Source organism: Myotis myotis, unplaced genomic scaffold (assembly GCF_014108235.1).
Source record: "Myotis myotis isolate mMyoMyo1 unplaced genomic scaffold, mMyoMyo1.p scaffold_m19_p_13, whole genome shotgun sequence".
NCBI lineage: Eukaryota > Metazoa > Chordata > Mammalia > Chiroptera > Vespertilionidae > Myotis > Myotis myotis.
This window is the reverse complement of record NW_023416317.1, coordinates 58,484,045-58,607,551: the sequence shown is the minus strand read 5'-3', so window position 1 is coordinate 58,607,551 and position 123,507 is coordinate 58,484,045. Positions and strand designations below refer to the sequence as shown.

Here is a 123,507-nt window from a genome sequence, read left to right as displayed (position 1 = left end):
GCCCTCCTGCCCCACGTGACTGGAACCCCTGCATAACGCCACAGCCTTTCACAACTCCTATTCCAACAGCAAATTCACAACATACCGTGTGCATACTTGTCCTTTTGGAACTGCCTACGTCAAAAACTCGCTTGGGATGACCCACATACAAACCACATTTCAGACGCTAACCTGTGCTTCCGAAATACTGCCAAAGGGGACAGGCCGAACGCTCCTGTTCCGTGCCACCCTGCACCCGCTGCAGTGGACCGACAGCTCACAGGCAACACGGGCACACGGAGGCTCCACTGAAAATACAACACATCCGGGCAGAGCTTTCTTGCACATGGGCATGCCACACAACATTGATTTCTCCTTTAATTCCAAACACCATCCACTGACAACACCTGTCATGACTCAGGGAACAAAGGACAGGAAACACCGCCAAAGCCTAACAAACATGAACGTATGACCTTCCAGTGGGAAAGGAACCCACTCTCACCCGGGAGGTGGACGACACACTCTTGGGCTGGACCACACTCATCAAACATCAAAACACACACCATCATCCCCATGAACCAGCTCAACAGAGAGGAACCGAAGGGATCCAAGCACAACATGCCAGTCTTCTTGACAAATACTAAATGACTGCACCATTTCACACAACATCAGTGCCAACACATGAAACATCACTCACACACACACACACACACACACACACACACACACACAGGAATCCTATCTGCCCCAACTCAACAAACACAAAAGAAACTTCCAGGATGCCTGACTTTCAATGCATATTGCAAAACTTGGAGAACTACATGGTCATCCATTCCCCAGCCTCTCTGTGCCCTACAACACTCCGCACACAGGATCCCATTCGATACAACACGCAAGGGCAACCGGCAGCACAAATTCTAAACAAACGGCCATCGAAACCTCCTGCTCTGAGACATCCAACATGGACACTTACCTTCTCCCTCTTCGCCTACACCACGGAAGGGCGATGCTCAAGCAGGTCGACCTGGGACACAGGCACATCAACAAACACGTGCACGGGATTGCAATCACTCAACACTACAGGACTCAGCCTTTCTCAGAAAACCACAAAACACACCCTCATGGGCTCACCGGTCACTCTTTCTGTGCCTCCTTCCATAAAATCCTTCCACACATAGCATGGCAATCAACGCTTCTACAACAGTCCATGGCCAGCTAAGCAAACGCTCCTGCTCTCAGCACCTCATATCCCTTGAACTGACTCTCACGCTTCTGAACCATAACACCTTCTTACCTCTTCAGAGCAGAAACACATCCACCCAAAGACACGCTCAGTCGCCACACAGGGAAGCTCCAAAGGACAGGGACCTCATATGGATGGCCAAACGGGAGCGTCCACCTTCAATACATGACTTGGCCTGAAAAAAAGCAACAAGCATTTCCACGGCAGCCTTCGCCACACACGCTGGGAAGGAACCCAAAGGACACAACACACACGCTTCGGGGGAGAGCCTCACGCGCCTGCATGGCACCCAACACGGGGCTGTCACAACTCACCACGACCTCCACTGGTCCGCCACGGCTGCCTCCAAAAGCTGCCCACACAAGTCCTATGCAATCAATGGAGCCACACAACGACCCTAAAAATACCACATAACCAAGGACCACAACACACACTCACCAACACCCATCTTCCCCATACCCACCATTTCACGAGGACCCCACACACACTCACACAAGCACACACGACCTGCATCGGCCGAACAGCTCCCACCTACAACCATTCACAACAAACTCATACAACACTCAACACAAGTCTAGAAAATTACCACTCACAATTCAACAATCTCTCACATCCATCTTTCTTTCTCTCCTCCACTCCCTCCTTCCCTCCCTCCCTCCCCACCCACCCACATCAAAACCTACTGCACCAAGGACACTGCCACGATACCCACCTACCCTCTTCCGTCACAGCCAACACCCAGCGGGGACATCGGCCTTCCCTCAACCTTCTCACACTGAAGATCTTGGAAGCACAGGCAGGGATGAAGGGACAGAGGAAAACTGAGGGGGGGGGGGGGGAAACCAGTCTGAAAGACCTTTTAGAAAGCTATCATCACACGCTCTTACAATTCTACTACGTTAAGGATACTTGCACACGCACAAGGGAGGACAGATGGACAGTCTCCCATGCCGGACAACATCCTGGGCGGCTCAGAAACACACTTGGACACCACGGCACGCACCGCCCACCTACATGCTCCACCACACACCCACAACACACATACGTCGAAACACACCTCTCCCTCACCACCCACTCAGACCACACTCCAAAAACGCCATCGCGTGCACAAGGAAGCACCCAAAACAACGCATGCACCCACTCCCACACCAACGGAACAACAAAATCACAACACACCTCAACCACTTACCTCAGTGGAGAACGGGTGGGGAGCTAGCCCCACGAAGAATGCACGATGACACACTGCTCAGGCATTAAACATCCATTCCATCCGCCGCACAAAGCGTGGCTCAGCCGCAATGCCTACAAAAACCAGTCGGGGGAGTCGCCGGCTTTTAAAGCACTTTGGGCGGGATTTCCAACGGCGGGAACTTTTCGGGGCGGAGACTTCTGCGCACATACCCGGAGGGGACACATTCCAATCTCCTCACCGAAACGCAACAGTGCCCTTCAGCAAAATGACTGCCCACACTCAAATCACCTCAAAAGCCACTTCTGGAGAAAGGGGGACCAACTCCAGGGCTCCATCCAGCAATACTGCACCTATCCCTCAACCTGGGGGACAACAAGCGCCTCGCAGGGCCTCCCTTTCCTCATCAGGACACGGACCCGCTGGGATCCCTACACAAAACCTGCACTCTCAGCGGACACGGCCTCTCAGCCTCACAAACAACACAATGCATCGCCTGCTGCTGCCAAACAGCTTCAGAGGCTGGGACACACACCTCCTCACTCATAGACAGTCGAATCTCACTTGCCCCACGACACACCTGCCCGTCTTTATCTATGCTCCCATGAAAACGGACGCCGCTCACCACACCCTAGCCCGAGTGCACCACAGGATACCATTCACCGACCCTGGGACGCACACACCACCTGTCCTGGCGACACACCACACAACCTTCAGCTTCCTGGCATCACTCAACAACCAACCATCTGACCTGGCTTGGCTCCTCACAAACGTCCCTGCCATCAGGCCTCACAGGCACGCACCACACTCAGCCCGCTCTCCCGGCCCACACGCACCTCGCTCCAGCGCACAGGCTCCGTCCCACACAACAACCGACGCCAGCGTTGGACCCTCTGCACACACACCTCCACGGAAACAAGGCCCAAAACAACAGCCGGCTCCCTCACCAAACACAAAACCTCACCCTTCCTCCCCATGGCAAACCTAATATCCAAACAGACACAACTTCCAAACACAAAACACCATCGCCTGCCCTCTCAACGGCCACACCTACAGGGCCATACCTGCAGGGATCCACAAACCTCCACCCTCATCACCTCAACAATGGCCCATCCACCGATCCATCCACCTTTGGCCCTAGGGAACCCCAACGCTGGCAAACAACACCACCTTGCAAACACATTTCTGGCCAACATCTCCAATGGCCTCTTCTCTTTGGCTTTGGAAACGGATGCCTTCTGCTCCACTCCACACGACAGTGGCTACACAACAAAATCACAGGACACACATGGATGGGACTCACTTCCTACCCCAAAAATATAAAACGCTGACCATCCAAAATGCACTCAAAAAAATCACATCTTCACACAACACCTGTCTCTCTCGCTGACAGCATCAGCAAACAGGGACACACTGGCCACTGCCTGCCATAGGGACCATGCCACAAAACACTCAACGACTTGCAAAGGAAAGGACGTGGACATCACTTCAAAACAAACTATTTGCCCAACATCTCTCTCTCACTGGCTCATCGCTCACAGCCTGCCTGGACCGAAAAACAGCACAAGATCACCTCATGGCCCCCGCACGGAGCCCCAGACCAAACCTCACCTCTCACCAACACACCCTACCACTTGTAAACTCCAACTTACACTTAAATCCGCCTCACGGCTCGCCTCACGGACCTTCTCATCTCACGGACTACCACAGCTTGGCCTCAGGAGCACACTGGTCAACTCCTTCAAACACAGCCCGCCTCTCACCTCCACCCCCACAGCGCCTCTGCCCTCACAGCAAACAGGAACACCTCTTGCTCATCACTTTAAGCTTCACACATGCATCACAATGAAAACTCCTTCAACCAACAAACACAAACCACACACTCAACCAAACAATCTCACCACGAAACCTAGTTCATAGGACCATTCTACAAATACATACAAGGACCATGAAAAACACACAACCACAACAAAGCCAGGGAACCAGCTCAACCACATACACAAGGAACACTCAGGGAAAAGGGGGCTGCATGTGAGATAGAAATCGCAGGGTGGGGGGCTCAGCCAGGGTGGAAAAGTACTGAACATAGCTTGTAACTTGAATCAGACATAGGGGAAGACCAGACTTGAAAAACAAGTCAAGATAAGGGTGCCGTCTGGGGAATGAAGGAAGTTGAGCAAAGCCTGTCAGGGAGAAGAATAGCCTGAAAAACAGCAGGAATTACACCTGGCCCTCGCCCGGGGGGCGGGCTCTTAGTTCAGTAGCCAAACAATAGGAATAGGACAGATCAGCCAAGGTCGGGAGGGGTGATAAAAGGAGGGACCGCCCCTCCGCCCTTCGCCCGGCGATTGCCTGCTGCTGTGTCAGCTATGGCAGGGGCCCAGATTCGAATCTGTAATCAATAAATGTTTGCTTGCTCTAACTAATTATGAGTCGGTGGTCTGTCTCTGGGGAACTCGCTCCGTAACAGCATAGAGGCAAACGGACCCTCTGGCAAATCTCAACAAGACAACTCAGCGGGTCCAAATACACAATCACACCACAAACACAGACCTTCTGCACCACAAACATTTCCTTGGTCCTAAACAAACCTCTTCCTTCCTTCCTTCCTTCCTTCCTTCCTTCCTTCCTTCCTTCCTTCCCTCCCTCCCTCCCTCCCTCCCAGCAACGACATGACCAGCCCTTCCAAATACCCTCAGCCACTTCCTCCTTCCAAATCCTCACAACTCATCTCAACGACTTGGCACCCCGACGCTGCCCTTGCTCTCTCCACACAAAGGAACTTGTTGGACACATTGAAAATCACACCAGGACAGCTCAATGCATCACTTCAAATCCAGGCCTGCCTGACACATGGCGGAGGAAGGACAAACCAAAGTGGACCAAACCTCTAGGATTGGCCAAAAAAAAATAAAGGGACATGCCTACATGACACTCAGGCTTAACCATTCAAACTATCACAACAATACAGCAGTTCTGCTCCAAGCCACAGGGCCTGGGCTGCGCCCTCCGGGGGACAAACAAACGCTACTTCAAAGGGACTAAGAGATTTCGCAATTACCTCAGCTCACACACAAAAGGACAAAAGCCTCCATCCACATGCAAATCCATCTTCCTCAGGGAACACAGGGCCCGAGGACAGCACCAACCACTACAAACTCCTTTGCAATTCAAGGCTTGCCTTGGCGTGACATCCTCACGGGGGACTTCCGCTTCTTCCCTTGCTGACACCGCTGCAAAGCACTTCCCTCAGGGACTCATGCAAACCTGCAAAGGCCACATTCAACACATCCAACAAACAAACACAATGACCACAAACAGCCCATCTGCTTTCTCCTACGAAGACAGAGTTCAACGCACTTCCATGGCATCACGGACTCCAGATCAACACTCCATCCTGGCATTCAAACCACATCCTAGCAGGGGAGGGAAATGGGACATGGCAGATGCCAGCTTCTCTAATCGCAGCCACCAATTCATGGCACAAACCTGACATCCAACACCGACCCCATTGTCGTAAATGTTTCCTTCCACGTCCTGCGTGGTTCAGGGTTCGATATCTGGAAGAGGAGCCGCACACAAATGAAATAGAAAAGACAAGAGATAATTTGGAAATATTGGGGGACCAGGCAGGTAAGTCCAACTCAAGAGGAAGGACTTCCACCCGTGCTCAGTCTGCACCGACCTTTTATAGTCTGAAGTAAACAATGCAGTGGTTACCACAGTTACAGTTCTTGTGAGTTTCACCTGTTTTGATCATGTTTACACTCCCTGCACTTCCCTCAGCCCATTAGCTTCCCAGGTAAGATCTGGGGAGTGTTATAAGGTCAAGCCTAATTATGCTAAGAGGACTGAGCCCTCTAAGCTGGGACTTGTTTGTGACTTTGCCAGCAGGTCAGTCCAAGGCTCAACCCTATATCAGTTTCCCACATCTCACCCTTTTTTTTTTTTTTAATATATTTTATTGATTTTCCACAGAGAGGAAGAGAGAGAGACAGAGAGTCAGAAACATCGATGAGAGAGAAACATCGATCAGCCGCCTCCTGCACATCCCCCACTGGGGAAGTGCCCACAACCCAGGTACATGCCCTTGACCGGAATCGAACCCGGGACCCTTCAGTCCGCAGGCCGACACTCTATCCACTGAGCCAAACCGGTTTCGGCACCCTTTTTTTTATTATTATTATTAGCTAATATAATGAAAATAAAACTTAAACATCAAGAACAAAACTCTGGCTATTAAAACAATAACAAAACAATGCCAATCCATAACCCAAACATTTTAAAACTTAAACATAACATTTTAAGAACAAAGAATGTTCAAATCCCAATTTCAATGTCCAACAGTTCTGAGTCCAAGTTTCAATGTCCGACAGTTCCTTATGTGTACATGTCAGCAATGATATTTCAGTTCTGGATGGTGGACAAATGATGACAATGCAGGTCCGAACTTCTCTGGTTTGATCCTGGGCAACCTGCAGTGACGCACAGTTGCTGACTGCTAGCATGGCAAAGCGTCTTCAGCGTCTTCCGTCCCTGGATTGTTTTTCCTCTTGTCTTCATGGCTGGAGAATTCCTGAGAATTCCTCTCTGTTGCAGGAATCCACATGCTCTTGAAGTTGTTTTCTGAAAATATACAAACCTATTCTCAACCGAAGGTTAATAAAGGGAATTTAACTTGGGGTCCTTTTTATATTTTCCCAAATTATTTTCCTTTGGCTTATTTTGACACCATGTATGTTTTTTATGGGTGTCTTGCTGTTAGCATTATAGATGAAAAAAAAATTTCCAGATGTAAATTAGTTACAGGATATTTTTCCTTACATGGTATTTTTCTACTATCCCCCCCTTTTTTTTATTTAATTATTAGGAGGCTTTTGGAAAATTTTTATAATGCAGTCTAGATAATTTTTAATTTTTTGCACAAAAATATGACTGCTTTAAGTTCATTGCATGTTAAGCAATTTTACCATGAAATGAAAATTTTGGTTAATACTACTTATTTCCATTACTGTCAAAATTAATACTCTAACAACAATCTTAGGTTACACTGTAAATATTAATGGAAAAGATTATTTTGCATCCTTGAGGAGGCCCTGAGCATTCCTGGTGTTAGTCTGGATTTAGATATAGGGTAGCTGTTGTTAGCCAAGTCTCTGTTTTCTGGGTACCAATCTCAGCTGGGCCAAGTCTCTTTCTGTTATCTGGGTCCCGATCTGAGCTGGGCATGGGAAGCGCAGCAGCCATGGGGGCAGGAGACCTCCCTCAGAAGGGGCGAGTGTTCAAGCCCCTGCATAGTTGGGGTTGTGAGGATCTGTGCCCCACCTCTGTTGACCCCCAAGTTCTCTCCTGGTGGCCCCTCTGCGACTGTGCCTGTCTTAGGTCGCCCCTCCCAGAGGGGTCTTACCCGTCATTGACTAACCAGCCATCCTCCGGGGCCAAGCAGGGTGATGTGAGGTTCAGTTCTGTCTCCTTGGTAGCCTATGCCCCTGTGGCCTCCATGCCCAGCAACTGCCTTTGGATCCCCTCGCCTGCTGGCGGGGCCCCAGCATTGATCATGGGGAACCCAGGTTTCTTCTCCAGAGAGGGCCCAGCTCATGCCGTTGGGCGAGAGACAGATCCATGGTACCAGCCATCATGAGGCTTCAACCTCAGCATGAACAGAGAGCTCAGGCAACAGCTGTGGGCAATTGGATTGTAAGAAGAGGGACCCTCTTGGCAAAAAGGGCGAGAGAGGTCAGTACAGAATGCTCCAGTGCCTTCCCAGGGGGCCTTCCACACAATGGAAAGGATTAAATCATTTCATGTCCTTCCAAACATTCAAAGAATTAGTTTGTAAGTTTGTTTGGGATAATGTACAATATACTGTTGTGAAATATCAAAAATCATTGATGACCTTGTAGAACAATAACATGTAAGGATATTCGTTGCTCTAGGCGATGGCAATTCAATTTTAGACTGGAAATGACATTAATTAAATTTCTTCAATTAGTCTTTCAGTAACTTTACTCTAGCTATATTCAGGAAAGCAAAAACCCGATTTATTTACCTTTCTATATTAAACCTAGTACATTTAATTACAGTCCTCCAGATGTTTAAAGGAAAAACCCCTTTCTATTATTTTCTTGCAGAGTAATTTCTAATCAGCATCCTCATACTATTTCACTTCAAAATATCTAGGTATAAGTTTTTATCATTTGATTCCGTAAACATCAAGGTCCCAAGTTCCCAGTGGCTCTGGAAAACCACGCTTAAGGCTGGCAAACAGGCCTGGCCCAGCCCTTGACTTTAAAATGACCATGATTTTTTCTCTGGGGAAAGTCAAGAGCTACATTATTTCCTGCCAGTTGCTTGCCAGCGGGAAATTTCAAAATTGGCCATGCGATCGCAGCCTCAGGAAAAAACTGTTTTCCCCTGGTCTAACCTGGTCCATTTAAATGTCAAAGAGCTAAGCTAGTTTCTCCCTGGGCCACTGAACCTTCATAATTAATATATTTCAATAATTCCTGAGATTCAAATCCATTTATTGTTTTAAGGCATTTACTTTGGAAATCACTTTATTATGGAAAAATACCAATCTTGTTGCTAGAACCAGCCTGCATTTCTTCCCTCAGTCTAATTCGTTGTTTTTCTTAGGAAATAATCAGTCTTGGGTTTTATTTCGTACATTTGCAAAGAGATTCCAGCTCAAAACTCTATCTAAATGTCCAAAATCAGACGATGCGCACATTAGTTTTAAGCCAGCTTTTCTCTTTACACATGCACAAAAATCCCAGACGCATTTTTAAATTTTGTAAAATTTTTCAATTCCCCACATGCTTTGGGGGGAGTTTCCCTAGGTAATATTACCGTACAGATGATTACCACTGGCATGGCAGGAAAGATGTTCTCAGACGTCAGGCGTCTGTACCATCTTCTTTACCATGCCTCGGGTGGTCTCCAGGCTGTTTGTTGTCCAGCTTGTCCTCCTCCTGCTGCTCAGCTTCAGTAGACTGCTTGGAGTCGCTGCTCTCTGTGGCTGAGGTAGTGGATTGTCTGCAACTGCATGGTGTGGCTTCAGATGCAAGGTCCTCATTAGTCTGTGTAGTTTCTCTCTTGGATCCCTGTTGCAGTTTAATATTTCTAGCAGGAATCCACACGGGTTTTGAAAAATTCTCTGGGAATATACAAGCATACCCTCTGCCAAAGGTTAATAATGGGTCAGGTTCCTTCCATAAACCAGATTCGGGATCCTTCCATTTAACTAGACCACTTTCTTTTGTTTTATTCTGACACCAATGTAGCTCCATAGGTGTCTTTCCATCAGCATCACAAGTGAAAAAATTTAAAGTGATTAAGGCTTGGTGCAACCTACCCATAGGTGATTTCTCCACCATCCCTCCTTGTTGTTTTTCAAGTTGGGATTTTAGCCGCTGATGCTGTCGTTCAATAATGGCCTGTCTTTAGGAATTATATGGTATTCCTGTAATGTGCTGAATTTTCCACCTTTTACAAAATTCCTGGAATTGACAACTTGTATGAGCAGGTCCATTATCAGTTTTAATAATTCTTGGAATTCCCAAGACGGCAAAAGGAGTATAATGTGTCACATCCATTTGCCAGATATGGTCCCTTAGCAAACCTCTAGGGTTGACTCCTGTGTTAGGCCCTTGAGATAGATGTAACATGCAAGTGGGGCCTTCCTTGATAATCTTTTTTGCCTGATGTAATAAAGCTAGTCTTTTTTGCGGGCGAGCCAATAGCTCTGCTCTCTCCTGCCACCTTTGAATCTCTCCACACCTGAGGTGGATTCGGCAGGAGGGTTTCATTTCTTATTACAGATTTTAGATTCCAAATATAAATTAAGATTTTAATTTGAAAAAGAAACCACATTAAGATGACCATGGCGCTCTATTTTTCAGCCTGACTTAAAAGAGTACCTTTTAAATATTCCAATTTCTTTATAATCTGGCATTTTTGCACAGGTGATTCTATTAACAGAGAATTAATTAGGACATGGAGGTGGAGGGAGCCATGAAGGCTATTCCTCCTATTTTTTCTTTTCTTTCTGCTCCTCTTAAGGAGTGGCGGGTGCAAGGGGGAGGAGATTTATCCTCCTTGGTCTCTCTCAAAGGCTCTAGCAAATTAAGTACCGTGTTTCACAAGGAAAAACAGTTTGGAGGCAAGTTTTTCCCTGCTGCTGACCTTTTTTCAAGTTCTAACTTTTTGGCAAGCACTTAAGATCTAACGTACCTTTTTCAAGAAACCAAGGGTTATATAAAGCAAAAATTTTATGAGATTACAGTTTCTTACTTTTTAAAAGCCAAATCTACTTTTTTAAAGCCGAATCCTGCCCCGTTAGCCTGGTTGAGAAAACATTCCCACACCACCTACAGCTCCGGACTACTGTAGCTGATTGTGGCCGTTTGTGTGCGGTGAAATAACCCCTCACCTTTATGGTGACTTTTCCTACCTTTACGGTGAATTCTTCGTTCCTCACTTTTGCCAGTGAAACTTCGTTTTTTCGCTCTAGCAAAACCTTCACTTCCAGAGTCCCCCTCGGGCGCCAGATGTCGTAAATGTTTCCTTCCACGTCCTGCGTGGTTCAGGGTTCAATATCTGGAAGAGGAGCCGCACACAAATGAAATAGAAAAGACAAGAGATAATTTGGAAATATTGGGGGACCAGGCAGGTAAGTCCAACTCAAGAGGAAGGACTTCCACCCGTGCTCAGTCTGCACCGACCTTTTATAGTCTGAGGTAAACAATGCAGTGGTTACCATAGTTACAGTTCTTGTGAGTTTCACCTGTTTTGATCATGTGCACTTCCCTCAGCCCATTAGCTTCCCAGGTAAGATCTGGGGAGTGTTATAAGGTCAAGCCTAATTATGCTAAGAGGACTGAGCCCTCTAAGCTGGGACTTGTTTGTGACTTTGCCAGCAGGTCAGTCCAAGGCTCAACCCTATATCAGTTTCCCACACCCCATCACAGGGACTCACCCAACATACTCAAACACCTCGGCACATGTGGGCTCACAAACTCAAGCCTGCACAGGCACAGAGGCACAGAGTGGGGGACGGTGTTATGCAAATGCGAGTGTTGGTGGGGCCACCGACCCTCCCTCCTCACATGGCTGACGGACCTCACCCCCCACCATGCCAGGAGGACCCTTCACATGCTTCACCTGGGAATCCCATCCTTTTCTCAAACACTCACACACCGAGCCTTTGCCACCTCACACATCACACAATTCCATGGCCCACCGACAAACCAACCCTCCACAAAACCAGCTCCTCGGAACATGGGGGACTGCTGGCCTCACTCAAAACATGCTGGGCTGTGGGGGAGCAAAAAAATGCACAGCACAATGGACAGGGGGTCCACTGGACTCAGGGTACATGACAAATGGCAAGACACCTTTTTCCTTAGCACCAGCTGAGCTGCCATGTGGTCACACTCAAGCAACCATTTCGGGGGGATGCAGGCAGGCTTATGCATTTGGGACCATTCGGCTCCATGGAAAAAGCACAGGGGCACACACTGGGACGAGGGACATGGCCACAACACAACCAAGCCGGGGCGCTCGCATCTCCATCACACAAGGGAACACCAACACTCGCATTTGCATAACACAAAAAAATGCAAATACCCTGCAAAGGTCAACACTTACAAAAAAAAAAGACAAGGAAGCCCTGCATTCACATGCAAAACAAGAAAGCCCACAGCGCCCGAGGGGGACAACCTCACCAGGCCCATGGATACAAGGAACCAGCACAGTGGCCACACATTCCCGGATATCACCTCTCCTGGCCACTGCAGCTTCCATGGTGTGTCTGGCCCTCGCTCTGTCTGACCCTAGGTCTGTGTGTCCCTCGGTCACCGACACCAGCTCAGTCTGCTCGAATCTTCTTAGTGGGGGGGGACTCTGGGAGCAGTGACACAACGCAGCAGACAGGAACACCTGCACGACCCTCCTCTGTCCATTTCCCACCTCCTTCACACCTCACTTTCCCCTGCTCCTCCGGGCCTCACCCCTGAGAGCCTCGCCCTGACACGGTGGCTTGGGAGACCCTGCAAGGACCCTGCTAAAGTGGCCTCTTCCTGTTGTGTCAGGAACTTGGCAGCTGAGGGAGGGACACTCGAACATTTTATTTTTATCTTATACACACATTGTTAGGTTAGATGGCTCAGGAGGCGGCGCAAGAAATAGAGTCCAGTGAATCAGAAAAGGAAAGGAAAAGGTTTATTCTGCGTCCCCGGGAGACCCACGTACCCCAAGGACAGGGCACGTGGATTCACGCCAACAGGAAGGGGGGCGCTTTTTTTATACTGCAGTTGGGTGAGGGGCGGGGACATGAGCTAAGGAATTCTCTGGCACCTTGATCTGTGAGAAATTCCAGGGGAAGTCCATTATCTTGTCATGTCTGCATGTATCCGATCCTGGGCTCTCTCCGACCTAACACACATCACGTGGAAAAACAGCAGAGCTGAATGCTCTGCTCATCATACTGCCTTTCTTGGCGGATATGGTGCTTTTAACACCCTCCAAATCTTTTCCTGCTTTGTATTTTTTTCGTGTGTATGTTTTGCTTAATTCTTTACAGAGGACATGTTTCACCATTCATTTTCTTAGAGAGCATGGAAGGGAGGGAGCGGGAGGAGAGAGAAACAGAAAACAAACAAGCAAACATGAGTATGCAACAGACACATGCATCTTTGGCTCCCACAGGAGCACGGACAGGGGCAGGCGATGAAACATGCATCCCAGGTATGTGCTCTGGACCAGGAATGCCACCAGCAACACTTCCCTGGGCATCCGAATGTCTAACCAGCGAGCAACACTGGCCAGGGCCTATTCCTTCCGCTTAGCAGATGACAACACATGTCACTCTTTCTTCTTGCACAAGGAAGGCAGCCAATCTACGGTGATCACTCATCATTCATGCTTCTCTCTTCCTTTCTGAAATAGGACAAATAAACATTTCTAAAGAACACACTGTAGCCCTGACCGCTGTTGCTCAGTGGGTAGAGCGACGGCCTAAGAAATGAAAGGTCCCTGGTTCGATTCCCAATCAGGGCACATGCCCTGCTTGTGGGCTCGATCCCCGGGGGGGGTGGGGGACAGGAGGCAGCTGATCCATGATTCTCTCTCATAATTAATGTTTCCATTTCTCTCCCTCCCTCTCCCTTCATCTCTGAAATCAATAAAAAATAGTTTTAAAAAACTCACTGATGTGTCTACAAAAACCTTTACATTGAATTTTTTTCTCGTGGTAAGAACACATTCACATGAGAACCCTGCATCTGGAGGTGCCATCAACAATCACAGCCTCCCTGCTACTGATGGCATCAGTAATAGCAGCCTACAGGGGAAGGACTGCCTCAGGAATGCCCACCTCTAGGCTACTCATTGCATCCATCAGTGCAGCCGCAAGGGGACTGGCTGAGAGGCCGCTGAGTCTAGCGGGAATAACACCTTCTCCCGATACCCCTGCACCTCGCTGCACGGTCTGGCTGCCTCCATAATGGGGTCATCCAAGGGACTGGCTGCCGCAATCACAACGGCCTCCGGCTGACTGGATGCCTCAGGAAAGGTGACCTGTCCAAAACTGGCTGCCTTGTGAAAGGCGGCCTCCCCAGAACTGACTGCTTCAATAATGGCAGCCTCTAGGTTACGGACTGAATTAGTGAACGCACAGCTTCCCTGTGTCACTGCAGCAGCCAAGGCCTCCCTTTCCAGGGATGGGACCGGAAGGGGTGCAAAATCCAGACCCCTGACTTCAGTCGATCCAGGGAAAAAAATAATGGCACCCTGGACAGCATCGATGCTTTCCAACGGTTTTCTGTGGTCTTTCTTTCTTGGTTTGTTTGCATTTTCTTAAAAACAATTTTTATTGATTATTTTTTTACACAAAGGAAGGGAGAGGGATAGACAGAGAAACATCGATGAGAGAGAAACATCGATCAGCTGCCTCCTGCACAACCCCTACTGGGGATGGGCCCGCAACCAAGGTACACTGGAATCGAAATGGGGACCCTTCAGGCCGCAGACCGATGCTCTAGCCACTCAGTCAACCGGTCAGGGCTGGTTGTGGTTTTTGGGGTACAAGTCTTCATCAAATTCAAACAACATTAGCTAACATTTCAGCACCACGGACAGAAGATGAAGGTGTTATTCTTTAAAAGGCCGCTAGAGGGCAGCAGAGGATACTTTTTCCAAAGGAATTGCCTGACAGCTTCTTGAAAGGTTTGTGTCATAAGTATAGACGTGCAGACATGGAATACTTCACCGAAACAACTGGTAAACAGTCACCGGGAAACTGGTAACCAGGAACATACGAACCAATAACCATTAGCCTAGTAAATACTATCAAGCAACCTAGTAGCTCATAAGTAGAAAATCAGTACCTAGTAACCTACTAACTGGCAACTAGGAACCGTCTGAACCTAGTTACCTGGCAACCAGTACCTGCTAATTAGTGACCTAGAAACTAGTAAGTGATCAACCTTAACCTAGTGCACTGGTTACCAGTACACCGGTAACTAGGAACCAGTAGCCAGTAACCTGATAGCTAGCAACCAGTGAGCTCAGTAAAGGCGACCTGTCCCATCCTCGCTGCATCGTTCACGGAGGACAGGCAGTACAAGCGGCCTCGAGAGCAATGAATGCCTCCACAAGGGCCAACTCCCCCGAGGTCGCCTGCACTCCTGAGACTTTATGACCGCGCTGTACAAACTTCCTGCCTCAGGAACGGCGGGCTCCAGCGAACACACCGCCAACGTAAGGGCGCACTCTCGAGACGTCGCCTGGTCTCGCGGAACTTTACACCCTCGCTGTACAGACTTCCTGCCTCACTAATGGCGGCCGCCACCGTACAGAATGTCGCACTCAAAGCAGACTGCAGGTCACACGGACGGCGGCCTACAGGGAATTCGCTGCCTCAGTATACGCCGCTGCAGCCTGCTGGCCGCCTCAGTAAACGCCACCTGCGCCGTACGGGCAGCCTCGGTCCCGGAGGCACCTCCGGACGGACGGACTCAGTAATGGCGAACTCCAGCGTACGCAGCGCCTATGTCGCGGCACACTCTCGCTAGGTCGCCTGGTCTCTTGGAACTTTACACCCTCGCTGTACGGACTTCCGGCCTCAGCAATGGCGGCTTCCGGGCCCCAGCCTGCCTCACTAATGGCAGCCGCCACCAGATGGAATGTCGCACTCAAAGCGGACTCCAGCAAGAACATACAATGGAGCCAAGATAGTCTCTTCAATAAATGGTGTTGGGAAAATTGGACAGATATATGCAAGAAAATGAAACTAGACCACCAACTTACACCATACACAAAAATAAACTCAAAATGGTTAAAGGACTCAAATGGACGACAGGAAACCATAAAAATTCTAGAAGAAGCCAAAGGCAACAAAATCTCAGACATATGCCGAAGCAATTTCTTCACTGATACAGCTCCTAGGGCAATGGAAACTAAAGAGAAAATGAACAAATGGGACTACATCAAAATAAAAAGCTTCTGCACAGCAAAAGAAACCATCAACAAAACAACGAGAAAACCCACTGTGTGGGAAAACATATTTGCCAATGTCATATCTGATAAGGGCCTAATCTCCAAAATTTATAGGGAACTCATACAACTTAACAAAAGGAAGATAAACAATCCAATCAAAAAATGGGCAAAGGACCTAAATAGACACCTTTCAAAAGAGGACATTCAGAAAGCCAAGAGACATATGAAAACATGCTCAAAGTCACTAATCATCCAAGAGATGCAAATCAAAACAACAATGAGGTACCACCTCACACCTGTCAGACTGGCTATCATCAACAAATCAACAAACGACAAGTGCTGGAGAGGATGTGGAGAAGAAGGAACACTTGTGCACTGCTGGTGGGAATGCAGACTGGTGCAGCCACTATGGAAGACAGTATGGAGTTTCCTCAAAAAACTGAAAATGGAACTCCCATTTGACCCTGTGATCCCACTTCTAGGAATATATCCCAAGAAACCAGAAACACCAATCAGAAAGGATATATGCACCTATATATGTTCATAGCAGCACAATTCACCATAGCTAAGATCTGGAAACAGCCTAAGTGCCCATCAGTAGATGAATGGATTAGAAAACTGTGGTACATCTACACAATGGAATACTATGCTGCTGTAAAAAGGAAGGTACTCTTACCATTTGCAACATCATGGATGGAACTGGAGAGCATTATGCTAAGTGAAATAAGCCAGTCAATGAAGGAAAAATACCACATGATCTCACCCATTCATGGATAATAGAGACCATTATAAACTTTTGAACAATAATAGATACAGAGGCAGAGCTGCCTCAAACAGATTGTCAAACTGCACCAGGAAGGCCGGGGAGGGTTGGGGGGCAGGAGGGAGGGGGGTAAGAGATCAACCAAAGGACTTGTATGCATGCATATAAGCATAACCAATGGACATAAGACACTGGGGGATAGGGGAGGCTAGGGGACTGTCAAGGGCGGGGGGGGGGGGAAAGGACACATATGTAATACCCTTTGTAATACTTTAAGCAATAAAAAAAAAAATTAAAAATAAATTTAAAAAAAAAAGCGGACTCCAGGTCACACGGACGGCGGCCTACAGGGAACTCGCTGCCTCAGTATATGCCACTGCAGCCTGCAGGCTGTCTCTGTAAACGCCACCTGCCTTGTATGGGCAAGCTCAATCGCGGAGACACCGCTGTACGAACAGACTTAGTAATGGCGAACTCCAGGGTACCGAATGCCTCAGTAATAGCAGACTCTCGCTAGGTTGCTGGGTCTCGCGATGCTGCACACCTTGCTGTACGGACTACCTGCTTCAGGAATGGTGGCATCCAGGGCATGTGCTGACATAGTAATGGCGGCCTCCAGGGTACGGAATGCCGCAATCATAGCGGACTCTAGGTTTCTGGCTGCATCAAAAATGGCGGCCTACAAGGTACTGGATGCCTCAATAATGGCAGTCTCTACGTTCCGGAATGACAGCGTGAACGCACAGGTTCACCATGTCAGTGCAGCAGCCAAGGCCTCCCTTTGCGGGGCTGGGACGGTAAGAGGTGCAAAAGCCAGACCCATGACTTCAGTCCATCCAGGGACGGAATGTTTTCAGCCCTATACAGGCTCGATGATTTTGTGTGTGTAGTTTTTGTTTTTTGTTTTTTTTCTGGGTATAATTTTTCCGTCGTGTTCACAGGGCATTAGCTGGGGTTTCAGCACCACGGACAGAAGCACAAGGTGTTATTCCTTGAATGGCTACAAGAGGGCAGCAGAGGATCGTTTTTGCACAGGAATTGGCCAACAGCATCCTTTGAGGTTTGTGTAATAAGTACATAGATGCATAGACGTGGACAGTATAAGCAGTAACTTACTTGAAGGAGAAATAAGAACGTTTATCCTATAAAACAAGAGTATAAGTCTGCTCTAGGATTACATTCTCATAAATCGCAAAATAAGGAATCCTTGTTCTTACCACATTTCTACAGGACTATTTCATCTTTCATTCTGAAAGTTACAAGAACACGTTTCAAACCCACTGTGCTAAGGCACCAAACTATTAACTAGAATTTTTTATTATTATTATTATTAGTTAAGGTATTACAAATGTGTCCTCATCCCCCCCCCCCATTAACCCTCAACCTCCCCTAACTAGAATTTTTTATTCAGAAAAAAATGTCTTTACAACTAATTCACTAGGTGAAGAAAATACTCAGGAATAATGACCTTAATGTCACTGAAGTAACTTGGAAAAATAGGAAGCAATATTGGAATTTACTAGAATCCTGAAAAGGGCGACTCATTTGGATGCTTCTGAAATACTATCAAACAAATTCACATTTTGCCACCCAAATTCATCTTTTGCTAGCCAATTCACCATTTCCAAAACAAATTCACCTTTTACAGTTAAAATTCACCTTTTCCAAAGCAAATACACCTTTTGCAGAGGAAATTCCCCTTTTGCAAAGCTAATTCAACTTTTGCAAAGCAAATCCTCCATTTCCACAGCAAATTCACCTTTTCCACTTCTGACCCTGACCCCAACCCCAACCCTGACCATGATCCCTCACCCTAAAACCCTAACACCGAACCCAGCCCTAGCCCCAGCCCTAGCTTTGAACTATAACCCTTGACCAAGCTCAAATTTATATTTTTAAAATTGAATAGAATCCGTAACTGGTGTTGTTCACTGGTTAGAGCATTTGCTTGACAAGCATACACTCACCACTCTAGTTAAAAACAGCACCAACGAACATATGAGGTAGGGTGGGTGGGTCACCATAAGGGGAACCTCAGTGCAGCAGTCTAAAGGGGCCTCCCTTTGCAGAGCTGGGGCAGGAAGAGGTGAAAAACACAGGGCTGTGACTACAGAATGATTGCCGCCCTGAACAGCTTCAATGATTTGGTGGGTGTTTTTTTCTGGGTAGATTTTTTGGTAGTGTTCACAGGGCTTTGCCTGGAATTGCAGCACCATGGACAGAGACACAAGTTGTTATTCTTTGGATGGCCACAGGAGGGCACCAGAGGATTATTTTTGTGCAGGAATGGGCTGACAGCATCCTTTAAGGGCTAGCATAATAAATATAGAAATTCATAGACCTGTACAGTATAACCAGTAACTTACTTGAAGAAGAAATATAACCGTTTATCCTATGAACTCAGAGTGTAAGTCTGCTCTATGATTACATTCTGATAAATCACAAAATCTGAGATGCTTGGTCTTAGCACATTTCTACAGGATTATTTTATCTTTCATTCTGAAAGAGACAGGCATAGGTATTGAGCAGAACCCCTTGAGTTACAAGAACACGGTTCAAAACCACTTTGTTTCAAAACCAAAGTATTAACTAGGATCTTTTATTCAGGAATAAGTGTGTTTACAACTAATTTACTAGAGGAAAAAAGCTCTCAGTCTTAATAACCTAATGTTACTGCAGTAACTTGAAAAAATATGAACCAATATTGGAATTGACTAGGATCCTGGAAAGGGCGACTCATTTGATGCTGCTGAAATACATTCAGGCAAATTATCCATTTCCAAAGAAAATTCACCATTTCCACCTCTGACCCTGGCCATGACCTCGACCCTGCCTCCTAACACTCATCCTCACCTGGAAACCCTAACCCCAACCACAGCCCTAGCCTCAGCCCCAGCCTTGAACTCTGACCCATGAACCACACTCCGATTTAGATTTTTAAAACTGAATAGAACACGTAGCTGGTGTGGCTCACTGGTTAGAGCATCGGCTTTCCAAACATACACTCACTACTCTCTAGTTAAAAGAGGAATCAAGGAACATATTGGCAGGGTGGTAGGTCACCTTAAAGGGAACCTCAGTGCAGCAGTCTCCAGGGCCTCCCTTTGCAAAGCTGGGGTGGGAAGAGGTGCAGACCCAGGAGCCGTGACTTCGGTCCATCCAGGGACGGGATGACTGCCGCCATGGACAGCCTCGGTGATTTTGTGGGTTGGTTTTTTTGTTTGTTTGTTTTTTGTTTTTCTTTTGTGGGTAGAATTTTTGGTTGTGTTCACAGGGCCTTAGCTGGAATTTCAGGACCATGGCCAGAGGCACAACGTATTATTCTTTAAATGGCCACAGGAGGGCAGCAGAGGATTATTTTTGAGCAGGAATTGACTGACAGCAGGCTGCTTGGTCTTGGCACATTTCTACAGTTTCTTTTATCTTTCATTCTGAAAGAGACCGACACAGGGACCAAGCAGAACCCTTTGAGTTACAAGAACACGTTTTGAAACTACTGTGTTTCAACACCAAACTGTTAACTAGAATCTTATGTTCCCCCCCCAAAAAATGTGTTTACAACTAATGTACTAGGAGAAAAAAGTACTTAGTAATAATAACCTAATGTCACAGAAGTAACTTGAAAAAATATGAAGCACTATTGAAATTTACTAAGATCCTGGAAGGGGTGACTCATTTTCATGCTGCTGAAATACAATCAAACAAAATTCACCTCTTGCAAAGCAAAATCATCTTTTTTTAAGTATTTTTTTAAAAAATTTTATTGATTTCGGAGAGGGAGAGAGAGATAGAGAATCATGGATTGGCTGCCTCCTGCAAGCCCACAACTGAGGATCAAGCCTGCAACCCAGGCATGTGCCCTTGCCCAAAATCAAACCTGGGACACTTCAGTATGCAGTCGGATGCTCTATTCACTGAGCCAAATCAGTTAGGGGAAAATTCATCTTTTGCAAAGCAAATTCAACTTTTCCACTTCAAATTCACCATTTCAAAACAAAATTTATCTTTTGCTAAGCAAATTCACCTTTTGCAAAGCAAATGTACCTGTACACTGAAGGGTCCAGGGTTTGATTCTAGTCAAGGGCACATGCCTGGGTTGTGGGCTCAATCCCCAGTAGGGGGCATGCAGGAGGCAGCCGATCCATGATTCTCTCTCATCATGGATGTTTCTATCTCTCTCTCCCTCTTCCTTCCTCTCTCAAATCAATAAAAATATTTTTTAAAAAAAGGGCTGTGAATTTCTCAAATGGTTTTTATTTATATAACTAGTAGCCCAGTGCACAAAATTCGTGCACATTAAAATGAAATTAATTGTCCTAACCGGTTTTGCTCAGTGGATAGAACGTCAGCCTGCAGACTCAAGGGTCCCAGGTTCGGTTCCAGTCAAGGGCATGTACCTTGGTTGTGGACACATCCCCAGTGGGAAGTGTGCAGGAGGCAGCTCATCGATGTTTCTCATCGATGTTTCTGGCTCTCTGTCCCTCTCCTTTCCTCTCCATAAAAAGTCAATAAAATACATTTTTTTAATAAAGGGAATTAATTAGCAGAGATATTTTAATATTGCTATTTTCCCTTTCTCTATAATAGAAGTGTGAGAGATGAAAGGAAATTAGTAAAATGTATATGAAAATCATATATAAATTTATTAATAAATAAACAGTAACAAAAGGAGATAGCAACAACACAGGCATGATATAAAAACGACAAAAACATGGTATAAAAACAAAAACATGATATGAAAACAACAAAAACATGATAGAAAAACAACAGTGATGCAAACAATGACTGTTAAAGTGATTAAACTTATTCTAATATCTCCCTGTACACCACATTAAGAGTGAAAGCATTTTCAGAGTGCTTGACTAATTTCCCTTGTGATGAAGTACTTACAACTTTAACTGTAACATCACATGCTCTTTAAACTCGAGAGAAAGCAACATATAACTGACCATGTGCGAAAACGGGTTCAGGTAGGAATATGCTTACTTTGTCTAGAGTTTGTCCTTGTGATTTATTAATAGTCATCACAAATGCTGGCATCATGGGAAACCGTCCTTGAATCAATTTAAATGGGAGGCCAGTGACAGATGGGGACAAATTAATTCTTGGAATCACAACAGCCTCTCCCTCTACAGATCTGTTAATACTTCAGCTTTGATAATGTTAGGTCATAATCTTTTGATAATAAATCTGGTGCCATTACAAAGACCCCATTTACTATTGAGATTTCTCAATAGCATGATGATTTCACCCACTTTCAATTTTAATTTATGACATGGCATTCCCGAAGGAGTAATACTATTAAGAAATTCAATGGGAAAATTTTCCTTTTCAGCATCCTCTGTGGAATCAATGGAATCATCACTCAAATATGTGTGAAAATCTCCATCGAGTATATCCAAATTTTCTTCATTTAATTTTTAAACATGCTCATTTTTTGTACAAAGAATTGCACGTTTAGATATATTTTTAATATTATCTATAGCAGTGGTTCTCAACCTTGTCTGCATATTAGAATCACCTGGGAATCTTTTTAAAATCCTGATTTCTGGGCCTCATCCTCCAGAAATTGTTTCTTTGTTATGAGGTGGGGCCACAACATTAGTAACAAAGAAACAATTAAGACTTTATTGTGGGGAGCCACTACAGTGTTTTGGACAGGTTCAAGCCTTGGACTGATGAGAGGACACAGTCTTCTCGTTGCCACATGCAAGTCTCAGCTTGGAGGGCAGGGCCCTCCCAGCACAATTATAGCCAACAGCTGTAGTTGTAAGCTCGAACCTATGGTCTGAACACGTGTCCCCAGTGCCTGAGTGATGTAGGCTTGATAGAGTTCAGGTGCATGTAGTTGAGTAGGATTGAAACCCAGGAGAATGTTGTAAACATCTTGGTCACGCCCTTACTTTGCCTCGTAGCATCTGGTATAAAATAAAGGCATGGCTGTGGCCGTGGTCGCTGTCTCTCAGGGAAGCAGCGTCCCACTGAGACCCAGCTTTCATTCTCTTGTCTGTCTTTTCTAAGTCTTTCAGCCGCCCCCACTCAAGTTCACCCCAGGCCGTGCTGGCACGGCACACTTTCGAAAGATATGCCTCCACGCTCCCAGGGTGGGTTCCTGCCTCAAACCCTGCCCTCACAGGAAACAGCTCTGGGAAACAGCTTGGGGGAGGGTACAGCGGTTGCCAAGACAACCCCTGCAGGACTGACTTCCTTCTGCTTGGTCGCAGAAGTTGTGGTCATGATGAACACCACCCATGGTTTTTATATAAGCAGATCTGTTGTTAGCGATCTGAGACAGAGAGGGACAGGGAGACAAAGAGAAACATTGATGCGAGAGACAAAAAATCAATCAGGTGATGTGATGTGTGTACCCTTACCAGGAATCAATGTGACTTCTTGGTTCATAGGTCAACACTCAATCGTTGAGGCTCACTCGCTGGGCTGTGTATTGCTATTTGGATGACCTGTTTACTAGAAAGAGAATGGGCCCTGGCTGGGTAGATTACATGCTAAGGTGATGACAAGCTTTACATTGCTGGTGTTCTAAGGTTGCTTTGAGCATCGGGCCTGTTTCCATCATGACAGCAAGGGGGAGGTGTTGCATCAGTACAAGTCAACTTCTAGCTTCTGCCTAATGGTTCATAACATAGAATTAAGGTAAAACCATGCAGGCTATGTCTTAGAAGGGAGCCAGTAATTGAGCACAGATTCTGCTTTGGTGACAACACATGACCCCCAACAGTTCATTGGCAAGCGATACACAGTAATACTTACCAAGTTTCCAAACATTTGCCAAGTAAAACATTCACACTTATGAAGTTTTTTACATGATCATTTAATTACACTTAGGAAGCCAACTTTATAGCAGAAATATCATTTTCTAAAATAAAATGTATGTACAATACAAATGCATACTACATATAACAGATAACTGCTTTGCTCTGTCACGACCCAGGCAACAAAGGACAGAAAACACCGCCTATGGCTAACAGACATGAACGCAGGAGCTTCCAGCAGTGAAGGAACCCACTCTCATCCAGGAGGTGGACGGCACACTCTTAGGCTGGACCACACTCATCAAAGATCAAAAAGGACACCATCTTCCTCATGAACCAGCTCAACACAGAGGAACCTAACGGATCCAAGCATAACATTCCGTTCTTCTCTACAAATACTAAATTGCTTGCCAACACATGAAACATCACACACACACACACACACACACACACACACACACGAATCCTATCTAGCTGTCCCAACTCAACAAACACAAAGCCAACTTCCAGGATTCCCGACTTTCACTGCATATGGCAAAACTTGGGGGGACGACAGGGTCCTCCGTGCCCCACCCTCTCCATCCCCTACAACACTCCACACACAGGATCCGATTCGGTACCGCACGCAAGGCACGAGCGGCACAGACTCTAAACAAACCGCCATCTAATCCTCCTGCTCTGGGCCATCCAACATGAACACCTACCTCTTCCTTTTCACCAACAAAAAGGGAAGGGCAGTGCTTTAGCGGGTCGACATTGGACACATGCACATCAACAAACACGTATACAGTATTGGAATCACTCAACAACACTACATGATACAGCCTTTCTCAGAAAAAGACAAAACACATCGTCATGGGCTCACCTTTCACTCTTTCCGTTGCTCGTTTGGTAAAATCCTTCCACACATAGCATGACGCTCGCCCTAACTGGTTTGGCTCAGTGGCTAGAGCGTCAGCCTGTGGACTGAAGGGTCCCAGGTTCGATTCCGGTCAAGGGCATGTACCTTGGTTGCGGGCACATCCCCAGAAAGGGGTGTGCAGGAGGCAGCTGATCGATGTTTCTCTCTCATCGATGTTTCTAACTCTCTGTCCCTTTCCCTTCCTCTCTGTAAAAATCAATAAAAATATATTTTAAAAAAACATAGCATGACGCTCAACTCTTCTACAAAGTACATTGCCATCTAACCAAACGCTCCTGCTCTCTGCACCTCATGTCACTTGAACCGACTCTCGGCGTTCTGAAGCATAACACCTTCTTACCTGTTCACAGCATAAAGACATCCACCCAAGGACACACTGAGTCACCGCACAGGGAAGCTCCAAAGAACAACAACCTCGCATGGATGGCCAAACGGGGACTTCCACCTTCCATAAATGACTTGGCCTGAAAAAAAGAAGCAACAAACATTTCCATGGCAGCCTGCACCACAAACAGTGGGAAGGAACCCAAACCACACAACACACACTGTCCGGGGGAGCCTCACACGCCTGCACAGCACCCGACACAGGGCTGTCACAACTCACAACCACCTCCACCAGTCCACGACGGCTCTCTCCAACAGCTAACCAACACTCTCTGCTTTCTTTCAAAAGGGCACAAAATCAGCAGCTTGGACATGGTCAGAGAGTCGCCTCACAGGGAACCTCAGTGCACCCGTCTCCAGGACGCCCCTTCGCAGCGCTGCAGGGGGTACACAGCCCACAGCCAGAACAGTGACTTCAGGGAATTCTCTATCATCAAGGATTCTCTCTCAGCACGGATATTTCTCCCTCCCTCCCTCCCTCCCTCCCTCCCTCCCTCCCTCTCTTCCTTTCTAAAATAATAAAAATAACTTCCTACCAAAATAAAAGCATTGTTTCTGCAACAAGCCATTCAACACAATCTTTTTCTCCTGGTACTAACACGTTCCCATTACAAAAACTGACTGCGTCTAGCTCCACCGGAAACAATATCAGCCTCCCCGGTACTGACTGCCCGGAAAGTGGCGGTCTCCACGGTGTGGACGGACTCAACATGGACAGCCTTGCCTCCCCGGTACTAAATACCTAACTGCGGAAACAATGGCGGCCTCCAGGCGGCCTGCCTGCTCCTTCGATCACGGCCATCCCCTAGGACATGGCTGCCTCAATCACACCGGCCTCCATCAACCATGGACGCCTCTCGATGACCATGGCGGGAATAACATGTTCTCGCCAGACCCCAAAGACTCCAAGGACGGACTGGAGGCTCCACAATCGTGGCCTACTGGGAAATGACTCAACAATGCCCACCTACAGGGGAGGAGGAGCTCACATCCTCAAACGCACCGGCTCACCAGGCCACTGCAGCTCTAACGCCTCCCTCTGCAGGCCTGGGCAGAAACAGCTCACAAATCGACACCTGTCACTTCACTCCATTCAGCCACGGAATCACGGCCGCCCTGGACAGCCTCCAAGATTTTCTGCCATTTCTTTTTTGCCTTTTTTCGGGAGACATTGGCTGGGACCTGACATTTCAGTGCCAAAAGCAGAAGCACAGTGTGTTTTCCTGCAATGGCCACAAGAGGGCAGCAGAGGATCGCTTCGCCGCACCAATGCTCTCACACGCAGCGTCCTTTCCTCTTGGCTCCTCCAACCTGCTCTCTTCTCACTCGAAAGACAATAAAAACTCTGGGAAATTGTGGAGCACAAAATGGCTCCTATCAAAATAGGCCCGTCCATGCGCAATGCCACAAGTAAGCACAGAGGGGACTCCTAAGCTTTGGGTCCCTTCCTGGAATGGAACAGACCCTGGCTACAACATGGACAGGATTTTTTCTTTTCAACAACAACTCTCGGGGCCTTCTTTCTAGAAATTATATAATCCACGCACGGACCCCCTTTTCTTTGGGGAGGGGGTTAATCCTCACACAAGGACATTTTTTTCTTTGATCTTTCAGAAATCGTGGGAGAGATGAAACACACAAAACGCACATAGAAACATCCACCGCACGGAGAGACGTCCAGGATGGCTGCCTCCTGCACTCACAGGGGAGCAAACCCCAATCCCACAAACAGGCCCTTCGCTGCCAATCACCCGCGGGAACCTTCCAGAGGCAGCCAGACACTCTAACCAGTGACCATGCCGGGACGGGCACATGCCTGGTTCCTACCTTCAGCATTCATTTCCGGGACAACGAGCCACAGCGCCTTGGCTCTCCTTCCACAGAGACTGGAAGGGGACTGCGCCGCTAGGGACACTCACAGGGACCTGCTGCGCTCCACAAGGCTGCTCTTCAGCCTGCACCACACGCTCCTGACAAGTCGTCCCACGGCAAAGGCTCAGGAGTGCCCACCCCGCCTCTCCAGTTGGGAAAAACTCACACTGGCTGCCATATACCTGTCACCTACTGTTTCTCCGGGTCCCAAAACCACCTCTTTCAGAAAACATGATTTCAGATCATTCACTGAAACTTCCATGCTGCTCCATTAAGTTACATGACAATGAACGGGAAGCATGGTAGCAACCATGCTTGGCTAAAAATGGCTGTTTAGTATTTTAACCCTGCTGATTTGTAATTATTTGCTTGCTAAAATAATAGAAAAGTTACTTTGATTTCCTGAACTTATATAAGTTACCCCATTCGATTCAATGCTCCATTGATTGTGGTTTGAATGCCCACATTGATAGTCACCTCACTGGTCTTTAAAACACATTCCTCTGCACCTGGACAACAGGACAGCACAATTACTCAGTGGATCCAGATAATGTGTTTCTGTTGACTCAGTGGTCCCAAGACACAAAACTGTAATTACTCTTTCTAACTAACTTACTCAATCTAAGCTTCTGTAACAAACTGCTTTTTGCAAAACCGGTTCCTCATTCCAAACCTCGAGATGTCATCAATACCTCTCTGATATTTGCCCATATCAGCCTGATGTTTTGGCCAAGAGGGCACTGCGAGATTTGCAGAGCATTGCCCCCTCATACTCCAGGCTTTGAAATAAATGTGGCTCCTTCATTCAGCTTCTTGAGGCGTCCTGTGTGATTTGAAGGGTACGTTGCCACAAATACAGAAAGCACTTAGGTGTTTGGAATAGAAACGTTTTAGGACATGGTGAAGCGGGGTGATCTTTAGAAAAAGTGCAGCACACTTGGCAGGTTAGCCAATTCCTAAAAATAAAAAAACAACTAGTAGCACATGGACAGCGGGGGTGCTCCACAGCTCCCGTTGGCAGCCTTCAGACCTACATTCCCTTCCTAAAACCAGGTGTCCACATGGACATAGCTTAGGAACAAATGGGGGAGAACTAAAGGTTACTTCTTAAGTTAATGAACAGTTTCATAGCAACATGCAACGTGCAAAAGCTGTGCTCCTCTTTCCTCACACCTTTGGAGCGGTCAAGAAAAGTTTGACACCCAGAATCTAAATCTGCAGTCTTTGCAAACTTCCAAGATTAAAATATCATACAATTTCCCCCTTTCATCTTCACTGTCTTCAGAGACGTTGGGGAATAGACAGCAAAACCCTAGAAAAACCCAGACCTGGGATCACAGCCACAATACGAGTCACAGGGCCACGTGCTTACAGCTAAAACATCATTTTCAGGAGAACGTTCACTTACTCTGGGGAATGTGACACACAAAAGGCTCAGCACACAAGACACAGGACAGACGGAGGGGTGGGTGGCTGTGGCTGCTGCCTGAGAAATAACAGTCGCAGCAACAAAGGGAGCCAAGCCTGAGCCCTGAGCGGCCTCACCTGGGCCCACCACTCCTCCAGGGCACGTGGCACTTCCCGCATCAGAGCCACGCCCTGGGGGCGGTCCTAGTCAAGAGGCCAGGACACCACTCAGTCTGAGCCTTCCCACCAGGTGCTAAAGGGGGTGGATCCTATTATGTTCCCAGGAACTCAAGGCCCACCCAGATGTGATGTAACTTCCTGTTACTTTGAATATATATATATATATATATATATATATATATATATATATATTATATAAAATTTACTGTCGGTGCTGCATGTCTGTCTGTCTGTCTGTCCCTTGATCAGAGGGCAGATGCCACATCCAGTCCCAGCTTATTCTATTTTTATGTCCTGTCTCTTTCATTTCTCAAATTCTGAGCACCTCTACTTAACAGAACCAGTTCACGTCTCTCTCTCTCTATGAGGGACGTGGAGAAAGGGGACCCCACCCTACATAAGTGTCTGCCCTCTGGTGGTCAGTGCCATCATAGCAACCAGTCATTCCATCATTCCGTCAATTTTCATATTAGCCTTTTATTATATAGGATGTAATTTATTTGAAACAATGATTCTATAAATGCCAAACAAAATTTATAGCATGGTTATAAATTTGTTAATGAAGTAATTGATAAGAACTTTGCTTTTTAATGATTATTGTACAATGACATAGACAATAATATAAAGTCCATTTTTTCAGCTTGAATATATAACTTCCATTAATATATATGTTTTAAAACATTGACAGTGGATTATCAAAAGTGCATATTGAGCATTAGAAACCATTCATAACCTTCCAATGTGTGGACCACAGAGACCAGGAGTATTACTGCCAAAAAGCCTCACAGGGAACCATTACTCCTGGCTGCTTAATGTACTGACAGGACACGTGCTACCATTGGGAGTTCCCTGTTTTAATTTGCCTTTGAATATTTTGCAATTTGTTTTCTTAGTGCAGGTTGAAATTTTTACAACATCCATTTTAATATAAATAAATGTATACGAATAGAACACAGACATTAGTATTTTTGTCATTAATATTATTATTGCTTTATTATGTAACTCATGCCCAAAGCATTGAAAGGAAATTAATTAGAAGGTGACCACAGGGCAGGATTGGGCGAGATGGGCTAGACACCCCCTGGAGCCAAACTCCCGTGGTCCCTCCCCAGCTGGCCGCACCTAGTGTGGCACCTCGGCTCAAAGGGCATCTGCAGAGTGAGCAGGGTCCCTCTGGCAGGTGGGGTCCCTCAGCCTGGCCTGCAGGGATCAGGCTGAAATTGGCTCTCCAACATCCCCCAAGGGGTCGTGGATTGCGAGAGGGCCGTTCTCAGGTGATGCACCCTGGAATCCGGCTCCCTCCTCTCTGGTTCTGGGGTGTATCACAGAACCGCTGCTGCCAAGTCACCGCAGCTTGGCAGCTCCTGCATTGAGCATCTGCCCCCTGGTTGTCATTGCATGTCATAGCTACTGGTCGGAGCGTCTGTCCCCTGGTCGTCATTGCGTGTCATAGCTACCAGTCAGGTGGTGGGATGGTCACTTAGCCTTTTATATATGTAGATTTCAGGTATGTTAAAAAGGTTTAATTACTTCGTTTTTGTTGTTAATCCTCACTTGAGGATATTTTTTCATTATTTTTCAGAGCAGAAGGGGAACATTGATGTTTCAAAGAAAGAGAGAAACATCAATGTGAGAGAGACACATTGATTGGTTGCCTCCTGCATGCTCCCTAACCAGGGCTGGGGATCGAGCCTGCAACCCAGGTATATGCCTTTGACTGGAATTGAGCCTGCAACCCAGGTATATGCCTTTGACCAGAATCGAACTTGGGACCCTTCATTCGGCTGGCCAAAGCTCTATCCACTGTGCCAAACCAACCAGGACTAGTCCTAATGACTTTTAAAACTTTTTTCATAAAGATAGAGATTAAATTTTTGAGGTATTTCAGGGCCCATTGGAATAAAGTAGTCATGTTTTGGGCAATTATAATGTTTCTTAAAATTTAAACTTTGGAAAGATTGTGAAGTAACATTAATTAACTATTATGACATAAATTTTGTAAAAACTGGGTAAGATATCAATTAACATTAAAATACTGTATTAAATATTTGTACAGGCTACAAGATTTTGTTTGATTTACATCTATTTCATTTTTTAGGCCAATAAAATATTACATTCTTATAATGCCATATGGAGCACATAATACAAAAATGTATATGTCTCATACAAATACCATATATTTACAGACCATATGCATAATTCAAGAGTAATTCACCTTTTTTCCTGAATATGTCTTTTCATATTTTTAAAAAATAAATCTTTCTTGTTCAGATTATTACAGAAGTTCCTCTTTTTTCCTCCCATAGCTCCCCTCCACCTGGTTGCCACCCCACCCCATGCCCTTACCCCTCCGCCACTGTCCTCGTCCATAGGTGTGAGATTCTTGTCCCATCTCTTCACACCCCCTTCCCCCTGAGAATTGTCAGTCCACTCCCTTTCCATGCCCCTGCTTCTATTATATTCACCAGTTTATTCTGTTCATCGCATTTTTTTATTCACTTAATTTTTAGATTCACTTCTTGATAGATATATATTTGTTGTTCATAATTTTTATCTTTACCTTTTTCTTCTTCCTCTTCTTAAAGAATACCCTTCAGCATTTCATATAATCCTGGTTTGGTGGTGATGAACTCCTTTAGCTTTTTCTTGTCTGTGAAGCTCTTTATCTGACCTTCAATTCTACATGACAGCTTTGCTGGGTAGAGCAATCTTGCTTGTAGGTTCTTGCTATTCATCACTTTGAATATTTCTTGACACTCCCTTCTGGCCTGCATGGTTTCTGTTGAGAAATCAGCTGATAGTCATATGGGTACTCCCTTGTAAGTAACTAACTGTTTTTCTCTTTCTGCTTTTAAGATTCTCTGTCTGCTTATATGGAGGAGGACAAAGATTACATGGGGAAGCAGGAATCACAGGCATCGGGAAGTAGCCAAGAGGGAGGGGGGCCTGGTGTGGGACACCATTAGGCAACAAGGTTGTTCATCTTTCCATGGTGATAGGCAGTTCTTGAATGGGGATGGACTGCATTCCAAAACTGACTCCCAAGTCCAAGGTGGACCCCCCAGGTGTGTGTGTGTGTGTGGCGGGGGGCAAGGGGCATACAACTTCCAACAGGGTTAGAATGTGCTTTCTTTTTTTTTTTTTTTTAAATATATTTTATTGATTTTTTACAGAGAGGAAGGGAGAGAGATAGAGAGTTAGAAACATCGATCAGCTGCCTCCTGCACATCTCCCACTGGGGATATGCCCGCAACCCAGGTACATTCCCTTGACCGGAATCGAACCTGGGACCTTTCAGTCCGCAAGCCGACGCTCTATCCACTGAGCCAAACCAGTTTCGGCTAGAATGTGCTTTCTTTAATTAGAATAAAATGATCACGGTTAGCAAATCATGATTGATATTTCTTATTTTATTTCTTATAAATAATAATTAGTCCCCAGCATTCTATTTGTGCCCCTAAGGGTTGGGCGTCGACCTATGAACCAGGAGGTCACAGTTCCATTCCAGATAAGGGCACATGCCTGGATCCCCAGTGTGGGGCGTGCAGGAGGCAGCTGATCAATAATTCTCTCTCATCATTGATGTTTCTATCTCTTCCTCTCCCTTCCTCTCTGAAACATATTTAATATATATATTAAATCTATTGTAACCAGGTTGTTTTGGTATTTGAATTACTCAAAGTTGAATAGTAGGAGCTCCTCAATGCCTCCATCAATCCTTTTTTTTCCTCTTTATAATCATTACCATTTTATTATTGCTTGGATTGCCTACTCTCCCAGAACTTGACATGAGAACAGAAACACCAATCCCAGTCAGAGACGATAAGAGGGCGAGGAGGCATTTGACCACCATACCAGGTATGTCAATAAGCCAGAAAAGGCCTCTGTGGACTCTGCCCTGACCCCTTCTACCCTATGGCTCCCAGTTAACATCTGAGTTCTAGTTTCCTTCCTGTCTCTACAAGAGTGTCAGATGGTCCACCCAGTAAAGGTCCACCTTTACCTTAACTGAGTCTGTCTGTCTTTTTGCATCTATGATAACATATCCTTGAAATGTCTGGGTAACTTGTAACTCCCCTTTTTCCGGACCCCTTGGGGCACAACCTAATGTGCCTGGGTGCCAGGACAGAGGCCACAAATTCCTTCATTGTTATTGCTATCATGTTACTTGTTGACTGTTAACTATCCTGCACCCACCTAAGTATGGGTCTATCATTTTGCTTTTTATCCAATCCCAGAGTTTTCCACGCTTTGCTTTCTCCCGCCTTTCTCATCTATCACCAATGGATTTCATGGAACCCACCTACATCCTCTCCTTTGATTACAATGTATAAAAACAGATGAGCAACTGCCATTCTCTGGAGCATTATCCCAATCCGTTGAGATACTCCCACTGATGTGTGCGGTCCCCATTTTCACGAACCCAGGAGCTTCCAGGGCCCTCTGTGCATGTGTCACTGTGGCTATGTCGCTGTATTACCCTGCAGAGAGGTTGCAAGAGGTGACACCCAGAGAGATCTGAAGAGACAACAAACAGAGAGGCTTTTGTTAAAGGGGCGTGGAGGCCCGGCCCCCTTGCCCTGGTTGCCTCCAGGGGGCGCCACACCCTCCTGGAGAAAAGGGCAGGTCTGCCTGGCTCCTGTTGTGGGGAAGGTGAGACCGGAGCCTGGACCCTCAGAGCTGGAGAAGTGCCCTTTGTCTTCTTGGGAGGGACACAGGCACAGGGAGGCGGAGGGACATTTTCTTTGTTCTGTGGACCTTGTACTGTACACACTGGCGGTGTGCAGCCCTCGTAATGCCACACGCAGTCCAAGCTGTCGTCTCTCCTGCAATGCCCTCCCTGGCCCTGATCTGCCCTTGATCTCCTGCATCCTGTCCCAGGGCTGGTGAAGGGGGCAGTGCCCACAGCGGAGTGAGTGAACGGTGAATGAATGGATGTACAAACCCATAACCACAGAGACCACTGGGGTCTGCTCTGACATCATGGGATGGGCAAGAACCCAGCTGTTGCCCTAATTGGTTTGGCTCAGTGGATAGACGTCAGCCTGCGGACTCAAGGGTCCCAGGTGCGATTCTGACCAGGGGCATGTACCTTGGTTGCAGGCACTGTTATGGGTTCAATCAGCGAGATAGACCACCGACTCAGAATTTAAAATTAAGAGCCTTTATTAAGCTGGCCAGCGACTTACAGTGCGTACCTCCTCACAAGGGAGCCTCGCAGCTGCAGTCCCAACCGAGAGTGCAGCAAAGCTTTTATTTGCAAAAACTACAAAGCATTAACTGGCAAGGTAAAAGTTCAGAAGGAAAACGGGGTCACACCGGGCTGGAGCATATCACACCACTTTGTTTCTTTAAAACAATCAGTAATTTTTCTGTGCCACGGTCCCTGCCCCCAGCACATTAAGCCCCATGTCCCTAGCACACCCCTAGCACACTATGCCCCGGTCCATGTCCAATGGGATGATTTATAAGATCAAAATAACTTTTCTGTTGCTAAGCCAAACAGCAGGGTTAAAGTGAAACTACAGTTTCCACTGAGATGGCTGCTACTACACTTCAGCACATCCCCGGTGGGGGGTGTGCAGGAGGCAGCTGATCGATGTTTCTAACTCTCTATCCCTCTCCCTTCCTTTCTGTAAAAAATCAATAAAATACATTTTTTAAAAAAAGAACCGGGCTGAATCTTCCTGCCACCCTGGGCGCACCTGTTTCCGGACCTCATCCCAGCCCTTTCATTCTTTCTGACTCATCGTGGTGTTTTTAAAAACATTTTTTTATTTATTTCAGAGACGAAGAGGGAGAGGGAGAGAGAGATCAATGATGAGAGAGAATCATCAATGGGCTGCCTCCTGCACACTCCACAGTGGGGACTGAGCCCACAACCCAGGCATGTGCCCTAACTGGGAATTGAACCATGACCTCCTGGTTCACAGTTCAACACTCAACCACTGAGCCACACCAGCCAGGCTAATGTGGTTTTAAGTAAGAAATAAAAATTTACTTCATTGGTATTCTGAATAAATGCTAATAAAATTAATAGAACTAATATAATAGTAAAAGTTTTCGAAACAGCCTGCTGCTCAGAGTCTAAGCTGAAACAAGAAGGCAGGAGCTGCCCTGCTCAGTGTCAACAGGGCCACGTGTCAGGTGACACCGTCAGCCACCTCCCAGGGCGTAGCCCATGCTCGGAAGGAGTGACAGTGAGTCCCTGGCCCTGTTCCAAGGAAAATGGCCTCTGGGCTGGACAGGGAAGAAGGTGAGTCACAGCCACTGGCCCTGAGGAAGGGAGTGGCAGCCTTGCCAGGTAGGAGGCTGGAAGCCAGCATGTATGTAAGTATAGAAACCCCTGATTCCAGGATCCAGGGGGGTCCCGACAAGATCTGAAAAAGGCTGCCAGAGAGAAAGGCTGAGGGGAGGTAACAACAGAGCCAGACTGAGATCTACCCTCCTGACATGGGGCCCCAAGAGCTCCTGGGGTGGGCTCTTGGTGAATGAAACCATGCATTCCATGTCTTTCGAAATTCCCTGTGCAGCCTGACTCAACTGACCTTTGTCCTTGGGGCAAAGAGCAGGTCTGTAGGCCCAGTGCAGGGCCATAGAGGGGAGCGGATGTGAGCCCGTGCTCTCTACAGTGGAAACCACACGTCTGGCTAGAGACCCGTCAGAGCCCAGGAGAGACTGGTGCCCCCAGCTCACCATGCCAGCAGCCAAGAGTCAGGATGTGAAGGTGTGGCAGAAAGTGTTTCAGGAATTAATTCACGAGGTGAAACCATGGCACCAATGGACCCTGACACTAGACAACAGCCTCATTCCCAACACCCTGCAACCAGGGTGGGCACAATACCAGCAGTGGGTCTTTGCCAGGTGAGTGGGGAATGGGGTGGGATGTATTCCAGAATATTCTTCCTATTCCTTACTCTCTATACTGGTTACCTTTCTGATTCCATTCCTGCTGTACTAGTAAACTGAAGATTAGAGAAAGGAAGGAGCCCATCAATCAAGACATTGTAGCTTCATTAAAGATTGTTTTCTTATTACAATGAACCCCAAAACAGTAGCAGGGGCAGTGGGCACTGGTGTGGGGTGATGCCCAAATATGGAGAAATCAGGCTGCGAAGGTGAGGGCAAGAGCAGCGAGGCCCAGGAGAGCTGAATGAGCAAGGCTTGCTGCAAATGCAAAGGGGCGGGGGTCAGGGGACCCACTACAGAACCCAAAAGAGGGGCCCTCCCTGGGCACTGAGGAGAACCCCTCATGGAGGGGCAGAGCCACATGCAACCATCTTGACCTCTCTACAAGGAGCTGATGGAATCTTTGTAAAAATAGGACCCTTAGAGGCATCCAAAGGCTAAGCCTCTGCTTTCCAGGTGGGAAATCAGAGCCCAAGGATGGGGTCCACCTGCACGGAGGATGGTTCCTGGGACTGGGGAAGGGGCATGTTGCCTGCCCACTGCCCCCTCCCTGGAAGGTCTGGGAAGGGGAAACTGAGCTCTCCTCTCCATAACCTGTGGTTTTCCCAGGTCGGAAGCTGGCACCAAGAGCAGCTGAGCAAAGTGTCAGCTCCTTTTTTTTTTATTAAACTCTGAGCTGTCACCAACAGAGCAGCAGTGACCCAGGATGGTGGCAGGAACTGCAGCTCAGAAGAGCAGGGCCCAGGACCTTTGCACCAGCAGGTCATCTTGCTCACAGTGGTCAGGGCTCCTGGGCATCTTCCCTGCATTTCATCCTCATCTTCACCCAGTGAGGTGAGGCTAGAATCAAGATACAGAGGAAGCCCTGGGCACTTGGGCTCAGTGGATAGAACATCAGCCTGTGGACTGAAGGGTCCCAGGCTTGATTCCAGTCAAGGGCACGTACCTCCCTTGCAGGCTCGACCCCCAGCCCTGGTTGGGGCACATGAAGGAAGCAACCAATAAATATGTCTCTCTCACGTTGATGTTTCTCTCTCTCTTTCCCCTTCCATTCTTTCTAAAACTCTCTGGAAAAATACCCTCGGGAGAGGATTAACAACAGAAATAAACTAAATTTAAAAAGAAAGATACAAAAGGAAAACCTTGATTGACTCCTTCCCAGCACCCTCTGATCCACCGTCCAGACTCTAGGTGCTCCTGCATCATGCCCAGCAAGGCCAGGCTTGGCTGTTGTAACAAATAACCTAACACATGGCCCCAAGCTCACCATGAAACAGAAGGAAAGAGCTGGAAAGTCAAGGGCTTCAGTGCCAGACCTGGAAGCAGCATCCATCACTTCAGCCGACATCCCATCAGCCAACTGGTCATCTTGCCCCAACTTAACTGCCCAGAGGGGCTGGAACAAGGTGGGAGGTGGGGGTGGGGAGGAGTGCGTGGGTAATTTGGTGAGCACTTCATGTGCTCAGCCCTCTGCTCCCCCGTAATTCCTATCCTGGGTGCTGCCATGTGCTTCCCTGCCTTCTCTCTCTCCATTTCTGCCAACATGTATTTGTGCAGCTATCTTAGGTCAGAAAATTGCCCTCCTCCCTGCTGAGAGGAAGGGTCATTCTCTGGTACCCTCTCTGAGGCCAGGGGCACGAGGAATCTGAAGTGTTTCAGGCTACTTTGAGCAATGGATTGGGGCAATGAAGAGAGCGGACACGGCACCCGCCCAGTACTAATGGCAGACTGGGAGGCCCTGGGCAACTGGGAGCAAAGCAATGCTTTTCCCTAGGACACTGCGCTGTTTAGGGTCCCTCCCTAACATGGGGTCCATGACAGGATCTGGGTCCTTTGGGGCTGCTATTAAAAAACAGCCATCACAACAACAACAAAAACAGACTGGGCGGCTCATGAACAACAGAAACGTGTTGCTCACAGTTCTGGAGGTTGGAAGACCAAGACCAGGGCACCCGCTGGTCAGGTGAGGGCCCTCCTCTGGGTCGCAGACTTCCTGTGGTATCCTCACACGGCTGAAGGAGCTAGGGGGCGCTGTGGGCCTCTTGCATAGGCCTCTTAGCCTTTCACCAGGGCTGCACCCTCCTGACCTAATCACCCCCCAAAAACCCCGCCTTCTAACACCATCACCTTGGGCTTTAGGGTTTCCTGTGAATCTGAGGAGGACACAAGCTTTCAGACTGTAGCACTTACCAACACCCACCTGGATCCACTTGTGGGTCGGGGCTGATTGAATGGCAGCTGTTTCACTTGTAGTTGTTGTCCCACTTCAATCTACATTTGGAGAAGCCTTGGTTTGGAGTCAGGAAACTGAGGTGCTTGTCCTGTCTCTTACACCCACAGAGTCCCTGGGCCTGACAAGTTCCCGGTGTGTGCTCACCTCTGACATGATCTTCTGGGACTTAAAAGGTGCCCGAGATCCCTTCGGCTCTTAGAGCACGTGACCCGCTGTCATAATGATAGACACCTGTGAGTCATGAGCTTGTCAGCGCACAATGGAGATAGAAACAAGGGACTTGGTCACTTCATCCCCCACTGATCCAGGACCCAATCTACTGTGTCTCTGTAACGGTGGTCCCTCCTGCTTCCCTCTGGCACAGCCCCCGGTTCGGTCAAGCTGAGGGTCTCGTTTTCTGCCTCCACAGGTTCACGTGCTCCTGGTGCTCTCGCAGTTGGGCCTCTGCCCACGTTCAAGTCCTTTGCCACATGCACTGGAGTAAGAGGGACTCCACGGGCCAGGTGAAGATGAGGGTCTTCGCCCAGAGATGTCGGAAGTGCTCGGACCCTCCTTTTGAGGTTCCAGAATTCACGGAGGAGAACGTCTCAAGGATCCTGAATAATCTGGTGTTCCGGATTCTGAAGAAATGCTACGGAGAAGGATTTAAGTCAATGGAGGAGATTCCTACAATCAAGGATATCTCTCTTAAAGGGCCACATGACACTAACAATTGTGAGGCGTGTCTCCAGGGCTTTTGTGCTCAGTGTGAGTTAGATCTAGACAAACCATCACCAACGTCCCCTTCACTTTTCACAATAAGCACACCTACCTTTGGGGTTCCCATCTATAAACCTTCTTTCACAAGGAGTAGCACCTATGCGGATGCAGTGACAGGGGACACCGAGGTGAAGAAAGGAGAGGTAGTGGACAACCCCTGGTTTCCTGAGCCCCCACGGGCTAAGAGTCCCAGAGCAAGCACCAACTACCAGGAAGAGAGTATAGTCGAGGTCTCAGCCCCAAGGGAGGATTTGCATTCCCACATCGCCCAGAATCGCAGGCACTGCAATTTCAGAATTTGCTGCTGTTCAATCATTCTAATCCTCATCATTGTGGTGGTGGTGGTGGCGGTGATTGCTGCTAAAATCACTATATGAACCTCAAAAACATGGTGCTAAGTTTAAAAAATCAGACACACCAAGTCATATATTGTATGATCCCGCTGATGTGAAATATTCAGACTAGGTAAATCAGGAAGTAGATTGGTGTCCATACCACTGTTGTGGCTGGTGTGGCTCAGTTGGTGGATCCTTGTCCCGAGTACCAAAAGATTGCTGGTTTGATTCGTCAGGGCACATGCCCAGGTTTCAGATTCCGTCCCCAGTTGGGGTGCATGCAGGAGGCAGCTGATGGATGTTTCTCTTTCCAATTGATGTCTCTCTCTAAAATGAATAAAAACAGTTTTAAAAATAGTATCTCGGCTCTCCAGATGGCTCATGCGCAACGATGCAGGCAGTAAGGCCGCTGAGGGCCCACGGCCTTTCGCCTCTCAAGGCGAGGTCTATGGTGCGGGGGAGGCGCTGGCCCTGCCAGTGTACGTGTGAGGGCATCACGGATGCCACGGCCCAGCGCACCAGACCTACGCCCCATGCGCGTTCAGGCGCGGGGTGTTGCAGGCGCCCGTGGGTGGCCAGGGGCAGCAGGCGCTCTGGCTGGAAGGGCACAGCCAGCGCCTATCCGCCGCCGCAGGGGGAGAGGCGCGGGGCCTGAAGCCAGCAGATGCGTAAAGACCACGGGCGGTCCTCATGGCGCAGGAAGTTGCGCTCCCTGCCGCAGGGAGAGAGGAAGGGGAAGGAGGCCTCGTAGCTGCGGTTGGGTCTCAGACGGGAGAAGAAGGTGACCAGGAACTGCAGGTCTGGGGAGGCGGACACGGGCTGCTCACCACGCCAGGCCCCGTTACCCCAGGGCCACGCCAGGGGCCGCGCCGGCAGGGAGGGCCGCCCTGGCCTCACTCGATAGCGGGGCTCGGGAGCTCAGGATGCCCAGCCCCTGCCGCGGGCGGGGTTGGGGGGCGGACCCTCCGAAGCCTTCCCCGAAGGGAGAAGGAAGGTGGAGAGGGCACAGCAGTACCTTTGAAACAGGTGATGAAGTTCTTCATTTTGGAGTCATCCAGGAAAAGCTGCAGACAGAGGGACAGGCGGTGCCCATGAGCCCGGCCGGACGCCTGCCCGAGGCGGGAGGGTCCTTGTGCCCAGGCCGGACCTGTGTCAGCTTCCTGTGCTCGTCTGTGCGCACCGTGTACAGAGCTGTGCGCACCGTGTACAGAGGAGCGTAGAGGGAACCCGGGCCCTTCCCATTCCCCGGATCGGCCGCACCTGTCCGGCTTCCTCGAACACAGGTTCATTAAAGCAGCCTTTTCCGCGTCTTGAACCTCACGTTTCTAATTAGGTGCCACATTCTCCGCGGGGCTACCTGACTGGCTCCCTCCCCCCCACCCCCAACCGCCAGGGCTTCCAAAGCAGGCGGGGCAACCCAGGACTAGAGGCCGAAGGTGGGAAGGAACTGGGGGTGCGAGGCGCAGACGCGTGTGGAGCTGGCAGCCAGGGGCAGGGGGATAAAATAGTATCTCTACAAGCATTGCATTCAATAATATATTCGTTTGCGGGTATTATGTAACATGAAACAAGTATATAAAAATGCAGTAGTCTTTTTAAAATATATTTTATTGATTTTTTTTACAGAGAGGAAGAGAGAGGGATAGAGAGTAAGAAACATCGATGAGCTGCCTCCTGCACACCCCACACTGTGGATGTGCCCGCAGCGAAGGTACATGCCCTTGGCTGGAATGGAATCGAACCTGGGACCTTTCAGTCCGCAGGCTGACGCTCTATCCACTGAGCCGAACCGGTTAGGGTTGTAGTACTCTTCATAAATATAAAAGCCTGAGTGACCAAACCACTGAAGGACCAAACGACCGGTCGCTATGATGCGCACTGACCACCACGGGGAAGATGCTCAACACAGGAGCTGCTCCCCGGTGGTCAATGTGCTCCCAGAGCCAACCTCCTGCAGCCCCTCCCCCCCTTCCCCGCCAACCTCTGCAGCCCCCATTGGCCCTCATTACTGGCCAGGCCGAGAGAACCCCCCCCCCCCGCCCCCGTGCATGAATTCGTGCTCCAGGCCTCTAGTTTATTTATATGAACACCAAGACAGATTTTTGCACAAATGACTGGTTTTATTGAAACAAAATTTACATAAGTTCAAAAAAGTCAACTTGTATGAAAGTCCCCATTTCATATATTTTCTATTTGACCATATATAACATAACCTCGGCATGAAATAAAATTCCAAAATCATTCAGTAGTGTGCTGCGCCAGCACAGCCAAGGGTTTGGTGAGCCTCAGGAGGGGTGGTGAAGGATTACAGAGAAGACAGACAAGCGAATACAGCTGGGGCTCAGCGGATTTCATGTGCCTGGATGAGGGCACGGAAAGACCCAGCCTGCAAGCTGAAGCTTTATTTTATAGTCAGATCAAAACAAGGGATGTGGCCAACATGTTTACAATGTTCCTGTGATTGTCACCTTGTTTTGGCAGCACTTGCTACACCTCCCACAGCCCATTAGCTGCCCAGGAAGGAACTAGGGAGGGCTATAGGGTTAAGCTTAATTTGCTAAGAGGGCTTTGCCCTCCAAGCTGGGACTTGTTTGTGGCTCTTGAATTACATTGTTAAAGAGTTAAAAAGAAAAATACAGTTGTTTGAGGTCCAATTACAGTGATTTCTCATTTTCCTATTATTTTCATCTCTTAAACTACTTCCCCGAGTTTGTCTTTAAGTTGGAGCACTCCTCTACTGTGGTTGTAGAAGCTCTGCCTGTTGAGGATAAATTATTTGGAATTGTGATTAGACCCACCAAGACAAGATATTGGAGCGTCAGTAGTAACCTTTTTTAAATGCATGCCTATGGGGACAGACTGATTCTTCAAAAAGAGAAAATAAAAGTCACACTTCATATTTAGCCCAGATTAACTTCCTAAAGAACCCAACTGGCTAGACCCATACTGTCTAATATGCTGACTGTTTAAATTTAAATCAAATGAAAAATTTAGTTCTTCAGTCACACCTGTCAGCATTCAAGTTCTCATGCTACTGGACACACATGTGGAAGACGCCATCGCTGCAGGAAGGGCTCCTGGGCAGAACTGAGCTGCACCAAATAGCAGTTGATTTGTACAGAAATCTATGTGAATACATGAATTTTTTTCATTCTTAGTCACAAAACCTACTTGTTTAAGCTTATCTTCAACAAACAATCCTGTTTGTTTGAGCCCAGGACAGTGGTATAAAAGTAAATATTTGTACAATTTCTCCATATTATGATGTGATATGGGAGTCCAAAGTAATGAACCCAATCTTTGTCACGTAAGACACAGTCTCATGAGCTCCCTCTGGGTCCATGGCATCTTGGCCATGGGCAGATGGTACCCATGAGGAAGCCTTGCAAGGGACCCCTCACCAATGTGGGTCAGTCATCCCCACTACACTATCTGGCCACCTTGGAGGGGGGTGGCCCTAAGGCATTGCCTCTGCTCCCTGCTCTCAGCTGGGTCCCAGAGCAAGATGACCATCCATGCAGGCCATCCAAGACTCCCCATGACCAGCCATACCCGCCCTTCCTCTACCAGGACTGCCAGCACACCACCTGAGTGCACCATGCCCACTGTGTGCGCTGGCATCCCAGCCCTTCCACCTTCAAAGCCCAGATCACACCTAAACTCTCCTGAGAGCACACGTGCCAGGGCTGACCAGCAAACCCTGACCGACAGATGAATGATTACTCTGGCACACATTTCTTTTTTTTTTTTTTTTTAAATATATTTTATTGATTTTTTTACAGAGAGGAAGGGAGAGAGATAGAGAGTTAGAAACATCAATGAGAGAGAAACATCGATCAGCTGCCTCCAGCACATCTCCTACTGGGGATGTGACCGCAACCCAGGTACATGCCCTTGACCAGAATCGAACCTGGGACCCTTCAGTCCGCAGGCCGATGCTATATCCACTGAGCCAAACCGGTTTTGGCATCTGGCACACATTTCTGTGGAGGCTAAGGGACTGCCTGACGAGAGAAACGAAACAGCCCTGTTCACCTGTCTTCTGATGCTTTTATTGTAACAGCAGCTTGAACTGAAATTGACTATTAGATACTATCAGCAGGGTAAGCATTCATGAGAAGACACATGCATCTGCAGTGTCCTTTAAGCAAGGACGTCTGAAGACTAAGCATAAAGATTCCAGTAAACACCCAGACTTGTTTGGAAAAGTCAAGGCAGGGCGGTCACCTTCAGCCAGCTCCCGACCTTTGGGAATTTCCTCCTAACAAATTTTCCAACCAAGTCCCGTGCTTCCCCACATACCCCCATTCTGTTTTGCTGGCAGAAGACAGAGGGAGGCAGCAAACTTTCTGCTTTGGAATGTCAGGGTCGTGAAGCATGTTTACTGCTCGAGTTTTGATTTTGCAGACTATAAGAAAAACAAAGAGAATTACAATGACAGTAACGCTAAGTCCAATCGGGCGCCAATTGATTCTAGGAAACCATGTGGTGGGGTCTATCTACTTCAAATGCTCCTTTACTGTATTTGAGGTAGCAGTCTGTTGTTCATGTTTACTGATAGTAAGTAAGGGTTCTTTAATTTGCTTTTGTAATGCATTTACTTCTTTAGTAAGGTTATCATGAAAGACTCTTTATAGATGTTTTATCATATTTATCTACTGATGGTGACTACTCTTCTATTTTAAGGGGGTGACACATATATGCTTGTGCTCCCAATCACAACTGAGTATTTGTTGCTACACCACGGCATCCTGCCTTCTAGTAAGGTGCAGGGAGTAGGATCATAAAGGGGAAGGGGCAGGCGGTGAGGAATGTAGCTATGTGTAGGCCTGGGGGACCACAGGTGCCAGCTATTGTCCTTTAGTCATCAGGCGATGAGATGATGTTTTGACTCCTGGTGGGTCGACCTGACCATGCTTATAGGTTCTGCTTGCTGGCTTCACAGCTGAGTCAGCTCCTTAATCACTTCACAAAGGCCTTGAAAAGGAAACTTTTAAGAAAAACTTAATATATATATACATAAGAAACTTATATATGTTTCCCTATATATACATAAGAAACTTAACCCCCTATTCACATAAGTATATGCGTTCTAAGATTTAAAATAATATGATTACTTTTCAGATTAATTCAGGTGTTCTACCTATTAGATTATAAATCCCCCCTTTCATTCCCCCCTCTGATTAGGTGGATTGGTGGATGTCTATCAAACTTGTACTATAGTAGTAAATCTCTTTGTAAAGAAGCTTTCCCTTTCAACACACTGGAAAAGAACCAAACAAATTCTGTATTAGTTTACTTTAGATTCATTTATCTAACTAGATTTATTACTCAGTATACCTATAATTTCCTTTTAAGATTTCTCTTCACAATCCTGATTTTTATATTCTTACATTAATCTCTTTTCCTTCAAAATGCATCTCTATTCCCCATGCCTTCTATTAAGTATTCCTACCCCAATATCCTTTCTTCCTGTTATATCCCTTCCTTTATATCCTTTTCACCATTTTTACTTCCTCAACTCTAATTCTTTACAAACCCTCTGCAACTTACCCAGACCCTTTCAGTTTGTCTATTCACTTTCTCTTTCCTTTATCTCTACACCTTCTATTATACCAAAACTATGAATTCTTTCTAATTAATTAGAATTAAAGGTCAGTTCTACACAGGCTCCAAGTTCTGGGATGTCTCTCTCTCAGACATGACATTCCAGTGAAGTTTTGGTTAATAAAACCACAATTGGAAACTGACTTATGTCCTGTTATGAAGAAATCAGATTCTCATTGGATTTATGCAAACATATTGCCATGAGAATAACAACTATAATTATTTTTAGTCCTATAATAAAATTCTTTTTCTCCTGATTTTTCTTGCATTTCTATAAATCCAGAGAACCTTTGCTTTCTAGGAAGATAATGAAAAAAACTTTTTTCCCCCTTACTTTCATAAATAGGCTTATTATTCCAATGGAAAATATACTCACACTAGGGGCCCAGTGCACGACTTCATGCACCTTGAAAGGAACTGTGGGCCGCAAAGCTGCAGTGGGCATAGAGGCAGGACTCAGCCCATCATCCAGGCCCCTGCCCAGCCCCTCCTGCCACGGCCCCTGTCCCCTCTCTGCCGGCAGCCCTGCTCCCGCCGCTGCTGCTGCATGCGCTGACGGTGCTGGCCCCACTCGCACCCGCTGATGGCACGGAGTGACTGGGGCCAGTGCCAGAAGTGAGTGTGAGCGGGGCCATCGCCAGCAGCAGGTGCAAGCTCCGGGCAGGACCGCGGCACACAGGAGCAGAGAATTTTTAGTAACCACCAGAGGCTCACCTCATGACAGCAACCGGCACCCTGCTTTGGTCTGGTGCCCCGACTCACCTGCTCCACCATCCCACCACAGCCGACGCCCACCATGTCCCGCGTGAGCCCCCTGGTGGTCAGCGCACGTCATAGCGACCAGTTGTTCGGTTGTTCCACCGTTTGGCCTATTTGCATATTATGGTTTTATATAGATTCTTTTTTTAAAAAAATATATTTTATAGATTTTTAACAGAGAGGAAGGGAGAGAGAGAGAGAGTTAGAAACATCGATGAGAGAGAAACATCGATCAGCTGCCTCCTGCACATCTCCTACTGGGGATGTGCCCGCAACCCAGGTACATGCCCTTGACCAGAATCGAACCTGGGACCTTTCAGTCCGCAAGCCGACGCTCTATCCACTGAGCCAAACCGGTTTTGGCTATATATAGATTCTTAAGAAGCATAACAAAGGTAGCATAACCTTGACAACTCTCACACTCCGCTGTGTCTCGTGTGTTCCTCCTCACACGGAGAAGAGGTGGGTGTGTATGGGGGGAGATAGTAGGCCCCAGGGTTTGTTCCCAGAACTGCAGCAACTCCTGTGCCTCCAATGTCTTTAGTGCAAAAGTACCTTTTTTTTTTTTTTTTTTTTTTACCAGAGTGGCTCATTACCTTGTTGGTCTTGCATAACTGGGCAAGCCAAAGCTCTCCTTCTAACATAGCTTGCCTGACACAGGATCCCACAACTGAGGGTCTAGTTGATGAACTCTCCCACACCAGTGGCAGAGAACAGGAAACGTGTCCTCCAGTAGTGGGGCTTTAGGTACTACAGGCTCTACTTCAGGAGGAGGGGGTGGTGGTAGTTCCTCCTGGTGTTCTGTAGGCTTTTGATCCTCGATAGGAAGTGGGCATAGTGCAGCTTGAACAAGAACCCACATAGTTAATGATGTCAAGGGCACTCGTTTTCCCTGGGCCTGACTTCTTTTTAAATTCCTGCCCACTTGTTCCCAGAGATAACTGAGGCCCCACTTGACTCTTACATATTGCTGTTGTTCGGCGGGCAGCTGCTGTCCCATTGTGAAACTTTAGCTGAGAAACAGTTCCCTCGAACATGGAAATCTCCAGCAGGCTCGTGACTTACTGTGCAGTTACTTTTGTTTTTGAGGTTTCCGCTGTGTCTCGTGTGTTCCTCCTCACATGGGGCACCACTTGCTGGGGCTGACCAGCAGACCCTGATCACCGACAGATGAATGATTACTCTGACATACAATTGCTGTGAAAGGGAGGGCTAAGGGACTGCTTGGCTAGAGAAACCACACATCCCTGTTTGCCTACCTCCTCAGGCTTTTATTTTAACAACAGCTTGAACTAAAATTAACTGTTAGATACTATCAGAAGGGTAAGCATCCTTGAGAAGACACTGTGTCCTTTAGGTAAGGACATCTACAGACTAAGCGTAAAGATTCCAATAAACACCCGGGGGCTCAGACTTGTTTGGAAAAGTCAAGGCGGGGCAGATGCCTTCAGCCAACTCCCCCTGGAGGTTCTGGCCTTTCGGAGTTTCCTCCTTACAAATTTTCCAACCAAGTCCCGTGCTTCCCCACACCCACACTTGCAATTTAAAGCATACGGTAATAGCAATTTGTATAAACCCAAGGACAATTATTCTCAGTAAAAGAAACAATGCATTACAACTCCTTCAAAATCACAAAATAAAATAAACTCTCATCTGAATTCATCCAATAGAAATGCTCTTTCATTTCTGCCCCTCTATCGCTTGATGCCTAAAAACAACACAACTTCAGAATTTGGTCTAAGTTACAATTTTTAAAAATAATGCATTTCTAAACTATTAAATGTGCATTATTTGGAAACAAGTGTATGCAAATGAGCCTTTAACTTTCAATCTATAAACCCACTGATCAATTCACCAGTCCACAGAGAAGTTTTCACTTGGAATTTGAAAGTCATTTTCCTGAAGTTACAACCTGGCTTTTAGGCTTGCTGCTTAAGCATAAGCCATTACTCCTACATGACATGGCCCACAGCACGAAGATTCGCAGCTGCACAGACAGGGAGATTCTGCGGTCTTCTGATGGATGGCATCAGAGCTGAAGGCTAAAAGACACTTTGGTGGTATAGCTGGGGACAGATTCTGTAACAATAGGAAAACATATACTCAGCCGTTCTCTGTTCCATGTTGGTGTGTGACTACATGATCAGAAGAACAGGACTAATGCCTTCTTTCTGTTTATGCATCTTGTGACAGGAGGCACACTGTGGAAATCGCACTTTCCCGCACCTCCACACTCCTCTGTGTACTCAAACTAAATGGGTTGAGTTGCTAGTCTGCCATCTTGTGCTTTCCATTTTGTGATTTTGATATGGGTATACCTTGATTTATATAAGAGATGACTTTTTCTAATATTGAATTTAAATGGGTTTTGAAATAGAATCTTATTATCCCATTAAGTAGGATACTGTTGTCAATGTCATTTAGTTAAAAACTCATGTACAATTAGCAATACAACAACCCTCACGCTGTAAGTATATGTTTCTCTGTAAGATAGTCGATGGTGTATCAAGCATTCAAGTGCACTAGGCAAATCAAATATTTTAAGGAAAGATATCTTTTGTTTTTGGTAAATGGAAAGGTAATTTAGGAAGTAAACTGCCCCGAACCAATTAACTTTTGTCAATTTTACTTTTATCAATAAATCATGTATGTAAGTATGGCATGAGTTAATGGAATTTTGTATATTCATTTAAAATGTTTTAAATATGAGTAACCTACCTCTTTCTTTAAGATCTTCAATATAGGCTCTCATAAATTCTTTATCAAAGTGTTGACGATCTTGTTCACTTTCCCTCATTTCTTCGCCATCTTGACACTGAATATTATCAATGGGATTGTCCATAAGGTTTACAAATCTATTCAAGAAAATATGGACAATATCACATTTTCCCTTGTGCATTCTGAACTGCAAAATTCCTCCCATGGGAAGTCAACCTTTGTTGTCCTAAACCCCAAGTTCTCACTTATTCTTGAAAGTCACAGTTGACCATAAAATTATCACCACCAGTGGATTCCACTGTGGAACAATCCATCAGGGTTATGGAATTAGTATTCAGGCACAGACTGTCCAGAGGCCTGATGGGGAGATGAGAGCTACTCAGCCACAGAGAGAAGGCAAGGGGCAAGAGCTTCTCTCAGTCAGATCCTTAAAACTGTCTGATGCCTTCCGGGGCTTGGTATTACTCCCAGTTAGTGACATCTTGTTTTTCATTTGTTGAAATTGATGGGGTTGACACTGGTCAACATGAACATATAGGTTTCATGTGTGCATTTCTATGTTACAAAATTTGTATATTGCACCGTGTGCCCACCACCCAAGTCAGGTCTTCTTCTGGGATAGAAAACTGAAACTTATGAACACAAACAGCTGTCTGATGGCTGCCAGAGGGAAGGACACCAACTCTTAAACCAGGCTTAACTAAAAAGAACTCAGGTAAAATCCCCAAAAAGGAGGTATTTCTACAAAATAAACTGACAAACAAAAAAGATCCAGAGACACTGAAGCAGAAGGGGTGGGGGGAGAGATTAATCAATGAGCTGATATGCATATATGCATCGCCCATGGACAGACAACAGTGCAGGGAAGACTGGGGAGGGGGAGAGAGCTGAGTGGAGGGGGTCAATGGGGGGAGAAAAGGGGGCATCTGTAATATTTTCAACAATAATGATAAATTTTAAAAAGAAAAAATATCCTCAGGTAAGGATTAACACACACACACACACACACACTCACACACACACACAAGAAATGAGTATTTAATGAGTGAATAAATGGATAAATGTTTGTTTGTTTTACAGTTTTATTTTGGGGGGAGGTTGGGCATTTTTATATCTTTAAAGGGATGGTAACTAAGAGATAGTGGTATTTAGGTAAATGGACCCTTAAAAAACATACCAGGGCCCTGGCCGGTTTGGCTCAGTGGATAGAGCGTCCCCCTGGGGACTGAAGGGTCCCGGGTTTGATTCTGGTCAAGGGCACATGCCCAGATTACTGGCTCGATCCCCAATAGGGGGCGTGCAAGAGGCAGCTGATCAATGATTCTCTCTCATCATTGATGTTTTTATCTCTTTTTCTCTCCCCATTTCTCTCTGAAATAAAAATATATTTAAAAAACAAAACAAAATAAAAAAAGACATAACAGGGTTGGTCCTATTTTATAAAATGTCTTAGGCTTCTGCTGCCTGGGCTGCAGAATGGAATCTATTTCTGAATTTTCTGTAATTGGCACCATGCTGGGAGCACTGCACGTCCTCAATAAATACTCACAGATTTTTTTAAAAATATATTTTATTGATTTTTTACAGAGAGGAAGGGAGAGAGATAGAGTTAGAAACATCGATGAGAGAGGAACATCGATCAGCTGCCTAATGCACATCTCCTACTGGGGATGTGCCCGCAACCCAGGTACATGCCCTTGACCGGAATCGAACCCGGGACCCTTCAGTCCGCTGGCTGATGCTCTATCCACTGAGCCACACCGGTTTCGGCCACAGATTTTTTTTTAAAGGTGTTTCCAAATGAGTTACTGCTAAGGAAAAAGTAGTTAAGTGAAAGCAACTAAAACGGCATTTGGTTTTCTGTCTTCACAATTGTAAAAGATGTTTTAAGTGAAAATGATATAATTATTTAGGAAATCCCTCAAAGCCTCTTTGGTTGCAACGGTAGGCCCTGCAGTCTTAGCACTGTTAGCTCGCGGAAGGAGGAACAAGTGAGGCCAGAATGGTGCTCATCCGCACACCAGGTGGCTGAGCTGGATGCCTCCAGCACCCAGTGACGGAAGTCAGCAGCTTTGAAAGGACTGTTGGCGGGCTTTTTTCTGGGCGGAGACTCCTTTATGCACACCCAGAGGGGAGATCATGGAAAGTGGCCACCACAATGAAATGTGATCTTCAGCAAAGAGAATGTCTACAGTGAAATGACCTGATCAGTTCAGTTGCTGGATCAAACCTAATAAAAATCATTCTAACTGGTTTTAGAAAATTATATGCAATAAGTACATGTGGCTTATCCACACACATCTGTCATATTTTAGCATATGTTTTCTCCATTCATTGTATTTAATGTCTAAATATAGAGAAAGCAAAAAGGTTTCAATTCTTATCTAGATCCACTCAATTTTTCCTTTGCAATCTTTCATTGCATTAATTGTTATTGTCTTTCCCTACCCCCAAAACAATCTGCCTATATTTCATCATTCTTCTTTTTTTTTTTTTAAATATATTTTATTGATTTTTTTACAGAGAGGAAGGGAGAGAGATAGAGAGAAACATCGATGAGAGAGAAACATCGATCAGCTGCCTCCTGCACATCTCCTACTGGGGATATGCCCGCAACCCAGGTTCATGCCCTTGACCGGGATCGAACCTGGGACCTTTCAGTCCGCAGGCCGACGCTCTATCCACTGAGCCAAACCGGTTTCGGCCATTCTTCATTTTTTAATCACAGTAAGTCACCATGCATATTTTAAATTTTGAACAATGAAATGGTACTTTTTATTTAAAGCAGCAGTCTCTTGCCCTCCCCTTTGTTACCCCAGAACCCAAAGGCAATCTTTCATTGGTCAGTCACTGTTTTTGTTGGGGGCAGAAATATTAATCATGCTCAGTTAACCGTGATTGTTCTGTTCTCATTAGAGAAGGCACATTCTGATCAGCTGGGAGTTGTACACCTGGGATATGGGAGTTAACCTGGGAATGAAGTCCATTCTCCTTTTCCAAGAACTGCTTATCATCATGGAAAGATTAACAACCTTATTGCCTAGAGCAGCCGTGGGCAAACTACGGCTCGCGGGCCGGATCCGGCCCATTTGAAATGAATAAAAAAAAAAAAAAAAAAAAAAGACCGTACCCTTTTATGTAATGATGTTTACTTTGAATTTATATTAGTTCACACAAACACTCCATCCATGCTTTTGTTCCGGCCCTCCGGTCCAGTTTAACAACCCATTGTGGCCCTCGAGTCAAAAAGTTTGCCCACCCCTGGCCTAGAGTCTAGACAATGGAATCCCAGGCATCTGGCCCACTGTGCCTTCAACCAGCATGTAGATTGCATAGAAATCCTCTGAGTTCTACCTCCTCATGTTACTGTCCAAAAACTTCAAAATCCTGTAAAAAGCATCAGAACTCCCGTGAACTGGGATCTGAGACAGGACCTCAGGCTCCAGACGCCCCTCGCTCCTTACCTTGTGTCTAAACATGTCTCTACTGAACGTGTCTCTACGAGGATCTCTGGTCTACTCACTTTCAAAGTTATTTTTTAAATAATTTTTTTATTGATTTCAGAGAGGAAGGCAGAGAGGACAGAAACATCAATGATGAGAGAGAATCATTGATCTGCTGCCTCCTGCACGCCCCCTACTGGGGATGGAGCCTGCATACCCAGCATGTGCCCTGACTGGGAATCGAACCTCGACCTCCTGGTTCATAGATCCACGCTCAACCGCTGAGCCACGCGGCTGGCAGTGGTCTACTCACTTTAAAGGTGTGGAGGAGTCACAGAGGGCCGTCGGGATCTCCACCAGATGGTCCCCACTGACGACTAACAAAGTGAGCTTCTTCAGGTTAAGCAGGGCATAGGGAAGGTAGGTCAGCTTGTTCTTATACAGGAGAAACGTCTGCAGCTCCTCTAGCCTAAGAGGACGGAAAAGGGATCAGAGCACAAGGACTCAGCTTCCCAGCAAAGAACACTAGAGTGAACTACCCATCAGTCCCAGCAGGAAATCACGAATTAGTTTATCGTTTATATGTGACCCTTATGAGAAAAAAACTAACTTAAGAAATTAAACAAATTCCTACCAGGTGACACAATTTGTGTTTATTTTTTATTTTTTTACTGACTTCATTGCCGATGGAAGACACAGATACAGCGGCAGCATAAGCACATGGCACAGGATGCAGTAGGGGGCCTAAAAAAATCAGCATATCCTTCCAATATGGATGTCTATCCGCTACACTGTACACCCGAAACTAATACAAAGCAGTGTTCAATGCAAACTGTAATCGAAACACTTTAAAAAATCAATATATTCCTCCCAGTGTCTGCCTCCTTCCAAGGGTGAACAGGGCACGGGAAAGAAGTTATGAAAATAAACAAATGTCAGCCAATGTTTCCTTTTGTAGATCCTGAGAGTACTGTTATTCCTCTCTCGTCGTATTTTCTAGCTTTCAGTGGGAAGAAGTCTGTGGAGGATAGAAACGAGCCGACGGCGCCCCAGGGCATTTTACTCTGGTTCCCGTTTTAGTCTGACTCTGCGGCTCCCTCTTCAGTGTTTTCTTTCATCCGTCTGCATAATCGTGACAGACCCCATAAACACTCCACAAAGCCCCTCCTATCTCAAACCAAAGCAGTTACCCTAACACTCACCGACTGAGAAAGCATCGCTACACATCAGATGTACCAGGAGCAGAAAACAGAAACAGGAGGTGGCCTTCAGACGAGGCCACTTTTGGTGTCTTATGCTACTTTCTAAAGAAGGTGGCAGATTTCAGGAGGCCAGAGATTTTGTTTCATTCACAACTTTAAACCCAACCTGCCATATAGGCGACTAATAACATTGGCGGAATGAATGAATGAATGATATGTGATTCAGTGTAACAATTATTTCTAAACATGAAATAGCTACAAGGATATAATTTGAAAACCTTAATAAGCATCCCAATTCTGTTTGAAAGATTATGTATAATAAATCAATAAGTGAAACTAGTAAACATTACCCTCACTGATATCCTAAACACGGAGTGATATATTTCTATTCCATATGTAATAATTTTACTTTTCTACTTCTGTGGAGTAAAGGAAAGTGGATGATGCCATTCTATTGGGGACCGAAGTAAAGTTCACCAAAACAAGGAAGATTTGTTCACATGAACCTATACAGGTAGGCAAAAGTAGGTTTACAGTTGCTCATATGAAAAACAATACAATAATTATTAAATAATATAAGAATTGTGTTTTGCAAATTCACAACTGTAAACCTGCTTTTGCCCATCCCTGTAGATACACATGTACATGTATGATGTAGACTAGACACTGTCTTATTATATAAAGAACCAAACTCATTTCCCAGAAACAATAAACTCTGGAGAATTCATTGATTTCAAAGACCATTCATGTGCTATGCAAGTGTAAAATGTTATGGTGTCTAAGATGTTAGTAACTAGTCCATACACCTCACCTTCAGAATGCAAGTAGCTACCTGTCTATGTCTTGTGGCAGGTCACTCAGGCTATTGTTGCTGATATCCAACCACTGCAAACTGGACATCCTCAGGACACAGATGGGGACACTGGAAAACTTGTTTGCTGAGAGATCTACAAATGTAACTTGCTTCAAATTACTTAACTAGAAAGGAACAACAAAATATTCCAATTACTTCTGTAAGAGAGAGAGTTAAGTTCGACTAATAACTTTTCAACTGATGTCTCTTCCCAAAGGCATTCCTATGAATATATGCAAAAGAGGTCAAAACAGTGTGTTCTGTGGACCACTGTGCAGCACACCGGGGGTGCGAAGATAAGTAGCTCACAGTGGCTGCCCTTGAGGACTTGGTGGTTTCATAAGTAAGCAATGCAATTTTATATAGTAAATGGGCAAAACAGAATTCTCAGGGGGTGCTGGGAATATCTTAAGACTGAGTTGATAAAATGTTTACTTATTTATTTATTATTTAATTTCAGGGGAGAGCACAAATGCAGTCCCCCACGGCCACAAAATAGGCAGTCGAGTTCCCCACATTTGGGGAAATCCCAGGGATCAGCACCTCCGGAGTGCAGTGGGTAAGCCTCGCCCTGGGAAAACCACCTTCGTGATCATGACATCTCCCCTGCCAGGTGAGTGTGTGAAATGTACACTTATAACCACTGAATTTTATGGCCTGTAAATTACCTCTTAATAAAGCGGGGAAGGTACAAGGAGCAGAGAGAGCAGCCTCGAGGCCGTGTCCCAGTCCAGATGACAGACCACTTGGACTTGGACTAGGGTGTTGGTGGGAAGGTGCTGGGCAGTGGTCAGATGTTTAGGGCCTGCCCAAGAGGACTGACTGACGGCATGGAAGCAAAAAAGGTCAGAGGTGACTTGGCTCGCTTGTAATCTGACCGCGTGAGAGAGGACTGAGCCATTTTCCAAACTGGGGAGGAATGACGCTGTGTACGGAACCATGACCTTGGCAGCGTCCCCTCCCCTGGACCACTGTCAGGCATTTGCTGGGGCGAGATGGGTGTGGGTAGAAGCAGCCACCTCCTCCCACAAGGAAGCTTTCAGGAAAGGAGATTAGCAGTGTGACCGGCAGCCAGGCCGTGTCCGAACCTTGCCAGCAATACCATTTTTAGCCTGTTCATCACCTGCAGGACTGTCAGACCCTTATCTCTTCAACACAAGAGGCCTGTTGAGTCTTATTTGGCAATTAAAACAGTTCACTGTCATCTGCTCCATTTTGTCAGGAAATGATTTGAAATCATTTATCCAATGAATACAGACCAAAGGAAACTGATAAATATTTTTCAGTTAATAAATGTCTTAAATCCTATCTGTAGGACTACTTGAGTTACCTACAGTTGTGTTCAGAATATAAATTTTTAAAATTATACCCCCTTTATTTATTTCCAGCTGCTTCTAATGCATTTCACCATTGTGGATAAATAAACCAGGTCTGTATCACAGACAATGGGCATCATATATTAAATAGGCATTAAATACAAATATCTTGCATGAAAACAGGATTTTTGCCTAGTTTTCCTTTGATGGCATTTCTGAACTGAAAATCAGGTCCTGGCCTAGTGTAAGAACATTTTAAAGACCTTATAATAGCCAGTAGATGGTGATGGCAATGTCAGGAAATTGTGACATAATATAGATGGGTTTCATTTTTCAAAGCTTCTTCCCCATATTATAGACCATTCCATATCATGCACCAAATAAAAATAAATCATCGTGCAGAAATGGTAACTTTCTTACTTCAAAGGGGAGCTCGGTCAATTCTAGATTTCCAGAACAATCCAGTTTCTCGAGGTTCTCACACTCTCCCAGTTCTGGAGGAATGCTCTTCAAATGGTTGAAACTCACGTTGAGTTCTTTCAGGTTCTTCAAACAGCCTGTCACCAGAACAAAGGAAAAAAATGACTATCACAATGACAGAAAGAAAATGAAAAATCCCTGAACACAGCATTGCTCACTCATGAGACTTCTAGATTCTGAGCATCTGGCAAAGGTCTGTATGTGCTGAGTTACACAGGCGGGACCCTGGCGTCCACCCAAAGGGACACTGTGACCAAGCAGCTCTGGGCACACAGAGCACGGCCCTGCCTGGCGACTTCCTGGGGTGGGAGGGGGAGCAGTTCTCACGGCAGCCGCACCTGTCCACCGGCTGCCTGCTCACCGGAGGCCTGGGCCCTGCTGAGAGACATACCAATTTCAGCCGGAAGATGGGAGATCTGGTTTTTTGGCAGATCCAGAATTCTCATCGCTTGGAAGAGCCTGACATAGGCAGGAAGGGCTTCAATCCGGGTGTGGTTTATGTGCCATTCTTTCAGGTGCGTCTGCTCCTTCAGGGCGTCTGGGAGCTCCTGGGACAGGTGAATGGCAGGGGGGCACTAGGTCCTCAATGTGTCCAAGCGCGCACAAAGCCCAGGAACACGTGTGCTCATTTAAAAAGCCAGAGCGAGAGGTCGTGAGAGGTCATGCGCGAGAGTGTCAGAGGTGACTGCCAGCTCCCGGGCGTTTCAGAGAAAGCAGGACACTGCGGGGGTCACTCATGTCGCAGCAAGAGATCAGCCCAGCTCAGAACTGCCGTGAATTTGTGATGTTATTCAAGTGAGATGCCTGGTCAGCACAGACAAGCTGGCTCACAGCCACAGCCACGACATGCCTTATTGTTTACACGTGCCAGTTTAACATCTAAAAATACAGCCTGTCCATGCACCCGACTGATCGATTTGGCCTGCATTTCCCTGCCTCTGTAGTTGCTTTTCAAAAAACTGATAAACATGTACTCTTTGCCGGGCCGAATTTCTAAGTGTTTTTAAGAGTCTGCAGGAGGGAAAGATGGACAGAAGGCAGAGGACTTCCGACCATGCTCCGCAGGTGCCCACGGGAGCCACTCCCTGGGCCTTCGTGGAGGAGGAGCCTCGAGAACCTGGTTCAGAGCAGACCTCTTGGTTTCAATTTTTTAAAAATATATTTTATTGATTTCAGAGAGGAAGGGAGAGGGAGAGAGAGAACCATCAATGAGAGAGAATCATTGATTAGCTGCCTCCTGCACACCCCACACTGGGGATCAAGCCCGCAACCCAGGCGTGTGCCCTTGACTGGAATCGAACCCGAGACCCTTCAGTCCCCAGGCCGACACTCCATCCACTGAACCAAACCAGCCAGGGCCAGAGCAGACCCTCTCAAGGTGAGAGCGCTCACCCGCCAAGGCCAAGGCTTTGAGCTCAGCTTAGGGGCCATCAGGACATCAGCGCTGCACTGAGCTGCCACTGGCCACAGAGACAGGAACACACGGACTCACCGTCCAGTGCTCTCCCGAAAGCTCAAACACAAACTTGCTGCTGCCTTTGTCCCTGCCCTTGGAAGGCAAGCTCTGCCGTAGAAGGGAGTTCCTCTCGAGCTTGTCCAGCAGCCGCACGCCGGTGTCCACGAAGCCGTCCCGGCAGTAGGCAGCCTGGGGGACGCCTCTCCGGCGGCACTCGGATACGAGGTTCCACTCCTCCTTTATCCTAAACGCAGGCAGAGGCGCCGTCACTGGGCAGTGCCCTCACCTGCCCGCAGAGGGCACCTGGCACAGGCACAGCCCTCCCCTGGCTGGAAGGGGTGGGGACAGTGGAAACTTAAAACCTCAGGGTTGTGAATTACTAGCAACTTTGGCTTTAAAAAGTTAGAGGAGTTAGATAAAATTCCCGGCTAAGATTTCTCCCAAAGTTACCTACACGTTTGATTAATGATAGTAGGTGGCTAGTATCCTATCCTATTCCTTGGATAGTAGGTGGTGCCAACCCAAGTTTTAAAAATGCACGCCCTCAGGAATTCGCTGATCGTTCACGAGCATGTGGACAGAAACACAGAGGCAACACCAGTTTATGAGACACCTGACTACAGAAAGTTCCCATCAGCCACCCTGGGAAATTCTCTCCAGCAGGTGCGCCTGTCACCATAAACTCCAGGTGCAGTCAGACGCTGGAGCTGGCTGGGGAGCCCTCAGCACCCCCGTCACCACCCCCCCCACACGCACACCCCTCCTCAGCACCTTCTCCTTGGTAACTGTCTGACCTATAGTTCTGCAACTTTCCACACCGATGCCTCATCCCCCAACTTTGCTGTAAACTCGTGACGACTGTGGGCCACACTTTGCTGCCCTCTGGGTGGCACAGTGGTTAGAGTAGTATTTTTGCCTGTGGTGGGCCTTTCTCATTTAGTGTAATATCTGCTTGGAGCCTTCAACAGGCTAACATTCTATGAGGTACAAAACCAAAATTTGTTGTCGTTTTCCTTCAAAACGCACAGACGTTGTCTCAAAATAGGTAGCCCAAGCACCCGGACCCTCCTCAGGGACTTGGTGGCAGGGGGATCAAGGCTTCTAGGAGGGGCAATTTTAAAAACAGACTCTGCATGGCCAGAGGCAGTACAGATGCTAAGTGACAAGTAAAAAGAAGTTCCAACTCTCTGGGACCACAGCATTATGTAGGGGAAAGGGATTGGCCAAGTTACTTAGGACCCTCGTCCTTGTCTTCCAATTCGGGATGACAGCCACCACCTGAAACAGCCATATTTGCTTACAGCAGCAGCTGGGTTATCAGGCATGATCAGAATGGGTGTTAGTTCGATCCAGATAGTTCATAAAAGAACCAAGAATAAAGAGACATCCACACCTTTGCATTTTGTTTTTTAACTTAAAGTCCAGGAATATCACACTTTGCCAACTTGGTGTAGAATGGTTGTGCCCATCGGAATCCCATTCCGCCCTTTATGGAAAAAACAGGCGCCCATACTGCATCCCCAGGAGTCCAGCTGGGTTTCTTCACAGGGGATACAAATTACGGAACGCAAAGCACCTGGATGTGCAACCGTCCCCGCTCATCGACTTTCATCAGCCTTGTGCAGAGTTAATTCGATTGTGTGATTCATATTTATCACAAACACAGTGATAACTCTATTTCGTTTTCATTGACATGAGTTTACATAAGAGCAGTCAGCCTACAAATCACACCACGACCATCAAATAAAATTGGCATCAACACAAGGAACCCTGCCTGGCACCCAGCTCCTGGGGGAGGCTGACATGCTGACACAGAGCAGCCCGCACCTGGCCCACATGAGCATGGAGAGTCAGGCGGCCCCTGACCCAGAACTGGCTGCAGAGGACTTTATCGCCTCATCGCCGCCTTCCCTGGGCCCAGCATGGTGCCTGGGTGCATGTGAGTCCCTACAGCTGTGGGTACTGCTTTATAGAAATTGAATGTTCTTTCTGGGCAACAGTGTGAAGGTTCGGAAGTTCAATAAGCGGGTGTCACTGACAGTGAGAAGGCCCCGAAGAAAGACGCCCCCTCCAAACACAGCTCCAGTCTGCCCGGGCCCTGCCTGTTGCGAGCAGCACAGAACATACTTTTCCAAGGCGCTTCTCTCCAGTCTCTCCGCCTCCTTCTTCTGCCAAGCTCTGTGCTTCTTGACTCGAGTTTCCCACAAGCCTCTGATGACAGAAATGTCGAATGCGACCACTTTATGTCCCATGTTGGGAGCATAAAATTACCTGTTTAAAAAATATATACATGTATGTCAGTTTCACCCACACACAGAAGGAAGTAGTCTTACCATGAATGTTGAGTAGAAACATGAATGAATCAGTTGTCTTAAGTGATGATGAAATGCCTTGTTCATTCAAGGATGTTATTCTGTGCTCATGTTCTTTTTAAAATATATATATATATTTTTCATTGATTTCAGAGAGGAATGGAGAGGGAGAGATAGAAACACCAATAATGAGAGAGACTCATTGATTGGCTGCCTCCTGCACGCCCTCTAGTAGGGATTGAGCCTGCAACCTGGGCACACGCCCTTGACCAGAATTGAACCCAGGATCCTTGTCTGCAGGCCAACGCTCTATCCACTGAGCTAAACCAGCTAGGGCTGTGCTCATGTTCTTAAGGTCTCTGTGTGACAGTCCAAGTGCAACACTCACCCTAGGGTCACCTCCTCTACAACATATTTATTACAAACATATTCCATTTGACTCAATGGAATTGTGGGTTCCCAGAGCTCCCCGGCCATTCCTCAAGCTCCAAGCTCCCATATTCTACTGAATTTAGCAGCTAATCTTCCCACTAGGTTGTAACATACTCAAGGGTAAGTTTAATGGGTTAATCACAACACACACACACACACACACACACCCCTGATTGTCCACAGCTGCACACCAGTCACCATTAAGTAACAAAAGCAAACATTGCACAAAGCTCTGAGAGCACTTTCCCCCCTGGGCCTGACCCCACCCAGCCTGGGGGCATGTTCCGGGAGCCGCCCCTGCAACATGAACGCAGCCTCACAAGCAGCTGGTCTCTGTTTAGGCAGATTTCCAAGTGCAAAGAAAATCAGACTCAGGCACGTCTCCGCTCTCACATCTTGGGGAGACTCAGCACAGTGCCTGGCACATAGTAGGCCCTTCGAATGAGTAAGTGAATATTTGTCGAATGAGTAAGTGAATAAATGAATGAATGAATGAATGAATGAAAGTGAATAAAATAATTATATCCAGATTGCTTCCTTCTCAGGCCACTCAATGAGCTTTCTCTCTTTTTACTTTCACAACTCATCTTTGCTGTTCGAGTGATTATTTGATCACTGCAAAGTATTTATCAGGACATAAAAGTGCATGTCCATTCATGCCAATAAGCCAGCGATTCTCAACCTGTGGGTCGCGACCCCTTTGAGGGTCGAACGACCCTTTCACAGGGGTCACCTAAGACCATTGGAAAACACATATATAATTACATAGTTTTTGTGATTAATCACTATGCTTTAATTATGTTCAATTTGTAACAATGACAATACATCGTGCATCAGATTTTTACATTACGATTCATAACAGCAGCAAAATTACAGTTATGAAGTAGCAACGAAAATAATTTTTTTTTAAAAATATATTTTATTGATTTTTTTACAGAGAGGAAGGGAGAGAGATAGAGTTAGAAACATCGATGAGAGAGAAACATCGATCAGCTGCCTCCTGCACATCTCCTACTGGGGATATGCCCGCAACCCAGGCACATGCCCTTGACCGGAATCGAACCTGGGACCCTTCAGTCCGCAGGCCGACGCTCTATCCACTGAGCCAAACCGGTTTCGGCGCAACGAAAATAATTTTATGGTTGGGGGTCACCACAACATGAGGAACTGCATTAAAGGGCCGCGGCATTAGGAAGGTTGAGAACCACTGCACTAAGCTATGGTTATCTCCCTTATCTGTGTAAAATAACTTTCTAGAGATTGTTTTAAACTGCCTCTGCCTACAGCATCAAAATCTGGCTACATCCATTTCCTGATTTGCACAAACATATGCAAACTTCATGAGATGCCCTGGGCCAGAACCACTCAGCTAAGCCACTCGGACTTCCAACCCTAGAAACTGTGAGATGACACAAGTTTGCTGTTTGAAGCTGTTAGGTGTTGGGGTGATTTGGTTGGGCAGCAACAAATAACTAACATGGTGGACAGTGAGACGAGAGGCCATTTATAGAAATCAGCCTCATTACAGTGCCATCTGGTGTCTGTACAGCCAGCTGCTTCCTTTGACACATCCACTAGCAAGGTCTCACACAAATCTCAGAGAAACGTGATTTCTTCTAAACTTACCCATTTAAAATCAATCCATCCCTGGCTGCTTAATCCCCATCTGGAGAATGGCTCCATGTTTATCTGGAGGGCACGTGTTCACACTTTGTTTCCTCACTCTGCTCACCCCTTTGGGGACATGCACACACGCACGTGCGCGCACACACACACTGATGCACACACAGTCTCTCTCACACACGTCCCTTTCACCACCTAAGTCTTAGTGGGTGTGCGATTCTCATCACCAGACAGTCACATCTGGCCTCAGTTGTGCAAAAACCTCAGCTGGTCACCGGACTTTCCACTCAGCCCCGTCCAATCCGTTCGTCACATGATAGTGACAGCCATTTTCCAAGGAGAGCTGGATCGTGCTGCCACCGGGCACAAGTCCTCCAGGGACTTCCCTTTGGAACGAGAGGGAGACCCAGCTCCTCACGGCACCCCATAAGCCCCTGGCGTGGTGTGCCAGCCCCTCCCACTCACCCCGACAGCTCTCCTCATGCTTGCCCCCCAGCTGCCCCCCTCAGGCTGTTCACAAGCTCCCCCTGCTTGGACCAGCCATCTGGGAGGCCCCAGATGGGCTCAGAGCCTGGCCCTCAAGTCAGCCCTCCACCCACACACCTGTGCAGGGAACCCTGTGCACGGAGCCCCTTTTCTAGGTGTGTTTCTGTCCCTTGATTCCTGGGAACTCTTCATACCTGGCATTTATGGGCACTCGCTAAACTCAGAAAGACGAATGCCTTGCCCCAAGTTCTCAATCTAGAGGGAGAACAGATGCTGAAAGGGATACATTTTAAAGCAGCAGGTGGATTCAACACCAGAGGCTGCATGCTGCTGTGGGAGCAGGAAGAGGAGGGGCGCTCAAGTGTGTGGGGAGAGGGGATGGGGGTGGTCCTGCAGGAACCGTGAAGAAGGGGAAAAACCTTTCCACGCCCTGAAAGGGCGAGGGCTATGCCATCTTACCCTGGATCCTCCATGTTGGGGCAGAGGCCATGTGCTCAGAAGAGTGCCTTCTTCCCGGAAGCCCAGGCCCCTGCTGGCCACGCCCGGGATTTCTTTGAACTAACCAATGACAAGCAAGGGATGTGCGCGCCATAGAGATGACCACATCCTGTGTAACAAGACCCGACTTGCGCCTGGCCAATCGGCAGGGCCCACAGCCAGCTCCCCTCCCCTCACTATTAAAGCCCTGATTTCTCACGGGTGGCACTCGGTTTCCGGTCGCTGCGTCGACTGGAGGCCCGGGTCGGGTTAGCTAACTCAATAAAGGACCTTCTGCTTTTGCATCGGACTGGCTCCCTGGCGTGGTTTCTTGGGGATCTTGAATTCTGGGCATAACAGCCCCCCCACCCGACCGCGGGTGTGTCAGAGTCACTTTACAGAACCACCCTGACCTCAAGCCAGAGGGCATGACTGAGAACATGTCCCCTGGCACTGAACACGCTCTCCACTCAGCGGTCGATAGGCCAGGACTCCAGGCAGGAGGGGGGCTGCTGGTCACCTTGGCCTCTCCTTTCTTGACAAATGATAAACTGGCCTGGCCGGGGTGGCTCAGCTGGTTGGGCGTCGTCCAGTGCACTGGTTTGATTCCCGGTCAGGACACAGGCCCAGGTTTCAGGCTCGATCCCCAGTAGGGGGTGTGCAGGAGGCGGCTGTTCAATATTTCTCTCTCACATCAATGTCTCTCTCTCACATCAATGTCTCTCTCTCACATCAATGTCTCTCTCTCACATCAATGTCTCTCTCTCACATCAATGTCTCTCTCTCACATGGGTCTCTCTATCTCTCTTCCTCTCCCTTCCTCTCTATAAAAGTCAATAAAAAATCTATTTTTAAAAATGATAAACTAGATTGGGGGTGTGGGGGGAGCAGGCTTAGCATCTGAGAGGACCTGAGTGGGAAGGACCTGGGGAGTCTGGGAGGAGAACAAGCGAAGCCCAGTCCAGGTGCCGAGGCCTTCCTGGTGACCCTCTTTGAGGTCAGGAGAGGGTCAGGGGGAAGATGGGAGAGGGGAGCAAAGCAGGTGTCAGGAGGTCCCCTGAACCAGCTGTGGGGGGAGAGGCCTGGCCCCCCTCCTCCCCACCTGACCCTTGGGGTCCCCAGGGCACCTCCTCCCCTTGGGCAGGCCAGCTCCAGGCCTCCCGGATATCTGCCCGAGGGAAGGACAGTGACCAGTGGGAATTTCCAGGGACACCAGATACAGTGGGGACCGGAGGGCAGACAGGGGCTTCAGTGGCACAAATTCCATTCTGTCCTCACGTAAGGCCACTGCCTGGATCTCAGAGGGAGTTTTCTGAAAGAAAGTGTGGGGTACGTAGGGGCTCACTATTCAAGTGAGGTCAGTACAGTCACAATACATCAACCAAGCTCTGAATTAAATACACGTTCTGTCACATGATCAGGATTTCCCCAGGGCACCCCTTACTTTTACTGTAATCTGCTAAGCTAGCAATGGGGATGGGGGCCCTTGGCTGCAGTGGGATTAAGAGGACAGCTCGGTGGGCTGCCCAGCCCAGAGTCCTGCCTCCTGGTTACTGCTGCATGTCCCCAAGACGGTCACCTCAGCTCTCTGAACCTCGGGGTTCTCATCCGGACACGGGGTGGAACAGCAGCGCTGAGCTCCTAGGATTGGTGATAGGATCACGCATAATCGTGTCAAGTGCTTAAGACAGTACCCGACACCTAGTAAAGCTCAAAATATGTCACTTATTTAAAAAATAGAAATCAAGATGGACATTGTTCCCAACTAAGTATAAGATACAAATGAGGGGAGCATCGGGCCTAGGCGCTGTCTGCACCCCCATGGCTCCAGAGGCTGGGGGAGCAGCCCCAGGTGTGGGGAGGGCTGGGCCAGCAGGTCCGCAGCACAGCTGAGCTGCCTACAGAGGCCAGGCTCTCCTCTGGGAGTCCCATCACTTTTTAAAAAGATTTTTACAGAGAGAGGAAGAGGGGGGGGGGGGGGGAGAGAGAGAGAGAGAGAGAGAGAGAGAGAGAGAGAGAGAGAGAGAGAGAGAGAGAGAGAGAGACTCCACAGGCTGCCTCCTGCACACCCCGCACTGGGGATGGAGCCCCAAACCCAGGCCTGTGCTCTGCCCGGGAATCCAGCCATAACCTCCTGGTTCACAGGCCGATGCTCAACCACTGAGCGCCCGGGGCTGAGGCAGGCTCATCTGATTCACCTGGAGCCGGACCCTCAGTGCATGGAGGCCGCTCAACCGCTGAGCCCCACGGGCCAGGCTCCGGCCCTGTTCACACCCCCAACACCCCCCACCCCCCTCCATCCCCACCCCCCCCCCGCCCCCCGCCGCCGGGGCAGATGCCACTCATCCTTTCAGGACGCTGAGGACACAGGCGGAGCTGCCTTCTCTCGGGACAGCACCTGGGCCCACAGAGGTGGGAGCTGGGCCTTGGGCTCAGGGCGGGGCGCTGGGGGTGCCACTAACCAGGAGCAGGAGTGGCAGCCGCCCGGCCCCCGCCCCACCCCCGTCCTTTGGGGGGTTCACCCCGTCCTGCCAGGCACAGCGGGAGGATGTAAACAAAGAGCGCTGCCGCCACCCTCCCGGCAGGTGCCGCCCTCCGGTCCCGCCACCCCCGGTTTCAGGAGCAGCCGCTCGCCCGCCCCGCCCCCCCCGCCCCCCACGCGGCCCCCCGCGACGGCCCCCTACCCGTGACTCCGCCGCCGACCCCGCCGCCCGCCGCCGGCGCCCGCGGCTCTGTCTGCGCGCCGAGCACGTGACCTGCAGCCCGGAGGCCGCGAACCTGAGCCGCGGGCCACGCGCCGCCGGCGGGGCTGTCTCTGCCGCGTGACTCGGCCGCGTGACTCGGCGGCGGGACGCGCGGGGCGGGACTCAGCGGCGGGACGGGGCGGGGCGGGCGGGACGGGACTCAGCGGCGGGACGGGCCTCAGCGGCGGGGCGGGGCGCGCGGGGCGGGGCGGGCGGGACGGGACTCAGCGGCGGGACGGGCCTCAGCGGCGGGGCGGGGCGGGGCGCGCGGGGCGGGGCGGGCGGGACGGGACTCAGCGGCGGGACGGGGCGGGGCGGGCGGGACGGGACTCAGCGGCGGGACGGGGCGGGGCGGGGCCAGACTCAGCGGCGGGACGGGGCGCGCAGGGCGGGGCGGGGCGCGCGGGGCGGGACTCAGCGGCGGGGCGGGGCGGGACTCAGCGGCAGGGCGGGGCGCGCGGGGCGGGACTCAGCGGCGGGGCGGGGCGCGCGGGGCGGGACTCAGCGGCGGGGCGGGGCGGGGCGCGCGGGGCGCCAGCGCTGGACGCGGGAGCTCGAACCCACGCCCCCTGCACCTCGGGCCGGTGTTGGGGCTGCGGACGCACGACAGGCTCAGGGTGTGGCCTGAAACAGGCCCGGAGGGGAAGGGACAGGGTGGGGCTCGGCCCCCCGCTAGGGGCGCCCAAAGCGATGAGAGCCCGGCGACCCAGGGATGGATTTCTTCTCAATGTTTGAAGCAACCGGTGTGGAAGGTCTTCAATTTTTATTCTTCCGTGTTGTCTTATTTTTTCCTCTTACGTGTTGTTTCCCTCCCCCATTTTTTTAAATATATGTTATTGATTTTTCACAGAGAGGAAGGGAGAGGGATAGAGAGTTAGAAACATCGATGAGAGAGAAACATCGATCAGCTGCCTCCTGCACGCCCCCCACTGGGGATGTGCCCGCAACCCAGGTACATGCCCTTGACCGGAATCGAACCTGGGACCCTTCAGTCCGCAGGCCAACGCTCTATCCACTGAGCCACACCGGTTAGGGCGCGGCCCCCCCCCCCCCCCCCCCCCCCCCGCGCGCGCTTTTAATTCCCTAACACGTATGTGAGTTTAGGTCCCCTTTAGAGATTTTACCAACTGGGAAAGTATGATTTGTTCATAACCCAACACTGTGACAATTTGACTATTAGTTAATCATCAGGAATTGTGCATCCCCGCCTCAGCCCACACAACCCCCACCCTCATGGCAACACTCCTCATACACCTTTGCCCTGAACAGAAAAATAATATTGTTTATAGGTCGGCGCTCAACCATTGAGCCGCACCAGCTGGGCCAGAAAAATAATACTGTAGCTCTAATTACAAAATGGTTTGATTTTGAAAGTACCATTTTCTATTAGTTGACATTTATCATTGCTGACACTTGTACTCAAATTACCATTTTACATTGTATACTAAGTTGGTGGGGTGCAAAAAACCTGTGATTATATTAAATCGGACCTCTAAAGTGCTGGATGTGCTTCTTACTACTTAGAATAGAATGTTTGTATTACTTTTTTCTTTCGTTTTTTTCTTTCTTCTGCTTTTACTATTTTTTTCTCTTTTGATAAACAATGTAAGTTGCCTATTTAGTAAATATTGTTTGGTTTGGTTTTTGCTTTGTTTTGTTTTTGTTTGTTTGTTTTGTTTTTTGTAGTATTATGAACCAAAGAATATAAATGGAAAAAGTAGTTTCAGTTCAGATATTGCTTAAATACTATTTCGATTTATGAGAGCTAAATGTTTTAAAACTTAATCATATTTAAGTGGAAAAAATATTTTCCCCATAAATGCATTCAAAATTCTAAATGCAGTGGGATGCTTTGATGATGCTAATATGGGAGAAGTGGGCCATTGTATGGCCCAGGCTCCCTCGATTCTAACATGCACCCAAATAGCATGCAAAAAAAATTTAGTAAATAAAAATGCTTTCCCCTTTGTAATACTGTAAGCAATAAAAAAATAAATAAATAAATAAATAAAAATGCTTTCAGGCACATTTCAATTTCAGATAAACAACAAATAATTTTTATATGTCTCAAATAGTGCATGTCATACTTATACCAAAAAAATTTGTTGCTTATCTGAAATTTAATGATAATTAGGTGTCCAGAATTTTATCTGGAAACCCTCCACCCAACCACCAAGGAGCAACTGCTTACTATGCATGAGGTCTTATTTGGGGCTGATTTAAATGTTTTGGAATTAGTTAGAGGTAGTAGTTGCACAACATTGTGAATATACCAAATGCTACTGAATTTTTCACTCTACAGTGGTTGATTTTATGCTCTGTGAATTTCATTTCACTTAATAAATAAGCAGATAATAAATAGAATATATATAATATAGAATATTACATATAAAACAAATATAATTATTCACTGGTAATATGATTCTTCTTTTCCTGCTCATTCTTTTCTTTCTTAATCTTTTTAAAAATTGATTTCAGAGAGGAAGGAAGAAGGAGAGAGAAATAGAAACATGGATTGGCTGCCTTCTTCACACTCCCTACTGGGGATGGAGCCCACAACCCAGGTATATGCCCTGACAAGGAATTGAACCGGTGACATCCTGGTTCAAGGGAGGATGATCAACCAACTGAGCCACACCAGCCAACCAGTAATATGATTCTTTATGTTGATAATCCAGAGAAATCCTCAGATAAACTATGGGATTTGGTACATTTTATAGGCTACATTGGATCACTCCAAAATTTATATGTTGAAGTCTTAACCTCTAGTACCTCAGAAATAACTGTTGCAGATAGGACCTTTAAAGTGGTAATTAAGACAAAATGAGGTCATCTGGGTGGACCCGAGTCCAATGTGACTGGTATTCTTATAAGAGCCTAGGACAGAGACCTGCGCGCGGAGGAAAGCTCAGGACACTGCAAGTAGGTGGCCAACTGCAAGCCAAGGAGAGAGGCCTCGGAAGAAACCACCTGCAGACCACTCCGTCTGCTGTTGAGCCACTGGGCCTGTGGCGTTTGCTGTGGCAGCCCAAGCAAACTAATGGAACAAGTCAGTTTCATAAGGTCAGTTAGATACAAGGTCAATATAAATATCTGCAACCACACAAATGGAAGTAAAAGATACCATTTTCTTTAACATTAAAACTAAACAAATATTTAGGAATAATCTAACTAAACTGTATAAACCTCTATATAGAAAGCGATAAAAATTATTGAAACTAAACACCTGAAGAAATCTTCGTGGACTGCCAGGCTCAATGTGATACAAATGTTCATGCCAACTCCTCTTCGAAGAGTCAATGTAGTTTCATCTACATCCCAACAGAATTTTGGGGAAATTTAGAAATTTATTTAAAAACTACATGGAAATGTAAAAGATCAAGTATAGGCAAGATAATCTTGAATATGAAGGTCAAGGGTCGAGCACTTGCTATGCCAAATATCAAGGACTATTATAAACTTACAGTAATTATTAGGTACATTCTTGTGCTCCTTTATGCTCTTAGGGCTCTTGCCCCTCCCGGCAATTGTCCTATTATTCTCCTTATAGGTCTCATGATGAACAACCTTTGGCTCCCAGTAAACTACCTCAGCCAGTGTCCAGTGACCACCAACATCTGGCCCCCACCTGCACTTGGTCTGACCAGTTGCTCTGCCTGACCCTAACAAGAGACATAAATATCCAGCTCCCTCTACTCTGCCCTGCTGATGCCATTTTGGTCTCAGGCCTTCTGCTAGCAGATGTAACAATCTATAATAATAAAAGCGTAATATGCTAATTAGATCAGAGGACCTTCCGAATGAAGCCAGGACTGTGAGGGAAGCCCGGATCCTGGGTGCCAGAGGGAAGCGGTCCCAGCAGCCGGGGAAGGAAGGCCTGCTCTTGCATGAATTTCGTGCATTGGGCCTCTAGTAAACTTATAATTCTTTACCCCTTTTGGCCTCATGCGTTCCCCCTTCAGCGACCCTAACAGTAATTAAGACAGAGGGGTATTGGCAGAAGTAGACCAACCAAACAGAATAAGGCATAAGAACACAAGCTCACAAACACACAATCAATTGATTCCCAATGAAAATGGTGTCATAGAGCAGTAATATAAGAATGATTTTTTTTTTAAATAAATGGTGCTGAATAGAGCATGGAGTCAATAATACCATAACTATGTAAGGGGACGGATGGCTACTAAACTTACTGTGATAACTTCATTAAGTATATAAATGTTGGATCACTATGTTGTACCCCTAAAGCTAATATAATATTGTGTATCAACTATAATTAAAAGTAAATTAAAATAAATAAGTGGTGATGAACCTTTGTATCGGTCCACTGCAGGGGAATACTCTACAGCAATGAATACGAGCAAACTTCCACAAACATCATAGATGACTCTCACCGACATAAATTTGAGCAAAAAATATATACAGTTTCAAATCCACAGAAAAATAAACCTATGGGATTAGAAATCAGAAAAGTAGCTGGCTTTGGGGAAGAGGGGATGGTGGTTGTGAGGAGGCCTGAAGTAGATTTCTGGGATTCTAATAATCTTCATCTTGACCTGAGTAGTGGTTCCATGATGCTCACTTTGAAATAATTTATTAACTGTAACCCTTATTATCTTATACGAATGTTTTTAGGTATTTGTTTTCACTTTCTATTGCTGTGAAATTTCACAAACTTAGTTGTCATCATTTATTAGCTCACGATTCCCTGAGCTCAGGAGTCCAGCCTGGCTGGGCTGTCTGCAGGGCGGGGCTCGCCTCTCAGGCCCTGGGACCCTTGGCCTTCAGAAGCCTTCTCACCAGAGCACTTTCCGTCATTTCTGATTCAGACACTCCCCTCCCTCCACTTGCATTCAATCCACTTCAAACCTGGGAAGAGCTGCGAGGAATGCCTGGATGTAAACACAGGCGAGATCCACTTAGGAGGCACTTTCAGCGAGATTCTCCAGGTCTTGTGGAACCAAGTGGAACCCGCTTGCCTTCCCAAGTCTCACTCCTGGGAGTCTGTCTGCCCATCCATCTGTCTGCTGGGGCCATTGGCCTCAGAATCAGGAAGTGACTGCCCTCTCCCAGTTAGCAGCTTTTTGATAACATTAAAATGGCACTTGGCATAGATTACTGGGCTTATCTTATCTGGGTGGCAGAGGGTGGGAGGGAGAACTCTGTCTCCTCACGGTGCTCAGCACAGAGGAGCTGGGGAGTCAATATTTGTTGAATTTGATTGGAAGGAGAAAAATTTTGGTGAGAAAGAATTCTAAATCGTAGTCATGCCTGAAACGCTAAATCAGACTTCTCCTACCCTGACTGACTTCCAGTGAGTGCATCAAGCTTGTCTTATTTCCACGGTAAACTCTTGAACAAGCTGCCCTGAAGTCAGCATTGCTTCCGATTCTTGGGAGTTGTTTCTCTTTCCTCTTTGTTGGATTTCCTGGCTCAGGACAGGAAGGGCTTCTCAGAGCTAATGGCCTGGCTGCTTCTCCCAAAACAAGCCAGTTCAAGTTCCTCTAAAGCTTTCTGCCAAGTCATAGAACAAAGAAAAGCAGTTGACCCTTGAACAACACGGGGTGAGGGGCACTGACCCCACGAGCAGTTAGAAACCCACATATAATCTGTGACTCCCCCAAAACTTAACTATTAATGGCTGATTACTGACCAGAGGCCTTACCCAGAGCAAAAACAGTCCATTAACACATTTTGGTATGTGCTATCTGTTATATACTCTATTCTTACAATAAAATACACTAGAGCAAAGAAAATGTGTAAGAAAACTATAAGGAAGAGAAAATACAGAATTTATGAGAAGTCACATATAAGTGGACCCACACAGTTCCAATCCGTGTTGTCCAAGGGTCAGCAGTACAAGCATCCCGTAAAACACAGGGAACAATGCAAATACAAACAACAATGAGATGCTGTTTTTCACATACAAATTAGCAAAAAATTAAGAGGCATTGTAGCCAGCTGGTAAGGACATGGGGGGGGGGGGAGGGAAGAAAGGGAGGGAAATTAACTTGGACAGGTTCGCTTTTTCATCAAGTGACTCCAGGGCTAGAGATTTACCAGCCGATGCCCTCTCCAGCACTCACCAGGATGCATGTCCACGGGAGTTCACTGCGAAATGCAGGAACACACCAACTGTCCATTCACTGATGAGATAATTTATGATGTGTCTATAGAGGAATTCATACAATACACTCCCCCACTCACACACACACACACACACACACACACACACACACACACACACACACGTGGTCCTCTCCCAAGCCCTTCTCTTCCTTCCACCCAGTTTATGGGACAATGTAGCTTTCAAGGCACTGGGTTGAGCTTGCCTTCCCCACTGAGATTGCAAATTTGCAAGAGCAAAAATACGTCCTTCTAAACCCCAGCACCAAGACGTGTGGCAAATGCTGTTTAAATTCATTGGTGAGAACAGAAAGCCATTAACTTGTTAATGAATGGGCGCGGTTTCATCACAAGCTGCTGGGTGCTGAGGGGGTGGGGTCAGAGGCCCTGCCATCCTAGCTGGAGGACGCCACAGCCCAGCCTGAACGTTCCGGGAACAGTGACAGGTAAGACACGTGCGTCCCAGGAGTTCGATGGTAACAGTAGCCTTGTCCCTGACAACCTCATCATTGTACTGCAGCAGTGGCTGTCCTTTTGGTTAACTCTTTAGTTGGGGTTTAATTCTGTATGTTCTCGACCAAGCTAACATCTATCCCATCTCCAAATGTGTTTTCTTCCTTGAACCTTAGACACGGGAAGTCTGTCTTTTGACTATGGTGTTTTTTGGTTTGACTGTTCTTGGTTGGGCGGGTGGTTTTAAGCCAAATGCTTACTTGTGTGATTTTACATACAGCTCTGTCTCCTGGCCCAGTTCTTAATGCCCCCTTCTGAGGGCAGTACGAGAACTCCCAAGGCCAAGAGTATCTGTTGGGAGGAGGAGGGCTGCCTGGGTCTGGAGACCCCCACTCCAGTGTCTCCTACCCCCAGGCCTGGTGCTCTGTGGTCTCCGACACAGAACTCGCTGGCTGGAGGCTGGGGGGGGGGGGGGGGGGTGAGGGGGTGGGGGACGACACTGTCATTCCCACAGTGACCGAGCAGAGGTGTCCAGCAGCCATTCTAAAGTCACCAGCCACCCCCACTCAGAGGCAGAAGCAAGAGTTTGCAGTTACCTCAATGACAATGTCCTTTCTCCCTCACTACACACGGGTCACCTCTCACAATTGGGTCCGGACCCCAGAGCCCAGCCCTTAACAGGGACAAGGTAAACACATTAAATGCCTGTTCAGTGAACGGCCTGTGGGTCCCCAGCCCCATAGCAAACACCTGGCCACTCAACACCAGAGCCCTTCCATCTGGAAACCGACCAGGCTCTGTCTGCCCTGCAACCACTCGACTTCCCCCGCCCTCCGCACCCTGAGGACCGCAGTCTCCTCAGCGAGTTCCGTCCTCAGGTGAGGGGCTTGGTGGGGCAGGAGGCTGCCAGCCTTGGGCTGGGGCTCAACTCCCCCAGCGCCAGACTCGGGGTCAGTCTCTCCCCCTGAACATGGGGAGGCCTGTGCCAGGGTCCCAGTTCAAGTTCTAGAAGTCCCATCACAGCCCCTTTGGATAAGGAGGTGCTGCTGCTGCCTGCCCGGCTTCCGCAGAGAAGACATGTAAACCCACAAATGGATTGTGGGCACTTTCTTTGTTTCCTTTAAGCCTCCCTGCAGCTCCTGGGGGTGGGGGGAGCCTCCCAGGCACTGTCCTCCCCCACATCCGGCTTCCAGCCTCCAGCCAAGTCCCCGACCCCCCAGGAAGGTCCGCCCCCCAGGAAGGTCCAAGGCACCGGGAGCTGGAGGGCCCAGTGAACATCTGCTGGCTGTTGGATGGGCTGCATCTGCCCTTGGCTCTCATGCCCCCCCCCCCCAATAAAAACAGTTCCCTCCCGAGGGGAGGTATGGGAGCAGACAACGCCACCCCCCCCCCACCCCCCGCTCCGCAGGGAGGTGCTTTCAGCTTGGCCTCTGGTCTCCCCCCCCCCCCCCCCCCGTGACACCAGAATTGACCCCAAGTTCAGGTGTCCTGTGCCACCCTCCTCTCACGGAGCACAGTGCTCCAGTGTTTAATTTGTTACTGAATGCGTCCAAGTCACAGGTAGCTCCTAAATGTAATTTAATCCTAATTTCCAAAGTCAAAGGCTGGCGTTTGCCTAACCTCGCCAGCCTCACGGTGGGAAGCTTTTGTGTAAGTTCCTTTCCCCACCTGTCCAGGGCTCCCTCCTTCGAGCCCAATTTGAAATTCCAGCCCGGGAAGAATTTTCCGTCACGTGTGGTCAGGACCCCCTCTGGGCCCTTCCTGACTCTGAACTTCTGGCTCCTTTGCAAGCTTCCTAGGCTCTCGCCCACCTCCCCCCCCCCCCCCAACTAACTCCCCACTGCGCCCCTGAGTACCTTTCTTAGGAAAACAAGGATGAAAGCAAATTTCAAGAATTAAAACTTGGCAATAAAATATCAAACGCCTTGAGAACCCCGTACGTGGTGTTTAGAATTTCCTGATCAAAGCAATTACTTTCCACCACTCTTCCAACCTGAATCGCCCGACTGGCTGGTGTAATTGATTCGCCTTTTTCCCCAAAAAAAGTAAACGCGATATTTTTAACCCACAACTAATAGGCATTAGTCCTGGTTAACTCCGGTCTTAAAAGATCCGCCTTTTCCACTCGCTCTTTGTTTAGGTGGCTTTTCTGCCTCTCGTCCCCTCCGTGGGGAGCTTTAGCACTGTCACTGGTGGAGGTCCCCGCCTCCCGCCCAGCCAAGGGAAGAAAGGAGAATCCCGGGAGGCTGAGCCCCCACCTCCCACCGGTTTCCCCAGACATCCTGGCTCCAGCTTCTAAGGCCTAGGAAACGTGTATTTCTCACCAGGATATTTTTATGTTTTAAATTCCCATTTCTATGTCCGTAAACCGATGTGTCCTTTGGGTGCTTTGGCAAGGACTGAATTGAAGCCGCACTGACATTCCCCCTGAGTTGTCCAGCGCTGTGGCCGTGAAGATGGACAGCTTCCCCTCCAGGTAGGTCCCCTTTCCTGCGAGCCTGTGGTGATGAGCTGGCAGCGTAGGAAATGGTGCCCGAGCCCCTCGTCTGATTTCATTTGCTCAAACCTTAAAAGAGCTGCCAGCAGTGCGCTGTGCTTCCCGAGAGACTGTGCCTTTACGACTTTCCATCAGGGTCGGGCGCTGCCTGGGACTCGTGTGTGAGAAAAGGTCAAAGTTGCAACCAAATTAAAAATCTGCTCCTGAGAAGATGAAAGACATAGATTCAATATTTGCAAAACCACGGGCAGCAAAAAGAATAGTGGAAAATGTTTTTAACCTGAAAACCTTTCAAATGATTGTTTTAAATGAAATAGTCAGCAAAATGTGATTTTGTCAATTACACAGAAAATGTCACATATAAAAATTATATGAAGGAGGAAAACATGTGAAATAGATGATCAGAGATTTACACCGACTTAACTAAAGGTGCATGTGAGGGCAGAGCCGAAGAAGTAGTAGTACATCCTGAAGAGAGGGCTGTTGGGTGGCTTCCGTTCTCATCAGTTTTCTTTCTGCTGTTGCATGGCCGGTATTTCAACGGAACGGGGCGATGGGAGGAGATGGAGTCCAGAGGCTCCCCTTAGCGGTCTGTGTCTGTCCTGTGGGAAGCCCGAGTGTGAACGCGAAAGCTTTTCTTCGCTCTGTTTTGCTGAGTGTCTGACTCCCCTTCCTAGGCTGCTTCTGATCATGGCCGTTTCCAAAGCATTTGAACTGGAATTAGTTGCTGGTAAGAGACTTTCGGTTCTTTGGGTCACTAGCAATTTTACGGGCCGATGCACAGACTCCACGAGTTGATTTTGTCACTAAGGGTTGGGCCACCATGAACGTCCGTCACAGGGAAACCTGGCCTTCAGAGCGGGCAGCCTTCGGTCCCAGGAGGAGCCTGCGATTCGTCATCGGCCTTTCCAGTTGGTGCCACCCGTGAGAATCCAGGACAGTAAGAGCCGCCTGCCTCCGCTCTCCACTGTGGGGTGTCACAGCCGGGCCCTTCTCCCGCTTTCTGTCTTTTGATCTTTCACCTGAGAGAGTGGGAACCTGCTCTGGAGCTGGGCTGGTGCTGGGACAGGTTTTCATTGTGGAGGGAAGACAGGCAGTGTGTGTGCACTTTGCGTCCCTGGAGTTTCCTTCACTGATTCCACTTCACGCTGGGGCTCCGGACACCACCACTGGCCTTTGCATGAACAAGATTCTCTGCTGCCCAGCAGGGGGCCCAGTGGTTGAGCACTGACCTATGAACCTGTGACCTATGAGCGTTTGATTCCTGGTTGGGGCGCATGCCCAGGTTGTGGGCTCCATCCCCAGTGTGGGGCGTGCAGGAGGCAGCCGATCCATGATTCTTTCTCATTATTGATGTTTCTATCTCTCTCTCTCTCTCCCTCTCCCTTCCTCTCTTAAATCAATAAAAATATATTTTTAAAAAACGATTTATCTGCTCAAAGGCAGGGGTATCAAAGAGAACACTAAAAACCAGTCTTATTCTTGAGGTCTGTGATGTTTAGACCTCTGCCCACACTTTCGGGAGGCCACGCCCTTGGTGCTGCACTAAACTTTGCTCACAGGAACTCCGCTCTCCCATCCCTCCACCCTCTCAGCCATCTCTCATCTTTCAGGTAAGGAGCTCAACAAAACCTGCTGCCTGAACGGGGGGACCTGCATGCTGGGGTCCTTCTGTGCCTGCCCCCCCTCCTTCTATGGACGGAACTGTGAGCACGATAAGCGCAAAGAGTAAGCCCTGAACTCGGGGGGGGGGGGGGGGGAGGAGAAGTGAGGACTTTACGTACGTATGTGTCACCTTATGCGCTCCTCTCAGGAACTGTGGGTCTGTGCCCCACGACACCTGGCTGCCCCGGAAGTGCTCCATGTGCAAATGCTGGCACGGCCGGCTGCGCTGCTTCCCTCAGACATTCCTGCCCGGGTGTGGTAAGTGGCGTTGCCCTTTCGGGTTGTCAGTTGCTTGTGGGCACTTAGCTAGAGGGGTCTCTTGCCTTACCTCGTGGCTTGCTGGGGACTGGCAGCCGGAGTTCTGCCGGTAAAAGTTTCGAGGACTGCAGGCGGGATGGTGATCTCAGTGACCTTGGCATTTCGCCCTCAGTGTCGCTGGCTGTGCTGCCTTTCGGATCGAGAGCTATTCCAAGTCTCTGAGATTTTCTAGTACGTGACCGTCTATTGAGGAAAATAAACAAGAAGGTTTGACCGCTTAAAACACCAAGAGACTTTCCGGTGTTCCTTGCCTTCAGGCAGAGAGATGCAGACAATCTCCAGGGGGTACAGCTCAGTTAGTAGCCACCCCAGCAGCAGGGCGGGGGCACCCAACTCCAACTAATGCCCTTAAGTTACACCAGGGGTTGGCCCCACTCTTGTCCCTTAGGAACTATGGGTCCAAAGAGGTCCCTGCACAGACCCCCTGGTGGTTGGTCTGAGGACCCTTGCACCTTGTTGATTGGCATTGACTTGAGGAAAACAACGACAAGAAGGTGGACATGAGAAGGCTGTTGGGTGGCTTCCGTTCTCATCAGTTTTCTTTCTGCTGTTGCATGGCCGGTATTTCAACGGAACGGGGCGATGGGAGGAGATGGAGTCCAGAGGCTCCCCTTAGCGGTCTGTGTCTGTCCTGTGGGAAGCCTGAGTGCAAACGCGAAAGCTTTTCTTCGCTCTGTTTTGCTGAGTGTCTGACTCCCCTTCCTAGGCTGCTTCTGATCATGGCCGACCTGACCGGGTTTCTGGGTCCACCCAGGTCCAGGGGCCTCTCGTAGTTCCACCCCTGCAGGTGTTAGAAAGTGAAAACATTCAGTCCACAAAGTAGGTAAAAGCGGTTGCTTCATGTGAGGACAAGATGGGACCCCCCCCCCACCACCCCCGATCCAGGCTGGGACGTCTTTCCCTTTTGCACCCCTGCAAGTTGGGCCCAGGACAGGCATTTGCTAAGTGTGAGTTGAATGGTTGGACATGAGACCAAAACATGCTGTGTCCTTGTCATCAGAGGCTAGCCACGTTCTGCTGACCCCTGCAACTGAGGGAAGATGTCACCGGCTGGGGTGGGTGAGAGCACAGGTCCAGGGAAGGGCAAGTTCACAGTCGGCCTGTGGCAACTTCTGTGGAAAGATCTGTCAGGAGTCTGACTTTGTGTGGTCAGCACTGTTGATCCCATGAACACCCTGTACTCAAATGTTGAGCCCAACTAGCTTTGGGCTCGTGTCCTTCTGCCACGTGTGTGGGCAGCAGGACCTACTGCCGGAGGGATTTCCTTTCATGACCAAATGTCCCTCCTTCCAGATGGCCACGGGATGGACGAGCACCTCGCAGCTTCCAGCGCCCCAGAACTAATGCCATCCGCAGGCGCTGCTCTCATGCTGGCTGGCACCTGCCTTGCTCTACAAAGTTCATATTAATCGACCTTTGTGTGCAACATTTGTCGTGCAGACTTCGTGACCTGTCAAGGCTGTCCCTCCAACGTCCTGGGAGCTGATTACTTTTAGTTGCCTTGAAGTAGTGACTAGATTTCCATCATGGTCCCTGACATTTCTTACAGGACAGAAATACCTCAGATATCGCAGGTGTGGTTCCAGGCCACTGCAGTGAAGCGAATATTGCAATAAAGGGAGTCACACAAATGTTTTGGTTCCCAGTGCACATAAAGTTATGTTTACACTATACTGTAGTCTATTGCATGTGCAATGGCGTTATGTCTAAAACAATGTACATACCTTAATTTAAAATATTTTGTTTCTGAAAATTGTTTACCATGATTTGAACCTTCCGTGAGTTGTAATCTTAGCAGGTGAGGGGTCTTACCTTCAATTTGTAAAAAACAAAAACACAATATCTGTGAAGCACAATAAAAGCAAAGCACAATAAATGAGATTTGCCTGAACCAACTACTTATTAGGGGTACTGGTTAATAATGTAAATTTTTTTCAATGGATGGAATTACACATGTGTTGATATATATGCGATTCGATATGTATGCTATTTTGTTGTATTGCATTATTACAGTTAATAATGAGGATTAATTATTAACCGGTTAATAATGTGGATTGACCATTTACCGTTTAATAATGCGGATTTTGTAATCAAAGAACACATGATAATTTCAAGAGAAACATCCAAAGTGCTTTATTCAAAGTAATGTCCATTGCTAGCTACACATTCCCCCATCTTTCAGGTAATTTGTGGAGACCTTCCCAATAGAACTTTTCTTGTTTTGAGGCAGACCATTCAGAGACCCGATTTTCCATTTCTTCGTACGTTTTGAAATGTACGTGTGCATTTCAAAAAGTGCGTGTGCCATCGATCTGAACAAGTGGTCATCTGAAGGAGCAAGGTCTGGTGAATACGGCAGGTGGGTTAATACTTCCCAGGCAAGATCTTTTAACGTGTCTTTAACTGGTTTGAAGTGTGTGATGGTGGGTCATCATGAAGCAAAATTACTTTGCCGTGTCTTCTGGCCCATTCTGGTCACTTTACGATCAAAGTGTGGTTCAAATTGATTATTTGTTGTCGTTAGCGATCAGTATTACCGGTTCCACCTGGTTTTAGAAGCTCCTGATACACCACACCTTCCTGATCCCACCAAACGCAGAGCATTGTCTTCTTTCCGAAGCGATTTGGCCTTGCAGGCGATGTTGATGGTTGACCTGGATCAACCCATGACTTTGTGCATTTGGGATTCTCAGAATAAATCCACTTTTCATCGCCAGTCACAATTCGATGCAAAAAAGACTTTCTTTCGTGCCATTAATGCAACATTTCACTGATGATTTTTCGGTTTTCCATTGTCTTTCGTTCAGTTGATGTGGCACCCGTTTTCCTTCCTTTAAAATCTTTCCCTTTGCTTGTAAACGATCGGAAATTGTTTGCTGAGCAACGTTTCATCTTCCTGCAAGTTGTTTTTGAGTTTGACACGCATCTTCATCCAATAACGCTTGTCATTGTTGGTCTTCAAGCTTTATCAGTTGAACTGGACGTTCTTTGTCTTTCACATCGAAATCATCACTTTTAAAGCGTTTAAACCAGCAATCACAAGTACCTTGAGATGGAGCATGTTCACCATAAGCTTCCCAAAGTATATGATCACTTTCAGCAGCACTTCTCTTCAAAATACTAGTACTTCTACCTCTTCAGATTATTAAAAGCTAATCTAGCCCTAGCCAGCTTGGCTCAGTGGATAGAGTGTTGGCCTGCGGACTGAGGGGTCCCAGGTTCGATTCCGGTCAAGGCATGTACCTTGGTTGTGGGCTCGATCCCCAGTGGGGGGTGTGCAGGAGGTGGCCGATCAATGATTCTCTCTCATCATTGGTGTTTCTATCTCTCTCTCCCTCTCCCTTCCTCTCTGAAATCAATAAAGAAATATATTTGGGGGGCAGGGGGGAAAGCTAATCTAACGTGGAACTGAAGATAAAGCTTTGAGTAGGTAGAGTTGGTCACAATCCATTTCTAGACTCTGTAATGGAAGCGTCTGTAAGGGGAGCAAACGAGAGGGGATGGGCAGATGCTGGAGGAAGGCAGGGTCCGTGTGGCCAGGGAGACCAGTTAGAGAGGAAGCAAATGGGCGAGGGCAGAAACAATACAATGATTACTTGATTGATGATTTGTTCGATGGACATAGAGAAGCAAGTTAAAAAGCTAAATCAAAGGGCAAGTTTCTATAGAAAGCTGTAAAAGACAAGGACACCCCTTTTTTCTCAAGGCATTGCAAGGGGATAAAGTCTCCTTGGAAAATAACTGTATCCAAATTTTCCTAACAAGAGTGCTTAATCGGTTATGCTTGTGAGAAAATGTTCCCAATATACTGAGCTGTAAACCAGGTGATAAAACACCGTAAAATGGGTGTGTGTGTGCCTGTGCCCGGGGACGACGGGCAGGATACTGGCCCGAATGAGCGCTGCGGTTACTTCCGGGGGTGCCGTGGCCGTGCTTTGTGGCGGCGTGTTCTCTTTCCTCTGCACATTTGTGTTTTCTGTGGTGAGAGTGGGTACATCTGTTTTCACGCGTGAAACAGGCACCGGAAGAGCCGGGAGCACGAGGCGGTGCTCGGCGGTGCTCCTGGCTCTTGTGTGTTCTGCTTTGGGTGCTGATGGATCTACAACCCATAGTTTCCCAAATCGATGCCCTGCAGATGCAAAATTCCCAATATGTGGTATTTTTTGCCAATGAACAGAGGTGAAGCAGTGAGGGGCACCCGAAGAGCGCAGAGCGGGGCGGGGGTGGCTGCTCACTGGCATGGGGCCGGTTTCCCAGTGTGTGAGCCTGGGTTCACCCCTCCACTGCAGTGCTATTAGAATTAAGGGAAAGAAAATAGAACACACGCGCAGAGAAGGTTTTTAACAAATGTCACATTTCTTCCCTTTCTACCTGCCTATTGACCACAGAGGTTTTATTATTTTTTTAATATATTTTGTTGATTTTTTACAGAGAGGAAGGGAGAGAGATAGAGAGTTAGAAACATCAATCGGCTGCCTCCTGCACACCCCTCACTGGGGATGTGCCCGCAGCCAAGGTACATGCCCTTGACCGGAATCGAACCTGGGACCCTTCAGTCCGCAGGCCAACGCTCTATCCATTGAGCAAAACCAGTTAGGGCCACAGAGGTTTTAAAACATTATTTTTCCCAGAAATGGAAAATTAAAAATAAACTTTGGATTATTGAGAGAAGGCGTCTCGTCTGCATGAGAAGACCCGTCGCCACTGGGTGCAGCAGGGACAGTGTTCCCAACCTTGGCATTCACATACCCTCTTGTTGGGCCACAGCATCTGTATTTAATTTTCTCTTGACATCAACTCCGTTTTTATTGTAAAATACACATAATGTAAAACTCACCATTTCAACCATTTTTTTAAATGTATTTTTTAATTGATTTCAGAGAGGAAGGGAGAGGGAGAGAGAGATAGAAACATCAATGATGAGAGAGAATCACTGATCGGCTGCCTCCTGCGTGCCTTCTACTGGGGATTGAGCTCGCAACCCAGGCATGTGCCCTTGGCTGGAATCGAACTGGGGACCCTTCAGTCTGCAGGCCGATGCTCTATCCACTGAGCCAAACCAACTAGGGTTCAACCATTTTTTAAGTATAAATTTCAATGGCGCCCTAGCTGGTTTGGCTCAACAGATAGAGCGTCAGCCTGCAGACTGAAGGGTACCGGGTTGAATTCCAGTCAAGGGCACATATCCGGGTTGCAGGAGGCTGCCAATCAATGATTCTCTCTCATCATTGATGTTTCTATCTCTCTCTCCCTCTTCCCCTCTGAAATCAATAAAAATATATTTTAAAAAATAAAATCATAGCCAGACCGGTTTGGCTCAGTGGATGGAGCGTCGGCCTGCAGACTGAAGGGTCCCGGGTTCAATCCTGGTCAAGGGCATGTACCTTGGTTGCGGGCACATCCCCAGTGGGAGGTGTGCGGGAGGCGGCTGGTCAATGTTTCTCTCTCATCGATGTTTCTAATTCTCTATCCCTCTCCCTCCTCTCTGTAAAAAATCAATAAAATATATTTTTAAAAAATAAAAATAAAATCGTACAGCTCATTGGCATTAAGTGCACTGACATTATTGGGTAACCACCCCCTCCCCACCACCACCATCTCTAGAACTTTTTCATCTTCCCAAACTGAAACTACCCATTAAACAGTCTCTCCCTGCCTCCCCATCTCCAGCCCCTGGCAACCCCACTCTATTTCCTGTGTCCACGAACCTGACTATCCAGGTACCTCATGTAGATGGAGTCACAGAGCACATGTTCTTTGTGACTGGCACTCTCCCTCCCACTGTCCCCCACCCTCACCTATCAGCATCAGGGGTAGGGCTGAACCCCCCTCCATGAGCTAAACGCCCCCCACAGGTCTCAGATCCTGTAACACTTCATCACTGATCTGTTTCCGTATCTGTCTCCCTCACTGGAATGTGAGGGCCCTCAGCAACCAAGTGCCAATCACTGGGGACCCTAGAGCTGCTCTCTGGGTGTGGGAATGTGGCGGGGGGAGGTGAATGCAGGGAGGGAGAGTGGCGGGAGGAAAAGGGGTGAGGACTGCAGGCTGGGAGGTTCCTCGTCTTCCTCATTAGCAGCTCTGTGTTATAAGACAATTAGCACTTGAGGCCATGCCCACATCCCCACCGGGGAAGATGATGAAAGGAAGAACAGTGCCATTTACCAAGGGGCCCCAGCAGAGTCTGGCGCCTCCAGGAGTCACGCTTTCCTGCAGACCTGGCCACCCCATCTGCTGATAAATAGGACATGAAAGCAGAAGATGCCTCTGCTTTCTTCTCCCAGCAATACAGCCCTTCTGAGCTACACACTTATTCCTTACACGGAATGGCAGATGTAAATTAACCTTCCCGATTAGCCCGGGTCCATCTCCCCCGGCGGCTGTCATCACATCTGTTCAGCACAGACTGACAGAGGCCTGGGCCAGGCCCAGGTGAGCACTGATGAGGCCCCCACAACCCTGAGCTGGGCCTGGGGAGCGGAGAGGCCTGGCCTCCACTGCGTCTGAGCAGAGTGACCAAGTGGTGCCCGAGCGGCTGCTTTTGCCCACAGGGGCCCTCAGGAGCCTGGCCCGCGGGACCTGCGAGAGGAGAAAGGGTGGGAGTGCCTGGCGTTGCAGCAGATCCTTGGTAAATTACCTGTCACATCTTAGCTTCCCTGCACAGAAAAGTGGTCTTTACGAGGCAAGTGCCATGACTAACAGTTGTGCTGTCACAAGTACAGAGCCAGGCATGCTGCCAAGGAGACATCCAGTCCCCAGGGCCAGGCGGTGGAGACCGGACTAGAACTTACAGTCTGCACTGCCTTGTATGGAAACCTTCCTTTAAAAAAATTTTTGTTTTTAAATTGATTTTAGAGAGAAAGGAAGAGGGAGGGAGAGATAGAAACATCAATGAAAGAGAATCACTGATTGGCTGCCTCCTGCACGCCCCATACTGGGGGATTGAGCCTAAAACCCAGGCAAGTGCCCTGACCAGGAATCAAACCGTGACCTCCAGGTTCATAGGTTGACACTCAACCACTGAGCCACGCCGGCCGGGCTGTATGGAAATCTTAACAAGACAAACCACTGAGTAATTGTGGGGCTCAGTGCGGAGAAAACCCCGGGGCTCTCTAGACCTCACTGTCCCTGTCCCTGCGTGGGGGGATGATATCAACACCCATGTCTGAAGGATCCTTGTGAGGATGGCATGAGAGTGTGCAGGGTCCTGCTGGGCCGAGCTGGCACATGGTCCCAGCCACATCAGACCTGCCCAATGCAGTTGGCCAGGTTTCCCTGGGCTGGGCTGGGCGTGTGGATGTGAGTTTCAGCAGTTATTCTGGCTCCTGGCCATCTGGGGGTCACACGAGGAACACGGGCCCCACCTGTACACGTGTTCTCGCTCACGGGTTCCGGTGGAGAGTAGAGGAGGAGCCCCATCACGAGGTCACTCAGCCTGACCTCTGCTCCATGAAGCCAACTCAGGCCCGGCCAGAGCGCTGCCCTTGAAACGTAAGGCCGTGCTTGGCCAGGCGCCACTGGACTCAACAGCCTCAATCTCAGTGCCTGGAAAGACCCCAAAAGAGTGAGGCCCCAAATACTCTTCTCCGTGGCTCTGCCGGAGGCTCTGCCCCGCCCTCATTTTTCTTCAGAGATGACAGGGCAGACTCCGGTGCAAACGCCGGTGTGATCCAGGGCGGCCCACCAAGCATGAACGGCTTACAGACTGTCAGGAGGGACACACAAGCTCAGGCCCCAATTTCGCAATCTTATCTGTTACCAAGCGTGATTTTAAACAAGGTCCTTGAAGATAAATCGCCAGGGGAACAGACTCCTAATTCCCTACAGATTAGTGCACACACAGGGGTCCAGGCCCCTGCCACATGAAGGCACCAGAAGCCTCTGAGGCCTCTGGCCGAGTTTGCAGAGAATGGCTTTTCGGGAAGGCCCAGCTCCCAGCTCTGAGTTGGGGTCTGCAGTGGACAGAGATCTGAGCTGCTGGGGAACCAGGCCTGCGGGTCAGCCATTCTGTCTGTCAAGTCCTATCCCGCCTCTGCCCGGGCTGCCGGGCACTCGGGGCCCTGAATGCCACAGACCTTCACGGGTCACCCCTCAGCAGCAGCCTTATCGACAGGGACTTCCCACACTGTCTTCTGTCTTCTGTCCTATTTGTCGCACTTCTTATCGCTTTTCCTTATCCTCCTGGATAACTCATTAGATAATTTAATTGAAAGCACTCTGCAAACTAAAATGTGTCCAACAGGCAGTGCCCTCGGCGGTCCCGGATTTGTCTCTTGCTTCAACAGTGTCTGGACGGGACAGACCCAGGGGCGCCCTTCTTCCAGCCTCCGGTCACACTCCGCCATCTTATTCAGTCACCACCTTCAGAACCACCTCCGAGACCACCCAACACACGCGAATGTTTTCTACGTTAACTCCTTATTGCTGAACAACCGTGAGCTCTCAAATTCGTCAGAATTATCCCGCCGAGGTGGAGGCTGCCGTCAACCACCTGGCCAACCTGCATCTGTGGGCCTCCCACACCTACCTCTCTCGGGGCTTCTATTTCGACCTGATGGTGTGGCTCTCAAGGGCGAGGGCAGCTTCTCCCGCGTGTCGGCAGAGAGAAAGCACTAGCGTGCTGAGCGTCTCTTACAGTTGCAAAACGAGCACAGTGGCGGCGTCCTCTTCCAGGACGTGCTGAAGCCTCCCAAGATGAGGGCAAAACTCAGGACACCATGGGAGTCCCCCTGGCCTTGGAGAGGAACCCGAATCAGGCCCTGTTGGAGCTGCAGGCCCTGATCCTGCCTGTGCGGACCCTCAGCTCTGTGACTTCCTGGAGAGCCACGTCCTGGATGAGCAGGGGAAACTCATCAAGAATATGGGCCATCACCTGACTCACATCCGCAGGCTTCGGCCTCCAGGCTGAGCTGGGCGAGTATCTCTTCAAAGCCTCACCCTCAAGCACGACTAGGAGCCTTGGGAGCCCAGAGGCCTTTGCGGGGCCCCTCTGCAGGCCCCTGGTGTCTGGCTTTTGCCTGAACCTCTCCCCAAAACTACTAACCATTCTTTTAACCACCCTGAAGCCCTCTCCCATACATTGGACCAAATGAAACAGTACAGCTCTTTGCAGCAAAAACCTATATAATAAAAGCCTAATATGCTATGTGTTCGACTGTTCGTTAGATCATACGACCAGTCGCTATGATGTGAACTGACCACCAGGGGGCAGACGCTCCCAGTGGTAGGTTAGCTTGCTGCTGGGGTCCAGCCGATTGGGACGGGGCGAGATGGGCCAGACACACCCTGGAGCCCTCCTGCAGTCCCTCCCGCCCCTCTTATGCACCGGTGGGGTTCCCCGGGCTGGCCTGTGCCCTCTCACACTCTGCAGGCCAGGCAGAGGGGCCCCACCAGTGCACGAATCCATGTACCGGCCTCTAGTAAGTACGTAAATAAATAAAATAAAATGTGTCCAACAAAACCTTTTAATGCTTTAGGTTTGTGGGGTCACAATCATGACTCAAGACTTGACCATGAGGTCAGGAGGCGTCTGGAAACCAGGAGCCAGGTCTGGAGGGAACTCCCTGGGAGAAGACGGGGGAGAAGCAAGATGCTCACCTGCTTCCTATTTGACACTCATGGGTCCTGGTGGAGGAGCACAGGGTTGCCCAAAGTTAAAGCCACACCCAGCCCTGCCCTGGGTGACTTGGTTGGGCATCGTCTTGAGCACCAAAAGGTTGCTGGTTTGATTCCCGGTCAGGGCACAGTCCCAGGCTTATGGGCTCGATCCCAGGTAGGAGGCCTGCAGGAGGTGAGGCAGCTGATTGAGGTTTAGCTCACATGGATGGTTCTCTCTCTCTCTCTCTCTCCTCTCTCTCTCTCTCCCTGAGGGGTGGCCCCAAATCTACTCCTCTTCTCCCCTATGAAAAAGCCCTCAGGCCCTGGCTGAGTACTTCATTAGAGCATCGTTCCAATATGCCAAGGTTGCAGGTTCGATCCCCAGTCAGGGCACACACAAGAAATAACCAATGAACTAATAAATAAGTGGAACAACAAATCAATCCCTCTCTCTCCCTCCTGCTCCTTCCTCGCTCTCTAAAATCAATCAATAAATAAAATTAATGGTATTTTTAAAAACCCTCAACTGCACGATCTGGCTCTGCTGCTGCATTAGACATTCACATTAGGAGGGGAAAGGCTTAGTAAATACCCCATAGGTTCAAAAGCAGCTATTCCACCTGCTTCCTGCCCCAGGTGTCCGTTGTGGAGGTCTGAGCATCCACACTTAGGAGCCAGGCCCAGCAGGGAAGACAGTCTGGCTGTCTCAAAGGGCCATTCCAGATGTTACCCAAGAACAGAGAATGGGTGTCGCTTTCAGCTGAGAAGTCCTTGGTTTGGTGACTGTTCCCTGGGAGACGGCACCACGGCCAGATCCTGCTGGGGCGGGGGTGGGGGTGTGGGGGGGAAGCTGAGCAGACTGTGAAGTACCTTCACCACCCTCCATGCGGGATTAGCGGTTCCAAAGGACAGCAGGCCTCTGAGTCATCCTGTAAAGTGACTCCAAAGTGTGACTTGTCACACCATCTGCGGCTCCTTTACCCCCAGGGTGGAGGGCGGCTTTGCCGGGGGCCCAGCAGGTTCGTGCTCACAGATAATCCCGAGTGTGTTCTGAACAATAGCTGGTTCCAGCCAAGTCATGGTCCCTGCAGGTCCTGCCAGAGCCACACTCTCCTGCCCCTGGGCGGGAGGAGAGCAGGGCCTGGGGCTATTTTTCACCAGGTAGGAGGCCCCATGTCCCTGGAATGAGACCTCGGTGATTCTCACGGAGGCATTTCTGCAACTCCTCCTGCCCAGCATATAAAGGGCGAGACCCTGCGGTCCCGGGACCAGGCCAGGCCTCCGGAAGCCCAGAGCTGCGCTGAGCTTCCCACCCTCCTTCACACCATCCAGGCCTCGGCAGATTCCTCTCAAAGGTAAAGGGCGCGCACTTGAGTGCGGGGATGGGACTCACCTCCCACTTCTTGGAAGTGAAGTGCATCTACTCTTTGCAAACCTGTTTTTGTCAGCCTCTAAAATTCATCTTCCCTTCTGAACCCTTACCTTGCATCTGGTTGGATATGACTTAGCCATCCCAATGGGGCTTTTCATATCTAATTATATATTTAGATGATGCATTTGAAACAAGCTAGACTCCGTGCGGAAGCCAGAAGTCAGTGCCAGTGTTCACTTAGCACAGAGAAGAAAGACAGGGAGTGCATTTTGAGAGAAAGGTGCTAACTCCCCCAAACCAATGGCCTCAGGGACTTCAGATAGGGAAGCTCACCCACAGTGGGCTTCACAGCAGACTGAGGCCTAAGAAGATGTACCAAGTGTGGGACATATGGTAAAAGGGAGGCTTTGTGTGTGCACGGCTCTGTGGATTGATCACACCTACAGCTCCACGGTAGGTGGTAGGTGCCACCACCACCATCAGCACACAGAGCAAGTCCACAGTCCCCTCACGCTGTGCCTTTGTGGTTCAACTCTCCCTCCTCACCCCAGGCAGTGATGACAGCTGCTCTTTCCAAGGCTGTCATACAAATGGAGTCACAGATAACATATAATCTATTTAATTTTAGTTTCCAATTGCTGCTTCCCCTCTGTATAACTTCTGGGTTCATCCAAGTTATTGACTGTGTCAGGAGTTTGTTCTTTCTTATTGCTGCACAGTATTCCATTGTCTGGATGTTTGACAGGTGTTTTTACCCTTCCCCTCACGGAAGGACGATCAGGTTGTTTCTACTTATTGGCAATTACAAACAGAACTGTGTACAGGTGCAGAGGTTTTTGCATTTCTCTAGGCCAGTGGTCGGCAAACTCATTAGTCAGCAGAGCCAAATATCAACAGTACTTCTTCAAAGTAGACGCGCCCAGGTCTAAAACCAACTTCTGCGCATGGGCCACGAAGTTTCAATCGCACTGTACGTGCGCGCCCGCAGGTGGTATTTTGTGGCAGAGCCACACTCAAGGGAACAAAGAGCCGCATGTGGCTCTCAAGCCGCAGTTTGCCGACCACTGCTCTAGGCGACATACCTAGATGGCTGGGTCATAGGGTGCGTATACGTTTAACTTGTGAGGAGCCCCCCACTGTTTTCTGGAATAATACCTGTCCATGTCGCATTCCCAGGGTCAACCTGTGAATTCCAGCTGCTCGCCATCCTACCACCTGACGCCCCTATTTTTATCTTGGCCCTTCTCACAGGGCGAAGTGGTGTCTCTACATGGTTTTAATTGGTGTTTCCCTGGTGACTGTGATGCACATCTCTTCATGCTGTTTGACATCTGTGTGTCCTCTTGGACGAAGTGTCTGTTGAAGTGCTTTGCCCACCATTTCATTGGGTTTTGCTTTCATATTGTTGAGTTTTGAGAGTTCTTTACAGATTCTGGAGACAAGTCCTTTGTCATATGTTATTGGCAAATATTTTTTGTTTGCTTGTATCTTGTCTTTCATTCCCTTAACAGTGTCATTTGCAAAGATTTCATTTTGATGAAGCCCAATTTATTAAATTGTTTTCATGAATGTGCTTTTACTGTCATTTCTAAGAACTCTAACCCCCAAACCACAAAAAAATTTTTCCTGTGTTCTCCTAAAAGTTTTACATTTTATATTAGATTCATTTTGAGTTAATTTTTGTGTAAGGTGAGAGTTTATGTCAGATTCTTTTATTTTTATTTTTTGCATATTGGTATCCGGTTGTCACAACACTATTTGTTGAGACCATTTGTTGAGAATCAGCTTGCCTCTCAATCCCTAGTTTTTAGGATATTTTATACATGTTTTGTTAGATTTATAGCTAAGTATTTCACTTGAGGAGTTATTGTACATGGTAGTGGGTTTTATATACATACGTATATATTTATTGATTTCAGAGAGAAAGGGAGAGGGAGAGAGAGATAGGAACATCAATGATGAGAGAGGATCATTGACCTGCTGCCTCCTGCACGCCCCACCCTGGGGATTGAGCCTGCCACCCAGGCCTGTGCCCTGCTGGGAACTGAACCGTGACTTCGTGGTTCACAGCGCCACGCTCAACCACTGGGCCACACCGCCGGGTCTAGTGGCGTGTTTTCAGTTTCCAGTTGCTCACTGGCATATGTTAATTCTGTGTATTGATCTCATATCCTGCATCTTTGCTAAACTCTCTTAGTTCGAGGAATTCCTTTGAGGTTTGCTTCACGAGCACTTGGAAGGGACCTGTATTCTGCCGTTGGGTGGAGAGATCCATGATTACACTTCAGGCTACTGGGCTGAGGACGTCGTCAGGTTTCCTCCATCTGCTATGATTTTCTCTCTACACTGTCACTGTTCAGGATCAGAACCAACCTGTGCAGCCCCCAGGCCAGCCAGCACTCAGCGGCAATTTTTAAGGAGTCACTCCTGAGGTCCGCCCACATCTGTGGTCTCCCCAGTGATTTCCAATTCCCCGGACTCCCCATTTTCATCCCTTTGGCCAGAAACCTGGGCTGTAGTTACCTGTTCTGCCCTGCACTTCCCGTGGCTGCCCTCATGTCTGGGGTCAAACGCCCAGAGGACTGAGAGAGATGAGACAGGAGGGTGGGACCACAGCTCCTCCTGCCGGGGCAAGTTCTGCTGCCCAGGATGCTGTCTGCAGGCCCTGCTGATCCGTGGCTTCCATTGTTGCTGCCAAGCCTTCCTCACCTTGGAATTTCCTGGGACCTGAGAGACTGAAGAAAAGAAAAACAAGTGATTTCCCTCATCCCTCATCCCTGAGCACGGGAGTCTCCTCTCTAGACTCAGAGGACTTCTTGGCGCTCTCTCCAGCCACGTCCCCGCTGGTGGGTGGCCTTGAGTCTAAACTGGAGAGGCCAGAGTAGACCCGGAAAGTGTCTCTGGCGGGCGGCTCAGTTGGTTGGGGCATCGTCCTGCACGGCTAAAGGCAGTGGGTTCGGCTTCCTGGTCACGGCACAGATGGGAGGCAGCCGATCGAAATTTCTCCTTCACATCGATGTTTCTCTCAAAAAAAAAAAATTAGCTCATTCAGCAGTCATTGGAATTCTGACCCTCAGTGACCTGCTTTCCGGGTCCGCAGTCCACTACGCCCTGGGCTGAGGCAGGGTGGCCCGTCCTCCCTGTTTATCTGGAACTGGAACCCTCTGTTCTACTTCAAGCTGTAATCAGTATGAAGCCTTTAAAAATGCTGTGAAAAATACAAAGTAGTTGCTCTTAAAAGGTGTCGGGTACCAAGAAATATGGCGCGTGCACGGCCAGCGGGCAGAATGAACAGCTCTAGCCAAGTCTCAAGAGTGAGAGTGAGCTGTATAAACCAAAACTCTTTAAAAACAAGCACCTTTTGCCCTGGCCGGTTTCCCAGTGGTTAGTGTTGCCCTCAGACTGAAGGGTCACAGGCTCTATTCCCAGTCAAGAGCATATACCTCAGTTGCAGGTTCAATTCCCAGACCCGGTGGGCACAAGCAAGAGGCAGCCAATGCAGACGCCTGTCTCACATCGAGGTTTCTCTCTCCCCCTCCTCTTCCTCCCTTCCACTCTCTAAAAAATAAAAAGTTCAGTGGGGACAATATCCTCGGGTGCGGATTAAAAATACACCACCTTCCTCATTCCTCATTTGGGTTTCGTGCTCGAAGTGACCCGAGGCTTGGAAACTGGACGGCTGGCACAGCGAGCGTGAGGACTCGCCGCGGACCACGGGCCTCTGGAGCAGCGGGTCCACTGGACGCTGTGGGCCCTCGCGCTGCCCGAGGCCTCCGAGATGGCGCCCGCTCCACACCCCGTTCAAGGGGACCGATGGGCAGGCGTCGCACGCTGCCGGGCTCTCTAAGCAAAGCTCCGTTTTGTGCCGTTCACGATGGGCCTTGTCGCCATGGCCTCCCGAGCGGGTGCTGGCGGGCGGGAAGCAGCGCCAGTTCTCGTGGACGTGGGATCCGGCGGCAGGTTCCTGGCCGAGGAGACGGAGGAGCAGAGCATGTGTTTCTCAAGGACAACCCCCTGCGCTTCCAGAGGGCTCGCCAACCATTGCTATTGCCCCTCACGTTTCTGCCAGGTGGAGCCGTGCCCTCGTTTCAGAAGCCAGAAACCGAAACGCGTGCTCACAGAACACGTGAAGGACGGGCTGAGGGACCCCTCACCGTGAGGTCCCGACAGGGTCTCCCAGGAGCTTAGAGCCGGGAGCTTCGATGGCTCTGGTCCAAACACAGAAGCATTTCTGTTCCTGAGGCGTAGCTCATGTGTCACAAAGTCTGCCCGTGGATAAGTTTTGGCAATTGCATGCAGCCGTGTAACCATCCCCAGAAACAAGTCATAACCTGGAGTCCCCTCCCCCACCCCAGGGCGCCCCCATCTGCTTCAGGGTCTCTGCTTCCATAGACCATCCCGCAGGCCTTGGCACAGTCTGCTCCCGCACCCGGTGCTCCCACCCACTCATCGGCATGTCCCTTCCCCTCAGACCATGTCGGGTGACTCTCCTTATGCCCCCGCCCCCACCCCAGCTCCTGTCGTAGGAAATCCCGGTGCCTGTGACGAGTGTGTGTCCCCCATAGACCTGCTCCCCATGGGCCTGCTCTGCTGTTTCCCTTCTGTACACAGGTACAGCCGCTGGAGGCTCCCCTGATGCCGTCACCTTCACTCACCACCTGAGTTGACACCCCCAGAATATTGTGAACCCGTCCACTGTGCCTTATCCTCGCCGCTCCCAGCTGGGCACTGCCTCTCCCTGGACAGTAGCCTCTAACCCTTTCCCTCACCCCCCAGGTCTGGGCATTGGGCAGTTTCTTCATGGAGAACTGAGCACTCTGAGTGTCTGACAGGAGCCATTCCACACACGCACATGCACGCACCCCAAAGTGCTTGCTCGGCTGCGTCTGGCGCTGGGAATGTTTTCTGGGCAAACCCTGAGTAAAGGGCTAGAGCACATTCCCAAGACTGCAGTCTGCCTCCCGCCAGCGATGCTGCCGGACCCACGCAAGCGCTGTGACCTTCAGACGCCCCTAGAAATGGGACAGTGTGTCCACTCAGGGGTGCTGTGAGGAGCAGATGCACACAGGCCTGCACACTGCTGTCCATGAAGAGCTGAGCAGCCATGCTTCTGTGAGGAGGAGGAAGGGCAGAGGTATGAGCCAGGTGCCTGGACCTGCCAGGCCCGCAGGGAGCTTCTGCTTTCACACCTGTGACTGCTGTTGTTCCTGACACTGAGGGTCTGTGCGGGCCGGGGTCTCCCTCAGGTAAACGCTGTCAGCACCTCGAGAGGCCCAGGGAGCATGTTCTACGAGGGTTCGGCTGATCTTTTCTGTTCCAGGGGATGAACAATCAGTACGTCCGCCGGGAGGTCTTCTGCCGGAACACCTGTCACGAGCTCAAACACTTCTGGGAAAGGGAAATCGGCAAACAGACCTTCTACCGAGAATCGGAGGAGCGGCGCCTGGGGAGAAGTGCACTGAGAAAGTATGTATTTTTTAAAAATAGACTATTTTTTAGAGCAAATTCACAGCAAAATGAGCAGAAAGTAGAGTTCCCACGTACCCCTCCCGCCAGGCACAACCTCCCCACTGTCAGAAGCCTACAACAACAACACACATTGACACAGCATTAGCATCCTTGTGTGTCTATTTCTTTATGCAAAATTGACTTTCCCAGAAGAATGCCAGAAGGGCATCTCAGAGGGTGAAATTATTTTAATTTTCCATGCATACGTTGCTGCCACCACCTATGGTTTTACAATTCTTATACATTAACAAATGTAGCCCTAACTGGTGTGGCTCAGTGAACAGAGCGTCGGCCTACAGACTGAAGGGTCCCAGGTTCGATTCGGGTCAGGGGCATGTACCTTGGTTGCGGGCACATCCCCAGTGGGAGATGTGCAGGAGGCAGCTGATCGATGTTTCTCTCTCATCGATGTTTCTAACTCTCTATCCCTCTCCCTTCCTCTCTGTAAAAAATCAATAAAAATATATTTAAAAAACAAACCAAAAAATCCCCCCAAATGTATACTCTGTTTTATCTCGTCTCTCTGTCACTGGTTCTAGTGCATGAGGGTTACACGAAATTTGGGGAGCATGTATTTGGATACTGCTTTTTTATCCCAGGTAATTGGATTGTAATTGTGTTATTTTGGTAGTTGCTTTAGGATTTACATATCCACCCTGAACTTACCACACACCTTCAAGGGTGCATCATCTCCTTTAGCGTGTAAAAGCCTTATAGCAAGATGGTGCCATTTCCCCCTCCTGGCTGTCGCGCTATTGTACAAAAGTACATTTTTACTTCCATGTGTTATAAACCCCATGTTACATAATGAACAGCGTTGCTTTCAACCACTGATTATCTTTTAAAGAGGTTCAAATAGTAAGAAAAAGTTATGAATATGCATCCACACAGCTGCCTTTTCAGGTGCTTTTATTCCATCGTGACCCCGACTTCCTTCTGCTTGAAGGAATGGCCGTTGGCATGTGCCGTGGCAGTCCGCCAGGAAGAACCCTCTCTGTTTCTGCACATCTTAAAGCCTCTGTATGTGAATGCCAGCCTTGCTGGGTAAACAATTCTAGATTGACAGGGTCCCCGCTCCCCCGCCCCCAATACTTTAAAGATATTGCACTTTCAAAGGAAAGTTCAGAGGATTGAGATTAGGGTACGTTGAACAGAAGTGAGAGTTAAAACATGTACATATTTAAATTTGCAAGTCCTCTGCATGCCTTTTACAACCTGAAACACACACACACACACACACACACACACACACACACACACGGTCAGGGGGAAAAGGAAGAAAGCTTTACCCGAACCAACAGCCCAGGAGATGAGTGTCCCCTGTGTGTTCTGTGTGTTCTATGTTCTATGTTCAGGCTCAGAGAAGAATGGAAGCAGAGACTGGAGACCAAGCTGAGGCTGAGGAACCATCCAGATGAGACGGAAAAGCAGGCAAACGTTGGCCAAGAGCTTCTGGCTTCCTTGACGCAAGAGGACACGGAGCACTGAGGCCGCTCTGCTGGGAGAGCCGTGCCCGTGGCTGAGTCCCTTCGCTGTGCCCACCAGGTCGCACCCACTGTCACCCCGAACCTGAGGGGTCTACTGCAGACCCTTCCCAGCGCTCAATGGAGCCATCAGCCACATCAGGCCTCTCTGCAGGTTCTACCGATGAGATTATTAGATACCAAAGCTCATGCGGCATCTTCACTGCCATGTAATTATCGTCTAGTTTTGAAATCCAAACATTTTCAGTTCTAAGCACGCTAGAGGGATGATCTTCACGGCCAAACGTGAAACATTGCACAGTAGTTCTGCTCCCCATTGTCCTCTTAGGACGCAGTTTCATGTAACCCTTTCTCTTGTCTTCTTCTGAGAAGAAAAATGCATCTGCAGGAATTAAATATTGTAAATAGTCGTGAAAATAAGGTTCGCAAATAAAATTATCTAATGCTATTTTTCTTCATATGAAATTAATTTTGGTTTATTCAAAAACATGATTATCAGGGAGGAAAAAGCATGATCACCTAGACCCAGTCAATAAGATCGGAGCAATTTTAATAAAAGCCGGCTGCCTGGCCATCACCAGTGTGGGTGCTCTTCGTCTTGTCGCTTATTTAAAAGCTCCACATGCTTGCACTGGTTGGCTCCCTGTCAGCTCCACTGAGGTATATCTGGCCGCCCCAACAAAGTGTTCGCCACACAGATTCTGAACTTTGAAATGTCACCACCTCTCCCCAGACATCCCTCAGGCCCCCATTACAGGGTTGCTGGTTCTTTTTTAAAATACATTTTTATTGAATTCAAAGAGGCAGGGAGAGGGGAGGGAGAGATAAAAGCATCAATGATGAGAGAGAGTCACTGATCGGCTGCCTCCTGCACCCGCTACACCGGGGATGGAGCCCACAACCCTGGCATGTGCCCTGACTGGGAATCCAACCGGGACCTCCCGGTTCATAGGTTGATGCTCAACCACTGAGCCACGCCAGCTGGGCAGGGTTACAGATTCTTAAAGTACAAATGGGCACTGGGCCTGGGCAAGTTTCCAACCGAAGCAGAGACACATGTGGTGAAGTACAGGACAGTCGTAGGCCACACCTCCCATACACAGGCTACGTGCCCGAGACACAGGGTGGGGTGGGGCGATTCTGACAGCAGCAAGTGTGGCGTTCCAGCCCTCAAACGTCCCCACGTGCCATGAAGCGCTGCCATTCACATCCCCAGGGAGCCAGGGGTCTCTATGGGGCCCTGGCACCAACCAGAGGCCAGAAGCCTTGGGGGAGCATTTGCCCAGGTCCCACACGTCGCAGAACAGGGCACAGGGCCTGGAGCTCTCCCACCTGCTATGCTCTCTCACATCTGGGATTCAATTTAATTAATGAGCCATGAATTCCAGCTGGGTTCATGGGAGGCCGTTCTGATGGAAGAGGAATTTTTGTTGCTGGAGAAGGCCGAGAGGACTTAACGGAGGGAGAAGAGGGAAGGGCTCACAGGCCGGAAGGCACCAGAAGCCAAGCTGAAGGCAGCCTGGTGGATTGCAAGGCGCTGCTGCTGGAAGCGAACGCGGGAGAGTTAGGCAGGAAGTGCAGGGAAGATTCCTGTTGCGTTTGCTGGTTCCTGGAAGCCAGGCCCTGGGTCATGTAACCAGAACACAGAAGCGCGGGCAGAAAAGTCGAAGCCATTGTGAGGGGCTGGAGCTAGCAGGTATGGGTGCCCTGGCCTGGCAGGGGGAGGGGGGGCGTCCTAGGATCAGGCTGGTTAAGCCCAGGTAATCATGGTCCAGGGGAGGTGACAGTCAGTCTCCTGGGGCCTGGGGGCTTGGAGGGAAGACATTGGGTAAAGCTGCAGTGAGAAGGGCAGCAGAAGCTGAATCTGCAGAAATCAGCATGCACGGCTCTTCTCAAGGTCACAGGGACACTGAGGCTGTGGGCGAGGGGCACGCCACAATGGCCGTGGTTCTGGGGACAGGTGGGAAGGCCAGCCGGGACTCCCAGAGGCCTCCTGAGAGCAAGAGGCTTCACTCAGAGGGGAGGAAGGGGAGAGAAGTGTGAGTGCAGCTCCCTCTCAGTCCTGGAGGCTAGGAGTCCAGGGTCAAATGCCAGGTGCTCAGTTTCTTGTCTTGTAGACGGGCTGCTCAGGGGTCCTCACAGGGCAGGGGCGGGGGTGGGGGGGTGTCTGACTCTTCTTACAAAGGCCTGAATCCCAGCACGAGCCCCCCCACCCCCCATGACCTCAGCTAAACCCAACCCCCTCCCAAAGGCTGCAGCTCCAAGTACCATCACATGAGGGTTAGGGCTTCATCACGAGGATTTGGGTGGGAGGAGGGGAGCACACATTCGGTCCGGAGCAGAATGGGGATACGTTCATCTGTCCCAAGTTCCTGACACATCCATTTATAAAACTGACCAGTATCACACAGCAAACACTGCGATGGGTGGAATAGGCCCAGGGGTGACCTTGGCCTCCAGGGAGCCCCCAGAGCAGGCCTGTGCAAAGGAACTGACACTTAGAACACGGCCCACACACACGGGCCAGGCCATGAGTTCATAACGTGAGTGGATGGACCACCGACTAAAACAGGAATGTGAAGAGAGAGCGTCTCCTAACCTTGTACTCAAAATGCCCGGGGTACAGTCCAAAATCACTCGGCCGAGCGCCAAGAACACCCCAGCACAAGTCAGAAGGATAACGGCAGACAGACGTGAATGATCTGACAAGGTGGTCAAGCGTTGCACCAGCGCTCCAAGCGATTGCCTGCTCTCCTTAAGCAAACTTGAAAAATAAAAAAGAATCCCTGCGCCGCGCTCTGCAGCCTACCTCACTCAGCCACCGGGACCACCGGTTCGGACCATAAGGTCAAGCTTACAACGATCGCCTTTGGCTGTAATTGTGCTGGGAGGGCTTTGCCCTCCAAGCTGGGACTTGCACGTGGCTTTGCCACCAGAGGACAGTGCCCTCTCAATAGTCCGAGGCCTGAACCTGTCCAAACACTGTAGCCGCTCTCCACAAATCTCAGCAAAGAAATGGAAGTTATAAAGGAAAGCCCAATGGAAATTTTAGAAAGGAAAGATACACTAACCAAAGTAAACCCACCACAAAAGCTGGGTGAGCTCAAAGTGGGGCATGCAGAGAGCAGCACCAGTAAGCTGCACAGTTAAAAAATTTCTCAATTTGAACAAAGAGAAAACAGCTTTCTTTTCATTTGTTGATTGATTTGAAAGAGGGAGGGAGGGAGAGACTTATTTGTTGTTCCGCTCATTTATGCTTTAATTCGTTGATTTTTGTATGTGTCCTAACCAGGTTCAAACCAACAACCCTGGCATATCAGGACAACGCTCTCATCAACGGAGCTACCCGGCCAGGGCAATAGTTCTGTTTTTAAAGAAGAAACAGTCTCCAATCTATGGAAGGGTCTCCAAGATAAAGCAGCTCCTGAGTTGGAGGCCAGCTTTGAGAGAAACGGGCAAAGGTGGGATAAGACAGGGCGGGGCCAGGAAGACCCAGGGCCCACGTCCAGGCTGAGGCCGAATGTGAAGCAGAAACCTTGGCTGCCTCGGCGCCCGGAGCAGCCCAGGGTCTGGAACAGCAACTGTAACGTGAGACACAGAGCGTATGTCGGATGAAGAGAGGGTTTGCTTATGGCACAAGCACTTTGCTTTATGAGGAATTCCCAGATAATGCCCCACACAAAGCAGGGCCGGGGCAGTAAACATCCCTCGAGGCTTGGTCCTCCTCGCTTAGCAGAGGGCCTGCCCAGCTTGGCTGAGTTAGTCAACACGCACAGACTGATGTCAGCTGCTGGGCATCAGGGTCTCCGTTTCACAAGGCCACTTCCCGACCAGGAGGCTTTCAGGGTTTCCTAATTGTCCAAATGTTTCCATTTGGCCTCTAAAATGAAGGGTGCAACAGGTGTGGAGCTTCTGGAACCTTCCCACTGTGCCCGTGCCAGGCCTGAGCCCACCTCCGGGTGTGCAGCTTCTCTGCTTGTAGTTTCCCTTAATGAACATAATTGTACAGCCCGGCAGGCAGGCCTCGCCTCAGTGCTTGAGTGTCGACCTGTAAACAGGAGGTCACAGTTCTGTTCCTGGCCAGGGCACAGGCCTGGGTGGCAGGCTCAATCCCCAGTGTGGGGCGTGCAGGAGGCAGCTGATCAATGACTCTCATCGATGTTTCTCTCCCTTATTCTCTCTTAAATCAATAAAAATACATTTAAAAAAACATAATTGTGGGTTTATACGCTGAGTGGTGTTAGTGGTCATGACCCTCCCAGCCCCAAGGGCTGCCTTGGAGGACAGTGCCCAAGGCTTGTAAGGACTTGAGTCGGGAAGAGGGAAGGATGCAGAACTGAGGGGAGTAAAGCCCGCAGAGTAGAGAGAATTGTCTCTGCAAAGACTCGCACAGGAAGTAGAATTCACTCCTTTGATTCATCGATGTCATTCCGCTGCCTCACCTGGCGGTTAATGCAGCCAGCAGCCAGCGCGGACAGGACCTGCAGCCACAGATCTGCAGTGAGGACCTCAGCCACATCCCCCGGGGCCTGGATGCAGCCAGCTGAACAAATTCTGTCACCCACCAGCGGTTTCTGCCTGAGGAAGCCAGGCGGCTCTCTGCCCCAGGGATTAACCCAGGTGTGGCAGGCGTACCAGCAACTGCAGACTCCAGCTTGGCCGGCAGGAGGGGGTCTGGGGGCAGTGATCATCCTCAACAGCCCTGGCCAGCAAGCTGAGGCTGCCCTGATGTTGGCCAGGGCCCAGGTGTGTCACTGTTCACTTGGTCTGAACAAGCTTCCAAAGAACATGGCATCCATGAAAGAGGAAAATAAAAGAAGGAAAAGACAGTTGAAGGACTGAGGAAGAAATCACTAAGAAATTGTTTTAAAAAACAATATGAAGCCGAAACCGGTTTGGCTCAGTGGATAGAGCGTCAGCCTGCGGACTGAAGGGTCCCAGGTTCGATTCCGGTCGGGGGCATGTGCCTGGGCTGCGGGCACGTCCCCAGTGGGAGATGTGCAGGAGGCAGCTGATCGGTGTTTCTCTCTCATCGATGTTTCTAACTCTCTATCTCTCTCCCTTCCTCTCTGTAAAATATCAATAAGATATCTTTAAAAAAAACCAAAAAACAATATGAAGTGATATGAAAAAATAGCAAAGTTTCAAAACATGAGAACTGAAATGCACAAATATGTCAATATATACTGTATATGAGGCCCCTAGAACCGTAAGAAATGCAAAAATTCACTGTTAATAACTCATTCTCGAATTGCTCCCATGAAAACTCAAGTCGCCCCCTGTGGGCCTGGGCCCCCTTGGGAACCACTGGTCTAAGTCCTTCTCACAAGCAGAGACGCCTCCAGGCGGGATTCGACTTTTACCGGCTTTTCTGGTTACAAAGGGCTGCGGGTGTCTGCCGGGTCCTGAAAGGACTGTGTCCCCTGCCGGGCGCCCCGGGAGCCGGCCCGCGACTGCACCCTGGCCGTGGGGTGTCAAGTAGAGGTCACGCTTCTCCTGACGCGAGGGAGGCTCCCACGGGGGAGTCCCGGTAGGACAGTGGAGTGGGAGCCTGTGCCCTGGGAGCCCAGCCCGTGGTGGCTGTAAGCAGCACAGAAGGCTGGGTGGGGGGACCACCGCGCACCCCGGGGCGCAGGCGTGGGGAGGCCGCCCGCAGCTGTGCAGCACCCTCCCGCTCAGGCAGGAAGCCCCAGCCTTTAAAACGACACGCGTGGGGAGGCCGCCCGCCCGCGTGGGGACGGGCACACACAGACCGGGGTTGCAGGACGCGGACCCGCTGCAAGGGCGACCCCTGGCGGTTAAGCACGCTCGGCGCACCCACTGGGCGCCACTTACTGGTCCGTAACCTGGCGCTGGTGGCAACGGGAGGCGGCGACCCTCATCCCTCCCGGCTCCGTGTCTCTTCTCAGCCCAAATCCAGGCCCTCGCGGGGCGGGCAGGCCCCTGCGGCGCCCAGAAAGCGGCCCGTGGGCGCCCCTCCCCTCCCGGGCCCAGCAGTCCCGTTTGGGATCCATCCTGAACTTTACCTCCTCATGATCCCTGCTCACAGGAGAGACCTCAGCCTGGAGGGGCGGCGGGTGGGACCAGAAAGATGGAGGGCGCGGTGGGCGACCCTGAGACCCCGGGGTCCCTGGGAGCCGACTCCGCAGCGGACACCAGTGCTGTCCCTGCAGCGGCCACGCGGTCACACCGGCTCCCTGCCGGCCACCATCTCACCGGCCTCCCCGAGGCACCCACGCGGCAGCCAGCACCTGGCTCTGGGCGTCTCTTCAGTGAACGGGCACTGACCTCCGTGGTCAGTTTCCATCTCAGGCAAAGGCCCTGCCTGCCTCACGTTCCGTTGAAGGTCTGATGCCGCCCTGGCTGCCCCCGACTCTCCTGAGGCCGAGAGGTCAGTTCAGCGGGTTCTGGGCAAGGCCCGCGAGGCGAGTGGGAGGTCCTGGGGAATCTGCGCTCCTCCAGGGCCCTGTCCCGAGGTGGCAGGAGGCAGAGGGGCTGGGAGGTGCAGGGCTCTTCCCTGATCCAGGCGGAGAACTAGCTGGGAGAGGGTGTGCATACTGGTCAGTGCCCTGGTCCTGGGAAAGCGTGAATGCCCACAGCACTCTGGGTAGCCTCACTCTTCATCAGTTTGGCCCCCTTCCCGGGACCTCCGTGGGGACCCACTGGGGCTTCTGGCGAGAGCAGAGCCCAAGACCCTTCGTTGGGTGACACCAGTTTGACGGCCGCCCTCCCTTCCTCCGTAGGCGGCAGCGCAGGGGGGCCCTGGGTCTCTCCCCCGCTGCCCCGCATCATCTGAGTGTCTGTGGGTGCCCCCAGCCACCTCCCCCGCAGCCACCTCCCCAGCCACAGGCTCCCGGTGGGGATTCAGCCTTGGGCTCAGGAGGGCTGGGCTTCCTCAGAGCGGCCACTTGCTTCCGACCAGGGTAGGCCGCAGGGTAGGCCCGGCAGCTGACAAACCTGCCCTCTCCCCAGGCTTCACCTGGAGCAGGCGGGAAGGAGACAGGTCCCAGGGGACCACTCGTGGGAACAAGGCTGGTAGACAGAGGGGTCACCCGGAGCCTCCACCCAGGAGTGAGGAAACCGGCGACACAGACAGTGACGTGAGAACCTCAGGTACAGCCCAGGCTTTCAGAAGGACTCCAGCAAGACAGAGAAAGGCCCTTTACAATCAAGTCCATTTTACAGATGGCAACATTGAGGCTCAAGGACTTGGAAGCAAGGCTCAGGCAAGGAGAAGCCAGTGGCTCCTCCCCCGCAGCCTGCAAGCCACTGCAGGTCAAGGTCACTGGAGACTGGTCTAGTGGCAGAGGAAGGGAGACCACAGCTCTGGGGCCACCTGTCACCCTCTCCCGCATCCCAGTCGGGGGGGGGGGGGGGCGCTGCAGCAGCATCTCCCTGTGAGAATCTCATCTCCTCCAAGAGCACCACCTACAGGGCCCATCCTGCCCTCTGCCCTGGGCCACGCGGGCCAGGCTGGGCCTGCTCGCAGCCCAGGAGTCCACGCGGCCTGTTCAGCGCTACGCCTGGTCCAGGGGAGGCCGAGCTACCAGGGCTCCCTGGAGTCCCGGCAGGTGGGCAGTCGATGCGTGTCGTCCGTCCCTCTGGATGTGCTGGTAACAGGACTGGAGGGAGAGGGGAGGGTGAGGCTGCTGTCCTGCCCACTCCCAGCCATTGCAGTTTCGGGCGGTTACCAGGTGCACCCCCCGCCCGGGCCTGCACCACCGTCTCCACTTGGGCCCTCACCACAGGCCGCAAGGAAATGGGACCCCCTCCCCATGTGCTCGGACTGCAGTCTGGACCACACTCGGGCCCTGGGGTGCTCGGGCTAGAATGCACTTGGCCGCCCCCAGCCCCTTTTCACAAGGGCAGGTCCAGGGCTCTGCGAGGGTCCCTCTAGGGAGGCACATGTGTTGTGGGAGTGAGCTCACTCCGATGGCGGTGGCGGCTGCAGGGAGGGGTCTGCCCCAGTGGCCAGGGCATCTCTGTCCCTCACCTCGAGGGCCGTGAGCAGGAAGTCATACCGGCCGCCCGTGTGGTTGGGGTCCATCATGTCCCGGGTCAGGTGGATCTCGGCTCCCAGGTGCTGGATTCTGGAGAACCACCCGCAGTGAGAGGGAGAAAGGGGCCACCGGGGACAGGCCCCAAGCGGCTGGGGGAGCAGCAGGCCTGGGAGGCTGGACACCTGGGCCAGGTCCCTGCTCTGCTCGGACGCCCACAGGACCGGGGTGGCGCCCCGGGACCCGCTTCTCTCTGGGCCTCAGTGTGCTGTCGGCACTAAGATACTAAGAAAAGCAGTGACGTTCACAGACTGCTGTTCAGAGTGTTGGGGAGGGTGGCGGGGGGGAGGAGGGGGACCCGCTCCGCAGGCGGCTCACCGGGCGCGCGACACCACGTAGATGAGCAGCGGCAGCAGGTCATCCATGGGCAGCTTGTGCTCCTGGCCCAGCGCCTGGGACACCGTGGCCTCGATCTCTTCGTATGTCCTCTCCAGCGCCTCCTGCTTCTCCCGGGGGTCCACTGTGGTGCTGCAGATCAAGGCCCCGGTTCAGTTCCAACGGGGGCCCACCACGCCCGCCTCCCCACACCCTGCCCAGGGCCCAGACTCACATGATCTTCTGCAGACACTCGGTGGCAGACACCAGGGAGTGTCTCTGTGGGGCGGGGGGAGCAGCTGGTGAGGCCCAGTCCCCCAGCTCTGTCGCATCCCCTCCCTGGCCACCCACCCATCCCCATCAGTGGCTTCAGCACAGCCCTGCCCAGAGAGTTGAGGGCATGGGACAGCTCTGCTGTGAGCCTCAACTTAGCTGTAAAATGGGGAAAATGGTTGGCAGGAGGTTGGGAGGATCAAAATGGATAATGAAGATAATAATCGTAACAGCCTGGGCCGCTGGCTGTGCCCAGTTCCGATGGCCTATGTCAGTGGCTCTCAACCCCAATTCCTGATCCTCCCCATGTTTCCGACCGTAGGTCTGGGGGCCCAAGAATCTGCTTTTCTAACAGGTGCTCAGAGGCTGCTGCTGCCTGGGGAGGGCCAGCCCACTTCCCCCGCAGCCAGTACTGCAGCAGATGAGGAAATGGAGGCACAGAGATCAGACGCTGGGCCCACGGCAACAGAACCATGAAAAGGTGGAGCCTGGGTCCGAGCCTGGTCACTGTGGGCCATCAGCTGCACCCTCACCCCCAGGAAAGTCAGAACCACCGGGGAAGCCTGGCGTCCCCTCCTCACCCCCTCGGCCCCTCCTCGGCCTCTGCAGCCTCTGACCAGCAGCCTGAGGCAGAAGCTGGGAAGCTGGCACAAACCTGGGGTTAAGCTCGGGGTGCAGGCCCCCCTCCCTGGGCATGTACAAGGCCTGCTCTCTCACCTGATTGCTCGTCAGCGTGAGGTCCTCGCGGGGCCACAGGTGCCTGAAATTTAAAAAACGCAACAGGACGCTTTGCCAAGAGGAGGGGGCAGGGTCTGCGGTCAGAGGGCAAATTCCCTGTGTCCCCAGCAGGGCCGAGTGCAGACACGGGCCCACATGGCAGCCCCGAGCGCGTGTGTGCAGCCCAGGGCAGGGAGAGGCTGAGGGATTCCTGGAGAAGGGAGACCTCCCTCCGGCCCAGCATGAAGGCGACTTGGCAGCTGGAGGGTGTGGGAGAGACGCCTGGGAAGCCAGCGGCACCTGGTCTCCGGGCTGGTGACTGGTCAGATGCAGGAAATACTCCCCAAGATGGAGGGGAGACGGGGTTTGGGGGGAGCACCCTCCCTGAGTGACAAAGACCAGGCGTGGGAGCGGCGTCCGTGCCCTCACCCCTCCGAGGACCCGTGGCCGGGAGGGATGCTGAGGAGAAAGGTGTTGTGGGTGGAGGGGGGCCCTGCTCTGCCCTGGAAGGTGCTCCGTTTCCCCTTGAGGATCTCCCCTCCCCCACTCTCAGTCCAAGAGCCAGGAGCAGGCGCGCTTGCCCAGCCCCAGTGTAGACCCCGAGGTGGCCCTGGCCACTCTGGGCACAGCCAGCCTTCGGGGAGCACTCAGGCCCAGGCCAAGCCAGTGAGGGACTCGGGGGGCTCTGCGGGAGCTGCTGGGCAGGGGAGACAGTGAGGGGACTGAGCTGGGAGAGGTTAAACCTGAGGGGCTGAAGCCATACTCGTCACCATAAGGGGGAGCCAGAGACAGACCAACACAGAGATGCAGATTCCCTGAGCTGAGCACCTAGATCCAGCCACACCTGAGTCAGACGCGCCCCTAACCTTGACCTTGATGGACACTCGGCCAATTAATGCCCCGTTTCTCCTGACGACAACGTGCGGGTGTACCCTCCGCTGGGAGGCTGCACATCCTTACTTCTGCACATCCAGGTGCTCCAGAAGCTGGGTGTCGGGGAAGAGGCTCAGGCTGGCGATGCCCTGGCTGTAGAGACTGTCCTCTCTCTCGTGAAGCAGCAGGTAGAGCGTGAAGAGCTCCGAGTAGAAGCTGGGCAGCATGAGAGGCAGCACCAGTCCGTGCACCTGCCGGGTCCTGAGTGACAGTGACCAGGACAGTGTGGGGTCAGCAGGAGGGTCTGGTGCTGGTCACTACTTGAGCTGCCCTCCAACGAGCCCCTCCTGCTCCTGGTCCCACAACAGTGTCCCCGCCCCCAGCCTCCCCCGTCCCGAGGAAGCCCTCCGCCAGCCTGTGCTCGGCCCGCACAGCAATGGCTCTGCCGCCGGCCGCTCCGTGTGCCTGGAGAGCCTGCGCGGCAAGTGGAGCAGGATTTTAATCCCATTTCACCGAAAGCCAACCGGGGCCCCGAGTGGACAGCGACTGGCAGCAAAGCCTCGGCAGCCCTTCCAGGACAGTCCTTCCTGCCTCCAGTGCTCTGTGCTTCCTGGGGCTCCAGGGGAAGTCCCCCCTAACGCTAACCCCGCTCCCAGGCCTCCTGCAATGCAGTGGCGCGGGGCCTCTCCGATCAGCATCTCTAGGCCTGGACTCTGACGGCAAACTGTGCAGTTTGATCTCGGGGTCTGGGGGGGACAGACTTAATGACCCACGTAACTTGCTGTGTGACCGCAGACTCGGCCCCTGCCAGGACTCAGTTTCCCCATCTGTGCACAGGTAGGAGGGCACCTGGGTTGCCACCCACCTCTGAGAGATGGGGCTGGATTAACACACATTCGGACAGAGAGATAGTTGGGGCACTGCCCCTCCCTGGAACCGAGGTCGTGGGTCATCGCTCTGCTCATGGAACACATCATGGGTCCTTCTGACCCCTGAAAGCTCTATGAACAACGCTTGGTCCGAGCCTTCACTCCCAACACTTCCCCAGAATCATCCCTTTCCCCGAGGGGCCCGGGAGCCAAGGTGTGAGGCCTCCCTAGACCCCAAACCTGACTGGCCCGGGGAGAGGACCCACAGACCCCACGGGGGCCTGGGAAGCCACCTGGTCTCCACGTCTTCCTCCTCCTCTGGGGCCTCGCCCTTGCGCTGTAAGGCAACCTGCAGCAGACCCCTGCAAGCCAACGAGAAAGGGACAGTGTGGCCGCCACCTCCCACAGAACCAGAGCTCCCCCTCCGTCACCAAGGGCGGCGGCTCCACCCCAGACCTGGGCACACAGCCTCCCAAACCTCAGGGGTGAGGGGCCAGCCGAGTCCTGGCCCCTCTGTGATGATTCTCGGGGTGCAGCTCAGCCGGGACTGGAAAGGGGGCCTGAGTCCAGGGCTTAGCCTTCAGTGGGGTCAGAGTTCCCCTGGCGTCAGGGGTCAGCCCAGGGCCTGATCGGGCCTGGCTATCATCACTCACCCTCTGCTCCCCAGCTGCACACTGACCAGCCCACCCCCTGGTTCCTTCTCCACCCAGACCTGAGGGGGAAGCACATTCCCGCCCTGGCTCCAGGCACAGCCGATGCGCAGAAAGGGCTGAGCCCCTCCCCTGGGCCACAGGCAGTGGCTGCCCACGTGTGCCACGGGCTCACCTGTAGGCGGCCCAGAGCTCCTGGGCATGCTGCTTCACCTCCTCCAGGGCCAGCCCCTGCAGGTGCTTGTTGGCCCCGAAGCCTGCGTACGTGGCCTGGAAGGTCAGCATCAGCGTCCGGAGCAGCTTCCCCAGGGGGTGCAGCGAGCTGCTCAGGGCCTGCCAGTGCGTAGCAACAGAGATGCTCAGGGCGGGGCCTGGAGCCCAGCGGGCCCGACGAGACCCCCGAGACTGCGCCCAGTGCATCCCTGGGAACACTGAGGCCCTCTGAGGAGAAGGGGCCCACACCTGGCCCCTCGGTCGGCACCAGGGGCCGTGAGAAGGTCCCCCAGCCCCCGAGCCTCACCTTCCGGAGACACTGCTGCAGGGCCTCGGGCTCCCGGTGCTGTGCCACCTCCTCCAGGATGTCTTCCATTCTGCCCACACTGTCGTCCAGCGGGGTCCTGGGCACCGTGCACACGTCCTCAGCCACACCCAGCCCAGGTCCACCCCCTCCAGGAAGCCTTCTGGGTGTCCCCATGGGTGCCTGGGCACACGCACCGGGCTCACCTCTCACAGCACAGGTACTCCTGGGACTCGCGCAGCTCCTGCAGGCTCTGCACATGGAAGCCCAGCAGCGCCTCCTGCAGGTCCCCAGGGCAGCCGGCACGCACGAAGTCCCAGAAGGGGCCGTAAACACCCCGCCAGCGGCTCTCCACAGGGAAGGCGCCCAGGCCCAGCTGCCTGCGGTGAAGGCGTGGGAGTGCAGGGGGAGAAATGGGGCTGTGTTGGGCAGGACCCTGTCCAGGCCCCTGGAGAGTGGGGATAGCCAGCCTGGCCGAGTAAGGCCGCACACTGACCAGCCCACCCCCTGGTTCCTTCTCCACCAGGTCTAAGGAGGAAGCACCCCCTGCCCTGGCTCCAGCAAGTTTCCTTCTTCACCTTGGCTGCTGGGGAACTCAGCTCACGACTGCTCAACCATAACTGTAAGGCCCGTCTGCATCTCCCTTTCTTTCCAGCTCAACTCACACTTTTGTTTTCTATTTTATTCTTGTTTTTGTTTGTTTTGCTTTATACACTGTTTTGTATTCTTCCTAGAAAAATAGCAAGGTCTAAGCAAAGCCTGCGTGTAATATTTTCCTCCAGTTTTGTGGCACATGGAGTCATCGCCACGTGGTCCTTGATTCCAAGTCTCTGATTTAAGGGCTGTGTGCCCTGAGCTCTGTGATGAGACCTGTGCCCCTGGGGTGGAAACAGACACAGACACCCCATAGGCTCCGAAAGCTGGGCCAGATGGCGAGGCTCTCACCTCTTGCAGGTGCTGCTTGGGTCGGGCGGGAGGGTCGCCATGTCCAGCACGCCCTGGGTGTACAGTCCCCTCTGAGCCCCGCTGCCAAAGGAGCCCTCCAGGGTGAAGCCATAGGAGGTGAGCTTGCCCTGGAAGCCGGAGAGGGAAGCAGGGATGTCTGTCCACTGTCTGTCTGTCCAGGTGCCCTTCCATCCAATCACAACAGGCCTCGTGCCTGTCCATCCTGTGTGGCCTTCCCTCCACCCATTTCATCTGCCACCCAAGGGGCTCACGGTCCTCCACCCCCAGCAGCTCCCCCACCCAGGGCTGTGCCCTTCCCCCAGGGTCACCTCTGACGGGAACTGGGGAAGAGGGACTCAGCTCGGGGAGCACCACCACTGTGGGTGGGGGGTGGGGTGGGGTGGGGGGTGCAGCAAGCCCAGAGGAGGGCAGGGCTCGGGGAGGGAGGGTGTGGGGCTCCGGGGAGGGGCAATGCGCTGCTGCCTGGGCTGTTCCGTTCCTAGCACTCCTGTGCGGCCACAACAAAATCAAAACAGCCCCACTCTTCAAAGGGCCCCTCAGGACACCACTGCCTCTGCTGGGTCAGCTGGGGCAGGAAGACCCCAGGGCACCTGCCCGAGGCACTGGTGATATCGGTGGAGGGTGGATCCCAACGAGGAGACAGGCAGAGGACGCAGCCAGGAGGCCCCAGCATGGGCCCACCCTCCCTTTCCACCCTCCCTCCTCGACTCCCACCAGGATCACACCACACCCCGCAGCAGGAGGGTCCTGGTAACGCCAGCGGATGGGAGAGGCCCTTCCCTGCCTTCTCCACCCACTGCCTCCACTGCCTGGGTCCCAGGGGGAGGTTCAGACTCCAGTCCTGGCCTTGGCAGGGAGGGGAGTTGGCTCTCACCTTCCCCAGGAGGGTCAGGTCCCTAGTGAAGGTGCCCTCATACAAAGAGTCGTCTTCAGAGAGGAGGGTCCCTGGGCCCTGGGGAGGGAAGCCAGCAAGAGGGTCAGGGTCAGAAGGGCCAGGAGACATGGGGAGGGGGGAGTAGGAAAGGGGAGTGGCATTGACTCGTGGGGAGCAGGGTCCTGACCCTATCACACCTCCAGGACTGTGCTGGGTGGGATGCCAGCCCTCGGCCAGCTGTGCACCGCACATGAGCCCCTGGACCTCATCCCGGTCACCCTGGACACCACCCTGGGCTGGCTCCTCCTCCCGGGGCCTCTCTCAGGAAGCCTCCTGGGGAGCCCCCCTCCGCCCCCTGGCTCAGGAAGTTCTATGCTTCTCCTGAACCACCCCACTTCCTGCCACTGACTCAGGAGGGGACAGCGGAACGGATCCCGGGGAGCCTGCAGCCAAGTGGGACACTATTTCTGTTCCTATTTCTGCATCTAGTTTATGCGCCCACCCTCGTCTTTCCCTCCTTCAATCCTCTCCAGAACAAGGTGCAGCGTGAACAAACACAACAGCAACAACGCCTGGGGCCCAGGGGTGCTGGCGGGGTGGGAGCCGGCGGGGTGGGTGCTGGCGGGGTGGGTGCTGGCGGGGTGGGACCTGGCGAGGTGGGAGCTGGCGGGGTGGGTGCTGGCGGGGTGGGAGCTGGCGGGGTGGGTGCTGGCGGGTGGGAGCTGGCGGGGTGGGAGCTGGCGGGGTGGGAGCTGGCGGGGTGGGAGCTGGCGCGAGGTGCCCGGCTCAGGGACTCGGGTCTGAGTCTCAGCCCTGCCACTCAGTGGATGCAACAGTGGGCAGTTCTCCGACGTCCCTGAGCCTCACGTGAGTCATCCCTACACGAGGGACAATGATGGGGCCACCGGGGGGGTCCCACGAGATTGTGCTGGGAGCCGAGTCCAGAGCTGGGAGTCCGGTTAGGGGCCCACGGATGTTGGCATCGCCGTGGCCCCGCCCTTCACACTTCCTGCTTTTCTGAGCCTTTGCCACAAGCAGGTGGGGAAACCGAGGCCGGGAGGGCCAGGGACTCGGCCAAGGCCAGGGGCGGGGGTGCAGGACTGGAATCCTGCCCAGCACCCAGGAACCCAGCTTCCCGCCTCACCCACCCCCGACCACCTCAGCTGGGCCTCAGGTCCCGGAGCAGGGGCTGCACTCAGCCCCAGTGCAGAGAGAAGGGAGCTCAGGACACAGGACACCCGGGGGTCACTCCACTCACCACCATCTTGTCTGCCTGGAAGGTCCCCTGGTAGCAGACGCCTGCCTGGGTGACAATGAGCCCCGGGCCATGGCGCTGGTCCGCCTGCCACATGCCAATGTAGCGCTCACCCCTGGGGAGGAGGGAGGTGGCCAGAGTTGAATGAGACTCGTTCCCATGTACCTTCTGTGTGTTCTGGTGTGTGTCTGTAGGGGGTGATCACCGGGGTGGGGGGGCGGGGTGGAGGCAGATGAGCAATGACATCACCTGAATCCATTCAACTCAGACAGGTGAAGTCAGAACCCCCAAGAGGGTGGAGGAAGGAGAGAGCCTGCCTGGGGGAGGGCATCTGGGCAGGCTTCCCGGGGGAGGCGGCAGGCAGGGCAGATGGAGTGGGTGCCATTCAGGCATGTGCAGGGCCATGGAGGGAGGGGGTGCACTGGATATACAGGATGGTCAGTGTCCATTAGGTGGAGGGGCACACGGCATCACCGCGGGAACAAGGTCAAAGGCGAAGCCTCAAATGCCCGGCTGGGGACCCTGAGCCTGGTGTCAGCCCAGAGAGCCCGGAGGGGCCGCGACCCTCACATGGGGCCAGAGCTCCTTCCAGACAGCACGAGGGGCCAGAGTAGCTTCCGGAGCCGGAGACAGCCAAGGGGGGGGAGGGAGGGAGGACTGGAGATTCGGGATAAACAGAACGGACCTCCCATGACAGGAAGCCTGTGGCTGAGGCTGTGTGGTCCGTGAGGGTTTTCTCTGCCCCCTCCCCCCGCATCCTGGGGAGACCGCGGGGCATGCACCTGTCGCCGTCCTCCTGGATCCCGTAGCCGCTCCTCTGGCCCCTCTCCCAGTGGCCCGTGTACTTGCAGGGATGAGGGGCCTGCGGGGTACTCTCGAGGACCCCAAAACCGTGTCGCAGGCCCGCCTGGAAGTAGCCCTTGTACACCTCGTCAGTGCCATACCTGCAGAGAGCACAGCGGGTGGTCCCGCCTCCCAGAGCTCGGCCCAGGGGCGTCCCTGGACCGGGAGCCCACCCGCCTCGGGCCCAGGTCACTTACTCACAGATGCCGTAGCCACACATGCTGCCTTCCCGCCAGTGGCACTTGTAACAGTCGAACTTGTCCTCAGAGGCCTGGGGCACCAGGCAGATGCCAAAGCTGTCAGTGTGGGTGGGCGGAGGGAGTTGGCACAGGGCCGCCCTGACCCAAAACCCCCTTCATACCCTCCAGGCCACCCAGGAGTGGCCTTGCCGCCAGGGCTTTCTCAGACGATGGGGAGTCTCACAGGTGCTCAGCCACCTCCTTCCCGGGGCCCCTCTCAGGACACCCCCACCCGCCCCATGCACCCTGGGAGCACCTCTGGCCCCAGGCCACTCCCCCACGGTGCCCGCTGCAGGGCCTCGGCTTCCCTTTTGTACAAAGACAGGAGCTGGGCCGTCGGGGTTTGGGAACCCAGGACGGGGTCAGGCTGTGGGCAGGGGCACGAGCCCTTCTCCTGCCCACACACGCTCCCGCATCGGCCCCAGCCTTACCCGTGCTCCAGGCCCTGGCAGAAGCTGCCCACGTGGTTCTGCCCATCTGGCCACTTCAGGGTTCCCCTGGAACACAGGCGAGGCCAGGGCGTCAAACCCAGCAGACCCATCCTCCGTCACACACGGGCGCCCAGCCGGCCCTGCCGCCGGCTCTCAGCGGCCCAGGTTCCCTTCGAACAGGACCCCACCACCCTCCTCTCGAGCTCACGGCCCACAGGCTCTTAAACCTTCTCTACGCCTGCACTCGTGCTCGAGCGTCTGGTAAGGACGGAGGAAGACAGGATGTGTGCAAACACCGCCTCCTCCGCCACACGGTGCTACGATGTGAGGACTGTTCTCCTGCCGTCGGGGACAGAAGGCCACTGCAGGGCGGCCACCGACGTCTGCCCCACGCTCGTGTGTCACCAGCACTGACTTACGGGTCACAGACCTACTACGGGCCAGTCCTGTCCAATGGGGCTTAAGGGAAACTCTGGGGTCAAGCAGAACTGACCAGCTGACCACGGGAACAAGAGCCTTGGGTTCCATCCCGAGGAATGGGGCCCATGTGGGTCCTGCCTGCCCCTCTGCCCCGGGAGCCCATCACTCACTTGCCGTGGGGCCTGCCCCGGCACCACTCGCCCTCGTAGGTGGCCTGGCAGAGCCGACCCTCCGCCAGGAAGGTGTACGCCCCGGAGCGGCAGGTGGGGGTCTCGCAGGACACCAGGCCCGCCCCCAGCACCGGGAAGTCTTTCTTCCCACGCAGGGCCTGGCACACGGCCTGGGTGACCATGTGCCGCCAGACCACCTGATGGGACGGGAAACACAGGACAGGTCGCGTCGCTGGAGGCAGCCCGCTAGGGAGCCTTCTGGGGTCACCCCAGCACGACCCTCCCCACGCCCCCACCTCCAACCCTGTCTACCACTTGGAGGAATCTCCAACCACTCCAAGCTGCGCCCTAGGGCCCTCCTTCCACACCTGAGCTCCCTGTCCGCAGTTCCAGGGCCTGCCCGGGGGTGGGGGCAGGCACCACCACCAGTACTGGCTCCACAGAGAAATACCTGCCTCCATGGCATTCTGATGCTTGACCCCAGGCTGACCCCTGACCTCCTCTGACCCTGACCCCAGAGGCCTGACTCACCCACGGAGCCACAGGTCCCCTGTGCTCTCCCCTCCCTTCCTGTCTCCTTCCCTCACTCCCTCGGCCCCCCCCCCCCCCCCCCCCCCAGTTCACAGTTCACCCACACTCACCAGGTCCTGGGGGCTCCTGGAGCCAAAAAAGAATTCTTCTTCTGGAGTGAGCAGGTGAGCCGCGCACCTAGACGGACGGAGTGGCAAATAGGCCCCGCTCTGTCCCGGGGCTGGGAGGGCCCCCGTCAGAGCCTTGGGGTACAGGCAGGTCATAGGGTAGAAGGAGGGGAGGCGTGGGGTGTCGTTGGAGGAGGCTGCTCACCCGTCCTGCTCAGGATCCACCCACACCAGCTTCAGGTCGAAGGTGTGGACACTGTGACCCTGGAAGACAGGACAGGGTGTCATCCAGAGCCCAGACCAGATGCTCACCTCCTCCTCCGGGGCCCGCGCACCAGCCTGCGCACCAGCCTGCGGGCGGGCCCACTCCGTGTCCCCAGGCTGCTCGTCCCACCAGCCCAGCCGAGACCTCACCACCCCTACCTGTCCCCGCCTCCAGGGGGGCCCCTTCCCAGCCCAGGCCCGGCCCCCCCATCCTGCCCCGTCTCAGCCACCGGAACAGGCTTCTGGAGACGCAGCTCGGCCCCACCAGCCCCTGCGGGACCCTCTCCATGGATCCCGTTGCCTGGGGAGGAGCCTTACTCCCACCTGCTTTTCCCTTTCCCTCTCCCCAACCAGACCCAGGCCCCACGCCCAGACCTTGGTCGGCGTCCCCCACCTGCAGAAGGACGAGGACGTCATCAAAGAGCAGCGCCCGCTCTGCCCGCAGCGGGGTGACCGTCACCGGGACGTCCTGGCTGTCTTGCAAGAGGCGGCGAGCAGGGGTGCAGAGGGCATCCTGGCGAGGGGGGCAGGGCTTGGGCACCCATCCTGGATGCACTAGCCACTCCCCTGCCTGCCTCCACCCCCTACCTCCCCCACCTGCTGGAGGCCCCCAGGACACATGGACACTGGTGGACAGTGACGGACCCGAGGCTTGGGGTCATTCCCTGCCACTCCCAACAGGGCTGCACAATTTCTCTGAAGCATCACTTTGTCCTCTCCAGCTCACCTGGAGCCATGGCCCCACCCAAGCCCCTATCAACTCTCACCTGACCTCCCTCTGGCAACTCTGGCAACTCTTGCCCCCTCACCGCCCCCCCCCCCCCACCTGTTCTCCTGATTCTCTATCCTAGGCCCCAAGCTTAGCACAGGGATTGTGCCCCTGCAGGGACAGTGCGTGCCATGGTCGTTAGGGACATGGGGGTGCAATCTCTTGGTGACATCCCAGGAGAGAGGGTCAGCTCGGCTGGCCATTCTTGCCCAGATCCAGCTCTCGGCCGGGCCCAGGAGGCACTCAGCAAATGGGTGAACATGGCCGACAGAGGGACCTCACAGCCACCTGGTTCAGCCACCAGCCCGCTTCCAAGTGGGGAAGCCACCCACAGGCTCCTGCCCCACGAAGCTCCTTCCCTGACGGCCCTCGGGCCACACCCTCACCCGCAGCCGGCTGCTCAGGGTGAGCCAGAGGGCCTGCGTGGCCTCGGCCTGGTCCAGCGCCTGCTTCATGAAGGAATGGAGGTCCCCAAAGAGGGTGGCCGCGCGCACCACCAGCTCCCGGGCAGGGTGACACTGCAGGGGACAGAGCAGCCAGGCAGGGCCTTTCAGAACCTTCTCTGCCCCCCCCCTCCCCCAGGGCCGCCCGGCTCTGGCCTGCGTCCCAGCCCCAGTGCACCCTTTCTCCCCACAGCTCCGGGGGCGTGGCCGGAGCGCAGGTCTCCCAGGGAAGCAGGACGGACGTTCCAGCCGCCCAGCTGGGCCTGGCCCTGGGCCCTCACACCCAGTCTGTGATTCCTCGTCTGCGCCCTGGGTCTCTGCCAGCTCCGCCAGGGCAGGGCCAAGAACCTCAGATGAGCCCCGGACAAACACATGTCCCTTCACCCCCCTCAGAACAGGGCCACGTCCCCAAAGCCTGGCCAGGTCCTTCTCAAACCAGGGTCCCCGAGTCCCGCAGGTGTCCTGAGCCAGGGCCCTGTGCCTCCCCAGCTCGGCCTCCCCACAGGCCGCAGGCTGGTGAGCGGCCCCCGGCCCCTGCCACTCACCTCCCCGATGGTGTCCCGCAGGCTCAGCAGGAGGAGCGCGTACTTCTGCACGTGATGGGTGAGCGGCTGGCGCAGGGCCTGGACCAGCGCGGTGCCCATCGAGCCCTCGGGACTCACGCCCCACAGGAGCTGCCGCAGGGCCTTCCGCTGGCCCCGCCAGTACCTGCTGAGAGAGGAGGCCCCGCACCGCTGTCACTCCTCCATCCCACGCCCACCACCATCGCCTCCCTGCCCTGGAGAACCCCCGGCTCCCAGCACCTGTCCCAGCCGCCAACCCTCGCCCCGGCCGGTACCCGCAGAGCCTGAGTGGCCCCTGGAGATATGGTGGCAACAGCTCAGCGTTTCAGTGGGTGGTGAGCACAACCATCACCCAGGTAGGCGTGTCCCCTCCCTGCCCCAGGGTCACCCCTGGCTCTGGATCCCTGGCAGCTGCTCGCTAGGTTTGCCTCCCTCTTCCTATAGATCAGTGAGGAGCTGTCAGAGCCAGGAGAGCTCAGGCTGTCATGGGCCCTGACGCTCACTGCTCTGGGGCAGAGCTTCCCCCCACTTCCTTCCCAGATGCCCCACCGGAGGCCACCGCAGCACCAAGCTCACCTCCTCTGCTTCGCTGCCTTCTGAAAGGCCTGCACCACCACACAGCTCGTGTAGGACTCGATGTACCTGCAGACAGGACAGGGCACCCTGCAGGCCCAGCCCCTGCCCTTCTGGGATCCCCAGATCCCACTCTGAGTGGCTGCAGCCCTGAGGGCCTAGACAGTGGCCTGGCTCTAGGCACAGGCGACCTGGGGCCCTGACCATTCTAACTCACCAACGCTTCCTCCCCGGGGAGCCCCCGGCTCAGGCCTGGGGTATCTGAGTCTGCGCAGGACTAGTGCCTGAGCCCACAAAGGCCGACCCTGTGAGCCCACCCCGCTGGGCCCCACCCCAGGCTCAGCCCAGCCCCTTGCCCCAGCGCTGACCCAGGCAGGCATGGGCCCTGACACCGTCCTCGCTGTCTTACTCCATGTGGACCTGCAGCACATGATCGGCTTCCAGCAGCAGCAGCAGGGACTCGAGGCCGATGGCATCCGGGTGGCGCAGCCGCTCCCGCAGCGCGCGCAGGCTCCTCTCCGTCACCTCCCACAGCTGCTGGGCGCACCCGTGCAGTTGCTGCAGGAGCCGCAGGCACTCTCTGCCCTGGGGGTCCGAGGGCTCTGGGGGGCAAACCCACACAGTGAGGGGGGACAGGGAGCTCACAGAGGCCCCGGGGTCACCTGAGGGCCAGCGGCACCCCACAGCCCTGGAGCTGCGGCCAGGGTCCTGCATCCCTGGGGACCTGGGAGAGGATGGGGAGCCCATATGCCCCCTTGAGCTCAGCAGGGGACCAGCAGGCTCATCTTGAGGTGTGACCACAAGTACTTCCTCACCAAACAGGACGGCACCGCTGACCCAGGGGCCCCGGGTACACTAACACCCCTCGGTCTTCCGTAGGGGACTGCAGGTGCGGACACAGCCCTCACGAGGAACGCACCTGCCCCAGATCACTTCACAGTGAGACCCAAGTTGGAGGTGACACCTGCTTCATGTCACGCCCTGAGGGATAGCGAGATGAGAATGCAGCCTGCGCCCTGGAAGGGGTGGCATTTCATCTCTAGGCACAGCTGGGTCTGAACTAGGATGGGGATCACGGTCTGGCCCCTCAGGGTCTCTCTAAGGAGCAGCCAGCTGTTGGGGCCAGGACCCCAGTTCCCTCAAGCTGCAGCTCAGAGGCCCAACCAGGTGAAACTCCTGCCCCCAGGACAGTTCCTGTGTCCCCACCACCCCCCTGGAAAATGGGACACACCAGCCGTGAGCAGCGGCTGGAGAACGCGGTTGCTGATCCGGGCAAGGGTGGCCGAGAAGACTTCCTCCAGCTGCAGCAGGGCCGCCTCCTCGGGGCTGCACATGCCCGTGTGCTGGCTCAGGGCCTGCAAATGGGGCACCGAGTAGAGCAAGAGGTGCGGGCCACAGGGTCCATGCCGGCCCCCTCGGGCGTGCACCAGAAGCAAGCCGGTGACTACCCCCCATTGGAATGGAGCGATGAGCCCAGGTCACCTCGAAGAGAAGTTCCCAGTCTGGCCACTGCCCCCTGCCCCCTCTCGACCTGGCCCTGCTGAAGGGAGCCTGAGGAGCGCGAGGCAGGACCCAGAACTGCAGAGGGAGCAGCCCTGGCCTGCTCCCTCCTGGGCTCAAGGGACACTGAGTGGTGCCGACCCAGCCTTCCCCCCTGGGTCTGGAGAGAAGGACGTGCTGGCAGAGGAGCCACCTAGCCTTCCCAAGGCCATGGCTCAGGATCCCTGCACCCCACAGGGCTGGCGAGCAAGGAGGCGTCTGGGGGCCTCGCGGGGTTCTGCTGGAGCCATGGAGGACAGGCAAGAATACAAAGGCAGAGAGGCCCTGACCGGTCTGGCTCAGTGGATAGAGCGTCGGCCTGCGAACTCAAGGGTCCCAGGTTCAAATCCGGTCAAGGGCATGTACCTTGGTTGCGGGCACATCCCCAGTGGGGAGTGTGCAGGAGGCAGCTGATCAATGTTCCTCTCTCATCGATGTTTCTAACTCTCTATCCCTCTCCCTTCCTCTCTGTAAAAAATCAATAAAATATAAAAAAATTAAAATTAAAAATAAAAAGGCAGAGAGGGCACCGCCCTTCTCGGAAAAAAGAAAAAAAAGAGAAAAAAAGGCAGAGAGGAGGACCAGGCAGGCAGGTGGGGACCAAGAGAGCAAAGGCTCGTGGGCAGGAGGGCCCAGCCCTGCGGGCGGCCGACAGAGCGCCATGGAGGACCTCAGCGGGGAGTGGTGCCCATCAGCCCCGGGAGGTGGACCGGTTGCAGAGGAGATGATGCCAAGCAGTGAGAGGGTGAGGTCAAGGTGGGAGGAGCCAGACACTCCAGGCGCCCGCACCTGGCTTACCCTGCCGATGGGTCCTCCTGGAGGACAGGTGGGCTCGAGCCTTTGCACTACCTGCCCTGGAGTAAGGGGCCCTCCAAGCAGGTGGTGTCAGCTGGGAAGGTGGCCTCCTGCCTGAAGGGAGGGGCAGGAAGGGGCCCGGGCTCAAACCCAGCCCATAGCCAGGCCACAGCCTCCAAGTGGACACAGCCCTCTCTCACCAGACTTGGTGCTTCACCTGGCAAAGGAGGTCATATGCCCAACTCTGCCTCTCCCTGGCGCTGCCACTCCGAGACTCTGGAGTAGCTGACCTGGGGGGAAGGGGGGAAGAGACGTGATTGGGGCAGCTGGTGATGGGCAGGCAGACTCCAGGGGAAAGGAGTCTCATCCCTCCCCCTCCAGCCACAAGGAGCCTACAACCCCCAGGACACCAGTGCTGGGGAGAGCAGGGCGGGTGCCTCAGAATGTGGCCCAGGGCCCAGGCATTCCCGCCCCACCTTTCCTGCTAAGGCTTCAGGAGGGCGAGGCCTTGGGAGGGGGAGGCAGGAAGGGGAAGCAGCTGGAGCCTGGCTTCAGGCTTCTCTCTCAGCCGCCTGCAAGCCCAAGGCCCCCCGGGGGGAGGGGCAGGTGGTTCCAGGTCAGCTCAGGCAGGACCAGGAGAGCCAGACAAGGGGTCAGGGGTGCAACCCATACCTCCAGAAACCGGCGGAATGGAAAGGCCCTGTGTGGGGTGATCTCTGCACCCTCAGCTGGCAGGCAGCTGGGGTCTGAGCTGAGAGGTGGACAGTGGCTAACGGTGGAGGAAGGAGAGTGCAACCAGGATGGGAGGTGCGAACTGGGAACCAGATCAGGGTGAGCGGGTACCTGCAGTAAACAACTCGCCACGGGGAGGTCTTACCCCCCACACTCACCTGGGGGCCAGCAGCCCCACCCACACCAATGCCACACTCAGAAGAGCTCTCTGACCCTCTCGCTCTGCCCGGCTCTCTCTGCAGCTGGGAGCTGCTCCCCTACCCTGGAGCTATGGCTATACCCCAGCTGCTCGGACCCCTGTGGTCCCTGCCCAGCTGGCCATGCCCAGCTCTCCACAGCCTTGCTCCTCTCTGCGCCTGTCACCTCCTCTATGAAATGGGCTCCAACGAGAGCAGAGCTTTTCAAACATTTACTCCTCCCAAAAGGATCAGCAGGCGGACGGGAGTAGCTCTGGGTTTGGGGACCTGGTCCGCAGCCTCCCTCACCTCTCCGACCTGCCTGGGGCCCCCAAGGGGACCTCTAACCCTAGGAAACTGAGTCACGCTGTCAGGAGGAAAGGCCAGGAGGTAAGCCTGGCTGGTGAGGCCGGGGTGGGGAAGGCTGCAGTGGAGGCTGGGGGTCTGGTCTGGTGGGCCCCAGGTTCAGGAGCATGGGCTGCATCCTGGAGGTGATGAGGAGAGTGTAAGGGCAGGGGTGAGGCCAGGCATGAGTAAGTGTGCGTGTGTGTTTGCAGGGGAGGAGGAGGTGCTGAGCTTTAACAAGCAAGGGACCTAGCAGGAGTCCTCCCCTCTCTGACCAACCCCCTCTCTCTGGTCAAGGGCATGGCCCTCGCTCTCCATCCAAGTGTAAGGTTCCTTAGTGGTAGGCTGCACGTGCTGCACATATGGGGAAACTGAGGCCCAGGAAGGAACAGGAGAGCCCAGATACACTGTATGAAGAGCGCATACAGGAGTCAGACCCAGGCTCACCTGAGCCAAGTAGTTCTGAGCAGCCAGGCGGCTCACCTGAGTCAAGTGGTTCCGAGAAGCCGGGCGGCTCACCTGAGGACGCACAGCAAGTTCCCGGCCGGCCCAGCCTCCTACCTCCCCAGGCAGCCTTCGTGCTCAGAAGGGGTGGAGTGAGCGCGGAACTGGCCGGTCCCGGCATGCCCAGGTGAGTCAGCTGCCTGTCCCCGAGTCAGTCTACCCAGCAGCTAGACCTGCTCCCTTCCCTGCATTGCTGGCCTCAGTCCCCGCTGGGTCCCTCTCGGGCAAGGTCACCGAGGCCTCCCCTGCCCTCTCTGGCCCCTCAGCCACACCCTGTCATGGCACCCGTTCTGGTATTTCCCGGTCTGGACAGGCAAGGAAGTGCTGCTGGCTGTGGAGAAGTGTTCCTGGGCCGCCCCGGCGCCCCAGGATCAACCTGCCAGCCCAGTGGGCGGACAGCTAGCGAGGAGCAGCCCATGGGAGGGGGCACTGACCCTCACAGCTGACCCGCAGTCTCCACCCCGCCTCGCCCCCAGCATCCTGGCTCTGCCCCCCACGTCCCCGGTCGGTCCCAAGCTTCTTGTCCTAGAGGCTCCTCCGCTCCCAGCCTGGACACAAACTTCGTAACCTCCCTTCCTCTCCCTGGCCGGGCACACGCAGTCATTGGATTTTCCCAAACATGGGCTCCCGGGCCAACCACCAGGCGCCAGCCCGCGCGGTTCTCACTGTGGGCAACACCCGGCGGCGTCACCTCCTCCAGGCGGCCTCTCCGGCGAGCGGAGGCCCCGGCCAAGCCCCCGGCAATGCGCCCTCGGCCGGCCCGGCGCCAGGAGGGAGGGGGCGGGGACTGTTCCCGAGCCAGTCGGGTGACCACGGGGCAGGGAGCTCAAAGCGGGGTGGGACCTTCGGACAAACTCGGGCCGCAGGTACCCAGAGGCCGGAGAGGGACGGCGACACGGCGGCCCGAGGGGGCGCGGAGGCGAAGGTCCCACCCGGAGCGAGGAGGGCGCGGAGCAGGGGAGCCCGCCAAGGCGCGCACGCCCACCCACCCTTACCTGTGCGCGCGGGTCCGCGCGGGTGAGCGGGAGCGCAGATTCTCGCCGCGGCTGCACGCCTTCCCGCACGCCCCGCCCCTCCCCTCCTCGCCACGCCCCTGAGCCCCGCCCTCTCGCGCCTCGCCACGCCCCTCTGTGCCACGCCACGCCCCCGCGCCGCACCACCTCCCTCGCCACGCCCCCGGGGAGCGAGGGGCGGAGCTGGCCTGGGGGTGGGGCGTGGCGAACGACCGCCCCGCGCCCGAGGTCTCTCCTGAGGTCAGTCTCCCCTCCCTCTGGTGTCCTTCGGGGTCCGAAGGCTCCTGGGAGCCAAAGACGGGGAGGGGAAGGAGGGGTGACTTGACCCTCCCGCTCCACACCAAACTCACTCCAGCCCGGCTCGCCTCGCTTGCCGATCAAGGGCTCGGAGGAGAGCCAGCAGGGGCCACAGCTTCCTCGCCCTGGCAGGGCCTTCCCAGTCCCCACCCTCCCTGCCCCCATTCTGATGTCCTGCCGGCCTGGGGTGCAGCCTCGACCCCCCTGGGCAGGGCGGCACGGCCAGAGCCCCTCTTGCCTGTGACCTTAGGAAGCCCTCCTCCCCCCTCTCCTGGTCTCCAGCGTGAAGCCAGTGGTTGTCTGCGCCAGGGCCTTCGACCTTGGAAAGGATGTCGTAAGCCTAGTCCCAAGGACCTCCCCGAGGGGAGGGACCAAGGTTCCGCCTGTAACAAAGGAACCCACTGTCTGACCGGTACCCCTCGGACCTGACCGCCAGGCTGGTGCCCCATCACTTGCTGTAGCACGCGGTTTCCAGGGGGTGACACGGGGCCACCTCTGCCTCGCACTGCTGAGAACACTTGGGCAGAAGGGCCCGTCCGAGGCAGTGCAAGAGCAGAGCGGCCCACCAACCCCCCACGCAAGTCTGGGGCTGTGGCAGGCACGTCCCATCCTGCCAGGCTAAAGAGAGAGCCTGGTGGAGGGGGTGCGTGGCCAGTTCCAGAGGTTTTAGCAGATGAGCAGGCTCTTGGAGGGTCTGTGGGTCCCCTGACACATGAGAGTGGGCAGGCAAGGGGGTCTTTGGGGCTTGGGAGGAGGGGCTCAGGGCTGGAGAGGGCCTGTGGCCACATGTGGAGAGAGCAAGGTCACCCGGGAGCATGTGGGCTCACCATTTGCGACCAATGGGGAAGGCAGATCCCTAAGCCGAGGATCTGGTCTTGTGCTGGGTGCCTCTGTGGCAGCCCTGACCCTCTCTGGGCCTCAGTTTCCTCAGCTGTGCCTGTAGCTGAGGGAAGGCAGTGCTGCCTGGGCTCAAGCAGGAAGGGAAGGGCCCGTCAGCTTCCTCCCGAGTCCAGACTTCCTGTCCGACCACATCCAAGGGAACTGGAGACTGGGGGTCAGGCTTCCCTCACTGTCCACTCACTGGGTGACCTCATGGGCAATGCCAACTTCAGTTTTATTATCTGCCAGATTGAGCAAGACCTGCGCAGCCTCTCTCTCAGCTCATCCTGAGCTCGGGGCCGGGTGATGTGTAGTGCCCTGGAGAGAGCCCTCTACTGGTCCACCTACCCTCGGCACCTACACCCCAGCCAAGGGCCCTGTCCAATCCCACCCACTCCCACACCCCTGCACACTCGTGCCACACAGACTCATCCAATACAGAACTCACTAGCAGAGCTCCATGTTGCACAAGTCAGGTGGCAGCCCTGCACATGGGCATATGTGTACACGTTCACACGGACACAGATGTATACACTATGGAGTGTGCACATCGAGACCCACACCCAGGCACATACAGAGGCAAGTGCAAAGTGCACGTGCACTCTTGTGTACGCAGATGCCATGGGACAGAGCCCATGCTTACACACACATAGGTGTCACCCAGCCCAGCACAACCCCAGAGCAATTCTGAGCCAGGCCTGGGGCCAACATGGTCAGAGACTGCCAGCTCCCAGCAGGCCCCAGCCACTTGTCCCAGGCCCAGGCTGCTCAGCCCAGGCTACGTCCAAGATGCCCCAGATCCAGGCTGATTCCGACTTGGGGGATCCCTGCTTCCTACCTCCTGTTCCCCCAGAGCTAAATCTCGAGCCCTGGGGTTTCAGGCTCCAGGAGAGAACCCCCACAGTGTTCCCTGGCCACTCTGAATGGACTCTGCTCATGGCTTCCAACCCAGAGGCCCTGGAAGCTGGACTGGGTTCCTACAGGAAACCCACAGGAGCTAAAAATAGTACACAAGGGACAAATAGGGCTCTGCAGGCCAGCATTCACGCCACACGCACCACCCGCATGGAGAGGAAGCTGCCTTCCAGGGAGGCTGGGCGGGGGAGCCTGAGGCCCAAGCTCTACCCCCGCGCCCCCCCCCCCCCCAGATCTGATGGGCCCAACTGGGGGCAGGGGGTATGGGGAATGGAAATCTCATAGGAAGTTGAAACCGTACTGGAAAAGATGGGCAGAAGCCTGAATTTGAGGCTCCAGTTCCCGAGTGTCCTTAGGCCGGGTACAACCCTCTCTGGGCCTCGATTTTTCATGAGTAAACAGGGGAGAGGAATACAAAGATGGATAAGGCATTAGTTTTCAGGATGTGCCTCTCACCGTGGTGTTTACTATAGGAAATAATGCAAATATTAGTCAATAGGGTGCTGATTGAACAGGCATCGTTGGGTTTTTATGCAGCGCCTTGAGCAACGACAACAATATCAGAATGACTAGCACTTACTGTGATGTCCGGTCCCACGCTATTGCCGTCATACCCATTTTACAGATGCCGGGCTGAAGCTCAGAGGTTAAGCAGCCCACTGAGGGCTCACAGCTCTCAATATCATTGCACCCCAGAAGCCTTAGTTCTAAGCATTAAAGCATTAAAACCGTAGAGATTATAAAGCATAAAGATACAAATTTACAAGAAACATTTCAAAGTTTAATTACTTAAATTTTTTCTATGTTAGTCTAGTTTAGTAAATTACGGAGAATAACTTGATTTCAGTCCAACTTTTGCCATCTTCAGAGGGCCAGAAAAGTCCTTTAAAGAATTAAACTTTCAAATGGTGTCTCTTGTAGCTTTATACCTCTGAGGTTGTTAAAGCTTAAAACTGCACTGACAGTTTCAGGATGCCTGTCATTTTACGTCAGTTTGACGTCAGCGCCTGTGTGACGGTGTTCGGTGGTGGATTGGGGTGGAGGGGAGATCTGTGATGCTGTGCTGGGCAGAGAGCCTGGGGAAGGTATATGATCGACAGCACATGTGGCTCAGGAGCAGAAGGGAGCCCCTGAGAGCAGAGGCCGTCCCGGGGGACCGTGGGGACCCACAGGATTGTGCTCCCTCTCAGATTTCTTCATCAGGCTTGCCCTGCTTCTTGGATGGAAAGATGATGAACTTTATAGGAAAGAGCGACACCCCTCCCTCCAGGGCTGAGCGGTCCTATCAAGTAGTCAGCACCCCCATAACAGTTCATGCATGTAATCCTCCATCAGTCCTGTGAGGACTGTCTGGCCCTCTCCGTCCCATAGATGAGGAAATCGAAGCGCAGAGGCCACTGTTAGGTTCACTAACCCCAGCCCAGCCAAGTCCTCTCTGACCCTGTATCCCAAGGGTGACCCCCATGCTCCTGACTGGCCAGTGTGTCTTTCCCTGGCCTGGCCCACGACAGATGGCATGAGGGAGTGGAGAGCAGACAGAGAGCTCTGAATGCCTGGCCAGAGCAAGCCTGGGGAAGATGGGGTGGCCCAGCCCCCAGACTTGGCCACCCACTGTTGAGAGCCTCCTCAGGAGGCCCCTGGGCCAGCCGTGCCCTGCCCACGGCTTTCCTGGTTTCCTATGGTTGTGCCATCTCCCAGGCCTGACTCCTGTGGGTGTCTGAGGCTGACCCTCCACCCTCCACTGCAGCCTGCCCTAGTCCTTGCTCATTATGGCACCTCCCAGCAGAGCCCCCAAGGCCCTGGGTCTATAGGGTCCCCAGTTCTGAGGGCGGGCCCAGGGCCCACAGCACCCCTGCCTGGCAGGTCTCCCCTGGTGTTCCTGGTGATGAGGGACTCACTCAGAGGCAGGAGATGCATGATAATGGAACAAAGGGAGGGAGGAGGGAGGCAGGAGGAGGGAGGAGGGAAGAGGGAGGAGGGAGGCGGGAGGAGGGAGGAAGGACATAAACCAGAAGGCTCTCGGGGACCCAGGCTGCCCCCTCCTTTTCCGCAGCCCTCCCCAGGTCTCCACACCCCCACACCCTCCCTCCCTCTCTCTTTCCCTCCAGCCCTGAGCTGTCAGAGCTCACCCTGGGATCAGGACGAGAGTGAGATGGGCTGGGCTCAGTGTGAGGTCAGGGCCAGGGCAGGTGTGACAGAGGCTGAGGGTCAGCCCTTCCA

The 123,507-nt window shown here is 51.7% G+C and overlaps 5 protein-coding genes, 1 long non-coding RNA gene, 1 other non-coding gene and 1 pseudogene across 8 annotated transcripts; 3 read left to right on the top strand and 5 right to left on the bottom strand.

The window, feature by feature from the left end:
* Positions 1–9,131: 9,131 nt before the first annotated feature.
* LOC118668677 lies at positions 9,132–24,831 on the bottom strand. Its single transcript, XR_004971702.1, has 3 exons — positions 24,707–24,831; positions 10,843–11,009; positions 9,132–9,590 (listed from the first exon to the last, which is right to left on the bottom strand). It is a non-coding gene; the product is annotated as an uncharacterized LOC118668677 (long non-coding RNA).
* A 9,679-nt stretch (positions 24,832–34,510) lies between these two features.
* On the top strand, positions 34,511–38,714 carry RTP3 (receptor transporter protein 3). Its single transcript, XM_036333857.1, has 2 exons — positions 34,511–35,073; positions 37,761–38,714. The coding sequence occupies exons 1-2, from the start codon at positions 34,907–34,909 to the stop codon at positions 38,485–38,487; spliced, it is 894 nt and encodes a 297-aa protein (XP_036189750.1). The 5' UTR covers positions 34,511–34,906; the 3' UTR covers positions 38,488–38,714.
* A 79-nt stretch (positions 38,715–38,793) lies between these two features.
* Positions 38,794–42,045, bottom strand: LOC118668641 (annotated as a pseudogene).
* Positions 42,046–45,367: 3,322 nt separating this feature from the next.
* On the bottom strand, positions 45,368–64,454 carry LRRC2 (leucine rich repeat containing 2). Of its 2 annotated transcripts, none has more exons than XM_036333783.1 (9): positions 64,294–64,454; positions 58,407–58,550; positions 56,316–56,523; positions 55,215–55,371; positions 54,764–54,900; positions 53,007–53,152; positions 51,286–51,441; positions 47,530–47,666; positions 45,368–46,890 (listed from the first exon to the last, which is right to left on the bottom strand). In XM_036333783.1, the coding sequence occupies exons 2-9, from the start codon at positions 58,529–58,531 to the stop codon at positions 46,841–46,843; spliced, it is 1,116 nt and encodes a 371-aa protein (XP_036189676.1). In that variant the 5' UTR covers positions 58,532–58,550; positions 64,294–64,454; the 3' UTR covers positions 45,368–46,840. The 2 variants fall into 2 exon arrangements, with proteins under 2 accessions (XP_036189676.1, XP_036189677.1); XM_036333784.1 differs by lacking the exon at positions 64,294–64,454 and adding an exon at positions 61,592–61,614.
* LOC118668711 lies at positions 53,485–53,648 on the bottom strand. Its single transcript, XR_004971719.1, has one exon. It is a non-coding gene; the product is annotated as a U1 spliceosomal RNA (small nuclear RNA).
* A 9,659-nt stretch (positions 64,455–74,113) lies between the features above and the next one.
* Positions 74,114–76,821, top strand: TDGF1 (teratocarcinoma-derived growth factor 1). The gene is made up of 5 exons (XM_036333856.1): positions 74,114–74,159; positions 74,241–74,369; positions 75,043–75,157; positions 75,243–75,352; positions 76,706–76,821. Exons 1-5 carry the CDS (start codon positions 74,120–74,122, stop codon positions 76,819–76,821), a joined length of 510 nt encoding a protein of 169 aa, XP_036189749.1. The 5' UTR covers positions 74,114–74,119.
* A 13,434-nt stretch (positions 76,822–90,255) lies between these two features.
* FAM240A (family with sequence similarity 240 member A) lies at positions 90,256–93,377 on the top strand. The gene is made up of 3 exons (XM_036333832.1): positions 90,256–90,370; positions 91,694–91,847; positions 93,245–93,377. Exons 1-3 carry the CDS (start codon positions 90,256–90,258, stop codon positions 93,375–93,377), a joined length of 402 nt encoding a protein of 133 aa, XP_036189725.1.
* A 7,142-nt stretch (positions 93,378–100,519) lies between these two features.
* ALS2CL (ALS2 C-terminal like) lies at positions 100,520–119,259 on the bottom strand. The gene is given in 28 exon segments (XM_036333782.1): positions 100,520–100,959; positions 100,961–100,995; positions 101,367–101,463; positions 101,749–101,898; positions 101,981–102,024; positions 102,736–102,778; positions 103,696–103,869; positions 104,771–104,839; positions 105,303–105,460; positions 105,648–105,744; positions 105,851–106,024; positions 106,590–106,717; positions 107,485–107,562; positions 108,743–108,854; positions 109,522–109,683; positions 109,780–109,878; positions 110,253–110,318; positions 110,843–111,039; positions 111,484–111,550; positions 111,686–111,744; positions 112,139–112,258; positions 112,900–113,031; positions 113,502–113,667; positions 114,096–114,161; positions 114,502–114,694; positions 115,324–115,447; positions 116,430–116,716; positions 119,179–119,259. Coding segments are annotated over 26 exon segments (2,832 nt in total). The 5' UTR covers positions 115,427–115,447; positions 116,430–116,716; positions 119,179–119,259; the 3' UTR covers positions 100,520–100,916.
* Between the last annotated feature and the right edge of the window lie 4,248 nt (positions 119,260–123,507).

Bases quoted from the DNA above. Each gene is read 5' to 3' on its own strand.
- RTP3 (XM_036333857.1), top strand. From the start codon at position 34,907: ATGCCAGCAGCCAAGAGTCAGGATGTGAAGGTGTGGCAGAAAGTGTTT. The intron at 35,074-37,760 runs GTGAGTGGGGAA...CTGCCTCCACAG, and splicing joins CAGCAGTGGGTCTTTGCCAG to GTTCACGTGCTCCTGGTGCT.
- LRRC2 (XM_036333783.1), bottom strand. From the start codon at position 58,531: ATGGGACATAAAGTGGTCGCATTCGACATTTCTGTCATCAGAGGCTTG. The intron at 53,153-54,763 runs GTAAGAAAGTTA...GTTCCTTTCTAG, and splicing joins TGACCGAGCTCCCCTTTGAA to TTAAGTAATTTGAAGCAAGT. The intron at 46,891-47,529 runs GTAGGTTACTCA...CTATTGTTACAG, and splicing joins TGAAGATCTTAAAGAAAGAG to AATCTGTCCCCAGCTATACC.
- TDGF1 (XM_036333856.1), top strand. From the start codon at position 74,120: ATGGCCGTTTCCAAAGCATTTGAACTGGAATTAGTTGCTG. The intron at 74,160-74,240 runs GTAAGAGACTTT...TTTGTCACTAAG, and splicing joins TGAACTGGAATTAGTTGCTG to GGTTGGGCCACCATGAACGT. The intron at 75,353-76,705 runs GTAAGTGGCGTT...CCCTCCTTCCAG, and splicing joins GACATTCCTGCCCGGGTGTG to ATGGCCACGGGATGGACGAG.
- FAM240A (XM_036333832.1), top strand. From the start codon at position 90,256: ATGGGCCTTGTCGCCATGGCCTCCCGAGCGGGTGCTGGCGGGCGGGAA. The intron at 90,371-91,693 runs GCATGTGTTTCT...GCTGATCTTTTC, and splicing joins CGAGGAGACGGAGGAGCAGA to TGTTCCAGGGGATGAACAAT. The intron at 91,848-93,244 runs GTATGTATTTTT...TTCTATGTTCAG, and splicing joins GGGAGAAGTGCACTGAGAAA to GCTCAGAGAAGAATGGAAGC.